The sequence below is a fragment of the Manis pentadactyla genome, chromosome 7 (assembly GCF_030020395.1).
Source record: "Manis pentadactyla isolate mManPen7 chromosome 7, mManPen7.hap1, whole genome shotgun sequence".
Classification (NCBI taxonomy): Eukaryota; Metazoa; Chordata; class Mammalia; order Pholidota; family Manidae; genus Manis; species Manis pentadactyla.
The window spans coordinates 88,436,952-88,581,130 of NC_080025.1; the positions used below are offsets into that span (position 1 = coordinate 88,436,952).

The 144,179-nt window shown below is 35.6% G+C and overlaps 2 long non-coding RNA genes across 2 annotated transcripts; both read right to left on the bottom strand.

Moving 5' to 3' along the window:
* Nucleotides 1-1,323: 1,323 nt before the first annotated feature.
* On the bottom strand, nucleotides 1,324-6,448 carry LOC118917064 (uncharacterized). Its single transcript, XR_005026653.2, has 3 exons — nucleotides 5,131-6,448; nucleotides 3,336-3,403; nucleotides 1,324-2,545 (listed from the first exon to the last, which is right to left on the bottom strand). It is a non-coding gene; the product is annotated as an uncharacterized LOC118917064 (long non-coding RNA).
* Nucleotides 6,449-16,550: 10,102 nt separating this feature from the next.
* LOC130684288 (uncharacterized) lies at nucleotides 16,551-82,407 on the bottom strand. Its single transcript, XR_008998501.1, has 3 exons — nucleotides 82,185-82,407; nucleotides 18,579-18,736; nucleotides 16,551-17,154 (listed from the first exon to the last, which is right to left on the bottom strand). It is a non-coding gene; the product is annotated as an uncharacterized LOC130684288 (long non-coding RNA).
* Between the last annotated feature and the right edge of the window lie 61,772 nt (nucleotides 82,408-144,179).

The window sequence follows — 144,179 nt, forward strand, 5'->3', positions numbered from 1 at the left end:
AACAGGTGTCTGAGGAACATTTGACAAAGGAGTTCCCTCCAGCCATTATTCCTGCCCACGCAGCACACAGCACCATGCTGTGTCTCCAGCTTGAAAGCACTCCTCTGTGCAAGGAATTTTGACTTCCGCAGAGTTCCTTGAGAAGCTTTCATTGGCCATATAATTGGCCAAGTAAGTTTGTCAAAGTAGTTAGGCCACTTGCATGTATCAGCAAAGAAACTGACTGTGAGGGCCATAGGGAGAGTTTCAGACTTTACACAGTATATAAACTCTTAGGCCTGTATCTGGTTCAAAAGTCACAATAACCCAGGCATCCCCACAGATAAAGAGCTTTTCTACTCCAGGGGAAGGTAGTACAGCACGGAGAAGACAAGTAGTGACTTTATAGCATCTTACTACACTGATGGACAGTGACTGCAATGGTTGAGGGACTTGATAATATGGATGAATGTTGAAACCACAATGTTGCTCATGTGAAACCTACATAAGATTGTATGTCAATGATAGCTTAATTTTTAAAAAAAAAGAAATAAATGCTGTATTTTCTCAAAAACTTTTCAGTGTTTCAGCAACTATTCAGATGACAATGTGGTTTTACCTTTTCAGCTGTAATAAAGAGAATTACATTGATTAATTTTAAAATCTTAAACCAAGCAAGTATCCCTGAAATAAAAGCCATTTGGTTTATTGTTGCATTTGATTTGCTAAAGTTCTGTTAGAAATTTTTGTATCTACATTCATAAAGCATAGTCATCTCTATTTCTTTTTGGTAATGGTTTGGCACCCAAATCGTAATGACCTCATTAAGTTGGGAATCATTCCTTCCTTTTCAATTTTCTGGAAGAGTTTTTATAGAATTGATATGATTCTCTCCTTAAATGTTTGGTAGAAATTTCCATGAAACTATCTCATCCTGTTTTCTTCATGAAAAGGTTTTTATTTCGATAGTAGATTTAAGGCTACTGAAATGGCCTTTTGTTTTTTTAAGTGAATTTGTTGGTTCATGTCTTTCAAGGAAGATTTCCATTTCATCCTTGGAATATGTATAAAATTTGTAGTATTATCACCTCTCTTAATTCTAATTTGGTTATTTGTGTCTTCTCTTTTATTTTCTTTATCAGTCTGGTTAGGGGTATAACAACTTTATTGGTGTTCTCAAAGAACATTTCAGTTTTATTTTTTGTGTTTTTTTCTGTTTCCATTTATTTCTGCTTTCCACATTTATTATCTCTTCTGTTTCCTTTAGAAGTAATTTTCTCAAACTTTGCTAGCTTCTTAACAGATGATTAAACTACTGATTTGATCATTTCCTTCTTGTAATTTTGTCTCTAAATACATTTGTAGCTGCATCTCAAAATTCTTGATATGTTGAAATTTCATTTTTATTCACTTCAAAATACTTTCTAATTTTTTTCATGTGTTCTTTGGCCCTTTTCATGGTTTCATGGTTCTTTTCATGTGTACTTAATTATAAAGTAAAAGTTAGAGAAAACAGGTTATTTAAAAAATCTTGTAGTTTCCAGGTATTTGGGGATTTTTCCTAACCTTAATTAGAACAAAACGATGGAGGAAAACTGAATTCACTTTCTGCTTGTCTACTTGACTGGGACATTTATCTCTTGTCTACAGTGCTCCTGATACTCCCATCTTCAGACCTGTACTGGGATCTGCGCCATCAGATCTCCAGCTCTCAATCTCTCTCCTCTCTCTCGTTTTCCCTTTCACACACACACACAATATGTATATGTAACATATATGTATTATATGAAATATAATATGCATATAGAATTCCATTTATATAAAATTCCTGAAAATGCAAACTGATCTATGTTGACAGAAACTGGATTAGTTGTTGCCTGTGGGTAGGAGATGGTGCAGAGGGATGAGAGGGAAGAATTATAAAGGCTAATGGGAAAGCATTGGGGATTGAGGTAAGTTCACTATCTTGATGGTGATGATAGATCCACAAATATATAGATATATACATATGTTGATAAATAAATATTAAACAATAAATATTATGAGTTAACTATATCTCATTAAAGCAGTAAAAAAAATCAACACGAGGTATTTTATATCAAATTCAAGTAGAAGTTAGAGAAAATCTGTGTTATAAGAGTTCCGAAAATTTGATAGTCATTGAGAACTGGGATGGTTACAGGTGTTTTAGAAGGTATGATACTTAAACTGAGTCTTGAAGTTAATTGGTATGTTTACGAATGGAGTTTATGGTTAAAATGGACCCTGATTTTGGATGGCGCTAAACACCAGCAATTTCCTGTAACTTTACACTGAAAGAATGTCTCCATATGCTGCAAGCAGAAAACAATTGTATTCAGTTTCCCCTTTGCCTGTTCAAAACTTTTCCATGGATCTAGTTATTTCCTGTTCTTTGGTGACATCTAAGGTAGCCCCCATATCTTGTCCTGCTTTATTTCAGTAATGAAAATGTCCAGATCCATGCAATTGTTAAAACTCAATTTCATTTAGAATCAATATCTCCTCTCTCAATCCCTCCTTTGTTGCACCTGTTGAGGTATGGAGCCTGCAATGAAAAAAGAGAATATGCCTTCATATTCTCTATTTTGCCAGCCATTGCTGCGTTTTCTCATTACTGCCTTCTGTCCCCAGCTTGCTAACTCACATTTTAATCTCTAAGACGAGAGGCATTGGAGGAAAATAAAGGTAGGGGAAGGAACAGTTTTACTTATGTAGTACTCTCATGATTTTGCTTTAGCAAATGTTTAAATTTAACTCTTTCACAGAGGGTCTGCACTCTGGTTACTCAGGTAATACACCTTTTGCTTGTTCCATGCTCCCCTAAGTCAAGATCACTCCCTCAGCCTTGGATTTCTGAGAGTGTCCCATTTAGCTGGGGTAATACCAAAGCCTCTTTAAATCCATTCCTGGCCAGCTCATTCTCATTTGGCACAATTCTAATTACAGAAGACACATACTGCAGGGGCATATGTGATGGCTCCCTCACTCCTCTGCCTTTGTCTTCCCTCTCTCAGGGATTCCTCACGCACCTGCATTCTCTTCCCTCACCCCAGAGCATATAAATCAAGTTTTCCAAATTGTTGCACTAAACCCCCTCTGAGTGAGTTCAGTTAAGAATAAAGTACCATTCTTGCTTTTCTGACTCTGAGGGGTGGGAAGGGGGAAAAAAAGGCCATCTCAGTTCAATAACTTCATCCAAAAAAATTATTTCTCCTAGTGTCTTCAACCTCAAAACTTTTATGCTGTGATAAACATTTAACTAGGGCTTAAAAAACAGTTTTCATTTTGGTTTCCTTGCTATTTTCTTAGCTAGTCTTATATAGGCAATATATCACCTTAGTGTGGACCATGGAAGCACTTGCTTGCTGTTGTCTTCTTCTTGGATTTGAAGTCTCAGTCAAAGCTGAAACAGAAAGGTTTCCATTTTAACATCCTGTTAGAAGAGTGTATACTGCCAAGGATAGGCCATAACTGAGTTGGACAATTTAATTGTTTGGTTCTCAGAACATGGAATTGCAAGGGGCATCATTTATGAGCATCTTGAGAGAATGTGTAATTTGGGTTAGAATATCTAAATTTTTGTTTATGTGCATTTATTTTAGACTTTTCAATATGGTATTAGGATTTGAATTGGATAATAAAGCAGGGTTATGTATAAATCTAAAAATCAAAATATTGGGAAAGTCATGGTGACATAATTTTCCATAGAAGCTATCAAAATAAAGATTATGTTTTGAAAAAGGTTGTTTCTTATTATGTCACAGATTTATCTAAATTGACATTAAAATTATGACTTGTTTCTTGCTATTAATAATGTATGATTGATTATTTGGGGTATGGGATAATATGACAAAATGCCAAGTAGTTTTATTATGTCTTGAAGTTATCAGTCAGAATTTTAGGTTGAAAAATCTGTAACATTAAAATGATAAAGTTTTTTAAACTTTTCATAAAGTGAGGGAAACTATTTATAAACTTGCTAGGGAGTGTGTTAAGGACAAAAATCCAAAAATGATTTTATCAGGTTATTCTAATAGGGAGAGCACTCCAGATCTGAATATCAGAGTTTCTTAGTAGGGTGGTTTTGCTTGGGGTACATAATAAACAATTTATAGATGGGGTGATATGTAAGAGGAAATGTTTTTGTGATCAGTGGGAGTATCAGTCTGAATAAGACATGTTTTTCTCTAGCAAGTGTTTGTCTAGCAAGTGTTAGGGTACAAAAATTTTCTAATCATTTATGAGACAAAGAATGGAAATTTGGAGGGTCTGTATCTGAGCTTGTTATATTGTCAGTAAGGAATAGGTTCATCTGTGAGTTTTAGGGGAGGCACAAAAAAAAGTGGACAGAAGTTTTGTGTAAGTCATGTGAGGGAGGATGTTTGTTTTCAGTAAGCCATTTCCTGGAACTCAAAGGGGTAGAAGATAAGTAATAGTGGAAATTTCTTCAACCACCACTGTTTTCTGGGAGCAAAGTAGTCAGGTTAAGTTCAACATTGTATAGTTACTCTGGGAAGATATTGAAAGGTTGAATTGAATTAGCAAATCTTCCTTTCATAATTTTTTAGATGTTGATATTGTTATGCTTTTAATTTTTGCTGTTGGTGCCTTACAAATAAAAAAAATTCTTGACTTCCTGATCAACAATATGAAGAACTTAGCAGGCATTAATCCCATTCTCACCATAAGAAGAAAGCTAAACAAACTCAGAATGGATGGCAACCTCTCTGAAAGAATCATCAGAAAGCCAAAGTCACAGGGCAAACTACTACCCTGAAAACTGAAGAGATAGGAGAATATAGAGAATCACAGCTGACCAAGAACAGAAGCAGCTTCAGGTGACAGCAAATGGTAGGAACATTTAAGTGTACAACACTTTACCTGTTGTTAACAATAGTATATTATGTACTTACAAATTTGTTAAGAGGTAAATGTCATATTAAGTGTTCTTTCCACAAAATGAAAAACAAGTTAAAGTGTAATTGACTAATTACTGGAGACCGACCTTGGACTTGAGAGAGAAAAACTCCTGAGAGAAAAACTCCTGAGCTGAGCCTCCATTGGATTGCCATACATTCTGAGTTTTACCTCCAGGAACTCACCAGTTTCTTAAGGTGATTATAATCTTACCATTGTTTGTCTTCCACTTTATCTGGTAGAGTAGTAAAATCCTGTCATGTTTCTGGCAGGAGGAGGGAAATAGGAACCATTTGGAAATATGCTCATAATATTCTGCCCTTCTAAACAAAGGCCTGGCCTCAAAGGACACTTTTACCAGCAACCTCATCACCCAAAAGTGAGAGAAAAATAAAGACTTTCTCAGACAAACAAAAATTGAAGAAATTTGTTTGTTGCCAGTAAATCTGCTTTGCAAGAAGTGTTAAAAGTTCTTCTGAGAGAGGAACAATCATACAGGTCAGAAATTCAAACCTACACAAAGAAAGGAATAACATTAGAGAAGGAAATAAATGAAGGTAAAATAAAATATTTTTTATGTTCTTAATTGATCTAACATATATGTTCTTAAAAATAATAATAACAACATATTTGTTGATTTTAACTCATGAATGTGAAATGAAGGGAAATGAAGTGATATGAAATGAGTAACAACAATGTTAGGGACAGGAGGAATGAACTGGGGACGTTCTGTTATAAGGAGTCTGCACTACCCAGGAAGCAGTACAGTGTTATGTGAAAGTGGACTTAGAATGCTTAGAAATATATATTAAAAATTTCTAAACACTTATTTTTTTTACAAAAATAATTGATATGCTAAGAGAAGTGAGAAAATGGAATCATAAAACATTTAACCACACCAGAGAAGGCAGAAAAAGTGCACGACAAACAAAACAAAACCAGTTACAAAAATAGTAGAATATAAAACTTAAATAGGTTAAAAAACAAAGGGATGTTGAAAGATATATCATGCTAACACTAAGCAAAAGAAAGCTGGAGTAATGATATTCATTTTGGACAAAATACACTTCAGAGCAAGGGAAATTATTAGGGGAGAGGGCATTACAGAAGCATAAAGGGATCAATTCTCCCAGAAGGTATAACAGTCCTTAATATTTATGCACCTAACAATAACATGTCAAAATACTTGAGACCAAAATGAGTGAACTTCATGGAGAAATAGACACAACCACAAGCATAGTTGGAGACTTGATCACCACTCTATCAATAACTGACAGATCCAGCTGACAGGAAAACAGTAAGTACGTACTAACTGAACAGCACCATCAATCAATTGGATCTAATTGACATTTGTAAAATACTTCATTCAACATCAGAATGCACATGCATCCCAAGCTTATAAAACATTCACCAAAATAGACCATATTCTGGGCCATATAACACACCTTAACAAATTTAAAAATCATATAAGGTATACTCAGTCCACAATGGAATTAAACTAAAAATAAATAACAGATTGATAAAACTAAAAAAAAAAATAAACAGAATGATAGTTGGAAATTCCCAAAATATTTGGAGATTAGACAACACAATTCTAAATAACACAAGAATTAAATAACAAATCTAAAGAACAATTAAAATATATTTTGAACCAAATGAAAATACAATATATCAAACTTTGTAGGATTCAGTTAAAGCAGTGCTTAGAAGGAAATTTATAGCATTGAATGCACAAATTAGAAAGGAAGAAAGCTCTAAATGCAAAAACCTATGTTTCCAAATTAGGAAACTAGAAAAAGAAGGGCAAATTAAATCCAGAGTCAAGAAAAAATAAACAATAAAAATTAGAGGAGAAATCAATCAAATTAAAAACTGGAAATCAATAGATAAAATCAATGAAACCAAAAGATGTTTCTTTTAAAAGACCAATAAGATATGTAAACTTCTAGCCAGGCAAACCAAGAAAAAATGAGAAAAAATACAAACTACTGGTATCAGAAACGAAAGACAGGCCATTACTACTGATCCATGCATATTCAAAGTATAATAAAGGAATATTATAAATAACTATATGTCCAGAAATTTGGTAACTTAGGTAAAATGTAGCAATTCCTTGAAAGATGCTGTTCTTCTGGGAACCACAGTTTAAAAAAAAAATATATATATATATATATACATATATATTTTTTTATTTTGGTATCATTAATCTACAATTATATGAAGAACATTATGTTTACTAGGCTCCCCCCTTCACCAAGTACCCCCCACATACCCTTTCACAGTCACTGTCCATCAGCGTAGTAAGATGCTGCAAAATCACTACTTGTCTTCTCTGTGTTGCACAGCCCTCCCCATGCCCCGCCCACACTATACATGCTAATCGTAATGCCCCCTTTCTTTTTCCCCACCCTTGTCCCTCCCTTCCCACCCATCCTCCCCAAAGAATGAAGCACTCCAGTTTGAAAAAGACAGACGCACCCCTATGTTTATTGCTGCACTATTTACAATAGCCAAGATGTGGAAGCAACCTAAATGTCCATCAGTAGATGAATGGATAAAGAAGATGTGGTACATACACACAATGGAATATTACTCAGCCATAAGGAAAAAACAGATCCTACCATTTACAACAACATGGATGGAGCTAGAGGGTATTATGCTCAGTGAAATAAGCCAGGGGGAGAAAGACAAATACCAAATGATTTCACTCATATGTAGAGTATAAGAACAAAGGAAAACTGAAGGAACAAAACAGCAGCAGAATCACAGAACCCAAGAATGGACTAATAGTTACCAATGGGAACCACATTTTGAAACACATTGCTTTAAATGAGCTTAGACTGCCAGGAATTTTTAATGTTTCTATCATTTTTTTATAAAAATATCTTCCCTTTAACATTATATTATCATTTACCACTTCTCTTTACATCTTCAAAGCAAGCACCTATAATTGTATATCCACTTACATATCCTTTTTTTTTTCTATTTTGGATGTCTGTTGGTAAACCTCAACTTTGAGATAGGAATCTCCCCAATTTATAGACGGGGAAATCCATCTATAAACAAAATCTCAGCACAAGGCACATGAACAATTCTGTTGTACTAAAGAGATAATATTTTTTGAAGATTTGGGAAAATATCTGAAAATGGTTTCTTAAAATCTATGGAAAACAGAGGATATATTTGGGAAAATACTTAATGTTATTGCAAAAGATAGAAGTATTACCTGAACCCTTTCCAAAACACTGACTTGATAATGTTACTGGATATGAGTCACAATGAAGACCCAAACTATGTTCTATTGAACTTTGCTATATAAATAGAACAAAATGCAATCCTTCAATAAGGCTTTGTCAAGAATAGTCACTTGGGACAATGGTGGAAGGAATAGTCATTGAATCTACATGTACAGGCAGGGTAGTTCTATCCTTTTACAGTGTAATCTAGCTGATGAGCCAAAAGAAACAATTTCCTTGTCTTTACTATTTACAAGTCTTCCAGCAGAGTTTGCTGCCAGATTATAAAGTCTGGTGAAATATAACTGGTTAAAAAAAATCACTTACATCTACTATAACAAAGTTAGCTTACATTATACATATTCTAGCAAATCAATGGTATTAATCATGTCTAATTTAGTCAATATATCATGATAAATATGATAAAACATTTATTCCATAGTCACTACTAAATAAGCTCCATAATAAAACTCTTAAAAAAGTAATATATAATTTTCTCTGATTACATACATATTATAAAATGTATAAGCAGATTCTGCCAAAGTATTTCCTTGTGACGTCTGAGGAGCATGTGATTTTCATAAATACTTTTATGCATTATATTGAGTTCAAAATCAGTGACATGTGTTTAACATCACCTGGTGGGGAAATTCCAAGTTTACATTTAATAGTGAAAGTAAACAAATACTTAGAAACATAGAAAATTCTTATAAACTGTCACTACTTAACTGTCACCTGTCAATGTCAACATTTGAAAACTAACAGGAATGCATTCACTGGCTGGAGTGATCACATGAAAACCACGCTGAGATAAAGCTTGCAGAAATGAACATAAAAGTTTCATGCAGGGGAATGGAGTTGAAAAATATGGTTTTCCAAAATTTGGAAAGATCTCAACTGGCCCTCTTCTTGCCTGTGTGCTACATTGGTAGGATGGCCAAGAGCCTTCCTGGGCTCTGAGGAGGGTGGGGGTGTGTGGCATGGATGTTCTGCCTTTCATGTTCATAATAGAATAATTTGGGAAGATCTGTATGCCTGAACTGGCCAGTATGTATGACATAGCAAATATGTATGTTGCCAGCATGCCCAGAGTTGTCAGGATGGAAGAGCCATCACTGTATCTAACCTGGGGAGTCCTATCAGTCAGCCTGGGCTGCCAATTTATTTAGAAGTGCTCAAAGAGGTGGTTGGTAAGGATATTGGCTATACTTTTTCTGGCATCTCTTAGTAGGCTTGGAGTGGTCCTGCCTCTGTAGTTGGGATGTTGCCATAGGCATATTACTCCTGGGGAAAGATGTTTTAATAGCTCATCTTGGAATTCTAATTCCTGTTGCTCCAGTCCTATCCTTCTTGCCCTTCCTCCAGGCATTTAGGGAGAGAACATATCTCTGGAATATAGTCCCAGGAAATCTGGACGGTAGGAATCTCTCTGTCCCCCAAATCTATTTCCAACATGAATCATCTTAACCCTGGGGGCATGTGGGTGCTCTATCGCCAAGAGTTACACTCCACCACTTCTAGAGTCCAAGTGTATCAAAGTCTCAGTTTTATCAGTTACTGTCTTTAACTGCTCTGTGTCTTGGTGAAGTCCTATAAAGCAAGGACAGCAATAGAATTTAACATTAAAGATCCTACTCTACTATTTTCTAGGTGAGTGGTTGTTTAATCCTTCTGTGCCTCAGTTTCTTCATCTGCAAAATAGGGGGTCATGGCAGTTCCTACCTCATAGAGTTGATACAAAAATTAAATGAGTTTTTTACTATTGCTATTACTACCATAATCATCATCATAACCTTCACTAATGGAAAGTTGGAGTTTTTCATATGAACATTGGATGTCTCTGCATTCATTAGCCAGCAAATTCATGTAAAAATTAGACCCAGATGAAACTTCAGTAAACATATATAGGTAGAGAAAATAGGTAAGTAATGTAATATATGAACAATAGAATTTAAGTAACATTTTAATGTTTTCTAATTTTTCTGTTTTAAAATGTATCATTTTTAACAAAAATATAAATTTGAAAAAAGCTTACACTTGCCGAAGAGTAATGATAAGCAAGGAGAAAAAGAAACTTTCATTTAACATGTGATGGTTATTTGACTAGCTTCTATCAGTATAAATTTCTAATGGGGAAAATTTTAAATGTTGGGAAGTCAAATAATAAAAAGAGAAAATACAGGGGAAGAAGACCTCTCTGAATTTCATAAGGTTAAAACTTAATCACAACAATATTTTAAGCTTCAAGCAGGATGTCTGGAATGGCAGAGTGAGAACCTTGGTAAATCTCCTCCACAAAAGCAACAAAATGTCAGCAAAACCAACTTTGTCAGAATTGTAGAAATTAACGAAAGGTTTGTAACAGTTTGAAGAGTGATTATTCAAGAAAAACTACTACAGTAAAAACAGCAAGGTCTTTGACATTTAACTTGGCCTTCTCTTATCACACTGTCCACAGAAAGCAGTTTAAAGCCATAAGATACTATTTCATACCTTCTACAATGAGATAACAAATAAGATAGACAGTAATAAATATTGATGGGGATGTGGAGAAACATGCTGGTGGGAACAAAATTGGTGCAGCTACTTTGGACAACAGTTTGGCAGTTTTCAAAAGATTAAACATAAAGTTCTCATTGAATCCAGCAACTCCACTCAATATCTACACAAGAGAACTGAGAACATATGTCTCCCCAAGAACATATTCTGAGTTATATTATTCATCATATCTAGAAACTGAAAAAACTACCCATCAACTGAATAGACAAAATAGATGAATAGACAAATGGTGGCATATCCAGATAATACAATACTATTGAGCAGTGTAAACTACTGACATATGCTTTGTCATGGATGAACTTCAAAACTTTTTGCTAAGTAAAAGAAGCTAGACACAAAAGACCACATATTATATGATTCTATTTATGCGAAATATCCAGAAAAGGCAAATTGTTAGAGTAGATTAATGGTTGCTGAAACTGGCAATGGGAATGGGGATTAACTGTAATGGGCAAAAGTGATCTTATTGGAGGAATGAAAATGTTCTATAACTGATTTATGGTAATGGTTATACACTCAGTTACATTAGCAATTATTAAATTGTACAGTGGAAGTGAGTGAATTTTATAATATGTAAAATATGCCTCAATAAATTTTTTTATAACAATATTTTAAGCTAACTTCCCCCCACCCCCCCAGCAATCAGAGAACACTTTGCTTGGTGCATTTTGGGACAAATGGCCTGGAAGCCTGATTGGACAAAGGGACAGTTTCAATTGCTAGTAATTTGCTGTGCCCCATGCTGAAAATAAGGAAAAAATAGAATTTATAAAGCAGTGTTGCCAGAAGCCTTTGAATGAAAAAACTATTGAAAAATGGCCTTTCACTTAAAAAGGAATTTTGGGTGTGAAGACAAATTATTGGATGAAAGAGAGTCAAATATGTTAAACATGTGTAAGAATATTTGAAGCCAAATTTAGGAAGCAGAGCTCCACACACTTTTTAAATAACAAAGAGCTGATTGCCCTTGGACAGTTCCATATAAAAGGAAACTACATTAACTGCTATACATACTTCCTCTCCTCCTAGATTTTGACTAAGGATGTAAACATTCATGGATCCATAACGAAGGGAAAAACAAATTACAGCTTCATTATTATAGATAAGTATCTTTTATCACTGAAGCTGAACTTTGGGAAAATCCAAATTACAAACCTTCTTTGAGTTTACATTCTAAAGGGGAAAGAGAAACAATATCACATAAATAAATAAAAACATAAAGTATGTCATAGAGTGACCGTATAGGAAGAAAGAAATGTGGAAGGGCACGAGGGCACGTGCAGGCTGGGGAAAGCAGCTGCAGTTTTAGCTGGGGTGGTCAGGGACGCCTCAGGGAGGTGGGCCATTCTAGGAAGGCGTATTACCTTGTGTGAGGCAGTTCTTGGTATCTGAGGCAGTGCCGGGGTTGACATCTAAACACTGTCACCAAGAGCACTCCCAGCCACACTGGCAGCAAGTCCTTCCCTAAAGAGAGATCCAGGTCACCACGTAATTCAAAAATCTCAAATCATGATATTACTAGAATGAGTTATTCATCAGTGGTTTATATACTAATCTCCATGTAAAGGTGTTAGGTCCCACTATAGTCAAAACAGATGAGATGATGATATTTTTGTTTAAAAGTTTAACACAAAAACACTTACCTCTTGAAGGATCTTAACTAAATCATTATGGCTATATTACCTAACATGGGTACAAATAACATATGTGAAATGATTATCAAAATCAAAACTCATGAGCATAATAATTTACTGCTAAACTTTTAGATACAGAATATGTGTGAGAGTTCAGAAAATATAACAATAACATGATGGAAGAAATCATCAAGAAGTGGATAGGTTCTGACCTAGGCATTTTCCTTTTTAAAAATTGTTAGACCTAGTAAATATTAATATTATTGCTATTTTGTCTTTTTTTCTCAATACTTCAGGGTCTAAGCAAAAAGATTGTAAAATCATATGTATATCCTTAAAGTTCTATTTACTTCAAGCCATTAACAAATTCTAGTTCTTAAACATTTAATCACATCCAATGCAAGATCATTTAATCTAAATCACTAGATATTTCACAACTACTTTTGAAGAGTGGATATTTTCAGAAATAATAGTAGCTATCATTTATTGTATAATTTCTGTATGTCAGGCATTACATGGAACACTTTAAATAATTCACCTCTATCATATATATTGACTGAGAAAAACCTACCAAAAATACTCCATATAAAAACCCTACCAAGAAAACTCCAATGTTAATTATCTTCACTAACATATGGAGAATCTGAGGGTTAGAGGGGTCTAAAAAACCTATCTAAGATTACACAGGCACTAAGTAGCCATTCTAGGATCCACTCCCAGCCTTGGGGTTAGCTGCAAAACTTGTAAGAGCTTTATTGCCAATAACCCTGTCTGATGGGTACACTAACAACATTCTGGACATAGTAGCAGTGATAATAATTACACGTCAGTTATATAGGTAGCACTCCTCAGCTTGGTCTCAAGCCCCAACTATAGCTTTTCACCTCAAATCTTCAATGGGACAGTCAGCCACCATGGATCATTCACTTCTGTGATGGGAAGTTAGAGATCCAGGAGCTACAGACCTGAGTAATAACATGAGAGGCGATAATTTGGCAAAAACAAACAAAGACAATTCAGTTGCATAAAATTTCATAGGAAAAGGTTTATGATCTTTAAAATGTGTTATGGAATAGGCTTAATTCTCTGAAGATACATGGGAAAATCAGTCCAGCATTGGAGGAATGGAATGCAATGTTTAACAAAAGTGAATTGCTGAAAAGTTGTCACTGCAAAGAAATTCTGAAGTGTGCGATTACTTATCTGAAGCAGATGGAGTTAATCATGCCGTATTTGAGAATTTTTTTCATTTCCCCTTGAAATAATTAGCCACAAGACTGTACGTACATTTTTCATGTCAAATGGACAGTGGCTTCAAAGAAATTAGAAGATGGAAGTGTGAGAGAGTGAGAAGACTGACTTGATGCACAAAAGACAAAATATCAACATTTCTTGAATTACCACTGAATATGTGTCAGCAAGCATGAGATCATTTTTTAACTAGAAACAACAGAACTAAAATAGGTAGTTTATTAAGTAAGAGAAGCAGTGAAGTAAAATTCATCTTGCCTATCAATTCAAAATCTTGCAAAATATTGGGGTAACACAGGGGTTCAGTTTAACTCTAAATTCAAACAGTATGAGTGAAAGTACAATAAAACTGCTAAACATTTTCTACAACATCTAGAAAAGAAGAGCAAAAACCTAATTCCAGAGGAAACTTGGTATCTTTTGATTGTATTCTACATTTTGCATAATGGTGGTGAAATAGGGTGTGTCAGAATATTTATGTTATCAAAGGCATATCAAACCACTAGTGTGATAATAATAATGTCAGTTACATGGCTCTTACCCACTCCATCTGTAACTGAACTTTTAGTAAGGAGTAGTCAGTGAGTTTTATCAGTCTCAACATAGTTTCTGTCAGGTTCTAGTTAATGAGTAGAACATGGACCCCCTCCTCGTTTGGCCATGCTAGGACTACTTATTGCCCACATCTGTGCAGTGCCTCACCAACCACACATAACAATTAATAATAATAATAATAATTAATAATAATAATAATTGCAATGCTCTGCAGTAATTTACATACACTAGCTCCTGTAATTGTTATTGAAATAGGTCCTGTTGTTATAAATTCATTTTACTAATAAACATGCAGAGATGCAGACAGGTTAAGTGACTTGACTATGTCACATAGCTAGTAAGTAGCAGAGCAGAGATTGAAACCCAGTTATCCTACCTTTGGACTCTCTGTGCTTAACCACCGCAATCTACTATAATGTGTGACTGCTATACTGAAACTGCTTTGCTATAATACAGGCCATGTTCTCCTTGGTTCGAACTAGAAGTTTGTTATCCATTATCGCTGACTCTTCTGTGGATTATCTCTTTTTGTTTCTTCTCCAGGGAAGCCCAAGTCAACGTTGATGAGAATGCCATAATTTGCCATAATTTATATGTAGCCTCAGTGGAATCAAGTTGCTTTTCTTCAATATTACAGAACAAGATCCTGGGAGGCCTAAAAATAAAGTGAATAAAAATTTACCCAGTTCTGAACTATAGCATCCTGTATATAATAAGAAGGCTCAGAGGGGCTATATCTAAACTCTGCTTATATAAACTGGGGCAAATGATTGGAAAATGTTTTTAAAAAACTCAAAAAAATGTTCTAAGCAGTTTTGGAATGAGTAATTGATGCTTGTGGTATCCAGGGATAAATTAGTCATTCAGAAATTTAAGAAAGGAAGAAAAGCCCCATGGGTGTTTCTCCAAATCTTATTTTTCTTTTTTTTTTCTGTTGTCTCAGATTATTATAATAATCTGTCTAATTTTTGGATACAACATCCTTCCTCCATATTACTATGACCACTTAGGGGACACCTGCATGCTCTGACATTCCCTAGGTATAGAGCCAATCCTGAGGTTGGTCAATGATGATAAAAGGAGATCTAAACCAGAAAAGTTAATTCAGTCTTGCTATCACCTAGGGCTTTTCTTTCCTTACATTCTAAGAACACTTCCATAGATATATGCCCCTAAGTATTAATTTTGTTTTTGTAAGCTTAGCCACTATTGCAGCCATCATTTAGGGCAGTAATACATCTTTTCCTCATTTGCTCCTCTTTCTAAAACTAAAACCACTGGAGTTCTACCTTTTGAATTTAATTATTGTAACCTAAAGATTTAAACTCTTACCTGTTCCAAACATTGATCTTCCCAAGAGAAACTTACTTTCTAAACCCACTTTTGAGCTCATTTCCCGTCTTCTGACCAAAATGTCCTATACTGACTGTTATTTCAATCACTATTTGTCTCCTATTATCATTTTTTTTTTTAATCTCTGACCTTTTTCTATGGGACTTCTGATCTTTAATTTGGTTGACATCCCCCACCCCCTGCCCTGTCCCTAGGCCAAGAGTCCACCCTAGGAGAGCTCTTTCTTTTTTCGATGGTTCTTGTATTTGTGTCCTTTATAGAGCTACTAGAAATAACAATTCTATTTTCAGTCAACCAGGACGCATTATTTGATGACTAATTTGAAGACTACTGACATTAAGTACCAAGGGGGCAGGGATACTCGTTTCCTCTTTGGGGGTCTTCTCATGGCTAATCCCTGGTGTACAGCACATTAGGGCACATAGTGGACACCTAAAAATGTGTGTAGAAAATAGAAGAAAAGAGGTAGGCAGGACATAAAGTCGAACACCCTTGCATTCCACCTTCAGCTTAACCTCTTGCTGGTTATGTGAACACGGATAAGTAAATTAAGCTATGCCTCACTTCCCTCACTCTAAAGGGGGGCTAATAATACTTTTCATGTAGATTAGGAAATGTTAGTAATTTTTGCCTCTGCAGACAAGGTAGAATATTTTGCTTAAGTATTAGGACAAAAAGAATGATACTATAAAAGAATATTTAGTGACTTTGAAAATGTTATTAATATTTTAAGTTAATAAAGCTTACAAAGGGTTTGTATAACATCATTTTTGTGTGATAATCCATACAAAAAAAGGATAAAAGTATATTTTTAAGAGTTACTAATAATTATCTCCTTATTGAGCATTTATGTTTAACAATATGTATTATACTTGTAAATGTAAAGTATATATATATCTGAAGTAAATAAACTGAAAAAAAGATTTTATATATGTTTGTAGATACGTATATTAGCATTAGGTTATTTTTAATCATTTAGTAATATTTTAAATGAAGTGATAAAAAAACAGCTTTTATTCTGTATTTTTTAAAATTCTGGATTGAAAACAAATCTAAAATTGGTACTGTCACACATAAATTTCTCCTTTTGTACAAGAAATTATATTGCCTTCCTAAATATAGATGAAAGAGGGCAAAATATTTGAGAAAAGTTTTGGTTACTTTGAATCATTAATTATTGATTACAGTAATAGTACACAAAGAGAAATGTGGATGCAATCTAGTTTACACTGTCATGTTTCAAGGCCTCCCCAAAAATATTGTGTAATTTGGCTTACTAGTTGCACTGGTCTATCTCACTTGTCCTCATGGCAAGAAAGGTAATGAAATAGGAAATTATTTGAGCCAAGTAATTTCACTGGAAGTAATTCAGTTCAATTGTAGTTTTTGAATCTCTCCAGAACAAGTCAAAGTACACCTTAACTTACAAATATCCAAAATTCTGACCTTTTGGTTTTTCATAAATTTTTTTTTACTGACATGAGTTATTCTTTCCACCCTTTTCCAGTTAGTAATTTGGATACTTTCCTGAAGAGGATTTTTCCATGCGCACCACATAAAGCTATCCATCAACTTCTTCCCATGCTTAGGTTTTTATTCATCTTACCAACACCGATTTTTGTTGGAAACAAATCAGAAAGTTTGGGAAACTACAAATGGAAAAGATATGACATGTCAACCAGTATAATTTCCTACAAATAGGATTACTTCTTATAATTTATTTAGTTTATTTTATCATACCTGACATCATCACAATACCACCATTATCCTTTAATTATATAGTGAGACTATTATGCTTGTGTAATGCTTAATATAATATTCAATTTTATGTTTTCTCCTTTCTCAGAGCTGGAGGAAAATATGAAGAGAAATATTTTGGCTTCATAATTCTCCTCCCATCCTTGCCCACGCCAAGTCTTTTGCTTTGAGCTATGAACCATTAACTCTCAGTGCACTGAGAAGCAATCCTAAAATTAAAGGCATTTTTCTGTACCAGGGAGGAAAAAGGAACAAAGGCATTTGCCACTTGTTTGAGAAGGGAGAAAAATAAATGTATCCAAATATATTCTTTCGTTAAAAAAGGTACCAATTTCTTCCTAATTATTGTCTTCCTTCTCCAAACTTCCTTGTCTATAACTCTTAACTCACTCATCCAATGATTCAGCAAATATTCAAGTAACTCATATTATGCGGCAGACATTTTTCTAAGCATAGGGTTTAAAAAATTTCCCCCTCAAAGTGGTAGGGATAGAGGTGGAGAACAGCAATTACATAATATGTAAAAACTGATTCAGTAGGGGAATGCACATGGTGCAATGGAGATATGAAAAGGCATTACCTCTGGGATAAAGAAAGGCTTCAGAAAAGGAGTGATTGAGTTTTGACCTGAGATTTGACTGGAAGAGTGACTAGAAGGAATTCACTGGGCAAGCTGGATGAGCAAAGGCAACAGAGTATTTAAAACCAGAAGCTGTGAGTGTGTGCAGCATGCTTGGCAAACAGTTCTGAGTCTTAGAATGTCTGAAGGAAATTAGTGAATTTGGGACTACATGTCATGAACTCTTGGGTTTTTTTTTTTTACAAATATTTAACCTGAGAGATTGGAGAGTTTAAATAATAAGAGGTACCTATATCAGGTTTACATTTCTAGAAGTTTATTCCTCTTATTGCTATAGATCTTAGGCAAAAACATTTAAAACATTTAAGTCTAGATGACAGATGACTATATATTAAAAAGATAGGCTAGAAAAGCACTTCTGGATTAGCAAGGTAAGAACCTCTGAAAATCCTTGCTTCCCTAAAAGCAATGAGAACAGAAATATCAAAATCAACTTTTTCAGAATTCTGGCAATTAACCAAGGCTACAACAGTGCTAGGAGCATTTATTCAAGAAAAATGGATAATATGGCACTGATGTCAGCAAGATGACTAATTAAGACATTCCTTTTGTATCCCCTGCCCCCATCAACAACAAAAATTTAGCATCCATCCAAGACAAAAGTACCTTTTTGGGAGTTCTGGGATCCAGCACCATATGCCAACCACTTATGCATCAGGTAATAGGCATACAAACCTTGGTTACAGACCCCGAAGTGGCCTATGAACTGGCTCCAGCTACTCTCAGGACCCTTTCTTCATGTTCTCTCCTGGAGAACACAGTCTCAGACAATCACTCATGGACAAGTGATCTTTGGAAGTTAAAGAGTACAGCAGAAAATTTACAGCACATAGCTAGAACAAAAAATAATACAGGTTTGAATGCAGAGGAGAGGGTGAGAAAAACAATTTTATTTTACTCACATTACCTTTCACCCAAGGTGGCACAGCTCAGTGCCAAGAGAAACATTCTTGGCTCAATATTTCTCCTAGTGGGAAAGTGAGAGCATATAAGTGATCTTCCAGCTTAACCAGCTAAATGAGATACTGCCATGAGGACCCATTTCTCTCTCTCCATCTAGAGTACTCAGTTGTGAGCTACACTAGTTGGGGATATGAAGATGCTAGGAGAGTATATTTGAATGGCATTAAAAGGATGTGGATTCTAATAAGCACATTGTGGACTCCATCAGGAAGATTCCCATTAACTCCTTGGGACACCTTGCCTGTAGACTGGTCAAGCTCGCTGATGGGCACCCCCAGGGTACCTCACCTATACACCCTGTGGCCAACCCCCTGTACTTGCTCCCAATGATGATATAAGTGAGTTTTGTCAGAGACTAGTGAGTATGTGCAAAACTAGCCTGAATCTGTGGGCTGAGAAGAAACCATACACTTGCTTTAGCACCAACCTTTGAAAACCTCAGTAAGATAAATGGCTGACTTCCATCAGGAACTATGGAGACTAGAAAGCAATAGGATGACATTTTCAAAGTGCAAAAAGGGATTTAACCAAGAATTCTATATTTTACAATAACATCCTCATAAACAAGGGAGAAAATAATTCACTGTCAGGTACTAAAACTAAAAGACTTTATTATTAGCAGATCTGCCTTACAAGAAATATTAAAGGGAGTCCTTCAGGCTGCTTCAACAAGAAAAAAAGAACTGGTAAATGTAACTACATAAGTTAATAAAACTTACAGTGTACATATCTTTGTCTTCCCTTCTATGTAATATAAAAGGTACATATAAATAAATAATTATAAAATTACATCGATGAGATTATAGTGTATAATGATGTAATCTGTAGGATGAGAGCATAAAGAGGGGGAGAGAATGGAGCTATACTGGAGCAAATCTTTGTGTAATATTAAAATTAAGTAGATATTTAGCTGAACTAGATTGTTTAAATTAAGATATTAATTGTAATCCCTAATGAAATCACTCAGAGAAAAAGTTAAAAAAAATAGTAAAAGAAACAACAAAAAATTTAAAAGAGTGTATCAGAAAATATCTGTTTAATACAGAATAAAGCACTTATGAAGAAATAGAGGAACAACAACAATGAAATAAACAATCACATAAGACAGATAGAAAACAAACAGCAAAATGGCTGATGCAAATCCTACTTTATTGGTAACTACATTAAAAGTAAATAGGCTAAACTCACCCATCAAAAAACACAGATGGGTAGAAAAGATTTTTAAAAGATCCAAGTATATGCTGTCTACAAGATACATTAAATTCAAAGACAATCGGATGAAAGTAAAATGATGGAAAAGTATATACCATTCAAACAGTAACCACAAGAGAGCTTGAATGGTTATACTGCAATTAGACAAAGTATACTTTAAGACAAAAATTGTTACTAAAGACAAAGAAGAACAGTTTATATTAACAAAAGAGTCAATTCATCAAACAGTTATGAACATATATCCACATAAGAAAAAAGCCACCAAATAAATGAAACAAAAACTAACAGAATTGAAGGGAGAGAGAGACAATTCAACAATGATACTTGGAGACTTTGATACTCCACTTTCATTAATGGGTAGAATAACTTAGCAGAATAAAAATAAAAGATGAACAACACTATGAACCAACTAGCCTTAAGAAATACCTATTGATCACAGCCCTACAACAGCAAAATACATATTGCTCTCTAGCTCACATTAAACATTCTCCAAGATAGTATGTTTGGCCCTTAAAAAAGTCTCCATAAATTTAAAAAGATTGAAATCACACAAATATGCCCTCTGACCACAAATAACATATCAATAACAGAAGAATGATGAATTCAAATCTGATATGATCAAAAGATGAAATCCTCTAAGTTTCAAGCAAGAAGAAAAATTATGAACACGTCTTTTAGGGGGAATTAATACAAGTTCATTTACTATTCATAAGAAAAAGACTATATGAAATTATACTCCATCATGATCACAGTGATAACTGGTAATTTATATGATTGTATATTATAATGACCAAATCCAAGAATTATTCTAAATACCTCACATTCATGAACTCATTTAATCTTTCCTAAAGCCTTTGATATATGAACTATTCTTATCATCCTCTCCATTTTACAGATAAGGAAACATAAGAGATATTATACCCCTGCCATACATAACATAGTTTATCAACTCTCCTATCAATAGGCATCAGGGTTGTTTCAATATGACGCCAGTAAGAATACAGCTGTCATTAACATTTATATGTACACAAGTGTTTTGTGGAAGCAAATGTTCATAACTCAGTTCCTCTGAAAATCAAACATTAAAATGGGTTTACATGTGTGAAAGATTTATTGATGGAAGTGAATGTGAAGGAGAAGATGGAATAGCTTTCAGAGCACAATGAGGATGTGATGGTGTGAAGGAAAGGGGTAGGAAGGATGATTGCCAAGGCAGTGTCAAGCTGCAGTTCAACTCTAAGGAAGTTTTGGCCAGACTAATGTAGGGTAATTTTAAGTATCATTAATCAGTTCAGTGAAATTGCTTTATTCTCCTTGTTTGCTGATGTTATCATTGAATTTTATCAGTTTTAGTTTTTGTGTTTACTAAGATAATCACACAGTCTTTTTCTTTACCTCTATTGATACAGTGAATTATATTGATTTTCAAATGTTAAACCAACCTTGCATTCCTAAGATAAACCTATTTGATATTGATCTATTTTTTGAAATTCCTGGAATGGTGCTTGAGAATCTCATTTTAAAATATCATGCAAAGCATTTCTTAAGCACATTAAAAATTGAGAACCAGTATAATCTCCATGTTTGCTTTATATAGCTTGTGTTATAGCCATACTATATATAGATAAAACCATGAGTTCTTGCCAAAATCTCCAGTTCTTAGGTAAGGGAACAGAGTTTATTCTAGATTTCTCCCTTTTTATATCTGTAAATCCTTTCTCATACAATTAGAATTGTGGCTTTCATTATCTTTAATATATTTATTTATTGTATAATTTTCCTTGTACATAAATACTCTTCATCCCTGCTGCCACCACATCAACTTTGTAGATACCTCTCATGACTTGAGTTTTGATTCTCAATGCCTCAGCCACCCTCCAACACATGGATTCTCTCCTCAACTTTCTTGGGCTTCAACACCTCACACTACATAGCCCCTCCATTTGGACCACCTCTTCACCCTGCTCAGGCTCTGACTGCCTATTAGGGCCACCCACCTTCTTGCATATAAACCCTATTTAGCTCATTGGAACTCATGCTGGGATTTTTTTTTTTTGTACATCCTTTTACATGAATGCCCTCTTCACCTTGCTTGGATTCTAATTGCCCATAGTAGACCATCTTAACTTGTTTGGATACCCTCCTTTCCCACCTTGGCCTCTGACGTCTCACACCATGCTCTCTCCCTCCTCAGGAACACACTCCTCACTTCATTCTTTCTCTGATTCCCCACATCAGAACTTGCCCTGTGTGCATTCCTTCTTCATCCCACTCAGGTCTGACACCCTTCTACAGGGATGCCTCTTACTTTGCTCAGGCTTTGACACCTCATGCTAGGCTGCCTATCATGTAGACATCCTTCTTAACCCAGTAAAACTTGGGCAATTTCTCCAAGCCATCTCTGCTATGTGGGCACATTCTTTACCCCAATTGAACTCTGACACCACCCTATGAGCCTCATGTATCCCACTACAATGCTGACATAGGCACTTATCTTGCTCTGGTTCACACGATGCTTTCTGGACTAAATTTTTCACTAAGAGAAGTAAAGGGAAGAGAAGGTAAAAGAAGGAAGAGTAGAAGAGACAAAGAAAGAATATAACATTCAGTATATTCACAGACTTGTGCAACCATAAACACAATCTTAGTTTAGAACATTTTCATCAGTCCAAAAAGAAACTCCATACCCATTATACAGCCATTTCTCTTACCCAACTGCCACACATAGGCAACCACTAATCTACTTTCCTTAAAGATTTATCTTGTCTGGACATTTTATATGAATGGAACCATATAAAATTTTGTATGTGTGTGTGACTAGATTTTTTTATTTAGCTTAATGTCAAGGTTAATGGCACAGCATGTATCAGTTCTTCATTTTTTTAAATTGCCAAACAATATTCTTTTGTGAGAATATAGCATATTTTGTTTATCCTATCAGTTAATAGACATTTGGGTTGTTTTTATGTGTTGCCTATTATGAATAATGCTTTATGGCATTCATGTGCAAATTTGTGTGGACATACCTTTTTCACACTTTGACTTTTATATTAGTCTGTTCAAGTTGCCATAAAAGACCATCACAGATTGGGTGCTTAAACAACAGAAATTTATTTTCTCATAGTTCTGGAGTCAAAAAATATAAGATCAAGGTGCTGGTTGGTTTCTAGTAAAATCTTTTTTCCTGGCTTGCAGACAGCTACCTTCTCAATATGTCCACACATGGCCTTCTTTCTGTGCACATATATCTTACTCTTACTGACTTGTTTGCCTTTCTCTGTGATTGCTTTTCATCAAGGTAGTGCCAGCTGACTCCCAGAGAGCAAAACATAAAAGGGACCTTGTGAAGCTAGATTTTTATTTATTAAAAAAAAAAGAAAAACAACTTTGTGTTTAGTATTATGCCATTTGCCATCCCTTGGTTAGTTTGGTTTTGCAAGGCAAGCTCTCTGAAGCTGGTTCTTTTGCTGTGACACTCTCCCTACTGTTTCCTTCAGAATGTTTCTATGGTTTGACTAAGTGAGTCTCAAACAAGGGCCATCCAATGTCAGAACATTTACACATGAGGAGAAAAGTACATTAAAAAATCAATATAATCAATATAATAGCATAAATTATATAATAGCTCAGTAATTTGTGGTGTTTATGTAGCAAATTAACTAAGGGTTTTGAAACAAAATTATGCCCTTACAATAACCTCTTCACAGGCCCCAATATGGGCCACATCTAGATACCAAGGGAAAAATAAATGAGGTAGAATAAATATTTTTTATTTAGTTAACTGTGAATTTTCTTAATAGCCCAAGTAAAACTGGTGCTTCTGGTTTCCAGCTGTGTAGTTCCTGTCTGTAATTTTGTTTAAAGGTTCTATTTTGGTTCACAGTGGACACATAAACCTGGGATATCCTCTTTAACTTCAGTTAAAGATTATCAATATCAGACTAGAATTGTCATAAAGGATTCTTGACTGACTCATTAGAGCTGGTGTTGTAATGTTTTCTTTAACTCATAAAATGCATTTACTGTGAAGCCAGGGCCTCAGAGATTTTTCTGATACATAGATTTTTCCATGGTAACAAAGATGATCTTGTCATTTTGTAATTTACTAGACCAAAGTACATCCCAGGCAAAGCACATGCTTGAGAAAGTCAGTGGATGCTCACAACAGGCAGAACAAATTTCAGGCCAAAAGTAAAGACATTACAAATGCCTAAAAAATTGAAGTCTTTATCTCTAAGGCAGGTGTTCTAAAACTGGACTGGTACCAAATTTTTTTTTTTTCCTTTTCGGTTATTGTTTTTCTAGAAGAAGTTGAAAAGGATGTTGAAGATAAAGCAGGTGTTAAGATAAGATTCCTCACCAGGAATGACTCATCCACAGCCAATCAGATGTTTTGTATCTGTGAACATGACTGGGTGGTGGCTTGGCATGGTTATGAAAACTCCCTTCAGTTCAGAAAAAAACAATAGAATACTTTTTAAACAAATAATTGAAATAATTCCCATTTTAGGGAGAAACATCTCCATAGCCACTGTACCAATTAGGTAACAAAGGATCTATTACTATATCACTGTATAGTTAGCAGCTCTGATTTCAACTTTGCCTGTTACACCAATGTGTATTATAACCTTATTATTTAAAATTCTATAGGATGATAAATTAATCTTTTAGTCCATCTAAACTAAATAAGTCAAAATGAATTATTTAAACAATAAATTAATGGAAGAGTGAATCAATAGCAACAGAGAACAGACATTGAGTTTAAGATGTTCAATATGAGTGTCTTCCAGACCTACATGCTGTTTTTCCTAGGAAGAAAATGGATTAATACATAATACAAAGACAGAAGTTCATTGGGCCCTTTGTCATTTGCCTCCTCTGGGAATTATGGCAAGGAACAGTAGCCCTTGTTAACCTGTGAACATTTTTCTCTCCCTTAGGTCATTGACTCTGGCTCAGGGGTCCAATTTTCCTTTCATTCATTAACCACATTGGGAAGCAGAGTTCCTAACCCTTTCCAGTCTAAATGTGGAACAATCACATCCCCTCACAATCAACTGCCAGTGTGCCGGGACCTTTACGTCTCACTGTGCTCTTGCAGTGACGCAAGTTTTTAACAATTGAAGGATATTAACTCAAAAACTTGTTTTCTAATTGGAGGAGCTCAAGGGATTTCAAATAAATGAACTTGTATAAACTGGAAGCTGGTACATATGCCTTTTCAATTATTTTTGTTCAGATTAGGGGAGAGGGCACTGCTAATCTCAGAAAGCAGATTTCAGGAATTGTTTGGATAGCTGAGAAGACATAACCTTGTCTGTTATCTTAGTAAAGATACTATGTATTCAGAACAATGTCATTTCATTATTTAAATATGTGCATTTTTGTTAATCCACTAGATCATTTCCTTTTATTCGAGCCATTGGAAAGAAGAAAAAAAAATATCTAATTGAATTTTAGACTTGTGCTAGACCTTTTTCATTTTCCTCTAATTTGCATAATTTAATGCTGAATTAAAAAATGTGAAGTATCCATTTGTGACAATTATGACCAAACTATTGTCTTTGTTAATAAAAATACCACTGACAAACCTATAGTGTTAGCATCATTAGGGAATATCTTTTCACTCTGTGAGATTGAAAGGAATGCATGAAATAGGGCTTTCCAGGAACTTTCAAAATGTACACTGACATGGTGAGTTAAGGAAGCTTGGTTTGGAAGAACGATAGGGAAATCCTCTGAGTCCTTTTTCATTTCCTATTTCTTCACACAAACGAGAGACAGAGAATGGTGGGGAGTGAGTGGCTTTAATGGTTAATTAAGCCTTTAGTCAGATAACATTAGATAACTCTTGAAAACAAGATTTAGGCAATTAAAGTCTGATACTGATCTTCACAAGGGAACATATTCTTTAATAAAATAATTTATCAATGCAGGAATAAGCCTTTTAATGTAAAATGATATACTAATATATAAACATGTAAAAAATTCAATATTAAGAAGTTGCCAATTCACGCACACATACACAAACACTCTATCTCCAATGGCAAAATAGCATCTTAATATTTTTTTCAGTCAGCCCCAGAATTTAGACACTTACTGGGCCAACTGGCAAAGTATGCATATTTGAGTATAGGATTGGAATAATTAACTATTCATTTAACTTTTTAAAAAACCTGTTTAAATTACAGATGTAGTTCATAAAGACATATGTCTTATAAAAGATTCACACTGTACCTAACACAATTGGCCAACCAATTCTATGAGATAGTTTCTGTTAGCAGTAAAATTTTTAGAAAAGGTGGTATTTAGATTTTTCATTCTCTTATCTGTTCTACAAATATTTTTGCTTTTTTGATTTATCTTTTATTTAAGTGAATTTGAGCTTCCTACATTACATTTATTGAATATTTTAAAATTACGTTTGATTTCCTTTATGTATACTTGTATCCTTTAGGTTGTTTTTATTTTTCTATTTGGTTTCATTAGAGCACTACACAGTCTCAACTTGGGGTAGTCAGATTAAATGATTTTTTTTTCAATGTATATTTATTAAGGACATTTATTCTTAAGTTTGTCATTGTCTTATGTTCTAGGAAAATGATAATACACAATACATTCCAGTAAGGGAAGATGGTCTAAGAATAAGTAAACAAATATATAAGATAATTGCTTTGAAGAAGGTAGATTATAAAGGAAAATTATAACAGGAACTCTCTTTCATTACTGGTGGGAATACAGAATGGTACAGCTGCTTTGGAAGACAGTTTGGCAGCTTTTTACAAAACTAAATATACCCTTATCATATGATTCAGCAAACATGCCCTTTGGTATATACAGAAATAAGTTGAAAATGTATGTCCACACAAAAACCCGCGCATGGTTGTTTATAGCAACTCTATTCATTATTGCCAAAACTGGGGAGCAACCCAGATGACCTTCATTGGTGAATGGATATGAAAACTGTGGTCCATTCAGACTATGGAATATTATTCAGTGCTAAAAAGGAATGAGCTACCAAGCCATTAAAAGACTTGGAGGAAACTTAAAAGTACATTTTTAAATAAAAGAAGCCAGTCTGACAAGTCTACATACTATATGATTCCAACTACGTGACATATTGGAAAAGGCAAAACTATGTCAACAGTAAACCCTCAATGGTTGCCAGGGGCTAGGGGGAGGGAGTGCTGCATAGGCAGAACACAGAGTAATTCTAGGGCAATGAAAGTATTCTATATAACACTTTTGAGAGTGGTGGATACATGTCATCAATTTTCAAAACCCACAGAACATACACCACCAAAAGCAAAACATAATGTAAAGTCTGGACTTTGGATGATGATGATGTATCAGTGTGAGTTTATCCATTGCAACAATTGCACCACCACTCAGGTGTGGGTTGTTGACAGCAGGGAAAGCTATGCCTGTGTGGGTACAGGGGGTTTTATGGGAACTCTTTACTTTCAGCTCAAATTTGCTGTGAATCAAAAACTGCAAAAAAAAAAAAAAAGTACATTAAAAAAGTAAATTACCGAAGAAACTCTCTCGCTTCTTCTAAATTACTTAGAGTTTTGCATTTTGTTTATGCACTGAGTAGTATGACATAAGATCTAACTTAAATTTTGCTAAATAGAAAGGTATTTCCACATGTTTGGAAAATCATTTAACTTCCACATTAACATGGGTCAGTATCTGGACTCTCTACTATGTCATTACTTATGTGTCTATGCTTATGACAATACCAAATGGTGTTAATTATTTTGACTTTATATTTCATTATCAGGCTGCATATGGTATTGGTCAAGGATTTGGGCTTTAGAATGAGACCACACAGGTATTGATGGTATGACCTTGGGCAATATACCTAGTCATCTAGTGCCTCAACTGTCAAGAGAGTAGTAGTTCCTAACTATTTTAAGTAATATATGTAAAGCTTTGAGAAAAACACCTGACAGGTAAGTGGTACCTATTACCACATCTACTAATTCTATGTTGTTACTGTCATGTGGTAGGGTAAGTATGCCCTTTCAGTGCTCTTATTTTTCAATAAACTCTTGATCTTTGTTTCATTTTGCAGTTTGTCTTCCTCATGATCTTGAAAATAAACTTGCTGCTTTCCATAAAGAAAATTTGCTGTTTTGATTTCTGCTACAATTGTCTTTATGTATTAACATGTAATGAACGAATGTTTAAATTTATGTTGAATGAATGTTTTTGCTATATTGTATCTTTCCGTCTAGGAATACTGAATGTTTGCTGATTATTCAGACTTTTATGCCCATTGGTGAATTTTTCTCCATACAGCGATGATATCTTTATGCTTATTTTAAGATTTTTATTGTTTTGTTGTTTTTATGCATGCGAGACAGCCTCTCTCCTCTTTTTCTGTCTCTTTATTTTAATTTTTGGCCTACAGGAAAATAAATAATTGGTGCTGGTATTATATATGGTCACCTTTTAAAACTTGCTTATTAGTTCTAGTGTTTTTTAAATTTGATTCTTTGTGTATCTATATTTATGAGTTGAATTATGTTCCCGTAAAAGATATTTTGAGTTCTTAACCCCAATAGCTCATGAAGTGACCTTATTTGAAAATAGGGCCTTTGCAGATGTAATCAAGTGAAGATGAGGGCTCTAATCTGATATGACTGGTGTGCTTAACAAGAAGAACAAAACACCACGTGAAGACAGAAACACAAGGAGAATGCCATGTGACTACAGAGGAAAGTACTGGCATGATGCAGAGGAGGAAACTGAAGATCAAAAGTCACCACCAAACCTAAGACGGGGCAAGAAAGTTCTCTTTCCTACAACCTCTCAAAGGAGCATGTCCCTGCTGACACCTTGACTTTTCACTTCTAGTCTACAGAACTGTGAGAGAATAAATTCTTGTGTTAACACCATCTGGTTTATAGTATACTTATGAAGACATATGACCTACAAATCATGAGAGATTTCTTGTTGCTGTTGATATATTTTTTACTGGAGTTTAGTTAATATACAATATTATACTGGTTTCAAGTATACAACACAGTGATTCAATAGTTACAATAGTTACAAACATTATTAAATCCTCACCTCAACTAGTCCAGTTACTGTCAACATAGGAAGATGTTACAGAACTATTGACTATATTCTCTATGCTGCACTTTCATCCCTGTGACTAATTTATATTATGATTGAGATTTTGTGCTTCCTTATCCCCTTCACCTATTTCACCCACTCACCCCATACCTTCACCCATGGTAACCACCAGTCACTTCTCAGTGTCTTTGAGTCTGTTGCTGTTTTGTTCATTTTGTTTTGTTTTGTTTTTAGATTCCACAGAAGTGAAGTCATATGGTGTTTGTCTTTCTCTGCCTGGCTTATTTCACTTAGCATAATACCTTCTAGGTCCATCCATGTTGTTGCAAATGGCTGGATACTTTCTTTTTATGGCTGAATAATACTCCATTGTGTGTATGTACCACTTCTTTATCCATTCATCTATTGATGGACGCTTTGAAAACCATGAGAGGTTTGTCCTTCTCTATCCAATATTTGTACATCAATCCTTTTTTCTTATGAGATTGTATTGCTTAAGATTTCCCTGCACTGCTAAAAAGTAGTGATGAGAATGGGCATTTATCTTACTCTTGAATTCATGGTTTGTGGCTTTCTGGAGTTTCTATTAGATAACACTTATCAAGTTAATAAAGTTTCCTTCTACTGTAGCAATTAGCTAGCAAATTCCATTAAAACTGAACTTGGAAATTTTTTTTTGTCATCTGTTGAGAAAATTATATTCTTTTTCTTTAGTCTTTTCCTGCTATGACTTACATTATAATATTTCATCACTCTAAAATATTCTTACATTTTTAGAAGAAACTGTAGTTGACAATGTATTATTCTTTTACTACACTGCTTGATTTAATTTACTAACATTCTGTATAGGATTTCTCTTATCAGTTCATGAATAAAGGTAACCAATAACTATTTTTTGTATGTTTTTTTCATGATTATGTTGATTTTGTAAAACAAATTGGAAGTTTTATATTTATTTCCAGCTATTTCTGCCATCTAAAACATTTTGTTAAAGATTGGAATCACATATTCCTTGAATAGAACTCATTGATCAAAATTATGTGATCTGTGCATCTTTTATGGATACTGATCTTCAGTAATAGTTGATCTCTTCAATGATTATTGGTCTGTTGAGATTTTTCTGCTCTGTCTTTTTTAGTTCTTGGGCCAATTAAATGATTTAGATGATAATTTATTCATAGAAAAGTATCTATTTGGTATACATTTTCAAATGTATTTATGTATAGTTTGTATTATTTTGTAGAGTTGCAGTAAAATATATACTACAAACTGGGTGGCTTAAAAAACAGAAATGTATTATCTCAGTTCTGAAGTCTCAGAGTCCAAAATCAAGACGTTGGCAGGTTTGGGTTTTTGAGGGCGGTGAGGAAAGGATCAGGTCCAGGCAGCTCTCCTCGGCTTGTCAATGGCTGTCTTCTCCCTGTGTCTCCTGTGACATCTTTCCTCTATGTCTCTGTCTGTGTTCTGATTTCTCTATTTTATATGGACACTAGTCATTCGAATTAGGTCCTATCCTAGTGGCCTTATTTTAACTTTATTACCTAAGTCCTATCTCCAAATAAGGTCACATTCTGAGGTACTGGGGGCTAGGAATTCAACATATGAATTTTGAGGGGCCACAGTTAACCCATAACACAGGTCTTCATATATTTTTTCTTACCTATTTAAAAACACTCTGTATCTGTATGTATGTTTTATTTCTCATCCCTAATATTATTTAATGGCATTTTTGCTCTTTTAAATGTTTTTTAGTCTTGCCCACACTTTTTTCAAATGATAGCTTTTGGCATCGATCATAGCTACTCTTTCTTAGAAATCATATTCCTATCTATTTTTTCCTTTCTTCTGTTTTATATTGCTTTTTACTCTTCTTTCTTGATATGGAGCTTTAATAATTCATTTTTACATTTCTTATTTTTTAATAAATCCATTTATGGGTAAATATTTTCTTTTAAGCATGACTTTGGTCATCTCCCAGAGATGTTAATATGTAGTATTCCAAACTTTATTTCAAAAGAGATTCTTTTTTTCATCTTGATTTTTTCATTACCTCAAGAGATACAATAATGTATTTAAAAATAAGTAGATATCTTGACTGTGATATTTGAAAAACAATGTAGGCTGCATGGTCTCTGCTTTTTGGAATATATAGAGATTTCCTCTCCTCTGTGACTTAACGCCTGGGTAATTAATGAATCCCCCAACTTTTTGAAAAAAGAAGTTTTTTTGTAGAGTACAGAGTTTATATACATACTTATATATTTATATATATTTCTTTAATCGTGTTTTTTATTTGTCTTCCAATTTCCCTAGATATTTTTATTTTTTAACCCCCCTTTATTTTTCAAAACTGGAAAAGTTAATGCTGGGACATCTTGGTGAGGTATACCTTTTGTCTAAAAGAATTAATTCTCCTAGTTTTATTCACTGGTTTTCACAATGAAATGTATTTCATTGATCTATTTATTCATTTTCTGCTCTGCCTTTCTTTTGCATTTGACTGTTTTGTAACTTCTCATTTCAAAACTTTCTTTGATAGTGGCAGTAGGTATCCCCTGTGTAAGTCTACATTATTGGAATAATGTTAAGGCAAACAGTGAAACTCGGTCTTTACAATAGAGTCTAATCTGTTCATGTTAATTTTAACTGGTGATATATCGGACATCTTCCTAAAGTCTTTTTTTTTTTCTTTTGCTATTTACTATGCTGTTGGCAATTTTTATTCTTTTTGCCTTTGTTCTCTGGATTTTTCTCCTTTTCTCCCCCTCAAGTCATTTTGAGGTTATCCATCTATTTCTTGTGTTCTAACAAAAGTTTTGATTTTTATTGCATAGGTCTACACTTAAATTATTCTGGCGAATTCTAGGATTAAGCAATATCCTGTCCCTCAAACCAATTTTCTCCCTCTCAAAACTGCATGTTTTTATTTCATTTCTAAGTTTCCCTTTATTCCTAAATTCAGTGCATCTAGATTTTAGGTCCATATTTTACTATTATATCACATTAGAAACCAACTATTATACCTAATCAAATTTTATTAGAACTCTTTCTGATTACATGAATTTGCATAACTGATTGTGGAAAACGTATAGAATATGCCTGTATGAGGTGTAATTGTAGTTAATCTTCTGGATATAGGTCCCCATTTCCTTTTAATGAGTTGCTAGCTCCCTGCAATACTGTGCAAATACCTTTGCTTTCTAAAGCAGGAGACAGAGGAGAGTCTAGTTCCTGTGAAGTTTATAATTAGTCACCCAAACAGATGCTCTGGGTATCATACTGCTCCTTACATTCAGCTTCTTTGATCTATCTTCCATGGTAATTTCTACATGGGCTTTGTACCATGTGACACTGCAGCTTCCCTGTCAGTCTGATTCTACCTGCTTTATATTTTACAGAAATAACTCCTACTTTCTAATCCACTGGTGCAGGACTGCTCTGTTGTGCATGATACCTTTTAAATCATGCTCTGCATGGCCTGTTTCTGTGTATGTTGGGTCAGCAGGCATTGTTTGCATTTTCTAATGCTATTCAGATTATTTATAAATTTAAAAATAGTCTTTCTCCTCTTTTTTTAAATTAATTTTATTTTGGTATCATTAATCTACAATTACAATTACATGAAGGACATTATGTTTACTAGGTTCCCCCCTTCACCAAGTCCCCCCCACATACCCGTTCACAGTCACTGTCCATCAACATAGTAAGATGCTGTAAAATCACTACTTGTCTTCTCTGTGTTGCACAGCCCTCCTCATGCCCGCCCCCAACACTATGCATGTTAATCGTAATGCCCCCTTTCTTTTTTCCTGCCCTTATCCCTCCCTTCCCACCCGTCCTCCCCAGTCCCTTTCCCTTTGGTAACTGTTAGTCCATTCTTGGGTTCTGTGCTTCTGCTGCTGTTTTGCTCCTTCAGTTTTCTTTTGTTCTTATACTCCACAGATGAGTGAAATCATTTGGTACTTGTCTTTCTCTGCCTGGCTTATTTCACTGAGCATAATACCCTCTAGCTCCATCCATGTTGTTGCGAATGGTAGGATCTGTTTTTTTCTTATAGCTGAGTAATATTCCGTTGTGTATATGTACCACATCTTCTTTATTCATTCATCTACTGATGGACATTTAGGTTGCTTCCATATCTTGGCTATTGTAAATAGTGCAGTGATAAACATAGTGGTGCATCTGTCTTTTTCAAACTGGAGTGCTGCATTCTTGGGGTAAATTCCTAGAAGTGGAATTCCTGGGTCAAATGGTATTTCTATTTTGAGCATTTTGAGGAACCTCCATACTGCTTTCCACAATGGTTGAACTAATTTACATTCCCACCAGCAGTGTAGGAGGGTTCCCCTTTCTCCACAACCTCGCCAACATTTGTTGTCGTTTGTCTTTTGGATGGTAGCCATCCTTACTGGTGTGAGATGATATCTCATTGTGGTTTTAATTTGCATTTCTCTGATGACAAGCGATGTGGAGCATCTTTTCATGTGTCTGTTGGCCATCTCAATTTCTTCTTTACAGAGCTGTCTATTCAGCTCCTCTGCCTATTTTTTAATTGGATTATTTGCTTTTTGTTTGTTGAGGTGTGTGAGCTCTTTATATATTTTGGATGTCAACTCTTTATCGGATCTGTCATTTATGAATACATTCTCCCATACTGTAGGATACCTTTTTGTTCTATTGATGGTGTCCTTTGCTGTACAGAAGCTTTTCAGCTTGATATAGTCCCATTTGTTCATTTTTGTGTTTGTTTCCCTTGCCTGGGGAGATATGTTCAAGAAGAGGTCACACATGTTTATGTCTAAGAGATTTTTGCCTATGTTTTTTTCTAAGAGTTTTATGGTTTCATGACTTACATTCAAGTTTTTGATCCATTTCGAATTTATGTTTGTGTATGGGGTTAGACCGTGATCCAGTTTCATTCTCTTATATGTAGCTGTCTAGTTTTGCCAGCACCATCTGTTGAAGAGACTGTCATTTCCCCATTGTATGTCCATGGCCCCTTTATCGAATATTAGCTGACCATATATGTTTGGGTTAATGTTTGGAGTCTCTATTCTGTTCCATTGGTCTGTGGCTCTGTTCTTGTGCCAGTACCAAATTGTCTTGATTACTGTGGCTTTGTAGTAGAGCTTGAAGTTGGGGAGTGAGATACCCCCCACTTTATTCTTCCTTCTCAGGATTGCTTTAGCTATTCGGGGTCTTTGGTGTTGCCATATGAATTTTTGAACTATTTGATCCAGTTCATTGAAGAATGCTGTTGGTAGTTTGATAGGGATTGCATCGAATCTGTATATTGCTTTGGGCAGGGTGGCCATTTTGACGATATTAATTCTTCCTAGCCAGGAGCATGGGATGAGTTTCCATTTGTTAGTGACCTCTTTAATTTCTCTTAAGAGTGTCTTAAAATTTTCAGGGTATAGGTCTTTCACTTCCTTGGTTAGGTTTATTCCTAGGTATTTTATTCTTTTTGATGCTATTGTGAATGGAATTGTCTTCCTGATTTCTCTTTCTATTAGTTTATTGTCAGTGTATAGGAAAGCCACAGATTTCTGTGTGTTAATTTTGTATCCTGCAACTTTGCTGAATTCTGATATTAGCTCTAGTAGTTTCGGAGTGGAGTCTTTAGGGTTTTTTATGTACAATATCATGTCATCTGCAAATAGTGACAGTTTAACTTCTTCTTGACCAATCTGGATTCCTTGTATTTCTTTGTTTTGTCTAATTGCCATGGCTAGGACCTCCAGTACTATGTTAAATAACAGTGGGGAGAGTGGTATTTTTCCTATTTAAAATGGTCTGCTCAGGAAGCAAGTCAGAAGCATTTTATTAGTCTGCTGTCTTCTAACAGATCTCTTTATTAACCTTATCAATTGTCTGTTGCTGTCCTCTATGCATAACCTAAAATCCTTTTTTTAAAAGCAGTATAGAAAGATCTTACCCTGTCATGAAAATAAGAAGATTCTTACAAGAAATCAGATAGCATAATTTTCCTTCTTCTCTCTTTTTGTCCTTAGTGTCACATGGCAGTCAACTGTTTCTGAAGAAATTTGGAATACATTGACTCCAAGCAAGTCATTGTGTTCTTTTAGCTTCATCTAAAAATTTGTTATTAGAAGAAAATTTTGAGAGGTAACTGTACTAGAGAAGGAATAAAAGAAAGTATGTTTTCTTAGTCTTTTCAGAACAGCCCCAGCTTATCAAATTTTGATGTCTGAAATAATTGGTTTGACATCAAATATTTTACCTGGCTTATGCACTGGAGATAGTTGGATTTTGGCTAGTGTTTTAGGAAACATAAACATGGCTTTCTAGGTAGTTGGAAAAGAACTTCAGGAAATAAGATGTGTTTCTTCCTATCCTCTACACTTCCTCTGCCATAGAAAAAAAGCCTTTAGAATTTTTTTCATTTTACCTAATCTGACTCCACACAAGGATTACTGAACTTAACTTCCTCCCATACATAATCCATTATTCTGCAGTACATCACCCACTAACCAATCCATCTGGAACTTTATCTAGTCATTTGCCAAAATCCTCCTCCCTCTTAAAGATGTTCTGACCCACCTCTGAATTTTCATTTCCTCCCACTCTACTCAAGTGATGAGCTCCTTCCAGATGTCAAACCCACCTACTCTCCTGAGAGAAAATATATGCAAAAATCTTGCTTCACTGCCAACCATTCACCAAGGTAGGAATGAATTTTCCTAACTCCATCTCAAGTAGAGAAAGAACCCATTTGCAACTGGAAAAAAATTGTATCCCTTTTTTAAACTTACCACAACTCTACCAAATATATCAAGTCAGATGAAAGACATTTATTTTATTTCAGTCTCAACCATTTTTACAATTGTTATAATACATACATATACATGCAAACACACACCATATTCATGATAAATTGTATCCAAATGACTCATTTATATATATTAACTTTTAAAAAACATCATACTATCACATCCCTGAATTATTTGGAGGCAGAATTCCTCAGTATTTCTCATATAATTGCATTTTAACTCACCTGTTTATAATTTCTTATAGTTTCTTATTGATAGCTTATAACACTCACAGAATTATATAATCTTAACAATAGAAGAGATCATAGAAATAATCTAATAGAGCTTCCTACTTCTAGCATAGAAGCTTAAATACATCTAATTTTAGGTGCCTACTATTTTGTGATGAAGTTTGTCAGTATTCATTTATTTAATTAAGCAATACTTACTGAGTGCTTTACTATGTCCCAGGCTTAATCTAATGGCCGGGCATAAGTCAAGGATGGACACTTTCAAGGAAATAACATTTTCATAGGAAGAGACAAAAAATAAGTAATAAACCTAATGATTAATCAATGATATAATATGATGGTGTAATCTTGGATTTTACCCACTTGTAAGTGAGTAAGATAGATACCCTGTTACTGTCTCGTGGTAACTTGCATTAGACATGAGACTCCAGGGTCACAGACAAGGTTACTTTTTATGCCTACTTCAGCAAGCAGCATATTTTGCATGGGGATTATGCAGATGGGACCATATAGATGCTGTGCATACAGTAGAGTTGTATCATAACTGAGTAACATAAGGTATGGGGAAATCACCATTTTATAACAAGCAGAAAATATGCCCTTTTCTTGGCTCAGAAAGAAACATTAACTCCTTTGTCAAGATTGTCTGCCACCATATCAACTGTGAGAAATGTCCCAGTTAAAGAGCTACCAGGGCTTTGCATTCTTGACATACCTAGCAAGGTGTATGGACGCACAAGTGACCCTTGAAGGTGATTTCCCACAGGATGGAAGACGATAACTGCTATGGAATAAGGAACAAAGTAGATCAGGTCATCAGAATGGGGGAAAGGATGATAATTTGCAGAGTTTAAGAGATGGGTAAATGTAGATAGGCTAGGCTAGGTTATGCTGTAGGAACAAATTATTCAGAATTTTAATAGTCTCCATTGTTTTCTCCAGTCTCCTCAATTGGCTGTTTTCTTTTGTGTGTTTTGCACTGTATTAATTTATCCAGCAGTTAACCTAAATGGCAGTATTATTCTGATATAATCTACTTTGTTACAGTTGAAAGCATAAGTCTGTCAAAATTTTTTAATGTTATAATTTAGAAATTGGATTACAGGTTTATGAGTCAAAAGACCAACTTTGCAACTTTCTGATACCTGACTGTAAGCAAGTTAATTATGTACTCACGGCCTGGGTTTCCTCACATGTAAAATGGAGACAAATGGATTTCCTACATTACAGAGTTGTTGTGAGAAGGTATAAGAGTAATATTTACAATGTGCTAAGCATAGATCTGGGTACTGGTGAAGCACAAATCCACATTACAAACATTCATATCAGTCAGGTTCTGCTCCAAAGTACTTGCTCATCCCTCAGCGGAGTAGAGATGTTGTATTTCTTTTTAAATGAACCCTTGCCAATGCATAGTAATAAACCTTTTTTTATTAGTATCAAACATGTATTTAATAATCTGTACAAGAATCTATTCTGCAATTGTTGCCAAGCTTACTTGATTGTATTTTTTAATTATGCCATTTAAAATCTGACTTTTTCTGTCTACTGCCTTTTGGCACCTCAACTGCAAAATTTCCCTAATACCACCTACAGTATTATTATACTATAATAACATTTAACTTATATATTCTCTGTAATAAAATTTTACATCCCTAATAGAAACCATGACTTTTGTTGTTATTATTGATAATATTCTTATCATCATTATGAGCACTAAATACATCACTGCATTCAATAACTATGTGTTGAATTTAATTGAGGAATAAGTTAAAAGAAATAAGTTGGAAAAAGAAATATTCCCTTTCCATTTTAAAAAGTTGAGAAGATATATAGGGATTCAGGATTCTTAAATTTCTGCTTCAAGAAAATATTTTATTTCTTTGATCACCAGAAGATAAAAAATGTTAAGTCCAGTAAAATAGATCACTTGTTTTATATATTCCAAAAGATAGAAAATACTTCCAAAGTATTTATTTATTAATTTCAGAAACCAGTGATGGCTTATAACAGGAAACATTAGCCTGTGGTAATATATGAGAGCTAATATACTATAAAAATTGCATTAACGTATTTTGTTACTTGAAAACAATTGATGTTATAGTTTGGTTTTATGATTAAAATTTCCAGGCTATTTGGTAAGAGAGATAACTCAGGGAAGGTATAAACTCTGAAAACCTCTCTTTAAGGGTCCCTTGCCTGCTCTGGTCAAATAGACCATTCTTAAGACAAGGCCTGGCTTGTTAAACCAGGAGACTTACCTGTAACAGAACTTTGTCTAGCTCTGACTCAGTTCTTTGTCTACCCTTGGTTTTGACAAATTCCTTACAAGCATTGGAGGAAATTCCCTTTCCTTACACTTTTTACATTTGACTTTTATTCAGATCTTTGGTTTCAGTTTCTCTCCACAGAGGGGTCAAGTTCAAGTTTTCTGCTTAGGGCTCCATCTATAATTCTAATAATTGACAATATGAATCTTTTACTGTATGGTATAATATCACTTAGAACTCTCTGGAGAAGCTCTTTCTCTTGAGCTCCTATAGGATACATTGGCCATAGCATTGTCTAAAAACCAAACTCATTCAAAGAGATGAACCCAAGCCCATCCAAGGAAAGGATATAGAGTATTGTAAACAGTGATTTTAATACTATGTACTGTTCGAGAGTGGTCTTGGATTTGAATTGACCGAGTCAGGATACACAATAGACTTCACCAGCAACAGGCTGGCTTAGCTTTAAGAAAACCACAACAGTGTTATCTGTCAAAGGTACGGTTAACATATGATTGACAGATAGTAACTGCACTAGGTGGGGGAGGATGAGGATTAATAGTATGGGTAACTGTTGAACCACTGTGTTGTATACTTGAAATCAATGTAAGATTGTATTTCAACTATACTTCAGGTATGGTTAACATAAAAATATTTCAATACTAATAGCATTTGTAATATGTTTTAAAAAAGCATTCATAAATTGTATTAATCAAGATACTGGAAACATATACAGTACCATTCAGTAGCTAACATACTATTTATGGTACTGCTATTGAAAATTATAAAAATATTTAACATCAGTCTTGAATCTCTCTTCCAGTACAGTCATTCCAAGAAATTACCTCCATATTTGGATCTGGGGATACCATTACAGATCTCTGAATAATCTGCTTATTATTTAATGCCATTCTTCTGGAAATCTTCCCAGTATTAGATTGTAACTGTTCTGTAGGAAGGAACATATAGAAACGCCAATTAGCTGGCCAGGCTCCATAAGCATTTTAAAGCTGGTATTTAAGAGGGGCCCATGGTTACTTTGATTTTACAAATTTCACGAGGTGATAATTTCCTAGCCATCAGAATTAATGAAAATTCAGGAAATGTTAAACTTCAGGGAATATAAAACCTCACATAAGAACATTTTAGAAAAAGGATCCAGTATTCTTTGAAAGTGACAAATTAGGTCTTTGTTTTCACACATTAGAGGGAGAAGAGACGGTAGAAGGCGAGGAAAGGGATGGCAGGCAAAGCTGGATCTAAAGCTCCCAGCAGACACATTTTAATCCTTCACTGCCCCTGGACATGGATGGGTCTCATTTAATTAATTAATCTTCACATGATCTGTAAGAATGGAAGATATGCTACATCTCTTGTACGATGCGGTGACAGGAAAGGTAGAGAGAGTTACAGACAGAGGAAGTAAGAGTGAAGCTTGCCAACTTCGTAAGAAGGCTAAGATAATGCAGATGTCCATTCATGACCCTTCAAAGGACTTTGTTCTAGAAAGTGCTGACCACTCTTTAGGGAATTCAGTTCTCACTGCACTATTCTTTAGGGTAGTGAAATAGTATATAAGAATATTCCCTATAAAAGGGAGAAGGCAAAATACCTCTGGATTATGTAGATTTAATTTTCCCTTTCCCCCAGGAAATGCATGTCTCACTTAACTAAACAGAAACCTTCTCCTTTGTAGCCATCAGCTTGAATGCTATTTTGAACTCTTTTAGGAATGGCAGGTGTATCTTCCAGGGACACCTCTGTGTACCTGGGGTAATCCTTTGCATAGCCCCCACCTCTCTTTGTGCTTTTAGTGAGAAAACAATAAATCTGGATGTAGATGGGGAAAGGGCTTATAAACAATGGTGCTTTGTATAAGTGGCCCTTTGGAAGGCAGTTTAGTCAGTCATGCCATTGCAGGCATCCCTCAGTATATTTAAAATTTTCTGCTTTATGATCGATGAGTCTGGTAACTCCGGGGGAAAAATCCTGGGGCAAAATACCTTTGAAACCCAAATCAGTCAAAGGTAGAAATAAAGTGGGAGCAATCCATTTATTGCTTACAATCAGTTGTCCACTTCTGCTCCCCATGTCTCTCCTGACCCAGCTGCACCCCCATCCTCTCTAGTCTAGATATGCCCTCACTCCCCCAAGTAATTACCTACTGATATGGAGACAGACTACTTCTTTCCATCCTTTGGAAACACCTACTGATATGGAGATGCACTAAAGCCAGGTTAGAGATTCTGTAAATACTGCAATGTTACTCACAGGTCACAACAGTAAATTGGCCTGATAACACTTTTCTTCCGTTTTCACACTGCAGTTAGGAACACAGCCTGAAATAGAAAGAATCAAGGCCGTGGGAGTCTTCTTTTACTGTGGCTACTTTTACCAGCTAAACTTAAAATGGGTCTTTTCCATGTCCATTTCCTGCATATTCTTGATCCAAAGTTTTTTTCTCTGCCTTTCATGTTAGTAAAAAAAAAACTCCTCATTGTGCCCGAGTACATATAATAAAATGTAAAATAAAAGAAGACTAAATGTTTAAAATGAAAAGTCAGCAACCAACTAAAGAGCCTAGCACCAAAAAACAAAAAAAAAGAAAGAAAGCAGGTGAAAAGGTTACAAAAGAAAAGAATCTGGGTTTCTGAGAGGGGCTTAAATATAAACAGCCCTGTGACCATGGGTTCAATTAAAGAAGAATAGAAAGGTTGGACATGTGTATTAAGGCAAACAATTTTTAAAAATTTAATCCTCAGCTAAACTAAGAAATATCCAAGAAAGGCACTATTTGAATGTCTACCCATAAGTCCAAGAGGAGGAATCTCTAGGGGTTTTTTGGAGAGAGCAAGTCTATTACAACATTTTCCTGGCCCAACAGCCTCCTTAAGAGGAAGTGAACAGAACTCAGTCCCCAGGCCAAATTTCAGGCTCAAGTGGATGGACTGCCAGGACATCCTACACACCGGACAAAGGCAGTGAAGCCAAGACAACCCACATTCCCATGCTTTTAAAAACTGGGGAACCTCAAGGGGGTACTTGATTTATGTGGAGTAACTGGTCTGCCCAAATACATTTCAGAAAGGAAGCCTTTTGGAACACTCTCACCTGGGATTGAGGACTCTGGAAAATGGTGGTAGAAGAAGGAAAGAAATTACATTGCTCCTTGGCTAACCCTTTGGGGCTCTTGGAAAAGAGCCTAAGGTTGGGAAAATAATAGCCAGCAATTATTGAGCACTTTTTGTGTGCCATGTCTTTTATGTGTAGAAACATCTAGTCTCACAAAACTCCTACAGGGCATATGCAATTACTACATCAATTTTTACAGAGGAGGAAGTAAAATAGGACAAAAATGATTGTATTTGAGCCTAGATTGGTTAACTAATCAGTGAACATGCTGTGAATATGAAATGAAAGGCTAGCAAATGGGAGAGTCTGGAATCAAACCCAGGACTGCCTGATCAGGGTCTGCATTCTTGACAACGTACAGGGCTGGATGAATGAGCCACCACAAAAATCATGAATGGGGAAGCAGACTTAATACACATATTCTCTGTTTGATTTCCCAGTAGAATCCATGAATCTCATGAGTAAGAGTTGTCAAAGAAGACTGTTAAGAATTTGTCTGTACGACAGTAAGATCATAGAGGTCCCAGTGCTGCAGGGTACAATTTGCATGTTTATTTAGGCTCTAAAATTTGGAACTTCTATTAATTGGTCTTACTCTTTTATCAACTGTTGTCAATCTAATTTATTGATTTTAAAATAATGAAAAGTAAAATTTTAAATTAAGTGACTATAGTATTTTATTTCCCGTGCTATTCCTATATCCATTCACAGACATTCTCTCTCTTAATCTAAGGTCCAATGTAGTGGTTAGGATAAAATATGCATTCAATAAGTATTTGTAAAATAATGAGTTAGGTAGTATTTCCCTCATTTTACAGATGTGACAACTGACCCTCAGAGAAAACTTCCCGAAGACCACAAGACTTCATGTAGGATTCAAATTTAGTTTTTCTAACTTCAAAACCCATACATTTGGTGCAATATCAGAAGCCACAAATTACAAAATTATGTTGTTATAGAAATGAATAAAGTGAGTGGAAAGGAGATTACACTTGTGCAGTCTCTTAAATAATGAACAAACCTTTCATGGGACAAAAATGATTGTATTTGGGGATGTGGAAGAGTGTAGAGGGAAATATTCTTGGCCACTGCTTCTAAATTTGTTCATATCATAGCACATACAATATTTCTGTAGTACACTGTGGGAAATGAGGAAATCTCAGCTGATGATAACTTTCCTGAGTACTCTGGCCACCCATGACTCTGACCAACTATCCCAGGAGTTGAGGGGATCATATCTCATCACACTTTTAAACCATTGGCCACATACAAATATTCCAGATTTACCTGTTCAGAGGCTTAGTTCTGTGCAGATAAAGTAGCATGCAAAATGTAGATAAGAGGAGATGCATGAAATATTTTTGAAGTCTTGAGAAATGCAGCTTGGTTTAGGAGACGTTGTAAGAGATGATATTGGAGAATAAGCAGAGTCAGATTATGAAGTTTCTTATATGCTATGTATTGAGATTGCAAAATTACAGTAAGTATACAATAAAAACCCTAAAATAATATAAAAGCAGAGAGAAAAGGATTTTCCTCTATCAATTTTTCTTTAGTACCATCTTATGTATTTGAAACTATATTTGTAACTCAGGGTACCTTGCTGTGATACGGTAGTTGATATTAAAATTTCCCACTGAGATCAACTGTTAAAGCTCAATAAAATGAAACAAAATAATAATAATAAAAAAGAACTGTCTAAAATAATTCTTCAATAACTAAGACAAAAAGAGATTGAGAAACCAAATTCCTGAAGAGAAAGGAAGGGCACTGAAATGAACCCCACCTTTGTCTTCACTTCATCATATTTGCTGCCAATTCCCAGCCCTGAACATGGAAACCGATCACAAAGCAGGAGCCTAGAAAACTGCAGGAAGACAAAAACTTGGGCCTTTGCCAGAAGAGCCATAATTTGAGGAGACCAAAATCAGGGGACTTCAGGAAAGTGAGTCTGACAGTTCACATAAAATTTCTACTCTAAGGATTCACTGACTTTAAAACAAAGAGGAACTCTGAGACTTTGCTCAGAAGTTAAGACAGTGTAGCAGAGATTTTGAAAACCTCATAGTGCTAGAGAAGCAAAAAGCAGTTTTCAAATCCCCCAATAAGAATGATCCCATTTAAACATTTCATATTTTTCTTACATTGAGATTCCTGCAAACATTCCTGCAAACAAGGAGTAAGAATAAACTAAAAATAGGCTAGTTTTGCCTGGACAAAAATGATCTGCCTGTACTTAAATGCAGGTTGGAAAAACAAACACACTAAATCCTCTTTGGAGGAAGATATCTAGAGCCTCTACAATTTCTTCTACATATGCTTTCCAGCATTCAATAAAAGCTTTGAAACATGTCAAAACAACAAAAACAACAATCAAACAACCAAAAAGAAAGAGAAAAGAGATAGGTACAGATATATAGGTTATCCAAATTTGGGAGATATACATAGATTTTTAAATAGCTGAGATTAATGTATTTAATAAAATAGATGACAATTTGAAAAACTTCACCCAATAACAGCATTATTTTAAAAAGGAATCAGATATAAAGCTTAAATAATTGAAATTAAGAATTAAAAGATGAATTTAATGGCATCTTAGCAACTGCAGAAGAGAGAATTAGTGATTGGACTTTAGTAGAAAATAATTCAGAAAGAAGCATAAATAAAAGGATGGAAAATTTACAAATCTAAGAAATAAAAACTATTATAATTAAAATTTGGCATTGTTGCTGATTATAAGTTTTATATGGATTAATTACATTTATATACTAACTATAAACATTAAAAAATAAAAAAGTTGAAAGGGAAATCAATTTATAATAGTTTGAAAGTCATCAAATACCTAGGAATAAACCTAATGAAATTGTAATACCTCTGCACAAAAATCCATAAAATGTTACAAGAGAAATCAAAGAAAATCTAAAGAAGTGGAGGATCAGAGATTGGAAGATTTAATATTCTTAAGGTTCCACTTTTCTCTAAACCTATCTACAATTTCAAAACAATTCCAGTTAAATTTCTAAGATTAAAAAAAAATATTAACAGGCTAAATCTAAATTTATGTGAGAATACAAAGGGCCAAAATAACAATGGAAATCTTGAGAAGAACAAATATGGAATATTTAAATCACCAGATATCAGGTTTTTTAAAAACTACTATAAGGAAAAAATACTTGATATTGGTACATGAATAGACAGTTTTGACCAATGGAACAGCATATGGAGTCCAGAAGCAGATCTATTTATATAAACTCACCTGATTTACAACCACATTTCTGCTAAAATTCAATAAGGAAAGAATGGTCTTTTCAGTAAATAGCAGTGGGTCAACTGAATTTTCTTCAGAAAAAGCAGATATTTATTTCTACCTCAGCCCTCATATATAAAATTTAATCCTATATATTATAGATCTAAATATAAAAGGTAAAAAGGTTTGATTTCTACAAAATCAAAGTATATCAACATAACCATTTGGTAGGAAATATTTTTTAGAATGTTGAAAAACTACTTTTAATCATAAAACACTGTCCAGAAAGAAAAGGATGAATAAATTGGATTTTATTACAATTTTTAAAAATTCTGTTGATTAAAAACATACCAGTGAAAGAGTGAAAAGACAAGTCATAGAGTTTGAGGAGATGTTGGCAACATATATTTAGCAAAAGATGTATATCCAGGCTATACGGAAATGCCTAAAAAGCAATAAGAAAAAGACAGCCCACTTGATTTTAATGGCCAAAGACTTTCTGAAAAAGTCTTTTGAATTTTGAAAAAGAGGATTTCCAGATGTCCAATAAATATATCTAAAGGTGCTCAAACTTATTAGTAATCAGAGAAATGCAAGTTAAAATCACAATGAGACAATACCAAGTATTGGTAAACATGTAGGACATTAAACTCTTATATATTACTAGTAGGAATGTAAACTTTTATAAGTATTTGGAAAACTGATATATATATACACATGTATATATGTGTGTATATATATATATATATATATATATATATATATATACACACACACATATATATATAATATATTACTGACCTACATAAAGCTTTGTGATTGCATACTTATGACCCAACAGTTCCAGTCCCAGCTATGTAATCAAGAGAAACACACACTATAGGACACCAAAAGATGGTGAGAATAGTCCCAGCAGTTTTAGTCACAATAGAAAACTGGACACAAATCTCCATCAATGATATTTGTTCATTTGTATGATAGGATAATACACAGGAATAAAAAAGATCTACTGCTATATGCACAACCAGATGAGCCTCACTGACAGATGGGCCAAAGCAGCCAGACATAAAAGAATACACATAATATATAACGTCATTTATTCAAAGTTCAAAGCTGGCAAATATCCACTTAAGGCATTTCCTTTTGGTCAATTCACTGCCACCACTCCAGCCTAAGTTGGATAGAAGTCATTCTGTCTTCAGTTTCAGCTACCGACACACATCCCTCACTCCTTCCATGATCCTCACAGGCCATAAAAACCTGAAAAAATAAGTTTACTTTCTGGGTTCCTGTTTTTACATATGTAAAATGTAAAGATTGAGTTACATCACTTCAAACTTTCTCCCATTTTATTGAACCTTCCTTCATACCACTGCTACTGTAGTCTTCTTTACATATAGCTTTCATTACATGCCTGGACAAATTCTGACAGCATCTTCATCAATAAATCTAAACTTTCCTGCATGATTTTGAAGGCAGAAACTATTCTACCTGTCCAGTCTTGTCTTGCAGCACCCAAGAACCTCTCTCTCTCTTATCTTATTGGTGCAGAGTCTATTAAATTCTGTGATTTCTTCTTTTTCTTCCTCTCTTTGATGTCTGCTCATTGTTCAAGTCTCCACTCAAGCCTTCTTTCTCCAACAAATATCTCCTCATTAGCATGCCTATTTTCACATACTTTGCAGATAGAATGGTGTAATCTTATGCTGTCATAAATTTGCCATTTCTGGGACCATTATATCTTCCCAAGAAGGCATCAGCTTTAAGGAGAGGAAACATGGGTTTGCAGTCCAGACTGCTAATTTGGTATGTGCAGACTCCTAATGTAAAGCAATTTGTCCCAGTTTTATTAAGATATAGTTGACATACAACACTGTATAAGCTTAAGGTGTACATCATAATGAATTGACTTACATATATCATGAAATGATTACCACAAGTTTAGTTAACATTCATCATCTCATAGAGATACCAAAAAAAAAAAGAAAAAAATCAAGAAACAAAACTATATATGTTTTCCTTGTGTATGAATTCTTAGGATCCACTCTTTTAACTAGTTTCATGTCTATCATGCAGCAAGGGTAGTTCTAGCCATCATGTTGGACATTACATCCCTAGTACTCATAAATCTTATAACTGGAGGCTTGTGCTTTTTAACCACCTTTCTCCAGTTCCTCCTTCTCCATCTTTTTTATCTGTTTGTGATTCATCTGCTCTAATTCGCTGTCGGATTCTGGAGGCTTGGCTTCTGATTATATTCTTCTTTATTTCCTCATAAATGGAGCCTAATGTCCTGCACAAAGAAAACATTCCAAATGTGCTTCTTAATTGACTTTTCCTGATTCTTTTAAAGAAATAGGCCATTATAGTATCAGAAACTAATACCACAGAAGCTTACTTTATTCAAACCCTTCAAAGGTGTCACACCGCATGAAACCCTTATAACTTTCCATGTGTCACAGCCCTTTGAGATCTAGCCCTTGCCTAACTCTCTGGCATTCTGTCCTTACCCTACCCTTGTTTCTTCTCAGCGTTCAGCCTTATTCTTCCCTCTGCCTGGAATGCTCTTCCCCCAGGTCTTCACCAGGTCTAATTTCTCACATATTTTAGATCTTTCCTCAAATGACCTCTTTAGGAAGATCATCATCTATTTTATCATGCCCTATCCAATATTTCTTTTTCTTTTTTCTTGTAACTTCACCCATTTCTATACCCAATATAAACTACTCAAAGGCAGGGACTTTCAGTTTCTTATTTTTGGTGTATCCCCAAGCATCACTTTTATAATATGTTCAATAAATATGAGTTGAATAAGTGCATAAAGAAATGAACACATGGAGTAAACACCTACTATAATGACTGAGAAAACTGTAATTCACAACAGATTCAGAGTGATTAAAGCTGAGGATCCCAAGGGACAGAGTAATATATTAGCTATATAGGTAGAAGACACACCCTCAGAATCTCTGGATATAAATAATAAAAATAGGTTGAATGTGAGTTGCAGGCAAATTGTTCTTACAAAATGATAGGATAAGTGCTAGTGTTTTAAAACTACTGAATTCAGCCTAAATTGAATGTTTTGCTATACAGAAAGTAATGAATAAAGTTGATTATCTATGCCTAATGTTACCACAGAAAGCATCTGGGGCTAGATGATTTTACAGTCACATTTATAAACAATAACTCTTTAATTCTTCAATATAGGTAGAGATAGGGGTCATTATCCCATTTAGCAAACTTTAAAAGTTGAGGCAATAAAAACAAATGGGTTGTTTAATGTTTCCACATTAATTTTAGACTGTCACACTGAATTTCAGTTCATAGCCACATGTTTGTTCCTGAATTTACTACATAATTTATGTTATGAACATAAATTGCAACCTAGTGAGAGAAGCGTCACACTCTGCACTCTGCAATAGATTTCTCTTACGCAATCATCCAGTTATGGGTAACCAGAAAGGCAATGAATACAACACAAGGTATGAAATGTGGACCAATCCCCTATTAATTTATTCAGAAAGTGTTGTTAGGAGTTGGTTCAGGTTCAAGAGTGGGCTAACTTATGCCCAAATTACAATTTTAAAGGAAGCTGGGAAAGTGGGTGTGTGGTGGTAAAGTTGTAGCACATACCAATTTGATGACTCCTGAAAAAAATCACACAGAAGCTGTTTTAAAAAAATTAAATCAAGGGAGGCGGAGCCAACATGGCGGCGTGAGTAGGACAGTGGGAATCTCCTCCCAAAAACATATATACTTTTGAAAATACAACAAACACAACTAGCCCTAAAAGAGAGACCAGAAGACGCAGGACAGTGGCCAGACTGCAGCTACACCAGCGAGAACCCAGCGACTGGTGAAAGGGGTAAGATACAAGCCCCGGCCCGGCGGGACCCGAGCGCCCCTCCCCCCAGCTCCCGGCGGGAGAACAATAGGCAGAGCGGGAGGGAGACGGAGCCCAGGACTGCCGAACACCCAGCCCCAGCCATCCGGGCCAGAGCGCAGACACAGTATATGCCCAGGGGGCCCTGGATACTGGGAGAACAGGGGGTAAGACCTCAGAGCGGGTGCTGAAGCTGATGCCCCTGTGACAAAGAAAAGCGGGGGCTTTTTGAAAGTCTTAAAGGGACAGGGACTTAACAGCTTGACGGAAACAACACAGGTCACAGTACAGCAGCTGGAAATTACAGGGAAAACTGGGTGCACTAACCCCCTGGGCAACAGCTCTGAGACCCCTCACGGAGGCAAACAGTCAAGCAGCCCCCCCATCCATCACCCCACCGGGCGCTGCGAAAGCAGAGAAGCAGCCTGAGACAAATTCCGCCCACAGAAAGGGAAATTTCTCCCTCCCGGCCAGGCAAGACACAAAGACCCACTCTACACGCAATTACCCAACACAAGCCACTAGGGGTCGCAGTTGCCCCAGTAAAGAAAGGCCAGTAGTAAGTGAAAATTTTGGCCCTCCCAGCTGACAGTCAATAGCACCTGTCAACATGAAAAGGCAAAAAAATATGATTCAGACAAGACTAACCCAGACAGCTTCGGCATCTGCTACATCTTCCCCTGAGAAGGAATCTGGGGAGATAGATTTAGCCAGTCTACCTGAAAAAGAATTCAAAACAAAAGTCATAACCATGCTGATGGACTTGCAGAGAAATATGCAAGAACTAAGGAAGGAGAATTCAGAAATAAAACAAGCTCTGGAAGGACTTCAAAACAGAATGGACGAGATGCAAGAGATCATTAATGGACTAGAAAACAGAGAACAGGAACGCAGAGAAGCTGATGCAGAGAGAGATAAAAGGATCTCCAGGAATGAAAGAATTTTAAGAGAGCTGAGTGATCAATATAAAAGAAATAATATAAGAATCATAGGCATTCCAGAAGAAGTAGAGAGAGAAAAGGGGATAGAAAATGTCTTTGAAGAAATAATTGCTGAAAATTTCCCCAAACTAGGGGAAGAAATGGCCTCTCAGACCACAGAGGTACACAGAACTCCCATGACAAGGGATCCAAGGAGGGCAACACCAAGACACATAATAATTAAAATGGCAAAGATCAAAGACAAGGACAAAGTATTACAAGCAGCCAGAGAGAAAAAAAAGGTTACCTACAAAGGAAAACCCATCAGGCTATCATCAGACTTCTCAACAGAAACCCTACAGGCCAGAAGAGAATGGCATGATATACTTAATGCAATGAAACAGAAGGGCCTCGAACCAAGACTACTGTATCCAGCACGAATATCATTTAAATATGAAGGAGGGATTAAACAATTCCCAGACAAGCAAAAGTTGAGGGAATTTGCCTCCCACAAACCACCTCTACAGGGCATCCTACAGGGACTGCTCTAGATGGGAGCACTCCTAAAAAGAGCACACAACAAAACACCCAACATATGAAGAAGGGAGGAGGAGGAATAAGAAGGGAGGGAAATAAAGAATCATCAGATTGTGTTTATAATAGCTCAACAAGCGAGTTAAGTTAGACAGTAAGACAGTAAAGAAGCTAACCCTAAACCTTTGGTAACCACAAACTTAAAGCCTGCAATGGCAATAAATTCATACCTTTCAATAATCACCCTAAATGTAAATGGACTGAATGCACCAATCAAAAGACACAGAGTAATAGAATGGATAAAAAAGCAAGATCCATCCATATGCTGCTTACAAGAGACTCACCTCAAACCCAAAGACGCGCACAGACTTAAAGTCAAGGGATGGAAAAAGATATTTCAAGCAAACAACAGAGAGAAGAAAGCAGGTGTTGCAATTCTGGTATCAGACAAAACAGACTTCAAAATAAAGAAAGTAACAAAAGACAAAGAAGGACATTACATAATGATAAAGGGCTCAGTCCATCAAGAGGATATAACCATTATAAATATATATGCACCCAATACAGGAGCACCAACATACCTGAAACAAATATTAACAGAACTAAAGGAGGAAATAGAATGCAATGCATTCATTCTAGGAGACTTCAACACACCACTCACTCCAAAGGACAGATCCACCAGACAGAAAATAAGTAAGGACACAGAGGCACTGAACAACACACTAGAACAGATGGACCTAATAGACATCTACAGAACTCTACATCCAAAAGCAACAGGATACACGTTCTTCTCAAGTGCACATGGAACATTCTCCAGAATAGACCACATACTAGGACACAAAAAGAGCCTCAGTAAATTCCAAAAGATTGAAATCCTACCAACCAACTTTTCAGACCACAAAGGCATTAAACTAGAAATAAACTGTTCAAAGAAAGCAAAAAGGCTCACAAACACATGGAGGCTAAACAACACGCTCCTAAATAATCAATGGATCAATGACCAAATCAAAATGGAGATCCAGCAATATATGGAAACAAATGACAACAACAACACTAAGCCCCAACTTCTGTGGGACGCAGCAAAAGCAGTCTTAAGAGGAAAGTATATAGCACTCCAAGCATATTTAAAAAAGGAAGAGCAATCCCAAATGAACGGTCTAATGTCACAACTATCAAAATTGGAAAAAGAAGAACAAATGAGGCCTAAGGTCAGCAGAAGGAGGGACATAATAAAGATCAGAGAATAAATAAATAAAATTGAGAAGAATAAAACAATAGCAAAAATCAATGAAACCAAGAGCTGGTTCTTCGAGAAAATAAACAAAATAGATAAGCCTCTAGCCAGACTTATTAAGAGGAAAAGAGAGTCAACACAAATCAACAGTATCAGAAATGAGAAAGGAAAAATCACAACAGATCCCGCAGAAATACAAAGAATTATTAGAGACTACTATGAAAACCTATATGCTAACAAGCTGGGAAACCTAGGAGAAATGGACAACTTCCTAGAAAAATACAACCTTCCAAGACTGACCCAAAAAGAAACAGAAAATCTAAACAGACCAATTACCAGCAACGAAATTGAAGCGGTAATCAAAAAACTACCCAAGAACAAAACCCCCGGGCCAGATGGATTTACCTCGGAATTTTATCAGACATACAGGGAAGACATAATACCCATTCTCCTTAAAGTTTTCCAAGAAATAGAAGAGGAGGGGATACTCCCAAACTCATTCTATGAAGCTAACATCACCCTAATACCAAAACCAGGCAAAGACACCACCAAAAAAGAAAACTATAGACCAATATCCCTGATGAACGTAGACGCAAAAATACTCAACAAAATTTTAGCAAACCGAATTCAAAAATACATCAAAACCATCGTACACCATGACCAAGTGGGATTCATCCCAGGGATGCAAGGATGGCACAACATTCGAAAGTCCATCAATATCATCCACCACATCAACAAAAAGAAAGACAAAAACCACATGATCATCTCCATAGATGCTGAAAAAGCATTTGACAAAGTTCAACATCCATTCATGATAAAAACTCTCAGCAAAATGGGAATAGAGGGCAAGTACCTCAACATAATAAAGGCCATCTATGAAAAACCCACAGCCAACATTATATTGAATAGCGAGAAGCTGAAAGCATTTCCGCTGAGATCGGGAACTAGACAGGGATGCCCACTCTCCCCACTGTTATTTAACATTGTACTAGAGGTCCTAGCCACGGCAATCAGACAAAACAAAAAAATACAAGGAATCCAGATTGGCAAAGAAGAAGTCAAACTGTCACTATTTGCAGATGACATGATACTGTACATAAAAAACCCTAAAGACTCCACCCCAGAACTACTAGAACTGATATCAGAATACAGCAAAGTTGCAGGATACAAAATCAACACACAGAAATCTGTGGCTTTCCTATATACCAACAATGAACCAACAGAAAGAGAAATCAGGAAAACAACACCATTCACAATTGCATCAAAAAAAATAAAATACCTAGGAATAAACCTAACCAAAGAAGTGAAAGACTTATATTCTGAAAACTACAAGTCACTCTTAAAAGAAATTAAAGGGGACACTAACAGATGGAAACGCATCCCATGCTCATGGCTAGGAAGAATTAATATCGTCAAAATGGCCATCCTGCCCAAAGCAATATACAGATTTGATGCAATCCCTATGAAACTACCAGCAACATTCTTCAATGAACTGGATCAAATAATTCAAAAATTCATATGGAACCACCAAAGACCCCGAATAGCCAAAGCAATCCTGAGAAAGAAGAATAAAGTAGGGGGGATCTCACTCCCCAACTTCAAGCTCTATTATAAAGCCATAGTAATCAAGACAATTTGGTACTGGCACAAGAACAGAGCCACAGACCAATGGAACAGACTAGAGAATCCAGACATTAACTCAGACATATATGGTCAATTAATATTTGATAAAGGAGCCATGGACATACAATGGCGAAATGACAGTCTCTTCAACAGATGGTGCTGGCAAAACTGGACAGCTACATGTAGGAGAATGAAACTGGACCATCGTCTAACCCCATATACAAAAGTAAACTCAAAATGGATCAAAGACCTGAATGTAAGTCATGAAACCATTAAACTCTTGGAAGAAAACATAGGCACAAACCTCTTAGACATAAACATGAGTGACCTCTTCTTGAACATATCTCCCCGGGCAAGGAAAACAACAGCAAAAATGAACAAGTGGGACTATATTAAGCTGAAAAGCTTCTGTACAGCAAAAGACACCATCAATAGAACAAAAAGAAACCCTACAGTATGGGAGAATATCTTTGAAAATGACACATCCGATAAAGGCTTGACGTCCAGAATATATAAAGAGCTCACACGCCTCAACAAACAAAAAACAAATAACCCAATTAAAAAATGGGCAAAGGAACTGAACAGACGGTTCTCCAAAAAAGAAATACAGATGGCCAACAGACACATGAAAAGATGCTCCACATCGCTAATTATCAGAGAAATGCAAATTAAAACTACAATGAGGTATCACCTCACACCAGTAAGGATGGCTGCCATCCAAAAGACCAACAACAACAAATGTTGGCGAGGCTGTGGAGAAAGGGGAACCCTCCTACACTGCTGGTGGGAATGTAAACTTGTTCAACCATTGTGGAAAGCAGTATGGAGGTACATCAAAATGCTCAAAACAGACTTACCATTTGACCCAGGAATTGCACTCCTAGGAATTTACCCTAAGAATGCAGCAATCAAGTATGAGAAAGATCAGTGCACCCCTATGTTTATCGCAGCACTATTTACAATAGCCAAGAATTGGAAGCAACCTAAATGTCCATCGATAGATGAATGGATAAAGAAGATGTGGTACATATACACAATGGAATACTACTCAGCCATAAGAAAAGGGCAAATCCAACCATTTGCAGCAACATGGATGGAGCTGGAGGGTATTTTGCTCAGTGAAACAAGCCAAGCAGAGAAAGAGAAATACCAAATGATTTCACTCATCTGTGGAATATAAGAACAAAGGAAAAACTGAAGGAACAAAACAGCAGCAGAATCACAGAACTCAAGAATGGACTAACAGGTACCAAAGGGAAAGGGACTGGGGAGGATGGGTGGGTAGGGAGGGATAAGGGGGGGAGAAGTAGGGGTTTATTAAGATTAGCATCCATAGCGGGGTGGGAGAAAGGGGAGGGCTGTACAACACAGAGAAGACAAGTAGTGATTCTACAACAGGTTGCTACGCTGATGGACAGTGACTGTAAAGGAGTATATAGGGGGGACCTGGTATAGGGGAGAGCCTAGTAAACAAAGTATTCGTAAGTATTCGTCATGTAAGTGTAGATTAATGATTAAAAAAAAAAAAAATGCAGTTCCTATGTGGTGACCTCTAATGAGTTCTACACAATGATATAAAGGACATATAAAAGTGTAGGCAAAGGGTCTGTTTGTGTTTATACAGAGGATCAAAGCCTAATTTGGCTACCCCGAAAATGAACTAAGAAACGATATGAAAGAGAACTTCCAACATCAGCACTCTCGGGAAGACTCATGCCAGAAGATGATCATCAAAAAACCCCAACAAAGATCCACGCACTGCTACAGCTGTAGATGCACTCATCCCACCAGCTCCTGGACTTGCCATGGGAATGAAGGAGATATCTAAGCTGGCCTGTGCATACAGTAAAACAACAAATTTGACTGGATCTATACTGTTGGAACTCAACCAAGAATTAGGAGAAGTGCAAATTGTAGCGCTCCAAAATCTTACAACTACAGACTATTTACTGTTAAAAGAACATATGGGATGTGAACAGTGCCCAGGAATGGGTTGTTTTAATTTGTCTGATTTTTCTCAAACTATTCAAATTCAGTTAGATAATAACCATCATATCATTGATAAGTTTTCACAAATGCCTAGGGTGCCTAACTGGTTTTCTTGGTTTCACTGGAGATGGCTGGTAATTACAGGTATGCTTTGGTTATGTAACTATACTCCTATTATGTTAATGTGTGTGCGCAATTTAAGTAGTAGCTTAAAATATATACATGCTGAAGTTACTCTACAAGAAGATATGTCAAAGAAATAATCAATCTTCCCATGTTTTCTCCCGCCTGCTACTTCTATAGCTTTTCTTCTTCCTTCCTAATTACAACGAATTCTTAAATAGAATTCGTGCCTCATATCAAATTTACCGAGTATCATAACTCCTCCAAGTGGTAAAGATACCTCAAGACAAATGCTGGGCATAGAAGCCACAGGGCATAAATATGCAAAGAAATAAAAAGCTAACCATTTCAAACAATAAGGCTTCTCTCTCACTTACCAACTTAACATTTCCCTGTATGGCCCCGGAAGATGACTGGTTAGCCAGAGACGGGTAAGATTCCTCAAGGGAAGAACAACCTAAGACAGGCACAGTCGCAGGGGGGTCATCAGGTGAGAAATTGGGGATCAACAGAGGTGAGGCTTAGAACCTCACCCTCCCTGTTCTGAGAGAAATCTTCTGCATATGTGGATGTTTTATTGCCCTTGTCTAGCTTGGATTAACACATAGTCTACGGGCACACACCTGATCATCTACATTTGCTCTCTTACAACACTAAACTATGTTTTCTACCTTTATGTTGTATCTACCTACCACTTCAGCATTTTATTAAAAATAATAAAGAGAGAAATGTGGTATCCACATATAAATCAAGTATAAAAATCAAATGTGTATTCATATTTGAACTGACTGTTTATAGTTCATAATGCATGAGCAAAACTAAAAGTTTCTGTGATGACTGCCCTTGTACTGTTCACCATGTAACTTAATCACTATGTAAGAATTTGTTCTCCATGTAAGAACTTGTTCGTTATGCTTCAGAAGATTGGAGACTGATGAAAATTAGGCTTGGGGTGGATTAATGATTCTGCATTGAGCATTGACTCCCCTATACAGAATTTTATTGTTGTTAACAACCATTTGATCAATAAATATGAGAGATGCCCTAACAACAACAACCAAGAAAAAGTACACACTTCCAATTGTAAAATAAAGAAGCAACCGGGATGTAATGTATAGCATAAGGAATATAGTCAAAATATTGTAACAACTTGGTATGGTGATAGCTGGTACTTAGAATTATCATGTATATAAATGTTGAATCACTGTGTTGTACACCTGAAACTAATGTAATGTAATACTGTGTGTCAACTACCCTTCAATAAAAAATAATTATCTAAAAAAAAAAAAAAAAAAAAAATTAAATCAAGATTTTAGTGACACATATCATCTTTCCTGTTGTGTGCCATTTCCCATAGATTTATTTTTTTTATTCATGGACATTCAAAATCCTCCTCTCCCCACCTAAGAAAAGTTCCAGCTTCAGAGTTGTTAAAATAAAAACAATTGTTGTTAAAATGGAAAATAGAAGCACTTTGTATCATTGGCCCACCACAGTTTGGCTCAGTTCTTTCAGTCTCTGCTCTAGAGAGAATGAAGCCAGACCACACACTGAGGCTGAATTACAACACTTCAAAAAGAAGAAAAACACTAATGGAAAAAGTCAAATGGGTTTCCAAATAGGAGGTGGTAGACAGTGCAGAAATCTCTTAGCATAGCTCTTCAAGGGCTAAACACTGAATCCTAGGCCCTGACATGCACTCATGAGCTTGCATTCCCATTCTTTTGTGGCTGTAGGACAGGAAATGGCCATTCAACTGCATATTGTACTAGAGCCCATCAGCTTGAATGGAAACCCATTTTCAGAGCTTTTTATTCCAATCCCTACTTTTTGCAAACTGATCCTGTAATTTGTAAAAATAAAAATGAGAGCTACATGGGGTAATTTCTTACATAAAATCATTTTAGCAAGTGAATGAATAAACTAGGGAGTGAATAATTGGAAGAAAGACCTAAGTGGAATTGACAAAGGAATCAGGGAAGGCTTTTCTGAAAAAATATGAGGCAGTTGACCTATACTGTGTACAGATCAATCTCAGAATCATGAGGAAGTTCATATCCTGAACTCAGCTAGGCTGAGAAGGGCTTCCCAAACTATAACTTGGAGGATAGGGTCATTTGTCCAGACATACACGTTTCCATGGCTCTTTTACAAATATTATGCAAACTTCTGAAAATTTGGACCTAACTTGGCATTTAAGGAGTCCTTTGGGAAAGACCACAAATAGGAACTTGGGAGATGCTTTAAATCTAACCAGAAGAAATAAAAGGGAAAAAGAGAGAAGAGAAGCAATAGGGAAGAAAATGGACATTTTTAAGTGTTGAATAGAAACAAGACTATATATAAGTTATCGCATTTACTCTCCTCTAAATACTATGGACATTGAGTATAATTATCCCCATTCTATAGATGTGGAAACTGAGGCTTCCAAGAGTTGAGTACTTTACCAATTATGACAAATCCAGGTCACAGAAATGCTAGGATTTGAACAGAGGACTCTGGTTTCAGACCCATGTTCTTATTTTATTTTTTCCATACACAGTGCTTTTTCTCTAGAGAAATCTCACTAGGCCTTAATAGTGGATAAGATATGTTATTCTAAACTCTCCCTCTAATACAATTTCATTAAAGGTGAATGCTCCTGAGAATGCAACCCAATTGCCCTTATCCCGAGAAAGAAATTCCAAAGATTAGCTTTGACCTTGCCTCTTTGATAACTATTGTTTCTGTCAACCTAGTCATACCCTGACCTTTTTCCTGTGAAAATAGATTGTGCCTTCCCCTAACTATAAAGTAGTCTCTTAACCCAGGCTGGAATAATAAGACTTCTTTATTCTTCAGGCATAGTAATCATCAGTGTGACAGACATTGTATGTTGGCTTACACAGCACTCAAATATAATCCCTTTCTCCTCCTCCTGGCTCTATCACAGAGGTTGAAAAAGATAAAATAATACATTTCCATGACACCCGTGTGACTAAGTATGGCCATGTGGCCATTTCTGGTCAGTGAGATAATATGTTTGATGAATAGAATTTCTGGGATAGATTTTGCTTCCATGATAAGGAAGAACGTACTCAGAGGTTTTTCCTTTTGCCCATTTGTTCTCTTTCCAGCCTGAAATTCGGATGTAATACCTGGAGATGCAGCACCCATTCTGTAATCATAACGCAATAACCATGAGGACATAAGCCAATGACAAGAACAGAAAAATGAAAAGAACCTGGAAAATGGAAGGAAGTGTTTGAGCCACTTCATTGGCTATTGACTGTGTACCCTTGGTTTTGTTATAGAGAGAATAATAAACTTCTGATCGTTTTTTCTTTTTTTTTTACTGATACACAATCTTATATTAGTTTCAAGTATACAATACAATGGTTCAACCATTACCCATATTATTAAATCCTCACCCCTACTAGTTCAGCTACTATCTGTCAACATAAGATGTTACAGAATCATTGGCTATATTCTCCCTGCTGTACTACCATCCCCATGACTAGCCCACACTATGATGGAGAATTTTGTGCCCTTTTATCCCCCAGCTTTATCTGACCAGTCACTTCTCAGTGTCTATGAGTCTACTGCTATTTTGTTCATTTGTTTTGTTTTAATTTTAGTCTCCACAAATAAGTGAAATCATATGGTATTTGTCTTTCTCCACCTGGCTTATTTCACTTAGCATAATACCCTTTAGATCCATCCATGTTGTTGCAAATAGCAGGATTCCTTTTTTATGACTGAATAATATTCAATCATGTATATGTTCCACCTCTTCTTTATCCATTCATCTATTGATGGATATTTAGGTTCCTTACATAGCTTGGCTATTGTAAACAATGCAACAATAAACACAGGGGTGCATAAATCTTTTCAAATCAGGGATTTTGCTTTCCTTGGGTAAATTCCTAGAAGTGGAATTACTGGATTGTATGCGATTTCTATTTTTAGTGTTTTGAGGAACCTCCATACCACTTTCCACAGTGGCTGCACCATTGACATTCCCACCAACACTGTTATCTCCCTTTTCTCCACATCCTAGCCAACACTTGCTATTTCTTGTCTTTTGGATAGTGGCCATTCTGATTGGTGTGAGTTGATATCTCATTGTGGTTTTGATTTGCATTTCCCTGATGATTAGTGATAGAACATATTTTCATGTGCCTGTTAGCCATCTGTATTTCTTCTCTCGAGAAATGTCTGTTCATGTCCTCTGCCCACTTTTTAATTGTGTTATAATCTTCTGATTGTTAAAGCCACTATTGTAAAGTTATCTTCTGGTTTACAGCCAAAATCACTTCTGACAGATAAAGTCAGAGTTGCAAATATTAAACAAGCCAGGCCATTTGAAATCCTCCCTCAAGATTTTTTTTTGCTTGAGCTAGAAGGGTGATGCTCTTCTCAATTTTTTGTCTGAAGGAAGTTATCACATTCCTTTCAGTTGTGGCCACAGAAACAGGATGGACCCCCAACAAAATTTAGTTTGGATGTTTATATTGATGATGCCCTATACACACCATGAGGGTATGAAAAGATCAGGGATAAATCATACAAAAGATGTGTTAGATGTGTAGAAAATTGGAAAAGACTGCTGGAAGAAATGAAAGGACTAAATAAATGGAAAGACATTCACTAAAGAGGGGTAGGAGAACCCAATATTTTAATATGTAAATTTTCTCCACATTAATTTATAGATTCAAAGAAATTACAACCAAAATCTCAGCAAGCTATTTTTATAGAAAATAGAAAACTGATTGAAAATTAATGACTAGAATTTTTTTAAAAGAGAACAACTTTTGAGAAAAATTAAATAGTTGAAGAACAAACACTTGGTGTCAAGGCTTATTATAAAAGTATAAGGATTAATACAGGGTGGTACAGGCACCAAAATAAGCAAATAGATAAATTAAATACAAGAATGGGTCCAGAAATGGAACCACACATATATGGACAATTGATTTTTGGCAAATGTGCAAAAGCAATTCAATGGAAAAAGGAAACACAAATGGAGCTGAAAAAATTGGCTATCATGCAAAATGTAAATGTCATTCCATACCTTGAATCACATTAGTAAATTAAATCAATATGGATCCTAGGCCTAAATGTAAACCTAAAAATGTTAAACTCTGAGAACAAACAGGAGAAAAGCCTTATGACATTGGTTTGGCAAAGATTTCTTGATATTCCACTATTGCAGTGGTTAGCTGGTAGTATTTGTGATTTTTATTTCCATTGCCCATAGGACTTATGTTGAATATTTTTTCTTGTGCTTATTTGTCATTATTGTATCTTTTCACTGAAATGTCTGTTCAAATGTTCAGCCCACTTTTACTGTTTTATCTTGAGTTGTATATTGTATATATATCTAGATACAAGACATTTATGAGATCATTGTTTTGCAAATATATTCCCCAGTGTGGCTTGCCTTTTCATTGTTTAAAAATAATTTTCTTCTAAAAGTAAAAGTTTTAATTCGATATTCATTGGTGATTATTTGTTTTTTATGGTTTAGCTTTATATAGCCTAACATAGTTTTACTTAACCCAAGGTTATATTGATTTTCTACTGTGTTTTCTTCTAGAATCTGTGCAATTTTAGCTCTTATATTAGGTCTCTAATCTTCTTGAAGTGTGACACAAGGGTTTAGCTTCATTTTTTTCTGTATGGATATTTTTTCTGTATGGATATTTATAATCTGTTGCTGGAAAATATGATCTTGACATTTTAACAAACATCAATTGTTCATTTCTAGACTCTCTATTCCTTTTCGCTGATTTACTCATCTATCCTTAATACCAATATCACAACATTTTGATCACTGTAGCTTTATTAAATTCTTAAATTTTGATAGTGCATTGATTTTTGTTTTTACACCTACTTGGAAAATGCTTACCATATTCTATGTCCCTTGAATTTCTATGTAAGTTTTAGAGTCAGTTTGCACATTTCTAAAGAAAAGGCTCTCTACTTGCACAGCATCGTTTTCCTTCTATTTCAGACTCACAGATTCCAGCCACCTAGGCTTTCCCAAACTCGGATGTCCGTCTTTTTAAACTTATCAATTCATGAGGCAACCATGCTCCATTTGGGCTCATCCTTCCTACCCTGAGGCCTGGAAATTGCTTCCAGGAAGTATACTGGAGCATTTATGGGGCTGACCTTGTTTGTTTCCCTTCTCTCAGGAATCCCAGGCCTCTGCTGTCTGTTGTTCAATGTCTGGAAACAGTTGTTGCAAATATTTTGTCCAGTTTTCTGTTTACATTGAGAAGGCAATGCCTGTAGCAGTTAATCCTTCATGGGCAGACACAGAATGCCTGACAATCATTTTAATTTTAGTCCTTCCAGTGGATGTGAGTGTATTTTTTTGTGATTTTAATTACTCACTTCACTATCTTGAACAACAGGTCATGTGCTTGTGTTGCATATATCATCTTTTATGAAAAGTTTATCAAATATTTTCCTCATTTAAGTGGGATTGTTTGTTTTCTTACTAAATTATAGGAATTCTTGTATATTCTAAAAACCAGTCCTTTGTCAGAAAAATGTACTGCGAATAGGATATTTTCTTCAGGTCTTTGTCTTTCTTAATCATGTCTTTTGAAGGGTAGAGATTTTTAATTTCAATAAAGTCCAGTTAATGATTTTCTTTTTTCTGTGATTCATACTTTTGTGTCTCAAGAGACCTTTGCTACCCCAAGGTCACAGAGATATTCTCTTAACCTATTTTTTCTGGAGGTTTTATAGTTTTAACTTCTATAGTACATCTATGATCCATTTGAAATTAATTTTGCATGAATAACGTAATAGTGAGTATGTATTTTTCAATATGAGTATCTAATTGTACTAGCAACATTTTTTTGAAAATAAAGTCTTTTCCCATTTACTTTTTACTTTGCCATGCTTGTTAATATTGATTAACCATGTACATATGTGTTTATTTTGGGACACTCTATTTTTACTTCCTTGATTTATATACTTATTTATATTCGAAGTCAAGTAGTATAAGCCCTCCAACTTTATCCATTTAAAAAAATATTTTGGCTTGATAAAAGTATCAAAACTTCACTGGAAAAATCTGGTCATGTCCAAAAGCCAAGAAGGAAAATAGTGAGAAAAAATTAAATAATTACAGTACTGAATTTTAACACACAAAATAAAATAGATATCCATAATAGTATAAACAAACAATTTTTTAAAAATGAATACAAGGGGGAGCCAATTTATCTGATGAGGGGTTAACATCCAAAATACATGAAGAACTCATATACCTCAACACCAAAAAATAAATAAATAGCCCAATTAAAAAATGGGTGGAGGACCTGAACAGACATTTTTCCGAAGAAACACAGATAGCCAAAGGCACATGAAAAGATGCTCCATATCACTAGTCATCAGGGAAATGCAAATCAAAACCACAGTGAGATATCAATTCACACCAATCAGAATGGCCACTATCCAAAAGACAAGAAATAGCAAGTGTTGGCTAGGATGTGGAGAAAAGGGAGATAACAGTGTTGGTGGGAATGTCAGTCGTGCAGCCACTGTGGAAAGTGGTATGGAGGTTCCTCAAAACACTAAAAATAGAAATCGCATACAATCCAGTAATTCCACTTCTAGGAATTTACCCAAGGAAAGCAAAATCCCTGATTCGAAAAGATTTATGCACCCCTGTGTTTATTGTTGCATTGTTTACAATAGCCAAGCTATGTAAGGAACCTAAATATCCATCAATAGATGAATGGATAAAGAAGAGGTGGAACATATACATGATTGAATATTATTCAGTCATAAAAAAGGAATCCTGCTATTTGCAACAGCATGGATGGATCTAAAGGGTATTATCCTAGTGAAATAAGCCAGGTGGAGAAAGACAAATACCATATGATTTCACTTATTTGTGGAGTATAAAATCAAAACAAAACAAATGAACAAAATAGCAGTAGACTCATAAACACTGAGAAGTGACTGGTGGTTACTATGGAGGAAAGGTTGCAGTGTGTAGGTAAGGAGGGTGAGGATAAAGGGGCACAAAACTCTCCATCATAGTGTGAGTTGGTCATGGGGATGGTAGTACAGCATGGAGAATATAGCCAATGATTCTGTAACATGTTGACTGATAGTAGCTGAACTAGAAGGGGTGAGGATTTAATAATATGGGTAATGGTTGAACTACTGTGTTGTATAATTGAAACCAATATAAGATTGTGTATCAATAATATATATACACACACACACACACACACATATTTATGTGTATGTGTATATGAGAAAGAATACTTCTATTAAGATATCCAAAAACAAATGTTGAAGGAATAAGGGAAATTTTATAAGTTTTTGCCATGAGTGTTGAAATGTGTCATCTATTGAGGTGATCACATGTATTCTTTTCTAGTTTGTGCATATGCTGAATTATTGTTGAATATTAATAGTATAAATCAATAAGAAATAGTATTCTATTACTAGTTATAGGTAACATTTTCCTATTTCTTCATATATCTACTCATTTTTTTGGATGTTGGGCATTTGTGAGTTTTATTATATTGGAGATAACAGTTCTTTAAAAACTCTTGTATAGGTTGTTGGACCTTGTTCTGGCATATTGTTACTTGTTTTGGGGCTTGCTTTTAAGTTTTATTTGTTCAAGTTTAGGGTAGTTTTATGCTAGGGACATTTTTTTTTTAATGTAGTTTTACTACTGTATTCTTCTGCTGTCTCTATATCCTGAATGTTCAGTGTAACCTCTCTATTCTGGCTGGCCAGAACTCAAAAGTCTCTCAGTTTGCGCAAAAAGCTTTTTTTTTTTTTAGTTTATGTATTTCAATTACCAGTTGTCTCAATTATACATCTAAGTTACCATTCCTGGACTAGTGATTTTTTTCTTATGCACCAGGAACTCAAAATGCCACAACAGATTCAAGAGTATTCCATGTAGATTACTGGGACTCTTTCCCTGTATAACTTCCCCCTTTCCTTGGAGGAGTGGAGCTCTGCTCCACTTCTCAGTTTTCAGCTGCCTCCAACTCCCTGAAATTTTATTCCTGCCTCTTCAGATAGATCACCATTCTACAGTAGGGATCCCCCTCCCAGTACAATAGGTTAGAAATTACCTCTAGAGAGAAGTCACTAACATAATATAACTCACAATATTTATTTACCTTTTCTTAGTTTCAATACAAGAGTCCTGTAATGATGGTTGCCCAATGTCTGCAAACAGTTGGTTCATGTATTTTGTCCAGCTTCCTATTTGTTTACAGCAGGAAGATTAGTCTCCTCCTGATATCCCCAGGAAACATAATTGATTTTTTAGTTTTTAGTAATCATTTATATGTTAAAGATTACCAATATGACTTACCAAAAAAGGCTGTTTTTTACCTTTTGTGTGCTCTTTTATATATATACTAGATCCTCACTTAATTAAAAGGATTATATGTGAGAAACAATAGGCTGGATTAAAACAGTACCCCTTAGACATTTTTGCTTCAATAGCCTCTAAATAATTTTGTAAAATATATATATATCTTTTCACATTTTCAAGTTAAAATCTATGTGACCAAATGTTTAAATACTTTTTGCAAGAGATATTCTAGCATATTTTACAACTGACATTAAAATAATCTCCCCATTTAAAAATGTTTAATGTTTTAATAAATGTCATAGCAATTTGATGTCCTCTATAATCTATTTTTAAAAATATGGATACAAGCTCCTTTTTAACTTAATTCCCACCAAGGACTATTTTGTAATAATGTAATATATTTTTAGCCTTGAATTATTTTACTGACTTCTGTATTATACTTCTCTACCACAATAATAGACACTGAAAATGCAAGGGATTTTTTTTCTGTTTTCTGGGATCAATGTTCTAAATTTTGAACTGTGATTTATTCTACATATTTTTATAATTATTTATAATTATAACTATTGTAATTATCCTAAAAATTGATTCAAGCAACATATATAACTTGGTAAGTAATTATTAAACTTTTAAAGTGAAGGTTTATGTAAAATGCATTTCTTAATGATAGGGCTGCCTTGGTAGGGTTTTCTTATTGCTAGAATAAGATGGACTTCAACATCTATTAGCTACCCATTTTTCACTTTTATAGATCCAAGCCCTGAGGAACTGTGTACTCATAAATAAGAAAAATGGAATGGAAAGAGTTTTATTTTAGCCATTTCATTCAATTCTTTGCACACCCTCTGAGTTATATGCCAAAAATGACAAGGTAATTTATCATTAAAATTTATTTTTGATGATCCATAAGTGGATAACAAGATTATAATCAACTTCAATATTATTCCTTGCAAATAATTTCAAGCCATCTGATGTGCAAAAGAAAAATTTGTTTATCAGTAGTGTTATTCATTTTCATTAGTGCCATAATGACAATATTTAGAATATTTTGAATTATTCCTTTTCTTATCTCCCTAGAGGTTTGGACAGTATGTGTCATAAAGGCAAGAAAGATTCAACCTTCCTGTTGTAAAACAGAAAAATAGCTATTAGTTCCTTGGCTATTGGCACTTCCTTAAGTACATGATTCCTAGGAAAGAACATAGATGGAAGTTGAGGATCTGGAAATTTGCCCTAATTTTTAAAGCTATTCTCATCCATGTATTTCTTGGAAAAATCTTTATGTACCCCCTAGGGTCATAGATCCTAGGTGAAAGACCACCCAACTAGAAGACTTTGGTTGTGTGATGTTCTGTGAACAGTTCTAGACACTGTTTAATGTAGAGTATAAGATGCAAAATTCTGCTTTATATATATACATAATACAATTTATTTGGAAACACAAGATTACACATTTAAACTCTAGATAAATATACTACTCTATTTTTACAGTTGAGGCAAATGAAGCTCAGAAAGGTGAGGTAGTATGCTCAGTTTCACTGGTAGTAAGGTGGTGAAAGTGGAACTCAAATCTGGACTCTGATTATTCCAGAGCCCATGCTCCTTGTATAAATACTGTCTCCCAAATGGCCAGAAAAACAATAAAATTCAACAAACTTTGTAAATGGATGCTAGTAAATAAATACAGATTCTTTGTAAGTCCACATAAAGAGAGAGAGGGAAAACAATTGACCTTGGAGAATAAGGAGGATTTCTACAGGTAAAAACAAAGAACCAGATAAACTGGGAAAATAGTACAAAGAAGTTAGGAATGTATCAGGCACATTGCAGAGGAAAGGGGAAACAAAACAACTAGAGGGGAGTTTATTTGTTAAGTAGAGAAAGTTAGCAAGTTGGAATCAGGCATGGACAAATCTTACAATGATGAGTGTATCCTTGAGAATTAGGAGTCATTGATGAGTTCTGAACAGGGGACATGGTACAAGTCATGTTTTAGGAAGAATTATCTGGTAGCAGCTTGCAGGTTAGTTTGAAAATGGCTCTGACAAGACTACCTAAGTAGGCTGTTGCAATAATCCAGATGTAAGGTTATAGTGGAATAGACTGGAGTGTTCGCTGTGGGAATATAAATGAGAAGACAAATACCAGAGACAGTATGAAGAAGGAAATCAGAGACTGGGGTAGATAATTCACATGGGGGATAGTGAAATATTAGGCAATAGCAACTGTCTTGGGTTGTACAAAGCCTTTAATGCAAGCTCAGGGCTCTGAATCTTATAGGTAGTGAAGAGCCAAAAGCAGTTTTGAGCATGAGAGTTAAGACTGTTTAAAGAATATTAAGAGCAAAATAAATATTTATCTCATTCTAGAGAAAGAATATTAGAATGTAATTATAAATACCTAGGAATCTAAAGTCTCAATTCCATAAATTATGAATTCCGCTCCTCAAAGGGCAATGTGAAGTTACTTATTTGTCATATTAGGTCACAGCCAGACTAACTTGTTTATACAATTTTATGTTTGAAAGAAAGTGTAATCAGATATTTAATGAGATTTTTTGATTGCTCTGGAATTGGCTTTTATCAGGAGACAAAGAGGATGTAAGCAATTGGAGCAGAGACACTCTTTCCAGATAGTAAAGTTTGTTTAAGGAAGAACTGCTACTGCCAACTATCATGAGACACCATGCCCGAGCAAGCTGGAGACAGTCCTTACCATCAGGAGCATGTGCTGACAGGAGTGATGGAAGAACAGAATCGGAAGTGTATCTCCCAGGTCAGGGAAGTACAAAGGGAGACTTTCAGCAAGATTTGGAAAGAATTTACCTGTAAGTCCCATGAGAGAATCACAGTTTGATGGAAGGGTGGTCCTGGCAAGATTCTGCAAGACTGGCGATCTTCTTCATTGTCCATTTGACTTATACATGCTAACTAAGAATGTGGGCTGTCCTCTCTTTCCTTCTGTCCCTCTCTCTCTTCCACTTTCACTCTCCAGACTCCTCTTTTCTCCCAACTAAAAAGGCACAGACAGCAAATTGGTTAATCCTCTCCAGAAGCAGATATCTAACTGGTCAATGAGATACCAGTCTTCTCACAAGATTGAAGGCTGAGAGTATTTCATTCACCTCCTACACCCTAGAGACAGGAAGATACTGGTTGGCCTACTGAATTTCCCACTGACCCAGTGAATCGTTACTTCATTGATTCTTTCCTTTCCTTTCTGCTTATAAAGGCTTGTGGGGAGGCAGTGATCAAAGGATTTGGGGAGTAGCAAAGCTAATTTGATATATTCTTAAGAAGATTGTGAGGAGAACTGACCCATAACATTTTAAAGCTTTTTACATTTTTGGGGGTAACATTTTATTTGATATACTTCTAAACTTTCTGAAAATTTTAAAGAATATCAGAAGGAAACTCCCATCTGTCCATATTCAACAATTGTTTACACTTTATCATCTTTCCCATCTATTATTTATCTAGTTAGCTAGCTAGCTAGCTTCTGAAAGTTGGAGACAGTGAATCCCTTTACTCTTAAATATTGCATTGTGTATTTTCTAAGACATCTGGTTCTTTTTAGAATGTGCCAGGACTAGAAATTTATCCCCAACTTTCCATTCTAGTGACAAAATCCAGAGCAACTAAAAAAGTCCCACTCAACATCCTATTATAAAAACAGTCTATGAAACATATTTTTTTCCTAGAAAATCAATTGATAAATCAAAATATGACCCAGATTCATCATCATTATATAATAACAACTACTTATTAGGATTTTAAAATATACTCAGGAATACTTTTGTGATTTTATATATAATTTATTGTTCTCACCATATTTTTCTAATCATGCTATTCATTACAAAAAACTTATAATGGATGCTCTAGTTGAACAAAATAGCCACAGAATATTAGATCATTTAGTAAGGCAAGAAACCATAGAAAGCATTGTTAGTTAATATATGATTAACTATTAATTTGTGCCCCTTTATATCAGAAAGGATGAATGTTATATCCTATTAACATAAAACATCACTAAACCACTGAGAACACACAAATTCTAGAAGACTGTGAAATAGACTTTCAAGCTCTTATAAAAATGTTCACCTTGGGTAGGAAGTTTGGGTTGCTTTGATTTTAAATTGCCTTTACTTACCCTTCTTTTTGGATTGCACAGTAGTTCTTTATTCTCGAACCGTACAGTTGACTACTTGTTCACGTCTCTCCTGATGCGCCAATGTTCCTTTCCATTCCATTCTTCGGTCCTTTTTCTTCTCCTGGTCAGGAAAGGCCTGTAGAGACCTTTGGATCTAGCTGACATAATAGCAGAATGAACAACAGAGGGTCAACTATCTACAAAATGATTATATCTTTTAAATTGCTTAGGGTAAATTATTCTTAGATTATCTTCCATGTTAAGATCTTCCAGTTCTTTTCTCTTCATAGGGTGTCATTAACAATAAAAGTATGGTTAATTTAGAATATTCTATGTGTCATGTATGGTTTTGTCTTTACATACATAATGCAATTTAATCTTCAAAATCATATTCTGAGGGTGCAATGCAACCACTAACTGAGAAAAAATTGTTATTGAAATGTCTGTGACTAGAATATAAGATATTATTTATTAGAATCTAAGATACTAGAATATAAACATAATAGGATGTAAATAATATAAAATGATAAATAAATAAGAATATCTTACTATTTAGGAAATATTATAAATATCTTACAAACCAATCTTTATAATTTTATCATTTGTTTCTAAGACTATTGTGCATCACTTTAAAGAAAAAAATTTTTAGAAGTTAAGATATTTTCCTTTCTCCACCCTCACTCTGTATCTTCTCTTTTGCTACTGAGAATAGGTAGGATGCCTAAAGGTCTGGAAACCATCTTGAATCATTAAGTGAACTTGACAGTAGAAATCTTGTGCTAAACATAGCAGATCAAGAAAAAAGGATCCCTGCTCCTTGATGACATTGTGAAACTTCCGTATCAGCTTAAATCTGCCATTTAAAACCTGAGATAGAAATACAATCCTCTCTTTTATAAGCCACTATATTATCATTTTTGTTTTTTTTCTATTATACAGAAATTAACCCAAGATCCTGACTATAAGTACTCAAGTATGCTATATATCTATGTCCTTGTACCTTGTTTTACTGTAAGTTCTACACAGACATTATTAAGCAGAGTAGAATAGGATTAGAGTTTTTGTTTCAGATTTTGCTGACTACAATATAGGGGGTAATTAAATACACACACACACACACACACACACACAATATTGGAGGCAGGAAATCATATAGGAGAAAAAGATGATGAAAGCCCCATCTAGGAAAATTGTGGTGGGGATAGGAGGAAAAAAGAGAGATTAAATAAATACTTCAGATATAAAACTGTCAGGAGTTAAAGATTTATTGGAAATGTGATGACATAGAGGGACTGGTCAAGTTCTAGAGACTCTCAGGTTTCTAAAACTGGTGGTGTAACCAATAGACTTAGTGAACATTGAGAGGAGAAATGTCAGTGGGAAAGTTCAACTTTGCACATGTTGAATTTGCATTATTCATGTGAAAGCCAAATGGATGTATGCAGGATGCAGCTCGATAAGAAAACTTGCTGTTGCCTAACAGAGGAATTCTGGCTGGCAGGACGTCTTGTGTGTGTGTGTGTGTGTGTGTGTGTGTGTGTGTGTGTGTGTGTGTGTGATGAGAATGAAAATCATCTACCAGAGGGAGGACAGAGTGGGGAAATTAGTGAGCAGATAAGCATATAAACCGGTGTCCATAAAAGAAGACAGATAAGGAAAAGTGAGTGAGGAAAAAAGATACACAAGAGTCATTTCAAGAAATGTTTTTTCAAGAGGGAGTGACTGATGTAATGTTCGCAGTTTAAGAAATTACCACTAGATTGGGCGACAAGGAAGTCATTACTGTTAATTTGAACAAGTTCAGCTGAGTTGCTGTTAGGTTGGGAAAAGAGTACAGTAGTTAAGAGTAATGGTAAGTGAGGAGAATTGACTATTCTATACAGAAGCTTAGATGAGAAGTAAAAGGAAACATTCAGTAATAATAAGAGCAAAATCTTGATTAGAAGATGATTAAATGACAGGTGATTAAAAATAAGAGGACTCAAGCATTATTATTAAATTTTAACTAAGAATGTGTAGAGTAACACCTTTGTCAAAATGATGTCCATATCCTAGTTCCAGAGAAATTTGGTCTTGGCTTTAATTATTCTAACAGCAAAGCAATGATTCAATACAAATTTCAAGTTTTGTGTGGTAATGGATGAGGTTATTTAGAGAGGAAATTATAAGTAACTATGGTTGGGTTTTAATATCAATGGGAGAGAAATGAATTAAATCAAGAGACATTGAGAAATGATTGGTCAAATAACATATTTCCAGACTTTTGCTGGCAGTTAGGAAAGTGATGCGCCAATCACATCTGTACTTTCTCAGTCAGCATACAGATCCAGGAATAGACTCTAAATTAGTTACCATGAAGCTGGTCAGCTCATGCAAATGTTGTAACTCACGTTTTTGAATTTCACCATTTCCCAAAGCAAGTTGACCCAATGATCTATATTTGGTGGTGATTTTTATTCCCAGATGTTGAAAACAGCTTCTTTGCTGGCAGTAGGTCCTTGAGGATGCATTTTCCCTAAGCTTTAAATAGCATACTTTAGGGAATTGGTATTACCCAAGATATAAAAAGATTAATAAGGATTTAAAATTGAATAACTCCTGTAATTACTTTAATGGATACACATCAAAACTTTCTTTGGTTAATATTATAACAGGCTTATTTATCGCCACATTCCTAAGCCATAACTGCCTTTAAGTTTGTAACCATAGGGTTTCAGTCATAATGTAGCACTGAGGCCACACGCCTTATTTCTTGGCAACCAAAGCGACCTTGCATAAGTCCATGTGTGAGACTTTGGAGAGCCCATTCCCTTCGATCCCCTGTGTAAAGTTTCTTTTTAAAGACATCTGAATTTTATCTGTGTCTTTCTGGCTTTCATTGAGAATGTTTATTCAATTCAATGTGAGAGAATTGAACTCTCGACAAGGAGCATGATGAATTTTCTAATTCAAACTGGGTACCAAGAGGTGACCTGTCATCATTTTCCTTTTGTTGCACTGAAAAAAAAAAAAAGTAAATGAGTCTCCTTGAGAGCAGTTTCCACTTCTGTTTCAAGTTTCCCCACCAAGTCATTAAACACTCTCTGGGTTTTGTCAACAGCCTGGTAAACATCCAGAGAAAGAATCAAAATAGGATCGTTTATTTAACATTCTTCTCATCCAACTGCTGATTAGAATAAATAGTTTGGATAAATCTCCTATCTGCTCCAACAATCACAAAAAGAGAGTATTTAGTTATTGGTGAAGTTTAGATTGACTTAGAAATACTTTAAACAGTAAGGAATTTTTTGTACACTTTCATATTTTCTTTATCTCCAACTCGTCTTGTTAAGGTAATGTCAGAGCTAAACATCAATGCTGAATTACCCCTGAGAAAGCCCCTTAGAATCACAGTGACAATGTAGGCACCGGCTTCCAGAATAAACTATAAGCTGGAAAGGCTCAAACTCGGAGCTCTGTTTTAAGTAACTGAAAAAAGTTGAGTCTAGATAGCTATTTCCAAGGTCTGCCTTTTCAGACTTTGGATGAAATGTGTGCTGATTCTACTTATCTCTAGAGAATCTAATAACGTAGCCCAAAAGAAAAAAATATATATTTCTAATTATCAAAAAGACATTCAGGCTTACAGGCTGATGAATATTATAATTTCTCAATTTAGATCTCTGAAAGCTTTCTCAAGAAAATATATTGTAATCCTAAATAAAGATATAATGATATACTGCTGAATATGTAAAAAATTAATTACCATCTTTTATGACCTGGAATCCAGATTTTAATAGAGTAGTTGTGATTCAACAAGTAAGTTAATTAACAGATCAGAATTTTAACATAGCATTCAAGGTTCTCCAACAGCTCACAAAATCTCCTCCACCTTTAGTTCCCACCATCTTTGCTCTTATTATCTATCCGATGCTTCAGATAAAATAGTATAATTACAGAGACTACAGGAAGCCGCACACTTCAGTGCATTTGTGTCTTTTCTCAGCCTTGTACTTTAGAAGGCTATTTCATTCCAAATAGTGATTATAATTTTATTATTCCTTTGAGAATGACCTCAACTATCACTATGGAACATTATCTTTATTTGATTAATGATTGACTGACAAACTACGATCCTTCAGACTTGAGTATTGGGCAGGTATGTCCTTGAAAATGAATAAAATGAACCTGGCACTTTGAGAAAAACAAACGACAGTAATTGTCATAAAATTAGAGCTGTCAAAAGAAAATGAGAATTTTGGAAAATTTGTATCCACCATGAGTTTTGGCATTTCCTGATACTTTAAACACATTCCTGATGAAATTGGTGAGGATGTTAATGATTGTGCCTTTTTGATAATGTAAAATGGAATGTGCCAACCTTTGGAAGAGCTACATAAATCAGTGATTTGTTTACCAAATGACAAATGTATGAAATCACAAAATCCTATATGAGTAAAATAGTCATTTAAAGTGTAAGAAAGCTAGTGCATTTTCATATAACTGGGTAAGGAAACTTTATCAATATGATTAAAGATCCTACAATCCAACTAACTTATAAGAAACTACTCTTTGTCAGTTTTTGCATAGTTTCAAAGAATATTTGCAATTATCTGAAAATTCTTTTCTCTTTTCCAATTACATATCTGTGGGAAAAAAATGTTGTTCACATACTTCAACAACAAAATACTGCTATAGATTGGTTGAAAAAAAATGTAAGGATTCAACAATCTTTGATTAAGACACAAAAGAAACTTTTATAGAAATCTGAAAAATGTCACTTTTGTCTGCAAATTCTTCAATCTATGATTACTTTTCAGAGTAACTACCAAGTAAGCATGTTCCAAAGTGGCAAGTACAGATTTCTGCGTGAAAAGTGTGTGAAAGAAATGCAACTTCAAAAACTTTAGCTCAATTTATATTTTCTGACTCCAAGTAAATCATTTGCCTGATGAAATATATGTATATATTCCTGATAATCTCACTTAAATTCAAGAATTTCTTAATGATTATAGGTTTGATACAAATTATTTTAATCCCTTTTACCTAAATTTAGTGAAAGGAGAGAAAGTAGAGAAGAGGCTCTGAAAGTTCTACTACTCGCAATAGAGCAAGGGAGCATTAACTTCTCAATCTTCATCTCAGATCCAGGCCACTTCCTGTAAAACACATGCAATGATTTGTCATCTCATGTTCTGGATAACTCAAACTTGAGGTTCCCTTAAAAGTACAATGGTATCAATTGCAGTAACTATGTTATATATTAGATCCTCAGACCTTATTCATTTTATAACTGAAATTTTGTACCCTTTAACTAACTTCTCCTCAGCTTCTCCAATCCCCAGCCTTGGCCACCCACCACTTTTCTGCTCTGTTTTTATAAGTTAGACTTTTTATTTCCCCCAGATTCCACAAAGAAGTGATACCATGTAGTATTTGTCATTCTCTGCCTGGCTTATTTCACTTTGCACAATGCCCTCCAAGTTCATCCATGTTGTCTCAATAGAATTTCCTTCCTTTTTAAGGCTGGATAATATTCCATGTGTGTGTATATAGATCAATACCTCATTTTCTGGATCTATTCATCCAATCACAGACACTTAGGTTGTTTCCATAAACTGGCTACAGTGAACAATGTTACACTGCACATGGGGCTGCAGATATCTTTGCAAGATAATGGTTTCATTTCCTTTGATTTATACACAGAAGTGGGATTGCCGGATCATATGACAGCTCTATTTTTAATTTGAGGAAGCTCCATACTGTTGTTTTCCATAGTGGCTATGCCACTTTATATTCTCACCAGCACTGTACAAGGGCTACCTTTTCTCCATGTCCTTGCCACCATTTATTCTCTCTTGTCTTTTTTGACAATAACCATCCTAACAGGTGTGAGGAAATATCTTGTGTTTTCGATTTGCATTTTCCTGATGATTAGTGATGTTAACCACCTTTTTATGTACCTGTTGGCCATTCGTATGTCTTCTTTGGAAAAAATATCAATTCATGTCCCTTACCCAATATTTTCTTCCATTCTATAGATTGCCTTGCCTTTTCATTTTGTTGATGGTTTCTTTTGCTGTACAGAAGCTTTTCGGTTTAATGTAATCCAACTTGGTGTTTTGTTTTGTTTTTTTCTTTTTGGCTCTTGTCTTTGCTTTGGGTGTCAAATCAAAGAAAAAAATCACTGCCAAGGCCAATGTCAAGGAACCTATCCCCTATGCTTTCCTCTAGGAATTTTACACTTTCATGTTTTAATTTTAAGTCTTTAATCTATTTTGAGTTGATTTTTGTATATGGTGTAAGGAAGGAGTCCAGTTTCATTCTTTTGCATGTGGCTGTCCAGTTTTCCCAACACTATTTAATGAAGACATTATCCCTTCCTCACTGTATATTCCTGATTTTCTTGTCAAGAATTAGTTGACCAAATTGGTATAGGTCTATTTCTAGGGTCTCTATTCTGTTCTATTGCTCTGCATCTGTTTTTATGCCAATAGTATGTTTTGATTCTTATAGTTTTTAATATTGTTTGAAATGAGGAAGTCGTGATGCCCCCAGCTTTGTTTCTCAAGATAGCTTTGGCTATTTATGGTCTTTCTTAGTTCTGTGAAATGGATAACTTAGATCCTGCAACTTATGGAAGTTGCAGTTACTTTTTATTTATTAAAATAAATTTAAAGCACAGCAAAATGATTTACTTCGCATTTGTTTCTTAATTAGAGTAACAACACTTGAATTCTTTCTCTGTTGCATTACCAATCCAATTGTTATATTCCAAAAGCAAAGAACACCTTGGTGACCATTTCTGTGTTATTTTAGCATGCCAATTTTAAAACATACTCAAAATTAAAAGAGCTCAATGAAACCCCATATACACATCATCCAGATTCAAGTAAGACTACTATAGTTGTGTCATCCATCCTTTTATACTTGAAAATATTTAAGCCAGTGTTTCTATAATTAACAATGTCAATAATGATGAAAGAAGCCTAAGTAATGTTTGTAAAAGTAATAATTGTAGCTCAGTGTTACTTTAATCTTTCCCACTTATTTTTTCAAGTTTTTGTTGATAAATGCATATTATTAAATCATTATATCTATATTATGTATACAATAATCTATATTATTGTATAACCTCTGGAAACAATTTGTTAGACTTAATTCTATGTTTCCTGGTTTTGTGGTACAAAATAAGTTCTTTCATACCATTATTTTCCATACTCTTGAAATTCTGCATTGTTTTCCAATCTACTACAGCATGTATTTGAGTCATCTTTATCAGAAAAGTATGTGGGTAGCATCCTTCCTAAGCCCTTGCATATCTGATAATGCCTACCTGTTCTCCTTACACATAAATGAACTTGGCTTGTCATAGAATTTCAAAACAGGACCCCATTGTTATCTGGTAGTTAAACTATTTTTGTGTCTCAGTGATCATAGTGCAATTAATCCTTGAGCAACACAGATTTGAACTGTACAGGTCCATTTATACATAGATTTTTTATCTATAAATATATTGGAAAATTTGGGGGAGATATGTGGCAATTTTGGAAAAACTTGCAGATGAACCACATAGCCTAGAAATATTTTTAAATATTAAGAAAAAGTTAGGCATATCCAATACTGTATTATGACTGACTGTAATACTCTATGCCATAGCAATTTCATAATGATTCAGTTACTAGTGTATATGCTGGGGTCCCGTGAAGCAATGCTTTTAATTACATGAGGCTATCATAAAGCAATCATATTGCTGTTTCTTTGTTATCAATGCATGCATCATTATAACTGTAAATAAATATTACTTTTCATTTTCACTGTTTCTTGATGTCTAGTGTTAGTAATATATATAACATCTACAGTGTTTTAGATCATATAAGACAATATTGACATAGATACCAACAGACAAGTTATCTTGCAAACAGATGATGTAAACTTAAAGTATCAGTATATACAGCACAGTACTGAAAATGCATTTTCTCTTCCTTATGATTTTCTTAATTACATTCTCTTTTATCTAGCTTACCTTATTATAAAAATACAGTATATAACACAAACAATACATAAAATATACATTAATTTAATATTTACATAATTGGTAAGACTTCCAATCAACAGTAGGTTATTAATAGTTAAGCTTTGGGGGAGTCAAAAATTGTACATGGATTTTCAACTGCATAGGGGTCAGTGTTCCACTCCCTCATGATTTTCAAGTGTCAACTGTATTTTTAAAGTTTTTTGATGCTAAAATTTTACCCTGAAATTCAAAACTTTCATGAGGTTATGTGCAGATAATAACTTGTCTTATTTACCCTGAAACTTTAGAATAATCTCTTACACTCTGAGTATATTTTTCAACAATATAGAAAGTTCTTTTAAATTGTCTCTTTAAATTTTGCTTCTTGTTTTCAATTTTGTTATCTTTTCTCAATTTCTATTACATATATTGAAATTATTTGGTCTGTCATACATACATCTTAATTTTCAACACTTTAGTTCTTATTTTGTGTTGTGAAAGGCTTTCTGGAACTGGACTTCTTCATTCAATTTTCTGTGATACAATATATGTTTTCTATAATCTCTTTTACAGTGTTAAATTCAGCAACCATATTTTCCATGTCCACACATCTTTCTCTGACATTAGATTTTTATCTTCATGACTGCCTGCTCTAGTTGCATAGTTATATCTTTCTCAAATTGTCCTTGGAGGATCTCACTCTTATAAAAGAGAGAATATTAATAGCATGCAGCTGGGTTTCATAGAGTTTTCCTTCACATGCAGAATGTTTTTGTAGGGTCAGGAAGGGAAATGAAGTTGTTACTTCTTTAATGTTTTAAATCAACTAGTCTTACCTTCAATATTTTAAGCAGGAATCATTCAGTTTCTGTCAAGAGGACCTGACCATTCTCCAGTTTCCAGCATGAAAATGTTTCTCTATTTATAATGTGTCCTTTCAAAGCTCCATCTATGATCTAGCTGTTGCACTCCTATAACCTGGAGCTTTTTGATGACATTTGTGTGACTGTTTTTGATATTTCCTCCAAAGTCCTTTCTATTTCTTCAGGATATTTCTATCTATTCCCACACAATACTTTAGCTTTCTATCACCTTTGAACAGGAATATTTTAGTGATCTCCATTGTCTCTTTCCCTCAATCATTACGTACAGAAGCTGTCATGCTCATACTCCACTGAGACTGGTAGTATTTGCCTAATCCTATCCCCATTTTTCCCCTCTTTTACCAAGTGTAGATGGGAGGAAAGGGGTCAAAATAATTTAGTATTAAGGCCAAAATTATTTAGAAATCACTATAAAATATTGATTTTACCACATAATTCCTGGCTCAAAAACTGTCAATGGACTGAAAATGCTTATGGGATGAAATGGAAACACTGCAACTTCTCATCCAAAGTTAGATCTTAAATAGTTTTTAAAAATAAATAGTTTGAATGAATGAATAAATACATAAATAGTATGCTCTTTAATTTTTAAAGCCCCAGCTCACATATCTCCTCTACTCTTTTCTGCTTCATAATGAGGTTGTTTCCTCATTTTTTTCAAATAAGCCATATCCGAGTCTACCTGTACACTTTCCCTCACAGTGTATCACTGGCCTTGAATGCCTTGTATATTATAGGTAAATTATCTCCATTATTTTATTCCTAGTTGAAAAGTTAACTCTTTTATAGCATTCAAACCATTGCAACTTATATAGCATATTCTTTCCTGTGTTATTCATGTTAGTAGCAAATTAAATGACGTTGACTATTTTGTCATCCACCAAATGAGGAGCTGTGTCATCTCTTCCACTTAGATAATGCCTTGAGAGGTGCACTTAGCATTAATACTTCCTGATGTTCATTTTACCTCCAACATTATTTACACAGTAGTACTCAGTGAATGCTTGCTGTATAAATATACAAATAGAGAAAACAAAGCAAAAAGACCTAGGTGATTGGTTTTCATTTTAAGGTACTTTGTAAATACTTGGGAAAAAAGTCTAAAATTCTCTTTGAAAATTTCAACTGAGTTAAAGAGAGTTTAATCAATAGTTTTCATAATAAAGTTAAAATTATTGTAAAAGAAAATTAGACTACATTTACATGGTATCCAGAATGATATCATTTTTAGGGATAGATGATAACTGTCTCTTTATGGAGACAGAGTTGTGAAATGGGCTTTGAAGTGAGGTAACCCTGAGTTTAACTCTCCAACCTGCCACTGTCTAAGGGAGCCCTCTTGGGAAGGTTTCCAAACCTACCATTTCTTTACTGATAAAATGGGGATAATAATGGCCAATGAATAATATATCAGGAGATTAAATGGATACTAAATATTAAAATATCTCTAGAAGTATAGTATCTACTACATAGGAGATAAAAACACTATTATGCTTCTATCCCTTTAAAATATACTAAATCATCTACTGTGAGTCAATGAAGTGAGTAATATTACCTCAATTATAGATGAGGAAACAGAGACAGACAAGTATTTTTTAAGATAATATAGTTTTAAAAAAGTGGTATCACCAGTTCATGTTGTGTATGTCCAGAGCCCACACTGTTTACCACCAGGCTACACTGTCACCCAGATGCACAGGGATTCTTGGTCTTTATTCCTACCCATCTTGGCTTACACTGGCAGTTAGATCTTATGTGAGTTATTTTCTCTCTTTTGCAGGGCTAGTGAAAGCTTGTTGGGATATTAGTGGAAAATGATAAGCCTCTATTTCTCCTGAGATATGAACTTGAGACAGGAAGGATTTAAGAAAATATATCACATTACTACAGAAAAATCATAAAATCTCTTTCTGGAGATTTTCAACAATATTATTTGGAATGGTTAAGTTATTTCTGGATGAAATTTACAGAGTCCCCTTTGAGTTCTATATTCATGTAGTTTGATTTTCTAAATCCATTGATAACTTTCTCTTCATGTAGAAATAAAATAGTATCCTAAGTAGAAAAGAATTCATATTTCTAAATTAAGCTTCTATTTATATTTATATTTTTGAAAAATTCTTTTACATTTACTATATGTAAATTTAAACAAGACTATACTTTTTTATAGTTAATGAGGGGAGACTACACTCCAAAAAAGTTTAAAACACCTAATTTTCAAAGCCTTTTTCATGGCTTTACACATTCTGCACATTTGAGTTAAGGTAATTAAAAGATCATATTAGAACATTCATGACATAGACACATTGAAAGATACAGAATCTGTAACAGGGAAGGAAAGAAAAGGGCGGTAACAGGATAGCAATGGAAAAGCAGCTCCCTGGGCTTGAGACGCTGCTGAATATGTAACAACTTCACCCCAGTGTCCCCACCAGAACATGCCAGTTCTAAAGACAGCTCCCAGGAGCTGCTTCCAGACCCGTGGATGTGGGTGACATGAACATGAGGGAGTGTATGAAAGTTTTTTCCTGGTTGGACAGACATTTTTCTTCTTTTGCCAAAGACATGTTGTGTGTATAAAAGATGAACTCCTTATTTCCAATCCTGTTACAGGCATCAGGAAGCAGTTGGAACACCCTGGGAGCCAACTCTTTTGGAAAACCAAGCCAACTCTTGGAAGGAAGTCTCAAGATACTTAGTTAATGCTGGTGTAGGAAATCATTCTTCTGGGGTTTGCCTATCAGTTATTTAAATATCCTGAAACTGAGGTAGAGAGATAAAACATAATAAAAATAGACTGAGATGGCCTTAAGCGCTCATTTGGATCAAGTCTTATGCTATTGTCTTAGAGCCAACTGTAAGAAAATCATGCAGGATGGTGGCCAGTCAACTTCCTTGTTGGGAATCTACTTAGTGTGCCAAGAACGAGTAGTCAGACTGAAGAGTTTCTGCCTTCCTATGTACCAAAAGTTTGTGTAACAAAGGTCGCATCATGCTTTTTAAGATCAGCAATTATCCCTAAATCTTCTAAGAAGAGTCTACACTCCTGCTTCTCTCCAGTGTGTCTCCAGTAACAAAGAAGGGTCAGAAGGACTGAAGAGAAACACACGCAGAGGAATTAAAATAAGAACTAAAGAGAAGCAGGTTAATCACACATACAGGTTAAGGATATTCTGCTGAAGATGCAATGTGTCTCTGGGTGTCTGACTATGAACTCAATCTTAGAAACTCAATATTCTGCTGCATGAGTTTCTCAGTCACCAGTCGCCAATCACCAAATTCCCTCATTCCTCGCTATTTGGCTGTAGTGCCTTCTGTTGCAATTTTCTTACATAGGATGAAAAATTCTACGTAGTGCCAAAGAAAGAAAGCATATGTGAAAAGATAGCACATTCGTTAGGAAACGAAACTAGGTGTCAGATGAAAAGAATTAACAATTAAAATGAATATCTATGAATCATCTTTAGAAAGCTCGCCACTTGGTTGACTTCCCATAGGTTTCTAATTTGGAGGGCAAGTGTCCGCTGTCCCCTTCTTCACATAGTGCTCATTTCATTTTATAGTGTAAAATTGGATTACAAAAATAGTGGACCCCTAACTTCAAAAGATCTTCCTGTAGGTGAAATTATATATTGATGTTTCCCCATTTTGAATGTGAATGTGAAGACTTCCCAGGGAAGTCTTGTTAAAAGACACATTATATAGTTCAGTGGTTCTTGGGTGGTGTCTGAGATTTTGCATTGCTACCAAGTTTCTAGACCTTTGACCCACACTTTGAGTAGGTTATGAAGGGTTAATTTAAGATACACTGCACTATTCCCACACATGAAGTTTGAACTTAAAGGACCAGCAATCCTGTCACAAGGTAAATAAGCTCTTGTGTTTTGAAACTCTAAGGAGACATATATGCCTTCATTTTGTTTGATTGTTTGTGTTTTAGTGGGAATGATTGCTTAGTTCAGTAATTCTCAACCCTGGCAATACCAAGGGAACTTTCACAAATTCCCCTTTGTAATCTACAGAGATTTTGATTTAGTTGGTCCAGTACAAGACTGGGAATCAGTAATTTTAAAGCTGGCCAGATGACTCTATCATGCATGGAGAAGTGAGATCAGTTTAATGAATGCCTTTCCACTTTAGTTTATTCTCCAGTTAGCTTCCTCACATCACCCCAATGGTACCAAACAAATGGACCCAAAACAAAGTCAGTGGGCATTAGCCTATAAGATTCTGAAATCAAATGTTCGAGAAATGCTGCACATTTCTTTTCTCTTTCTTAGAGATTCACTTTGCATATATTATAGATATGTAGATTATCAGCCATTCTGTTGGATAGGAGTGGAATGCTAGAACTATGGGGCACTGTCAGCAAGCTGATGGAAAATGGACTTTGTGTGGTCATTTGTACAGGCTTGACATATCTTTATGGTGTGTTTAAAGCCTGCACTATCAAAAACCAACTGGTATCTAGAAATGACACTGAGATTAATGTGGGTGACAATCTCCTGGGTCTGAGGACATGGATGTCAAGTTGGCATCAGTGTACAACACATTAATGATACAGCCCTTAAATAGCACTATCACAGCTCTTGTCCCTCCTGCCTGCCTGTCAGAAAGGAAGAGAAAATTTAAAAGGCTGCAAACAGTAGGGACAGACCTTACCTTTCCTTGGGTCTGTGCGAGGAAGGAAAATGGTGTCTGCCCTCTGCATAGGACTCTGAATACAATCAGGCCTGATTGCTGACAGATTTCTCCTTCACTCCACCCTTGGACCTGGGCCAGAAGCTAGCCTTCAAAGTACATCTAAGTGAAAGTTCATTTCAGCTTTATCAACAAGCGAGTGCAGCCAAGTAATTCTGAATTACCCTTATATAAACAAGGCTTATCTGTTATTTCCCTTTGAAAATAACTATTGTGTTTTTTGAATAAGCCAATAAAATATTGTTTTTCTTTGTGATTCCTGACATGTTTTTTATACAAATTCCACCATTGAAGCCTACTTTTGAAGATTTGAAAAGCACTTAGTGTTTTGCGCATGAATGAGAGCACAAACACATGAAGGGATATTCTGTATCACTGAATATTTGTCATGATATTAAATATTAGCATACATCATTCTCCCCCTTCAAACTTCAGTTTGCCTATCACTAAAACAGGGTAAACTACACCTACCTTAGAGGATAAACTGAGAAAATATTCACTGTTTTTAATAACTTTTAAAGCCTTCTTCTGTTAATAGCTAGCTACATGGTGCACAACAAATTCCAATTAAGTCTGTTCTATCCTGCATTCAGTCTCTGCATGACCCAGTGGTGGAAATGGTGAACAGTGAAAAAGAAATGTGTTATGTGCAATGGGTTAACCCAGGAAACTTCTTGAGTCTACATCAAACTCAAAGGCAGAGGTACCCTTTCAGCTTCATAGACTCTCAAAGTCTTTGAGATTCGTTTGACTTTTAATCAGCACAAAAAGGCATGAAGAGTTGCATTTGCATTTTCTTTTCTGCCTTTACAAACTGTAAAGTGCTTTCCAAGCTGGTTCTTGGGGAGCTCGAACACTCCCTCAGAGGTACTGGGGTGGGGACGGCAGTAGAGGAACGAGCATAGGCACAAACAGGTGCTCCTCTTCCCAGCTGACTCCTACTCACTTCTCTGGAATAAGACTTTAGGAAGGTATGAGTTTGACAGTTAAAATAAGTGTGATAACCATCGTTTTAAAGAGTTACAGATGGAGGACTGCCTAAAACTTGAACCTTCTCAATCCTCAATCAACAAAATAATAAATGAATAAATGATCTCCCACTTTCCTACCAACCCTATTTCTTTGAAGTAGTATTTTAAGTGGCGATTTGCATGCTAAATTTCATTTCCACACTGACTTCCTATGTGCTTTCAGATCTTTTGTTTCCACTAAAAAGTGTTTGGTTTTATCTCCTATCTTACTGAAATGCCTATTCAATAAAAACACCTTTGCCAATTTAGTTAAAGCAAATTTCATTTTAGTGGATCATGGTACTCAAGCTATCATTCTGGATGTTCAATAGTTAAAAGAGCACAAAAATCAAATCAAGAACAGAAATGGCCACATGGATATGTTTTCAAGGCTGTGCAACGGGTCTCTAATATGTGCTCTGAAGGTACCTTTAAGCTGCTGTGAAGTTTTAAAAGATATTTGCTGATTTCTGCATAGCTGCTTTTGTATATTTGTTGGCAGGATAATTCCAAATATAAAGAGAGAGGCACCAGATAAACAAATCAAATTACAGTAACACTTCATTAAATGCAAGGATATGAAAGTTCATTCAACAAATATGAATACAACAGACCAATCTATTAAACATGCCTTATTAAAAGATATATGACTCTCAAACACAACTACTTTAATATTAAATTCAAAAATTGCTAATGCCATAAAAATTTTTCAAAAGAATCCAATTATTCACAGTATTTGATATAGACTAGTATACATATTTGGACTGGTTTTATGTTTGGATTGATAAGCACTGGTTAAAAGACTATGTTTTTAGTCAAGTTGATCAGAGTAGAGTTGAGAGAGAATGTAGGATATATTTTTCAAAGCAATAAAGAGAATATTTTTCTATTCTTTCTTTTCCCTCTTTCCTTTCATTTAAATCAGTGCACTCTACAGAGCACTACAGGGGAGAAAGACTGATATATAATTATTTCATGAAGTAAACTACACATCTAAGGTTATTATACATACATTTTTTTCAATGTTCCTAAGGTTATCAAATAAATGACAGAAACCAAACTTTGCTAAAGTTTGTTTTAAAATATAAACTGGCGGTATATGTTTTGAGATTTATATGTGCAGGTTTGCCAAGGGATATGTAAGAGGATATCCACTGCAAGATCTTTTTTAGTGGTGGGGATTTGGAGGCAAGATGGGACTCCATCCTGGGAGAACAGAGAGGTAAAATGTGAAAGATATGCACCATGAAGAATAATGAAACAGTTAGAGCCTGTGGGTTAGATTATGCATCGTAATCTAAAGTGCACTTTATGCAAAGTGGCCTTAAAGATATAATGATCAATGTAAAGAAGAGAATGTAACATATAGCATAGTACCTTGTATGTAAACTGTATATATATATGTAGCCTAAAGAACAGTACGTAATTTTACAACAGTACATACAAACCAAAAATAAATAAGTAAATAAGGTGCATTGACTGAGAACTAAGATTATTTCAATCCTGTGTAACCACAGGCCACTAAAAAAAAAGTGTATGATGTTAGTTTAGTTTTCCATTATATGATGTTTAAGAAATACAAAGAAAAGAAATGGACAACTTAGCACTTTATCCCTTTTCTTACACATGATTTTTTGAAAAGAATGAATAGTGAACATTTATAGGACTCACAATGAAAAGGTTAGGATCAGTAGTGACCTTGAAGTTAATTTAATCATCACACTGATATTAAAATTATCTTCCTAACATTCCCCCCATGTGCCTGTCAAGCCAACACAGGAACTGGCGCTGGAGAGGGCCCCCGTCTTCTGAAGGAGCACACTTTCTGGAGGGTTTAAAGGTATCATCTGAAAGTAAAACCAATAGGGACAGGAAAACCCCTGCGTGCAAAATTTAATTCTTCATAGGTTATGAAGAATGTTTTTTCAAAGTTAAGGAATGACCACTGATAGTATCAAAAGGCAGAGAGAAAGTTGTTTAAAATGCAGATGCCGGGACCCCACCTCCGACCTTCTGAATTAGTCTCTGCACCTCAGACTTTCAACTAAATGATACTTATACCAAGGAAAGTTTAAAAACTACTTGCTAAGGAAACACCATTACAGTATAATTCACTCTACTTGTGTCCCTATTCACAAAAACATTTGACATTCTGGTGATGTTATTTTATATTTTTCCTGTATATGAAGAAGTTCACACTTTATCTTTCTTTTCATTCATCGCCCTAAGACATTCAGTTTAATGAAATTTAAAGTAGAAATCAATTAGCATACCTTAAATGTATCTTTGTTGTTGTTGAAGAAGAAGAATCCACAACCATTAGGAATAAAACTAAAACTTAATTACAATTACATCCTCCTATCACAGTAACAAAGAATTATTCCTTTAGTAAATATCCTGTGTTAACCAATTCAAAAAATCCTTTTCTTTGCAATACTGTTGAAAAAAAAAACAAATATTCAGTGGCAGAGTTGAAAGAAGGCATTAGGGATAAAATGTTAAGGTCCAGCTCTGAAGTTATATTTATTAAACATGTATATATATTTTACTAAAAGAGGACACTACATGAGGATTTTGAACAAGAGCTACACTGTTTTGAAATGGAAGTTCCAAAGCCAAAATTCATTGCCCTGAGCTAATGAGAAGACCACTTACCCCTTCATCATTTTCTTATCTTTAAAATCTGAAAATTTATTTTTATGCTTAGGAAAAAAAAAGCATAGGACAAAATATACTTTTTCATACCACGTCCAGTTGAAATGGATAGTATATTATCAGGCATATAGTGATCAACTAAGTGTGGTTTTATAAGGCTGTTATCTTCTTCATTCATTCAGCTTTGCAAATTTTGGAATTCTGGCAATGGTATGGGACTTGGGACTTACAACATTTTTCCTTATTTTCTCTCTCCAAAAGTTTAAGGAGAATTATTCACACTGCTGACACACATACACTGACTACACATTCACATGTGCAAGTGCATGCCTGTGCAAGCATGTGCTTGGTTGCATGCACACACACAAGCACAAACTCTAGGCCTATCCCTCTGAGAATAGAAATCTGGCCCTTTAGTACATTAGAGAGAATACTAAGGGCCAAACATTTTAGGACTGGAAAATAGCTAATGCTCTTGCTAGTGAGTTAAAGCTGGAGTATCCCCTTTGTCAAAGCCAAATTTCTGACATGGATCAAAAACTATAAAAAGCTATGTTGCATCCTGCCATTAAGGAGAATTAATATTTTCAGTGGTATGTTAACCAACGTTTTTCCAGTGTCTCTCGCTAAAAGCAGATTGTTGACTTTTCATCGTGGTGTGCCAAACATTTTCACTGAAACTCTAACAAGACTTTCATCTTAGAACCATTATTTCTTAATGGACTTGGATAGGGGCAACGTAAAGGCATGGCTTGGCTTTGTAGCGTTGCGGCATGAGGCAGTGGCCTGTCATTAGTACACTGGTCCTTCTTGAATCATTACACATGTAGACATTTAAGGCATTTCCAGTGTGACTTGAGTTTTCCTTGAAGCACACTTCATGTTTTATCCGTTATGCTAAAGTAGAGGTTCATTTTCCACTTTCATATAGCTTTATGTTGAATCTTTCTATTCAGCTATCCATTAAAAAACTGTGATAAATTAGACCATTCACACACACATACAGCTTTTCTTCCTTCTCAGTTTTTATAGAGAATATCTGTCTATGGAATTTTCTTCTGTCTTAGTAAATCAATGAATATTGTAAAAACTCTTAAGCCCCAATAATTTAGCAATAAACTGTATGACATCATTTGGTCAGACTCCCCAAATACACATATTTTTGTATATCATTGTCTTCATGTGAACTGGAACCAATTGTATATAGCAAAGGCAATATGGGGGCTAGAAGATGAAAGGTGCCATGATAATAGAATGCCTTTTTCTGGATCCTTCCATTTGGCTGAGGTTTGAAATGCATAATGGGAAAATGATTATGATGCTGACAGACTCTAATTTGCCCAACGGTCCTTTTTTCTCAGATACATATTTATAGTCAATGACAATTCCACAGAGACATGAAAATAATGTTGCCCTCTGACTTGGGTTCTCTCTTGAATGTCTTGGTCTATATTGCTCTTGAACATTTTATGATATGGTTGATAAAACTGTAAGGTCTGATGATAGACCACACCACTGACTCTGAAATCATAAGCTGAGAGTCACCTAAAGCTAGGAATGAGTCAAAAAAATTCTTAAATTCAAGAATGCATGGAAGAGAGCTGTTTATCCAAGAAATAATAAATACTTAATTTTAACATCTAGATTTTATAGTTTAATATGCCTCCCAAGAAGATTTATGACTTGGAAACCTGCATGAACTGAATATATATTGCAAATCCTTTATTTGGAATATTAAGTATAGCCACTCAATTTTTATTCCTAGGTAACAAAAATCATCCCACTTCCTCTAAATATATTATTTTAGTTCAGATGCTTTTAACCGCAAGTAACAGATTTCCAAAACAGAAGTGGGTTAAACAAAAAAAGTTATAAATATAACTCATGTAAGAAATCCAGAGGTTTCTTGTCCCAGGTGTGTAATTGAATAGCTCTAGTTTGGAGGGTCCTGATCAGCACCTCTGCCATTAGCGTTCCCTCGTGAGTATAAAGCTGCTATACCCTGAGCACTGCATTCCACACAACAATATCCCAGGCAAGGGAGAAGGTAGTTGAAGCTGTCTACTCACATATCACTTTGTTTTTTTAAAAGGAAAAACATTTCTCAAAAACCCCTCAATAGACATTCCCCTATTTTTTTGTTTTTTATTAACTAGAAATAGAACATATATAAAATAAATTTAAAAATTTAAAACATTGGAGGAATGCCGAATGACTAAAGTTTCTGTTATACCTAAACAGGTATGCTATTAAAAATACTTCATGAGTGGTGCAGCTCAGAGGACTAACAGGAGCATAGGCAGTGACCAGACGGAATCGATGCCAGGTGTAATGGGCAAGAGCCTGTACACTTGAGAACTGACTGACTTGATGTGTCTTCATTTAACCTTTCTAAGTGTTTAGATAAAAGGGTGTTAGACAGGTGATGGAAAGCCTGACTTCATACCTCCACCAGACTGCTCTTCAGGCCAAAGAGTGTGTTTTACTCATGATTGAATCCTTAATATTCAGCATGGTGCTTGAGACTCAGGAGTCACTCAGCATTTGGTGAATTAATCAACAGATCAATGCAGTTAATCACAGAATATATGGATTTGCTTAATGTGAAATTAACAAGTTTTTTCTTGGTTGTAACTCTTCCACCTATTACATTCTTTAACTGCATTTTCAATAGTTTCCCATCTTTAAAGTTTTGTTTGTCCTTTTATGGAGTATAACTACAGTTGATTAGAATATTTTATTATTGATATGATGAAATATCTCTTTTGCCATTGGTATTACACAGTTTGGGTGGTCTGTAACTTTTGAAGGGGAGCAGAATTAGCCACCCTAAAATATGTCTCTTTGGCATCAGCATTATTTTAGTCTGTTTATTTTTTAAGAAACAGCAGACAAAGGAAAAGCTCTGAAAACTTAGTAAAAGTTACCCTTTTGTTAGAGATACTTATATTTATAAGGGAAATCTAATTGTAAAAGTACCAGGAAGAGAAGGATGAATATAACTCTAGATTATCTAGATAAATCTCCAGAAACTCTTATCAATGAAGAAGGCAAAGACGTAACTCTGTATAACAACCATATCCTTGTTTACTGTGCTTTTCCTGATAGCTTCCCTTAACTGGCTGCACCCCTTTCCCCCCAACCATCACTGTCATCTTTTGTTTTTAGTTAGAGATGGTATTTAAGGTGGTAACATGAGCCATCTCCAGGAGTTACTAGGTTTTTCTGGTCGTCTCCCATGTATGCAGTAGGTATACATGTTATTAAACTAATGGTTGTCTCTTGTTAATCTGCCTTTTATTGCAGTGGGTATCTTGGCCAAGAACCTAGAAGGGTAGAGGGGAAATTATTTTTCTTCCCCTACATTTTATTTTTGAATCAAATAAGTGTAATATAAATGGTTGGTCCCAAATAAGTATATTCTTCCTTTGGCCTATATTGCCTCTGCTGTGATGGCAATATGAGGTTAGAAATAACTCTCCCTTTTCTATTTTAGCAACAAGTGTTGGTTTATCCTTCTTTTTTGGGCAGAGACACATATTAGCTGAATCTCCTGAACTGATAAAGTCCAAAGAAAATTTATCTTTAAGAAATGCCTTACTTTAGTATAAAACAAATATGGTATGACTTAAAATATGTATAAATAGGACTATGATAATTAAATTGCTTACATATTATAAATGAGAGACTATGATTATGAAATGGACTTCTTGTCAAATAGGTCCAAAAAAAGGCAGGTACTTTTAAAATTTATACTTCAAAAAAAAGCAACTGCACCAAAGGAAAAACTTTGGGAAAAACAAAACTTATAAAATGTGATTTTAAAAAGTAAGGAACCAGAGAACACTATTAATACAATATTTGATGTGCTAAAATACTTTTAATTGTTCAGGAATTCAAACCTGCTTTCGCTTACTTGAAATTGTTGCATAACTCAAAAGTCCCATTATAATTCAACCCAAATGGTAGGGCACTTCAATGAGCTGGTGGAATTGATTCAGGACATTAAAGGGATGCCGGCAAAGTTACAAATCGCTATTCTAATCGGGAGCGAAGAGGTTAAGTCAGGATTCCACTGAAAAACAGACTGGCAGAAATGTTTCCAGGGACGTGTGTATTTTTTGTTTCTCCTCTCCCTCTCTCTTTTTTTACTCAGTAGGGGTTTGGAGAAGAGGTTTGGAAGGGAAGGAGAGGGCTGGTTCCAGGCCCCCTGCATTCCCCAGAGCACCGTTACTGGAGGGGGGAGCTTCCTGCCCAGGCAGCCAGCTGTAACATTCTGCGAACAGCAGGAACCAGGGCTGTTCCAGGCAGTAAGCCTGGGGTGAGGATTCTGTCTGCATTCAAAGAAAAAACTGGAGAAGTTTCCCCTCTTCTTGCACTCACTCTGCCCCTCTGTCTTGTCTTGTCTTTTAGCTGTTATGGGTAAGCAATGGAGTTGGTGTTCACAGGAGTTGCTTGTGTAAATAAAATAGCATCTCAACCATGTCAGAACAATACTGTTGAGGAGGCTGGCTTGACCAGTACCAAAATACCCAGCCTGCCTCCTGGAATGTGCTGGCAGCAAGCTGGGAATGTCATCATCCCAGCTAATGTTGTCACACTGTGGAACACTTTCTGGGATCAGTGGACGTATGTCTGATGTTCCCTAAAGCTACTGCTTTCTAGGCTTGAGTCAATTAGAGCTGGGTTTTTGGAAAGTGGTGTCATTTAAAACCTATTTTATGAAAGTTATTTTTGTGCCTATAATTTGGGGATCACACATCTGTTATTTCCTCCAGTCTTTGGCGTGCACAATATGCTGCCTATGGAAAGTAGTAAAGAGTGACAATGGAAAAAAATAACAAGAGCTTTTTTACTTTCAACATCTGGAGAAAACACATTTAAAGAAATGTTAACAAATAAGTACAGGGATGGATACATTTGAATATCTATCTATCTATCTATTATCTATCTATATGATTCCGTATCAAGGCAAAAACAACATAGATTGAACTTTTAAAATCCATTTTACACAAAGAATGCAATAAAATTTAACAATGGACATGGTCTTTTCTAAGAAGATTCAATTCATATCCTTTCCTAGAGTCAACCAAATGACTAATGTCAAATCCCCAAAGCACGTAGGTACAAAAACACTTTCTCAGAAAAGAAGAAAGGCATAAGATTCCAATTTTCAAATTTTCCTATTTTCCACTTTTCAGTAAAGCTTTACTATTATAATCAACTTCCTGGCAGCAGACTAGAGAAGCAAGCAAATTCTACTTTAGATTATGAAACCTAAAAAGCAGAAAGAAAACTTCAAGAAGCATTCCAATGCAGAGGTAAATATTAGGATGAACAATACAGCTGTAGTTTTATTTTTTTAAAAAGTACAAATGTGGAAGTACTCTATTCTTGTACACCAAAATTACTTAAAGACAAAATATGCTTCAAGGGAAAATAAATCATAATGAATATCTACTACTGTATTACCAAAAGAACAATAGATACATTTCAGCACAGTTTTTCTACTTCAATTTCTTTCACATTTTTATTTCTTAAAGTAAGCATTAGTAAATATTACCATCTGGTCTAAGGTTTTATTTTTGACCCTGAATCACAGTTTTATAATATCAGTACAGGCTAATTTATAAAGGCATTGCATCAAAATTTGAAAACAAAGAATCAAATATAACAGTTTATTTTTCCCTAGAAGTATCTAGTATTCAGATGAGAAAAAAAATTTCATATCAGTATTTGGAAAAAATATAATATCTTGACAAACTACTTTAACAAAACTTATTGAAAACTGCAATATCAGGTTTTTAGGAACTTTAAAAGCTTTAGAAAGTAAGTGGATTGCTCCCAGGTTCATGACACTAGGGCTATGGTGTCAGAGTACCCTTGATGGGGGCTGGGGGAGGAATTTTCTGAGGTTGCATCAATTCCCTTCTTATGTCGTCACCTCAATATCAAAGTTCAGGATCAAGTTTGGAGTTTTAATGTTTCAAAACTTAATTTATTTTTAATATTGCAAAGTAAATGACCAATATCATCAAAGATGATATATGAGCATGCCATATATTACTGGAAAAACAAATTATTAATTTACAATTTTATGATGACAAATAATTGTTATAAAAAGAGGGCTGCTTTGATCCATACAACCAGTGTTCCTTACCTGTAAGGCCTAGGAATGTAAGCTGTTCATGAATTTGCAATGAGAACTTACCCTCCAGAAGAAAAATGGTCTAACTCCTGTGACCAGCATATTTTTCCCATGAAGGCAGATTTTTCTTCTTTAAATAAATTAATATATTGAGTAATGGTACAGTCCAGATAGGAGGTCCTGGGTTCCATTTTGCCTCTTGAAGGAAAATGTAAATATGTTAGTTGATGTACAATACTAAAGTACAAGACTCAGCAAATGATTTTATTTCCTTCATGTCTACATTTTCCAAACACTTTGTTTTATATAACTTCTGAGTACTGACAGCAGAGTTTACTTCCTTTTATTGACTGTTTTCAATGACTATTCAAGAAAAATGGTTACTATGAAAATCTCTAAATTAGTAGAAGCATCTGTTTTTCCAGGTTACAGCAAGACCTTCATGAACTCTTAGCTATATATGTGCCAGTAAAAGACTATGAAAGGTGTTACAGGGATATATACACCCAACCACTTTACATTGTCCTAGTGGTTAATCCACAAACCCCTGAGTAAGAATAGTTACCCCTACTTTTCAGATGAGGAAACAGGTGAAGCAACATTTTCTAGTCATTCCTCTGGGAAAGAAGAGAAAGTATTTGAACTAGGTCTCTCTGACTTCTACATGGCACTTCTCTGTGTTGACCAATACATGGCTAAAAAAAGACAAAGCCCTGTAAACAAACTAGAGTTAGGTTATTAGAGGACAACAACAGGGGGGGGTTATTTATATACAAATGAGACCCTAAATTTTATTTGCTGAATGAATGAATGGTATGAACTCAAAAAAGAGTTTGTTACTTTGCAAAGCTAAAGACTGAATATAAAGTAAAATAAATTGACCTGCATTTCATTAAACTGTTTCCTACAAATCTACACTAGTTCTTTAAAAATATATTTACAGTGTTAAAATTATACTCACAGTTTTGGAGTTTCTTTTGATTTAGCTCTTTTTCTTAGAATTGTCAAGTAGAAGGAGTAAGAGTTTTATATCTCTACAATGTAAAAACGTAATTAGTACTCAACTTCCCTAATAAATGCAAATAAAAACTATAATGAGATACCACCTCACATGTATTATTAGGATGGCCACTATTATAAAGAAAAAATAATAATAAGGGTTTGTGAGGATGCAGAGAAATTAAAAACCATGTATACTGTTGGTAGGAATGTAGGATGGTAGCACTGCTATGGAAAACAGTATGATGGTTCCTCAAAAAATTAAAAATAAAACTACCATAGATACAACAACTCCACTTGTGAGTTTATACTCAGAAAAATTGAAAGAAACATCTTGAAGAGATATTTATTCATCCATATTCATAGCAGTATTATTTATAATAGATAAAAACATCATAGCAGTCCAAATATCCATCAACAGAAGAATGGATAAGCAAAATGTGGCATGTATGCACAATGGAACATTACATAATCTTAAAGAGGAAGGAAATCCTGACACATGCCACAACATGGATGAACCTTAAGGACATTATGCTAAGTAAAATACGCCAGTCACTGAAAGACAAATGCTGCATGATTCCACTTATATGAAACACTAGTAGTCAAAATCATAGAGACAGGAAGTAGAATGGTAGCTTCCAGGGGCTAGGTTGAGGGGTAAACGTGGAGATATTGTTTAATGGGCATAGAGTTTCAGCTTTACAAGATGAAAAGTTTTGAAGATGGTTGGTGGTGATGAACTCACAGCAATATGACTGTATGTAGTACTGCTGAGCTGTACACTTAAAAATGTTTAAGATAGTGCATTTTATGTTATACATATTTTACCGAAGTAAAAATATTAGAAAAAATATAATCAGAGAAAGAGACCTTGGTCTACGCATATAACCTGCTTGGACACTACTTGGCATTATGCCTCCCCTGTTCTTTGGTTTATCATTTTAATATAACTTTTAATTATTTAGTTGTACTTTTTTATTATGAAGGAGGAGGTGAAGATCTGTGGATCTTGGTTAATTATTTAAGTGAATCTGACATGTTTCAAGTTAAAATAACCTCTTTGTTTCCAGAGAGTCCTAAAAAGCCAATGTTCAGATATTCACGGGAAAATATGGCCTAGGAGTCTTAAGAAAACCAAGAGTTCTAAGACAATTCAGGTCTTTAGAAAACCAGAATCACCATAGTCATTAAAAGCTTTCAAGAGGTGGAGATACCCAATTTGCATTTTCTAATTGCCAGTTCTGGAAAGAGCTTTGCAGAAAAACAAATTATATATTGTTAGGGAACAGAATGATAGATGAGAGATATTTGGAATATGGTGATTTCCATTCTTGATGACCCAGATCCATCTTTTTGTTCCAGAGTGGTTTTTATCCTGGCCAGGTAGCACCATCAAAAAATAGTAGTATAGAGGTGGGTGGGAGCAAATGACAACTTACTCCCCTTATTCACACATTATAAAATGTCTTCTAAGTCAGAAGTAGAGATGTTGAAATTGGAAGACTGTTATCTGATGTGGTAGTGATAAATTTTGCCAAAAATGGCACTCATACTTAATCTTTGTTTTGACTTATACTTAACATTAGCGATGTTTAGGCTATTGCAAAACAAGTTAAGTTGTACATACATTTCACAATTAATGTAGCTAATTTCATGTATACATTGTGCTTCATGTATTATAGTATTTTAACAGTTTCTCTCCAATTCAGGGTCATTCAGTTTAATGTCATTACCTGGAGGTACCGGTAGGGCAAGTATACTGGTTGATGGTCGGGTGGTGTGGTGGTAGGTTTATAATTGGGATTATAACATGGCAAACGATCGTTGTGAGTCCCTGTGGCAACGTACTTTTCACATTTGCCTAGTAACAGCCAAGGGGATTATAAAATTTTTGGGAATTAAAAACAGTAATATAGAACAGAGTAACTTTTTTGGTGTGGACATACAGTGACCTCTCAGTGCTCTTCCATGCTGCTTCTTGATACGCTCACACTGTTATCTCATTTGCTCTTCACCACCATTCTATATTAGTCCTATTTTACAGGTAAAGAAACTAAGGTGGTTTGTCCTGTAGCACTAGAAGGAATAAAGCTGGCGCAGGAGCTCTAAGACCTGGAGTCTGTGCCTGCTCACCAAGCAGGCTCTCGATAAACCCATTTGTCCACACAGACTGAGGGATACTTCCTGAGGATGCCCTTGTTTTCCTGAAAGACCTTGCAGCAAGAACTGTGCTAAAAAATAATTGGGGCATAGTGATTGAATGCTCTTGTGTCTCTGTCTACTCATTGTCTTCCTTTTAAGCAAGAACATATTGCACCATCCAATTCTCAGCAGCACTGCCAAATATCACTATCTAATTTTGGCTTCACTCAGGAAATAAATAGCAGGTTCTAATACAGGCTGGGAGGTGCAAATACATGTATATACATACCAGTATGAATGCACACAAGGCCCTTTGCTCTGCTCTGTCACAATTACTACGAAGCCTTCAGTAACTTCATTTTGGCAAACAGAATGATAGGTCTGTGAACCAAATGTTAGCCTTAAGTGTGTTTTTCTGTTAGATCGTTAGACTTCTTTATTCTGTACTTAACAGATGTGTGGAAAATAAATGGGTCTGGAGTCACTAATATTTTATGAATATGAAAAGCACTGTCCTTCCTGTGAATAAAACCAATGATTATCCAGTTAATTGAGTTAAATAAGATATTTTCTTGCATTAAAAAAATATTTTCAGATGCTCTTAATTCCACTGTTTACCTTAGCCCCTGGAAACCTAAACAAAAGAAACCCATCAGGCTATGAATGGGAGAAAACCCTGGTGCATTCTTTTCCAGTCATCTATTAAACTTGACTCATGTCCTCTTTGAGGAGGACTGAGTGACTGAGTAGCAAGTCCGCTGCCCCCAACATTGTAAATAAAACCAGAATGTGTGCTATGTCATAACACACTAATCACTGTTTGGAATAACAGGAAGGGACTTTGGAGATTACCTGGTTTAATTCCCTTACTTTATAGAGAAGGAAACCAGGGCCTGGAGAGGGAAGTCCCCTGCACAAGGTCACACATATAATTAGAGGCAGACCATGTTTATTTAGATTAATACAACTCAACCTTCACAGTTCTACAAACAGCTGGTAGTTCTGTGACAGGAAAATGGTATAACATGGTTATTACATGAACAAACTTAATTTCTTCATTCAGTGTACTCAGTCAACATTTAATGAACACTTATTGAGCCTTCCGGTGTGCTGAATGTTGGGAATCCAGAGCTGAGCATATTAGATGAGGTCCCAGCAGGCAAGAGGCAACAATCAGAATGACAGGGTCCTTAACGAGCAAAAGCCACTGAGGACTCTCTGTAGCGCATGGGCAAGACACCAAGATAATGGCTTCTGCCACATGGAGTAAGAAAATTCAAGGGGTTGTATGTTAATATTTTCAAAATCAGTCACAGCTGCCACTTTCTGTTCATCATACAAACATGAAAGACAACACATGAGTAGCAAAAATAGAACCTATACTAGAACACATTCACATACCTCACTGACTCTCAAATTGCAGTTTTCCTCAGACTCCCTACTTTCTAAAAACACTACTTAAAAAATATATATTCTTTTAAACTCTGGAATAGAGGTCAAGAGATTGGAGGGTTCCTCTCTTAGGTAGATAATCTCAAGGATTTTAAAAAAAGAAAAAAAGAACAAAAAATGAATTTACACTCCCTTAAGAAAGCCAGGCTAGATAAAAGCCAATGTCTCTTGTGGCTAAAAATCCTGTTTCAGGAAATAGTTCATATTTTTGTAGGAAATATGTATTTATATATATATATATATATATATTTTACCACTGAAACATTTTTAAAGAAATAGAAACAAGTATAATATGAATAATTATTTTTCTTTGACAGGGTTGCACAACATGGAAGAATCAGATGTAAATTCCTGAAGGCAGAGGCAGTGCCTAGGATGTCTTTGCACATGGAGTTCATAAGGAAGCACCCAAAAATGGTGAGCACACTCAGAGAATTTTGACAGACTTCAAGTAGGAAGAAGTCAAAATCCTACAGATAAAAATTAATAGGAAATAAGCTTAATTTCAAATAGAAAACCACCTTATAACCAGTTCACTAAACAAAATGGAGAGGTTCTAATTTCTAATTCTAAATAGTACAGTGTGTTGGTTGACCTAAGGAAGACTGGTTTGAAATACTGGTTTTGTCATGACAGTTTCAATATGATTCAAAAACATTGGCAACCAAAAAGACAAAACAGAGAGAGTTTATATTTTATATTCCTAAATTTAAATATAGTTGACACTGCAAAGTTTTCATTTAATATTTTAAGCAACATTTCAGAAATGGTACAGATCACTTCCCCTATCTCCTTTAGTCCAGTAAGATGTATTATTCACCAAATACAGCAAGTCCTTTTCTGGTTTCCCCTCACTGAGCTCTTCTACAGCCACTTGTGATTTCTGCCTCATAAGGACATGGAAAGTTAGCAACAAGATTCAAAACTGAACTTACAGAAGTAACTGAGGACCAAAAAAGGACTTACTTAATTGCTTATTTTATGTAGAAAGAGGCCTTGGGTTCTAAAGAGGAAAACGAGTCTGTCTCTTAACAGAAGATTATTGGGAGGACAGTTTCAGTGACCGTTCTATAGGCAGAAGGGTCAGCACACCGGCAGCCAGGCCCACCCATTCCTTCCGGTATTTCCGCAAGATGATGTAGGGGCAGAGTATCAGTCTCCGCCACCTTCTCCTCTCTGGGCTTTCCACCTTTCTCCAGCAATCAAGGACAGTTCCTTTCCTTGTTTCTATGCCAATCACCCCACCATCCTTCAGAAATCAGTGGAATCTGCCTTGGGTTAGGAAAGTTCCAAAATACTTCCTAGGCAGAATCGTGGAAATCATAGATGCAGAGGACCTCAGTGGATCATCTAGTTCATTGATTTCCCATTAAGGAGTTTTCCAGATGGAAGATTTTCATAGGCTAGATGACTCCTCTCATTTTAGGCAGGGCCTAAAATCAGATTTTGAGCATCCGCGCCTAATGTGGAGAGGTGAATAAGGCCTGCATTCAATAATTTCATAGACAGAAAAGTGCCTTATCCCAAAGGTGTTATCATATTACAACAGTTTTGGATGGAAATAGGTGACACTTCATCAGAACAGTTATGCGAGAGTGCTGGACGGTCCTGCAAGCACCGTGGGCTGACATTTTCTGCAGACAGCAGTGTTTGGTTGCCGTGTCCTGAGCACAATGGAACCCATTGGGAGCTCTGCTTTTAATTTTTTTTTCTTTTTTCCTCTCTCTCTCTCTATTGCTTTCTTTCTTGTTTCTCTAGTTTTCTACATAGAGGAACTGCTGTTTGGGGTTTTTTTCCAGAACTCCCCTGAAAGAGAGGAGTGATGTCTAACAGTACACAGATGCATCGACAGGAGGACATCAGTCAGTAACAGAGACCTTGCTTCTAGCGACGTATTTATGAGTCTCCCCTTCATATATTTCCATCAGCATCATACAATGCTGCCAAATGCTGGTATAAATTTCTCTCTTAATATTATATGAAGAACTACCTTAAGTAAGTGCCATTGTGGTCTGATGGTCCCAGGCATGATATTGTCTAGACCAACCTTCTGATTTTTTCATAATACAGAAACACAACTTTAAAATTAAGTGAGGTGGACTCCTGGCTTGCTTTCCTCCATAGCTATATAAACTTTCATTAGTTATTTATCCCGAGTCTCCGTCTACTCATTTGTGTGATGATTTTTTTATAAGGCAAAGTAAATGTTAAAATACCTCTCCTAAACTCAATGCAAAGTAAGTAGGAGTTTCTTCTCTTTCTTTTTAATAAAAACAGTAAAAAATTAATCTAGGAGCCTTGGAAGAATGCCCCAAATGAGGACAAAATGTGATAAGGTTTTTTTGCCCCTGTCTCATTTTAAGCAAAAGCCCAAAGTCATTCTACATTTTTCTGGTAATAATGGTTTGCTTCTGAGGACATAGCTCCTTGATACTTTTTTTTATTCAAGAAAAAAGAAAATCTTGCATCCAGTGTAGAGTTGACAAAAACAACTCAAAGAACTTTAGGTATTAAACTTACTGAAAGCTACGGGGCTCCAGGATGCCCTGTCCTGACATTCAATAAATATCTTAAAACATTTACTAACACTGGAATCTTCAGCGATGCGATACTCATGGGTCAGAATGGGTTGGTCTCTCGGCTGCCAGTTGCAGGAAGCACCGGGAATTGACAAGCACAGAGGACAGCTCAGATGTATGATGGGAGGAGCATCTTTTCTTGAAATACCCTTCCCTCTGACACTTCACATTTTTCCTTTCTTTCCTCAACCTGTTAATGCGAAGGCCACTCTCTCACTGTGGCTTAAGTGCCACTCTCTCAGTGAGCCCTTCCTTGATCTCCCTTAATACAACTACAATCCCCTACACATTCTCAATGCCCCTTCCTTTATTTACTTTATTACTCTATCTTTATTTATACTACTTATTTTCTGTCTAGCCTCACTAAATGTAAGGTCCACAAGGTCAAGGACTTTAGACCATTTTATTCATTGCTTTTGCCTTAGCTGCTAACATAGTACCTGGCAAACAGTGAGAACTTGGTAATATTTATTGAATAAATAAATGAATCTGAATCTCAGGGAATGTGAGGAAGAATAAAAAATCTGGCTTCAGAAAGAGCCAGGGTGATGTGCTTTAGAAGCAGGAGTATTTAGATTTTTCCCCCTGAGGCTCTGCCATTAACATGAAGTCCCTTTTTATGGATAGAATATGTCTTCTCAAGACTCATTCAGTGTTTATTCTCTGTTAGCAAACCCAAAGAATTTATTTGAAGGAGGGTGTAACTGACTTGCCAACCAGTAGCATCAAATGGTACCTTGAACATTTCTGCTTAGATTCTGGAGCCGGGACCAGCACTTAACTGCTTACTAAGTAACATAAAGGTTTGAAGCGATTAGGTGCAATCCACTGGGGTGTAGTGTACACTAGTATGTCACTAGCGGACAGTGTCTTGAACAGGAGAACAAATTCCCTTTTTAAAAAGTAAAACTCCTATTCAGTCTGGCTGCATGTTCTATTGAGCCAAAGCACACTTTTTCTGGAGCTTCTGATTTTCAAAGGAAACTGCAAATATGCATATTTCTATAACATGATTCGATTTCACAATTTTGACAACTACTTAAAATAGTATATTAAAATACAGTGAGTAAGTCATGCAAAGCAAATCTAGAGGACAGATGTGGCCAACAGGTTGTGTGTTTGTAACTTCTGGTGAAGAGCATCTTCCAGTTCTCCTTATCTGTATCATTTAATCTAAGTCATCTTCATTTTATGTGTAACATTTATAAAATTATTAACAAAATTTGGGGCTTTCTGAACTAGATTTCTAATGCGCATTCTTTTTCTACTTTCTCCTTCTAAAGAATCCTCTTTATTCTCTTGATTATTTTAGTGATGCCCTTTAGGACCTTTTTAAGCTCTTTATGTCTGTATCTCCCTGTAGTGCTAAGTAGAATAGGTAAGGGAACACTGAATTGACATACGGAAAATCTAGGTTCTCTCCCATGATTTGTCTCTCTCTTACTAGTTATTCAAGGCTAAAGAGTTATGTAAACTTGGATCTACTTCCTTCTACCCTGAAAGTGAGAAAGACAGCTTCTATTTTTGTATTTGATGTGAAGCCATGTACATGAAAGAATTTGCAAATTATAAAGTAATTAAAAAGTAAGACTTATTCAAATATAGTAACACCGCTGCTTTATATGACAGTTGAGTCCACTGAATGCTTTATTTCTAATAAAATGTTTTATTGCCAATAAAATTTTTTATTTCCAATAAAATGTAAAATGCATAATTGATTGGTTGTGCTGTTATTTCTGCCGCCATTGCAACAACATTCTGAAATATTCTCCAGACTCCCTGATATTTTTCTTAGGTTATAACTTATAATTCACAGTGTAGTAGCTTAAAAATTCGTATTGCCCTCAACCTATCTCATTCTTTTTCTCCCTCCAAGTCAATTTTCTGCATGTTTTCTCTTTGTTGTCAATTATCTCCTTTTCGTCACTCCCAACTGTATTTCTGAAGTCATATTGGATTCTTCTTTCTCACTTGTTCTTCATTTTTAATCACCTCCCTTGTTAATCTCCAGTATTAAAAACCACATATAAACATCTTTAGCTATTCAAATGTTTTTCATGAAGGTCCCAATTCTTCCAGTGAAAAATTATCTCTTACTCTTCTAAACACCCAAATAACTTTAATTTAATTAAAGCTTAATGCATTTCACTTTGATTAATATTTGTATTCAAGTGTCAAAGTAAGTATAATGACTCAGTCTTGGTTACTTTTATAGTGCCTGCAACTCTTAAAATAGGACTTTGTATATAATAGTTACTCAAAATAAATTGAATGAATGGATTTTTATTTAACTGTTACCTTTATTTTCCTACATCAAAGTCAAATGTTATTCTTTCATTTTCATGACTTTCATTATATTCTTGCATGTTATGCCTGTCAACTTGGTATTTCACTATACAGAAGACCTTGGCAGTTAGGAAAAGGAAGCTTAGAGGATTCTAGCTGTCTTTTTTTTCTAAGCAATATATTTAACATGTTGGTTAAGATTGTGTTCCAACATCAATCCCTAGGGAACCTTGACACTAACACTTTTCTAAGTAGAGGAATGATCATTTATTCCTACACATTGCTTCCTGTCATTAAGCCATTTCCGTACTTAAGACAAAACATTTTCCATAATAACAAGGAAACTAAGATATTTTAAAAAATTGTTTGATCACCTATAGGATACACACTTCCAAAGTATTTTTGAAAGTAGAAATAAAATTACTTTCTCTTTTTTCAATGTCAAAAATCTGAGTCATCTGAATTTCATTTATTCAAGAAACGTTTGTTGAGAGCCTACTAATTCCAGGCCCTGTAAGAGACTATGAGGACCCACAGAAGGAAAGCTCACTTAGCCCCCAAGAAACTTTACCTTTTGCAGTCAGTTAAGTGCTCAAATGAGAGTACAGAGGGACAAACCTCTAACTCTACCTTGGAGGAAGGTCCATGAAGGTTTAACTCAGGTGGACACATCAGCAGAGTCTCCAAAGAAAATGTACTTGGTGGCCAAGGGACAGGAGGTGCATTCTGAGAAAAAGGAATAAAACATGCTAAAGTACGGAGCCATATACACCAGCACTCCAGTGAGGTGAACTGCAGGCACTTCGGGAGAGGAGCCTTGGAGTAAGATGAAACCAAAAGAGGCCCTTTCCACAGAGGCCTACCGAACTACGGTGGGGACTTCCTACGACATCCTGTAGCCTGAGCAATCAAACGTTTGCAAGCAGGGAAAGAGACCAACTAGATATGTCCTAGGGACATGACTCTGGTGATGGAATAAAAGTTGTGCTATGAAAGAGGAGGTTGTTTGCAGATTATCTAAAAAAAAACCAGGTCAATGCTCTAAGTTATTAAAGCAGAAACAATAAGTAGAGGAGGGGATAAGCTGTGTTATCTTGGAGGTTTAATCAATAGGAATATATAATTATGACTAAGTTAATTTGTGGGGACTTATTTTCCCCTTGTAGAAGCTATGTTACACATCTCCCCAAATGTTATATTTTTCTAGGACTCCATGATACTATCATTCTTCACAGGTGCTCCATCCTGACAAGCACAGGGCTACGGATCACCATTCTGAAGTTTCCAGTTTTGCTTCCAGTTTCCTCCCAGTGGACACTGTGTACTGGAAACCATTAGTCTTTGCTACCACAAGTCAGTTTAGCATGACAGTTTGCACATTCTAGCCAAAAATTTCACCAGGGTCCCCGGTGACTTATTTATATCTAGTCCTTCAATTAAATACAGCACATACTCTTTATTTACTCAGTAGGGCTTTGTTTTTAGATATTAGCTTGCTATAATTTGGGCATCCCTTGCTTTCCTTTAAAAATGATCTTATTATTCTCTCAACATTCTCTTCTTACCCTTCATTTCTCATTCTAGCTCGCCAACATGAGCTATTGCTAAGTTAGTTTCTTATGTGACGCACATTTGTCCTTAGGTTTCTAATTAGGTTGTTGTACACGACTTCAGGCTTCCTGTATTCTAACTCCTCTCTAAATGATTCATATTTCCTTTCCTGGTTTATGACAAAAAGTGAAGACAAAGACATATGGGACAGAATGGAATTCTGATACTTTATGTATTATATACCATGAAATTAAAACTATTGCATCTACCCTTAATTCTTTAATTTTATTATTTCTTAAGATCCCAGAAATACAATTGAAGTCCATACCAATTGTACCATTAATTCCATATATTCATCCTAGTATTGTTTGTAAGCACAGAAAAGAACTGGAAACAACCAAAATGCACTAAGATGGCATATTTAGTGACTCATTTATGGTATACCCATAAAATGTACCAAGCAGCCATTAGAAATTATTTTACTCTGCATATTTTGACATGAAAAAGTATTAATTATATATAATACAGGAAAAACCCATTATACAGATGTGGAGTACAATCTTACTTTGTGATAGAGTTCTTATATGATTCAGAGTGATAGAATTTCAGGTGACTTTAATTTTTACTATCATATTTTCTGTCAAAGGGGGCACACTGAAAATTCAGAACACTTGCTCTGTTTATTCAGGAATACTTGTCCCAGGTTTGAGCTTTGCTAAAAATTTTCAGAGTAGAATATTAGTGATACAAATGATTGACACCGTATTTTAAGAATGTTTTCATTAGATGTTGCAAAACAGAATAAATCCAGAGCCTTCTGTCATCTGTGAAGTAGCAGACCTTGTCTGACTAGAGAGAATTACTGGGCCTCACCTGTATTTAAGTCTAGTCAGTCTACAATTTTCCAAATAGTAATGCTGCCATCACTAAATCAAATCAATGACTCCAGATTAACTGTTTCTGGGTTTACATTTAAACTTTGTGTCTATTTTTTTTTAAATAGAAAACTGCCTTTGTTTTTCCCTCTTTAAAAAATTATTGAAAGAATCCCAGCTTTCCCCTCTCCAGTCCAGTGTAGAAAGGCATCACTTAACATTATTATTCCAAAATAACAAAAAGAAAGGACAGTGCCTGGGGACGCTGACATATAGATCTGTCCTTATTTTCATGGTGGCACACATCGTGACACTTCCCACTTGATAACTAGTGGTGATATATTGTGTGAATTTTTCTTTCCTTTTATTTCATTCCCTTTTATTTTGGCAAGTCTCGCGGGAAGGCAGGATGACTCCTTCCAATATCCAGTGTGTTTTATTTTCTTTTGCAATCTGGAAAATTTCATTATGAAATCTGAAACTCAATATCATGCCACCAACACTTTTTGTATGTTAATTCACCAAGAAGATAAATCACATTTTCTCATGTTTCCAGAATCCCTAGGATTACAGGGCATCCCACACTTGCTCCCTGGATGCTCTGCACTGGAGCCCCATCTGTTTTTCTTTCCTTAGCACATTCCCCTGAGATCTCCTTTAATTTGAATTGTATTAAATTCATCAAACTTCTTAATGAGCCTTGGGCATTGTTCGACTTGTGTGGTGGTCTCTCCTGGATAGTAGCAGAGGGGAATCTTAACTGCCTTCAGTACACGCACTTCTGGGCGTTCCCGTCAGGTCTCAGCACTGTTTCACATTATGTGAATGTCATAAATAACTTGGTTGAAAGGGTCAATGTTTTCTTATCTCGAAGAGAGTCAAAGGGCAGTTTGCATTTATCTAGGAAATGCACCTCACAGATGCTAGTCTTAAAAGCTCCTCAGGGGATGGGTGGGGAAATACTATTATCCTTACATAATTCTAAAAACCTGGGGGGTAGTGAACCAACTGCACAAACTCTTCCCTTTCCTTTTAACCAAGGCCACAGCAAAAGGAAAAAAAAGCAAAACACTAGTAATTTCATTTTTCTTACAATTCAGTTTCTTCTCAGTAGTATATACTTTCCTTGTCACATCTTAGCTCATTTCCTTTAGGATGTCTTTTACTTGTATACAAAGTGGGTTGTAAGAGGTTTACTTTGATAATATCCTGGAAACAGTCTCAGGTATACTTCCCCAAATCAGAAGAGCAGAAGCAGCCAAGGGATTTTTGTTTTGTTTTGCTGTGATGAACTGGATCCGACTTAAGAAAATTTAACTCAAATCAGATTTTAAAAAATAGAGTCTTGTAACTTTACTTTACAGGCCCCCTACACAGTCTACAGCTGTCTGGATCTGTTCCTGGATGGAAATTATAGATGAAGTCTGTGATATCTCCCTATTGAATTTTCAGTCCACCACCCAGTTTTACTTCATGTTATCTATTTCTCGCCAAATTCCACTTCCTTTAGACTATAACTAATGTCATTTATTTATGTTTGAAGTCTGGGAAAATCAGCTTCTAAGTACTAAAGAAGTTAAATTTTACCAGTTCACCTTAAAGAATTGGTAGATGCTAGTATAATTCTTAAGATAAATATATTGAGATCAAGTCTACCTTATTGTTGACTTTTGTAACTGTGTGAAGAAGTTCTTTTTCTTTTAAATTAACTTTGTTAAAATATATTTTGCATATAATAGAATGCACTTATTTTAAATTTGATGAATTTTCTTACATACATATATCCATGTAATAGCCAATCCAATCAAGAGATAGAACAGTTGCAGCTCCCTAAAAATTTCCCTTTTACCTCTTCCAGAGTGCAGCTAGTTCAGACTTCCTAAGGTGGGACTGAGATTGGTAGGTGTAGGGGACTGAAGGAAAGCCAGTGTAGTTGGCTTAGTGAAGAAGCAGGAAAGAATTATGTGAGAAGAGACGAAAGCAGCAGGTGGTTCCTGATCTTGCATGAAATAAAGTTTGTCTTATTTTAAGTCCAATGTAAAGAAGCCAAGGGAATCTTACAGAGAGAGTAAAATTATGATCTGATTTGCATCTCACTTTGCTGCCATTGCCGTCTGTCCAATCCTAGAATTCCCACCTGGCCTAGACCACCTGCTTCATGCTTTCCTGATCTTATCCACGAAAATCTGTGGAATCTTTTTGCCCCCTGAACTTTCCTACTACACTGTGTCATCCATTACTTACACCATTGCTTCCATTCTACCTTCTAGCATGTAAAGGGATGGAAGGGAAGATGTAAGGGCTTTTAAAAAATTGCCACACTGGCCATGACACAAAATCATAAAATTATTCTATAATATGCAACTGCCTAACTGGCACTTTACTGCTGCATTAGCAGTTATATGAAAAGTGGGATAGAGTATAAAAATATATATATATTGTTAAATGCATACAATCTGGCATTTCTCCAAGCACTATAGCAAGTACTATAGAGTATAGCATTGAATTTAATAACTACTAAGCCTGGTAGCTGCTGCTTGCATTAGCAAATGATGAAATAGTTTTAGGGAATTCAACTGTCTTCCCCAAAGTCACCTAAGTTGTACCAGCACCCAGGTCCTTATGCCACCAGAACCTACTCTATTCTCCTAATACGTAATGTCTCCTTAAAATTAGGATTATCTTTCTAGGAGAAATAATACAAGCACATTCACCACATGAGCAGAAAGAGAGAAGGGAATTGATATTTATTAAGTTTCTAATATGAGCTGCTCACTAAGGTGGGTATTTAAAATATTAGCTCCTTAATTTTACAACAATTCCAAAGGAAACAATTTTCTGTATTTCATTGAAGATGAGGTTCAGAGAAGTCAGGAATCCTGCTCAAAGTCACATAGCTCATTGAGGCAGAGCTGGGATTTGATTCAGCTATCTGATTCTCTTTACCCATGTCCTTTGCACCAAACAATTCTACTTGTAGAAAGGAAACGTTAGCACAGTGTCTGTAGAACTGTCGTACTTATTCTGTAGAAACATTCATCCAGAGTTGAAATAGGAAATCTCGCACCAGCAGGGAGGGGGCAATAATTTCCCTCCACTTCCTCAGTGTCTTTGAAAGAGCACACGGTGGTCAGGTACCCTAAAATTAATGACATCTTCTGATGGAAGCATAAGGAGGTCTATGCTTCAGGATCCACAGCCAAGAACAGGAAATGGAGCTGTTTCCAAGAGAAATGAAGTTGCCTTCTCTGGGAGTAGGCAAAAAGGAGCCTTTGAACAGGCAATAGATCATGGGAAGACTACAAGGTGAGAAGAAGACTGGAACTCACAAAAGCCCCTGGCATACTAGCTTTTAAAAAAAGATTTGTCTCTAGCTACACTTTATGCAATGAATTCCTTGACCTATGTTTTCCAGTTTTATCTTTAACAATGCAGGTGTTTCCATCCAGAACTAATTCCTCTCTTTACCAAGGGTAAAAGGATCCCTTTGGACTATTTATCTGATTGACCAATCAGGATGTGAATTTGTTTTGTTACTGATTTTAACCAAGTGTTCATGGCTCTCCGCTGTCCCAGGCAGGATGTGCTACAATTTGGATGTGTGGCTTTCATTCATTGTACCCAGGATTCATTTTGAAACCATGAAAAAGCAGGCAGTCACAACAAATTTCCTTTTTAATTAGATTATTTCTTGGCAAAAATTCCAATAACTGTAGTAAAGTAGCAAATGCTCCAAATTGTTTTAATGTATGGAAACATATCTTAAAACATTAAAGGAAATTAATATTTAACATGTTGACCCTTATTATACATGGACATATAATTTGTAATAATTAGATTAGAATCTACAAACAATAACTAGACCCTAAAAAGGCAGTATAGCCATCACAAATGTATTACATAGTCCAAAGGGTCTCCTCACTGTGAATAAAATCATTAGATGGCACAGAACAATACCAGCTAGTAAAGTGAAATTCAGCCCAAAATAGAATATCTGAGTTGTTACCTAGGATTTTCAGATTGAAAAAACAGTGGTACCTCTAGCACACCTTTATCTAGACATATTGAATAAGAATAAGGATCTCTTTGCCTGTCAAAACAGCTTTGTAGCATGGTGAGACACTCATGGTGAAGGTTTCTCTTTTTCCTCTGTAATATATTCAGAACTAGTATTCACCTGGCATTCCCTAGGTAGTTTAAGATTTCAGTACTACTGTGAAACAGCCACTTCTCAAAATTGGTGTGAATGAAAGACTCTAAACCATATGCTCCAGGTCTGTTTTTCTTCTGGAATCTATTGGAAGACTATTTGTTTAAAAGATCCCAGAGAAATTCAGTAATGCATCGGGCCCCTTTGTCCACTGTGACTGACCATAAGTATATGTACACTGACATCCTAGAGGTTTGGGGACAGGGGAAGGGGAGAGGCATGGGGGGGCAGCAGAATCCTCTGACTTTACGGATTAAAATCAAATGGCTATGACTTGTGTACGTTGCTTCTAGTCACAATCCTTTGGAAATACTGCTAAGAATACAGGGAAAGAATAATGAGACTCTCATGAAATTTTCTCTCTTTATTTAGAGCATCAGATTCATCTGAAGGCTACCCCAAATACACCAAAGGTCTTTTTAAGTATAAAAAAATGCATTAGGATGCTGAGGGATGCTATCCTACAAACCTAGATAAGCACATCAGAGCTACAGTGTGTACTTGGCTGGAATTAAACCATTACTCAAGGGTCCTTCTTGTACATGCTTCTAAAGGAGCCAACTAAATAATAATAATTTGATGTAGCTAAGAAATATAAAAACAAACCAATGCAGTCTAATGTTAAATGTTTCTTTGTCCAGCTATTTATTTATTATTTATTTACTACTGTAGTCAAAGAAAGGTTTTATTTTTGCTACAGTCCAAGAGACATATTTCAGCCCTTTTTTATTATCACACTTTTGTTACTGCTGTAGTTGTGTTTTTGGCTTTGGAGAGTCTTTCATTTACACACATTACACCTACTTGTGACATTTTTCAAACTATAGAGTATAGGTCTGAGAGTGGAGATATGTAAGGAGATATGTTAACATAACATATGAAGATATGTTAAAATTTAAAAAAAAGACTTCATGAAAATGGAAAGAAATGACACATTAGAAACAACCTCAGGATTTTTCATCCTATTGTTCAATACAGTCCTGTTTTAGCACTGCTTAGTGAATTGCATATAAAAAAGTAAATGGAAGCTTTTATTTTTCTTTGGGTTAATATGTCAACTTTGAAGGTGTAAACACAAAATTCGTATCTATAGCAAAAGCAATATTGTAGTTCTCAAAATTCACAAATCCTCAAGGATGTAATCCCTCAAGTATAAAGGTTGCTACTTGCATTAGTTCCCTTGATTCCTCTTGATATGTTAAAAAAGAACAATAGTCTTTATAAAAAACATTGTCATGGTGGCCTCACTGTTCTCCAGAGCATCAGCTGGAATTGATGTAAGGCCAAGATAATACAAGAAGGTGTTTACTTTTAAAGTTCCTTCTACAAAGGAATCTTTCAGTTTCCCACTTTTATGTTTCTCCTTTTTGGAAATAATTAATCTTCTGAGAAAACACAAATTAAAGAGTGCTCAATTGAAGTGGAGGCTTTAGAAGAATTTTTTCATCAAGCATAGAGCAAATCTAAGTTCATATTTTGAATATGGAAATTTCCTTAGTGATGAAAGCTATACTGAGCGAATATGGAATGTGTGCTTCATATTTTAAGTGTTCTTGAAAATAATAACTATGCCAGTGAACTTCAAGATGATGAAGTTTAATGGACCTTGGAGTCTGAACAGATCTCACTGCTTGGACCCAAATATGAACTTGCACCAGAAGTGTATGTAGAATCAGCACAAACCAGCAGAGACTCATGGCTGTGGTGGGAAAAACATGTGCGCCAGTCAGAGGAGCCCTTGGCTGGTGTAAGTGATTAAGGAATTGAGAACTTTGGCTCCACTACATGTAACTGGGTGCTAGACAGAATTCCACTAGGAAACTTTCACTGAGATTAGGGTAGTTTGTAAAGGATGCCAAGAAAAGCAGAGTTTGTGCTGCAAGGGCAGACTGAGGCACGAAGAGTGAAATCATTAGACATTATTCAGGATTCTAAAAGATGAGGAATTATCTAATAAAAAATATTGTCTTTAGTTTTTGGCCCTGCTTTTCTGTTTTCCTTTTCCTTTTCCTCCTCCCTGTTGTGGTCACTGGTTGACCTACAGTTAAGTTCAGGTTTTTGGATTCTCTGGCACTAATACCATCTGGCCTGGGAATTCTAATTATTTTTTATATATTATGTATTACACTAATATAACTACTACCTTAGAGCAATTCATTTATAATGGCAGAAGGTCAAGGCTAGTGTCAGAGTTTTGAATGCCTAAACAACATGGAAACTTTTCCCATTCTCGTGCCTTCACAACGAAGGCAAGTAGGTAGCACCAAAGGGAATTGTGAGGCTTCTGGCATTATTGGCTTTTGCTTTGGTAACAAGAAGAGAAAGGAATTATTTGGAAAAATGTAGGAAATTTCTCTCTTACCTGGATGGATTATTTCAAGTTTTGGTTTTACCATTTCCCTGTATTTCATTTATTTTTTGGACACTGCTCTAATTTCATAAAGTGGTTGTGAAAACATTGCTGACAGCTGAGTTCACATTCGTGGGTCATTACGGTCACTAGGAGACTGGGTCCATAGTGAGTGAGCTGCGAGAATCTGGGAAGAGGGAATGGACACAGAGATACGATGTCAAAAAGAAAAGATCTTACATTAAAAATTCATTTTAAATGGCACCAGACACTACCCATCCTAATATTTTTCCAATCACTATAGTTATGTTAGTTCAACCCTCAAACACAGTTTGAAGATAGGAAAGAAATAAGCCATGTGAATTGACTTGTTCATTGCATTAAGTCTTCAAGAAGTCTTTAAAATGACAAGATATATTAGTATATTGGAATTTAGAATTAAAGGCTGCATTATTGCCAAATAAGTGGGTTATCTTATTTTCAATAGAGTCAGGGAAAGAAATCAAACCAATCAACTGAAAATAATTATTTACTGAATATTACTTTGTTGATAGAAATTTAGAAATTAAACAACAACTATGATCTATGATCTATGATAAACAAAGAAAGTTTACCTCTCTACTCCTTTCCCAGAGTTTGCTGGAAAGCTGTAGACTTTCAGCTCTCAGCATTCCATTACAGCTATGTGTCTACCTGCAAAGGAAGGAGACAAACACCAGTGTTTACAGGTTGCTGCTTTAAGTGAGGTGTTTTACACACACTTTCTCACACAATCTGGATTAAATGCCACTGAGGGAAGCATTATAATCATTTTTTAAGTGAAGAAAAACATGATCTCACAGGGGAAAAATAACTCCACCAAGGGTATATTGTTAATAAGTGGTGAATTTTGGATTTTGAACCACACCATTCCTATCCACAATTCCATACTTGATTTACTTCACTGACAAGCTAGAGGTGGAAAACAGTCAAACATATTTTTTAAAAACCTGTACTTTTACACTTAGCACCATGCGAGTGAAAAAAAGTACACTTCATTCGCACTTAATTCATTCAGTGAATAGTTTGGAGCAGTGAACTGCCCAAGTCCCAAGCAAAAAAATAAGAAATGTGCCTGTCATCTTCTCCACCTATCCTGACTCTCTGGAAAAGTTCTATATTTTATTATTATTTTTTAAGTGATGATCACTCAGGTGTGGCCTCAAGAGGACAAAAGAGAGAGGCTCAGGAAAACAAAGCTGTTGTACTCACAGGTCCGAGACAGGAGGCATGGGCTCCAGGCAGGCCCACGTGGGAAAGACACCAGGTGGCTGGGAGGCGGAAGACAGGAGTGAGGGGAAAGCACTAGCGTAGAGCCTTTACTGGGATTTTGTGGGAAAGGTAAGGCAAGACAGGGTGAACAGTTTAGGAGAGGCTAGTTTGAAAAATTTGGTGGGCCTTTTATAGCTATAGAGGTGAACCCTAGTTACCTGGTATCTGGCTCTGGGATAATTAAGGCACAGGAATAGTTTCCCCTGAAGTATATGGACTGATAGAAGAGGTATGGCTCTCGCTTGGTTAATTTGCATTTCAAAAGTATGCTTCAGGCTGGACCATTTGTTATCTTTAAGAATTAGCTCATCCCAGGAAGGGCAACCTCTCCCCAGCTAGAAAGGTTTTTTAAGATGTCAAAACATCGTAACATAGAGAAAATTAAAAACAAACGCATAATACACTTGATTGCCTGTCTCAGATGCCATGGTATTGCTCTTTCTCGGCTTTCAAGTCACTGTCCCTTCAGGTCTTTGGTTTGAGAATATAGGGAATGTTCTTGACCACCTGATTAGCAAGCATTCTTCCTCCCAGAGAAGTCCAAGTCTCAATTCAGCTTTCCTTCTTCCTTCAGGTAATCCACATGACTCAGGAGGAGGCTACCACACCACCCTGTGCTCAGGGCTGAGCCTGAGCTGTCTAGGATAACTGCCCTCCTTATTGGCAATTGAGTCAATATGGGCATGTGATTCTTTTTTAACCATAGGATGCAAAGGTTTCTGGAGGTTTCTAGAGAAGCTCTTCATGGATCTTCTGAGAAGAATACGGGAAGACTCTGTCTTGTTAGTTGTAAACTAAAACACATATGAATGACTTTAATGCCTCAGGAAGCCACTCCACGAGCACAAGGGTGAGCAGACTCAGGATGAAGCTGGGACTGCACAGGACCAAGCAGGCAGACAGAACTTGGAAACTAAAGGTATTGTGGAGCTGGGGGCTCAACAATCATACCTCTGGATGTTCTCTCATTGTTTAAGCCTGTTTGAGTCAGATTTTCAATTGCAAATATAGCTCCAGAAGCTTGCTACCTGATACAGGAGCTTTAGATAAACAGGAAAAAGCTTGAGAGGACCCCCACCCCAACATTGGCTCTGGTATGTATACAGGACCACTATTTAGAATTCCTACTAGTCCACTTTTGCCTTCCAGAAGGTGTTGCATTGCAGGGAACAAGCAAAAAGGAAGGTATTTTCAGTGAAATTATGTTTCAGAATTGGGATCCCACAATAGGAAGTTAGTTGACTATCTACACTGTATCAGTCACTCTTCTAAGCTATAGAGATATAACAGAAAAGCAACAAAATCTCCAGTAACAAGTTGCTAACTGTTTCAAAGGAGGAAAAAGGCAATAAACAAATAAATAGATAAGATTATGTCATATGACATGAATATTTTCATGCCAAGGCAAAAGAATATTTTAAGTAAATATTAAAAATTGCTATGAAGAAGAGTATGAGAAAGAGAGACAGGGATAAAGATGGCAGCAGTTGGTACTGATATTTTATATAACCAAGCAGTTGGTTAGAGAAGGTCTTTCAAAGAAAGGACATGTAAGAGGAAACCCAAAAGAACTAAGAGGAGTAGCCATGAAATTACTTAAGAGGAAAAACCTTCTGAGCAGCAAGAACAGTAAGTACAAAGGCCCTGAGGTGGGACCATGCCTGGTATGTTAGAATAAAACAAAACAACAACAACAACAAAAAAAAACCCGTTTGGCTGCAGTAGAGTGAGAGAGAATGGTAGAAGTTGAGGACAAAGCAAGGGGACACATGCCTTCTAGGCCGACATGGAGATACAATCTATGTAGCACTTCACAGACCCCAGGGAAGACTTTGGACTTTCTTCCTTTCAAGAGTTTTGTATAGAGATCGGACATTCCTACTGAAGTGGGAAAATAGACTATAGGGAGGCAAGAGTAGGGGAAGGGAGCCATGTTAGGAGGCAAATGCAATAGTCCACATAAAAGAAAACTATGGCTTAAATAGGGAAGGCAGCAAGAAGGCAGCAAGATTTTGAATATATTCTGAATGTTACTGAAAGATTGGCTAAGGAGTGTGAGAAAAAAGAAGGCATCAAGAATTAGTCCATGATTTTGGCCTGAATAAATAGATTTCATCTTTTTCTAAGATTGTGGTACCTGTAAGATGGGCTATTTTGGAGGTGGTAGAGTTATAAGTTCAATTTTAGAATTAACAATCTTCAAATTTTGAATTGGTAAAAAAAAAATCAGATTCTTATACACATCCATGGAGAAGTGCTAAATAAGTGTATAGGCATATAATTCTAGAATTCAGGAAAGAGGGTTAAGGTTAAAGACCCGCACTTGAAAGTTATCAGCATATGAATATATTGAAAGTTGTAGGACATGATAAAATCACTTGAGGAGTGAGTTTAGGTGGAGCAGAGTTTTAGGATTGATTCCTGAACACACTAACATTTACCAGTTAGGGAATATGAACATAACCCTGGGAAAGAGATCAGAAAGGGAGGCCAGTGACTTAACAACAATAACAACAAAAAAACCCCACCAAGACAGGAATAGTCCAGAGGCCAAGTGACAAGTGTGTTTTTAATGACTGAGAAATGAGCAACTGCATCAAACATCACTAATTGCTAGAGTAAGGTGAGAACTGGAAAAAGACATGATTTTATGAGGAAAAGGCCAGATTCAAGTTGCTTGGCTTTTCTGCAGGGACCACCTTATCATATTCCTTTAGCATTTGAAATTCACACTAATTAGGCTATTTATTTTTGAGATTTGATTTCTTATCCTAGTTTAAATGAGAGCCAGTAAGTGGTGTAATCTTACATATGATTAACAAGCTGAAAATCCCTGCCCCTGTGCCTCTAGCTAGATTCCAATTGGATGAGTGGGGGTAGGAGTATCTGGGGTAGGAGCTACATGAGACTCTTGAAGATATGCAAATAAACCCCTCAAAAGCATTAAATCTTTCATTTGACATTAATGCAGCCATTTCCAAAGCAACCAGGAAATAGGCTTAACACCAATCTGATTGGTTTTAACAATAGTCAAAGGACAAGGACAGCATAGATTAATGTTTTTTGTGGATAATTTGATATGTGATATGGCAACATTTGGCAAGCCATTTGGAGATTTTTATTTAACTTTCATTATGTATAAATGTTAAATTATCAGAGGACCACAGGCCAATAAGATAGGGCAAGTCTTCCAAACTAAACCATCTGTGAAACACCTGAATGCATGTTAAGTTTGTGATTTTAAGTAGTTATAAATTTAATTAAGTTCTAAATGATAGATGAATGAAGAATTCAGGCTTCTAAAATGGATATTTTATTCAAATGTGGGCATCTCTTCTGTGTAATCCTTAAAATTGACAATCAAATGCTCAAAGTAAAGGTTTTGTACTTTATTTTTGTCATATAAACAATGTTTTGGGGATGACAGGAGCTAATGGAATGCAGTAGAGTAGCAGGGAAGTCCATATTGTTTAAATTATAGTTTACAATTAACTTTATGTTCCTTCTTGATTATTTCTATGTGACAATAGAGGTATAAGCAAATAAATGGCCACCTTTTTAATCACACTTTAGTTCTAACTACAATTTTTTACAGATTATTTGTCTTCTAATGCATGATTCACAGAAATCTGAGTTTGCATTACATTGGCATTAGTGATTTTCTGCAGCCAAGGATTTGAGAAAAAACTCCATAACACTGAATGAGTTAAATAGGGATATATTGTGGACAATGTATTTATTACTGATTAGGATTAAATGTTCATCAACTATTAAAGGAAAAAATAATAAAGCATGTTCATAAGTAATTAAACTACCAAACAATTATTTAATAGTTTCCAGACACTGTATCAAGCTGTTATGTAATTCATTCTTCAGAACTCTAAGGGATAGGACTAAATTACAAATGAGTGGTACCTGAAACAATAGAGACTGAGGCTTGGAGATTTTAGGTAGTTTGATGAAAGTCACAATATACTGGCTTGCTGGCTTCTTAATAGTTTATACTGTGCTACCATGTATAAGGCCAAGTCTACACGTCAGGGCTAATGGTATGAGGGACTCTAAATCTTTTACAACTATGAGTGTCTGTTCCCAACAGGCCTATTGTTTAGTCTTACAGTTCTATCATTAGAATTATTTGTGAAGATTTTCTGGGCTTTTTTAATGGACTAAGACATGACATAATCTAAGGTTGACACAACCTCTAGATAACACCATAGTGCAGATTGATTACTCATTACCAGTCATCAGTACTACCATGAGAACCTCGACACTAAGAATAGCATAAAGCTTACCATTTCTTGCTAGGGTGCCCCCACACGAATTTTTCTAAAAACAGTGTAATGCCTTAGACGAGTTTAAGTATATGTTCTATAGGATATACTCTTCAAGTGTATCCACTGTAATGCAAATACAATAGCCATTTGACGTTCATCCGTGTGAAAATATTCATGAACAAGCTCTTTTTAATACTTAGGAATTTCACTTTGGTTCACTTTTCTCCCTGAAATATTTTTCTTTTTCTTTTCCCCAACTCAAATTCATCCTAACATAAAATATTTTTTGTCTTTAGAAGTCTTTATATTAATCACCCTTTCTTTTTGTCTTCAACTATAATGATACACATATTTATGCATATATAAATTGAAACATATTTTTAAAATTTCCTGTGATATTTTCTTAAAGATTAAAATATTTCTCCTAGATTTAACCTTTGTGATTATGATTATTAATATGCAGATGATAAAATTTACATATTTTAAAGTTTCTAAACAATTATTCACATTAAGAACATTAAAATTAATTTTAAAATATAGCTCTTAATGAAATCAGTATTAATGTTCCTTCAATGCCCTAAAGCTTTAGATACTAAGAGAATATATTACAGTGAGATTTGGTATGAGAAAGAGCTATATCTCTCATATGAAAAGTGTGAGTACAATGAGATAATGGAGATAGAAAAGAAGACCACAAACATATCCTCAACCAGATCAGTTCTAGGAAAGAATACATATAGAATTCAAGGGTATTATAGCAAATTGCTGTAGAATTGTCTGTACCATTGACACCACCTGTTCTGAGAACCCCTTGAAAACTCTCTGGTGCCAGACGTACTCCTCCAGGGAAGAGTAAGGCGTGCTTTGCAGGTAGAGGCCAGAGGTCAAAAAGCCTGATGCTACCATGTGCCAGAGACAGAGAGAAAGAGAGAAACAAGAGGACACTGAAGAGAGAAATAAGAGAAGTGGAAGAAAATAAATAATCTACTATATAGTATTCCACTATTTTAGGTTGCACAGAGTTAATGAGGTGATTGTTTTTATAACTATTTGGTTTTTGATTAGAATTTTGATCATAAAAAGTAACATTATAATTTTAGCTTGCTATATTTAATTTTATAACACATATGTACATTATAAAAACCTAGGCTTAAATTCTATTAAATGGTTATTCAAATTATTAATTTCATCAAGCAATGGCTAAATCAACATTACTGATTGATTCCTTATTTTCTTCTTAGGTATTAGTTGAAATGTTGACTCTGGTGTAATCATGTAAAGAAAATTATAATCCCTTTTTCAGAATGTGTTCATTCAATCATTTCTTTATTCAAGAAGAATTTATTGAGCACCTTGGATGTACTAGGAATTATTCTAATTCCTGGAGATAATAGTACTGAATAAGACTAAGTCATTGCCCTTATGAAGCTTCCATTCTAGATGAGTTAAGTAATAAATAAATATATGTAATTTTTCCACATAGATATCCCAAAGTTTCTCGAGCTTTTGAATGGCAAATAGATCTGATATAAATTTTACACCTTGTTCATTTTTAATACAAGATTCATATTTTACTTAACTCATTAATAAATGAGAAAACCAGTAAGATATTAGAACATGTTCAAAATAGAATTTAGAGAACACAAGACAAAGGCAGTCAGAAATGCTGAAGGTGCACTAGAAAGTTCATTTTTTATGGACAAGGATCATTTTCTTTGCTACCAGTTTCTATAAATTACGGAGGTATAAAACACCTCGAAGACAATGAAATACATAGATAATCCAAAAGAGTGTGATAGACAGGACACTAAATTTGTTCACTTGTTCAATGTCTTTAATATTTTTTTCTGACAGTCTATCCCTCCTGTGATCATAACCTCAAAGATTATTCTTGATCATAAAAATGGGCTATTAGGTTTGACCTGATTATTTACTTAAGTGCAGCAAGATTGTTAATTTATCATACAGTCTCCATGAGTTTGCTTTGCAAATCCTGAGTCATACATGCCATACTGAACAGCTACAAAGACCATACATTAACCTCTGCCTGAATATTTTCATAAGGAATCTTAGATTTTACTTTTCAAAAGCCTGTATTTTTCTATCCCAAGGCCAGGAAACAAAGCCCAAGAATCTCTCTCCACCAGATATTATTGGCAGTACCTATATATCCAAGTGAATTCCTATCTTTGGAAAGTTCCCCGAATTTATAGATGCCTAGTCTCCCTAAGGAATTTCCTTTACACCCTTAAGAGTAAGGCTGGGTCGCTGTCAGCCAGGGATTGGTTAGTTTTCTTAGAAGTTGGGAGGCATTGGCTCCTCCAAGCCTTTCTCTTTTTGTCTTAAAGGCAGCATCTTGGGGTAAAATCTTGGAGTACAAATTCTTACTGTGGTTATGCCAATGTTCCCATGAAAACGCTGTTTCTGATTTCTGGAGAGTATAGTGGGTTGAACTGAGTTCCCCAAAAAGATTATATCCAAATCCTATCACCTGTGCATGCATCCTTATTTGGGAATAGGTTTTTGGCAGATATAATTGAAAATTTCAAGAAGAGATTATTCTGGGTTTAGGGCAGGCTCTGAATCCAATGACTGGTACTCCTATGAGAGAAAGGAGAAGACTGGAAACACGGAGGGGAAGGCCAGGAGAAAATGGAGGCAGAGACTGAAGTGATACATATGTAAACAAGGAATGCCAAGATTGCCAGCCGCCGTCAGAAAGTAGGAGAGAGACATGGGCTACATTCTCCCGTCAGAGCCTTCAGAAGCAATCAATTGTACTGAGCCTGACGTTAAGACTTCTGACCCTCAGAAAAGTGAGAGAATAAATTTCTGTCACTTTAAGCCACTAAGTTTTTGGTAAGTTGTTATGGCAACCTAAGGAAACTAATACAGATGGTAAGAACTAAATATGATTTTTAAGTACTTTACTTCAGCTTAAAAAGGCAGATTTTACTAAATTGTATGCATTATAGATAGCTTAAGAAGAAAGAGAAAGCGCTTCTTCATTTATCTAGAAAACAGAAACTTAAAACTATACTAACAGTATCCCAAACAAACAATCACAATAAATTTTCCTCACCAATTTTCATATTCAGCTCCAGGACATGAATTCTGATGCTCGTGGATCTTGGATTAGCCGTCCAATCGCATGAGGCAGTCCACCGGTGCGGTTTGAGAGCCGTCTGTGTGATGTCAGCACTGAAGCCTCTTCCCGAGTGTACTCTTTACAGTGCCGGTCACGTGAAGCCTCACACACCACCTTTCTCCATCACACAGCTCTGCATCGTATGGCTGAGACTCTAGGCAAACATCAGAATAAAAGAGAACTATGTAGAGACTTAGTAGCTTTGGTTAATTTATCACCATAATTAATAATATTATCATTATAATGAATATTATGATGATATTAATGATTTGATGACATTGATTTGATGACATCATATCATTTATGATGATAAATAAAATTCTCTATTGGGTATAGCATATAATGACTTTATAGGAATTTTGATTAGTTTTCCCCTGGGACTAAAAACATTATGAATAGAGAGAGCAATGACAAATTTCCAACGACTGCCCATATTGCTAAAATATTTAAGTTAACATTTTACATTATCTAGGAAGGCTGAGTGTCACTTCTGAACTGACAGCTTTTCCCGTGCAACTCTTGCAATAGTAAGAGATCAAATAAACATAATGTTGTCTCACATCTGTTTATAAGGTGATAGAACAAACCTTTGTAATTTCTCAGGAGACCTTTGGGAAATCTCAAACACAGTTTAAGGTATAAAATATATTTTGAAAATGTTTTCATTGTTTACTAAGTTCAGGGACAGATTTCAGGAAGGCAAAGCAAAAAGAGTTGTCAGGAAATTTGGGCACTTTAATAAAACAGAATAATAGGTGTCTGAGAAATAATTCTTAGTCACCTATTTAATTGAGGTGACAATAAAGGTTTTAAAAACAAAATCTAGGCAATAATATCATTGTAAGAACTTTAGCTCTTTCATAACTGAGAAAGATCTGTTCTTTTTTTGTTTTTAATTAAATAATCAAGGATATAAAAAGATCAACATAAAGCACTGAAAATTTTTCTGATGAGACACAGTCTCAGTTACCTAAACAAGTTACAGAGAAAGTAAAGAAAATCCTTCCGTTTTGTAGATGAAGGTACAAATAAGTAAGCAAGGAAGTAAACCCATTAGAAGTGAGTAAATATTAAAATTTCAACATACTTCATAGCTTCTTCTCAGATTTACATATTATAAACCAAGGCTAATAAATCCCAACTTTCTAAGTTTTGTCCTATATTATGCTCATCCATATTTTGCCACATACTGACTATTATAGGACAGCATATGGTCTAAAAACCTCTGGGGAACCCTTAGGAGGTCTGTGAGGTCAAAACTATTTTCATAATAATAATATGTTATTTGTCCTTTTCATTTCATTCTCTCACAAGTATACATTGGAGTTTTCCAGAAGCTACATAATGTGTGACATTGCAAGACTGGAAGCAGAAGCAGGTTGTGAATCCAGCTGCCTTCTATTAATCATTTATTAAAGATAATCACAAAAAATATGAAGCAATGTCACTCTCCTAACCAAAAACTTAAAAAAAAGTGGTTACTTTCATAAAAACTTAGTATTTCTATTAACATGTGATTTGTTTATCACTCCTATTTTTAAATAAACCAAAAAAACGGTATTTTTTAAAGTTCATAGGTTTATTTTAATATGATACATATTGATAGTTATAAGCCTAAAATAATGTTCCATGGAGTGAACAATAATTTCTAATAGTTTAAAGGCATGTAGAGACCAAAAATTTTGGGAGAAGCTACTTTAGGAAAAATCTCCTCCTTTTCTTTAAAAAACAAAAATACATAGAAAATCAAGTTTCTCTGTGACTATTGCTCCCCATAGGGTCTCAACCACCATATTAATTATAATTTTTAACCAAATTAATGAACTCTATTTCTAAAGTCATGGGAAGAAATATACTTCTTAAAATATACTTTGAATATATATATATATATAAGCCATCTTTTTATAGAATATACAGAAAACCTGAACTACACTGACAGACAAGATGGTACCATCTCGATAACAAGAGAAAATAGTTCAGAAGATGTGAGGGCCTAGGCATGAAGGCACACATGTTTTAGAGATTAACAAAAACGCATTAAAATCACAAGTTATCACATAGAGGAATTCAATATTCACCAAGAGACAGGCTCCCTATTTTATGAATGTGGCCAGAAAAATCTAACAAGAACACAGGAAGGAGGCCTGTCAGAATCACAGCCAAAGCAAATAAGCTTTAGTTAGAAAGACTCGTGCTGACCCCACAGAACAACTGTACACGCCTGCCCATCTTACACCTCCCTAAAGGAATGGGAAAGCCTGCACTCGTCAAGGAACTCACTGAAGATCTAATGACAGAGAACAGTTACCAGTGACTTTCTTTGTAAAGATTATTGTAGCCATGGGGAGTTTTGTTTGGTCATTACTTTTCTGTGCAAAAAAGAGCCCCAAAAACAACAAAAAAAACCCCACTTATAATTGATCCTATTATTGGGTCTTACTAGAAAATGATGACACAATAGCAGAGTACATTCAGAGTCTGGTGAATGGGAAGAGAGCACCTACAAATGTCAAAATTTGTTGGAAATGCCCTGTGCACTCAAGAAGGTGCTATGTAACTTCTAAGGAAAGGTGTCTGCATGCTTGTTGGCTGAGAGAGATGCTACCATCTAGGCTTGTGAGAGATTTTATTTATAGTTATTAATTTTTATTGTTATTTATTTAAGTTGCATGAATGTAAAACAACACTGAGTTACCCAGTTGTTAATATCATCCTGAGAAGAATTAGAATGACTACACTCACTATTGCCTATGCACTGGAGTAGAGACACTCATGTACACTCTGTAAACACTTCTCTGGAGGACGATTAGCTGCATAGTCAAAGCCTTAAAACTTAAAATTGCTCAATGCAGCAATTCCACTTCCAAAAGCTCACCTGAAGGGAACACTCAGACATTGTCAAAGAGAATTAATACAGAGTGTTTACAATAATAAAGAGATGGAAACTAAATATGTATCAATCCAGAATTGGTTGAAAAAAGTAACATTTCATGCATGTAATGAAACACTATTAGTAGTTACAAACAATGACATGACTTCATTTATTTATTCACTCAACAAATATTTAACTGTTCATAATATTCTAGGCACTGTTCTATAAACTGGGCATGCAGAAATGAATAAAACAGAAAAATCCCTGTCCTCCTGGAGCTTACCTTCTTGCTGGAGAAACAGATAAAAGCACAAAAGTAAGTAAATATGCATAGTACATTATATTAGTACTAGGAGAAAAATAAAACAGGAAAATTCTGGGTAATGTGATTTATGATAGGGCTGAGGAAGAACCCATAAGAGGATGAAATTTACTTCAAGATGTAGAGTAGGTAGAGAACAAGCCAGACAGATACCTGGAGGAAGAGTATCCTACGTAGAGTGGACAGCTAATACCAAGGCCACTGAAGACAGCAAGGGGTTAGCCTGGGCAGGGGGAGTGAGCAAAAGCAGAGTACTGGGAGAAAGGTCAGAGAGGAAAAGAGGTGCCAGTGGAACATTCTGGCCATTTGAAAGGACAGAATGGAGACATAATGTCATCTGTCATAAGAATCTTCTGACTGCCACATTAAGACTAGAGTAGAATAAGCTAAAGATAGAAGGAGACCAGTTGTAAGGTGTCTGCAATAACCTAAGCAAGGGATAACGGAGCTTGGACCTAGGCATAGTAGTGGAAGTGGTAAATGGTAAGACTCAGGGCCTATTTGGAAAGTAAACAGCATTTTTACCAGATCAGATGTGGGATATCAGTAAAAATTGAAAGATGACTTCAAGAATTATTTATTGAATAACTCAAGGATGCAGTTATTTACTGAGATAAGAAAGAAGAGTAGATTTGGTGGGTGATATCACTCACATTTGAACCTGGACTTTGAAGTTCTGAATTGTAAGTTTTAAGATCCCTATGAAATCTCTAAATAGAGATGTCAAATAGCTGTATGAATCAGTGAGGAATTCAGAGGAATAGCCAGGCTGAAGATATATATTTGGGTGACATCATCCTGTAAATGGCATTTAAAGGCATGGGGCCAAAGGTAGGGGTGTAGACAGACTGGAGAAGAGGTATCAGGATGGAGCCCCATCACACTCCTGTGTTGGAGACTCTGTGGGAATGAGGAAAACCTGTTAAGGTGACAAAGAAGGAGCAGCCAGAATAGAAACAGGAAGCTCTGGAAACCAAATGAAGACAGTGGCTCAAGAAAAAAAGGATCCCCAGAATCAAGGTAAGGTCAAGCAAAATGAGGAATAAGGATTACACATGGAATTAGAAATTGTGGTGACCTTATCATAGAACAGTTTCAGTGGAATGAGTATAAAAGTCTAATTGAATCTGTATTATAAATATATATTTTGAAGCCAGTTTAAGAGAAAAATTAGGATATAAAACAACACTTATTTGGAAAATATAGTATGAACTCACTAAACATACATATGTTTCTAGCTGTGTGTCCTTATTTGCATATGTGTGAATGCTTAATATTAATATGCATATAAAGGAAAAGTATGAAATGAAGTTCATCAAAATATCAACAGGGGTTATTTTTCATCAAGTCATATATTAAATTCTTTACATTTTGTGTTTTCTCTATAGTCTTTTTCTAATAAATATCTACTACTTTTGCAATCAGGAAAAAAAAAGAAGCCTAAGCAATTTCCTAAAAAATAAGGAACAAATATACACCATGAAGGTAATATACATTATGGTAAAAATATCTGTCAGATAAAGTATAAGCTAAAAAGATTTTTGGTTCCTTTTAAATTAGGAAATGTTTTGGAAAAATTTGATTGTAAAATACATTAGTATTTAAACACTTGAAGAAGTTCCTAGAACTCTTTCTTCTTACACTGTGACTTATTATTTAGTGAAAAGTGTTCTTTTACTTAAAAATCTGATTCCAATTGCTCTTAATGGTCTAAAAACAAGATGCTGTGTTTTAAAAACTCATAAGAATATGCATTAGAAAATTGGAATTTAATTTTTCCTTAAAAATTCACTCTACTTTTCCTACAGTTCAGTAAGTGTTTGGTGTGGTAAGACTTACATTTTACACATTTTAATAGTGAAATTTAAAGAAGGCCTCAGTTTACCAAAAAGATCCTCAAACACAAACATGACCCAGGAAGCAGCTGTATCCCATTTCCAAAGGAAAAAAAAAATACCCCATGCTGAATTGTTTAAAAGAAGTAATATAGTGGTGAATTTTTTTCTTATGATTTAGTTTGAAATACTGTGCCTAAAATGCTGAGCTTGAAGTCCCATAAAGCTTGGTATGCTTTTCAAAAAGCACTGCCAGCTTAATTTAGGCCAGGCCTCCTTTTGCTTTGAAGGAACAAAAAAGAAACATTAACTTTTCCTGGTCTTCTCTTTAGGAATTGAATCAAGATTTCTTCAGTGGCTATGGTGATGTTTATAGCAAAATGAGTTAATTCTTGAATGAGTGAATGAATGAATGGATGAACCATGAAATAAAAAAAAACAGTAAGCCATACTTTGTTTTAACAGAATGTAAACGTAAAGTCTTGCCGTCAAATATATTTTTCTTTCATGTGAGACAGTTTCCTTTCAAAGCTGTAGTAGCTTCAGGCAAGCACTACCTTTTGATCAAGTCTTACTATGCTGTATCACCTCTATAAAATCTAATGTAAGATAAATTAAAAGAAAATATTTATATATTTACTTTTCAGTCCAAATGAAGCTTCAGTCTTACCTACATTTGTTATTCTTGTACTTTTATTTTTCTTATATGAACTACCTTCCTCTTTTTTCTTGCAGTCACTTTGAAAATACCCCATCTTTGAGTATCTCCATAATCTGAGCTTAGAACAAACAATGTTACTGTGAAATAGCCAAATATCTCTTCTACTGATCTTATTTAGAGGAGAAGTTCAAATTCACAAAATAATCATATGGAATCATATTTTAGTCTATAAAATAACTACAAATATAAAGCAATGAGGTATAGATTTAAAAGTCATTCAAGGGAATAATACAAAATATTTGAAATATTTCACTGTTCCAAAGAATGCAAGGAAGCAAGAACAAAGGAACAAAAAATATATAGGACAAATAGAAATAAAATAGGAAAATGGTAGACTTAAACTCACTAGTGACAATGATTACATTAAAGGTAAATGGAATAAAGAGTCCTATTTGAAGGCAGAGATTTTCAGAAATACCCAACTATATGTTGTTTACACTGATAAATTTGAACAAAGTTGGGGGACTGAATTATCTGACTTTTAGACTTACTATAAAGATATAGCATATAAGAGAGCAAGTTAAGCAGTACTGGCATAAGAACAGATAAATAGATAAATGAATCAGAATAGAGACCAGAAATAGACCCAAATATATACAGTCAGCTTATTTTTAAAAGATGCTGAAGCTATTTAATGGGAGAAAAGAAAGTCTTTTCAACACATGGCATAGGAAAACTGCATAAACATATGAAACTAAAAAGAAATGAAAACCTTGACTCAAATCTCACACCATACATACATGAGGTAAATTGTCAGTCTAACATAAAAGCTAAAACTAAAAAACACTTAGGAGGAAAAATTAGGAGAATTCTGTCTACTTAGATAGACAAGGATTTTTTAGAAATAAAAAGGTACTGATTTTAAAGCAAGAAAAGTGATACACTAGACTTCATTAAACTTTTAAAAATTTACCTCAGAAAAAGAGAACACAACATGAAAAATTGAGCCATAGAATGGAAGAAAATATTCATGATTAACATCTCATAAAGAACTTGCATTAATAAATAAAGAACTCCTACAAAATAATAATATAAAGGGAAAAAACAATTAGAAATGAGCAAGAGACTTCAAGAAGATGTGTGAAGGACAATACATATTTTTCATTGCAAACTAGTGTCACAGTGAGATACTGCTTAAGGAACACCTCTGAAACTGCCAAAATTATCACATACAGATGTGTACATACATATATACACACACTGTACACAAATAACTTCAAATTTTGGGTAGGAGACAGAACTGAAATTCTCATGCATTTATTGTTGGTATTTAAAATGTTACAACTACTTTATAAAGTGTTTGTCATTTTCTTTCTTTTTTTTTTTAGATAATTATTTTTTATTGAAGGGTAGTTGACGCACAGTATTACATTACATTAGTTTCAAGTGTACAACACAGTGATAAAACATTTATATACATAATTCTAGGTTCCAGCTATCACCCTACCAAGCTGTTACAATATCTTGACTATATTCCTTATGCTATACATTACATCCCGGTTACTTATTTATTTTACCATTGGAAGTCTGTCCTTTTTTTTTTTTTTTTTTTGTGAGGGCATCGCTCATATTTATTGATCAAATGGTTGTTAACGACAATAAAATTCTGTATAGGGGAGTCAATGCTCAATGCACAATCATTAATCCACCCCAAGCCTAATTTTCGTCAGTCTCCAATCTTCTGAGGCATAACAAACAAGTTCTTACATGGAGAACAAATTCTTACATAATGAATAAGTTACATAGTGAACAGTACAAGGGCAGTCATCACAGAAACTTTTGGTTTTGCTCATGCATTATGAACTATAAACAGTCAGTTCAAATATGAATACTCATTTGGTTTTTATACTTGATTTATATGTGGATACCACATTTATCTATTATTATTATTTTTAATAAAATGCTGAAGTGGTAGGTAGATACAAGATAAAGGTAGAAAACATAGTTTAGAGTTGTAAGAGAGCAAATGTAGATGATCAGGTGTGCGCCTGCAGACTATGTGTTAATCCAAGCTAGACAAGGGCAATAAAACATCCACGTATGCAGAAGATTTCTCTCAGAACAGGGGGGTGAGGTTCTAAGCCTCACCTCTGTTGATCCCCAATTTCTAACCTGATGACCCCCCTGCGACTGTGCCTCTCTTAGGTTGTTCCTCCCTTGAGGAATCTTACCCATCTCTGGCTAACCAGTCATCTTCCGGGGCCATACAGGGAAATGTAAAGTTGGTAAGTGAGAGAGAAGCCTTATTGTTTGAAGTGGTTAGCTTTTTATTTCTTTGCATATTTATGCCCTGTAGCCTCTATGCCCAGCATTTGTCTTGAGGTATCTTTACCACTTGGAAGAATTATGATACTCGGTAAATTTGATATGAGGCATGAGTTCTATTTAAGGGTTGTAATTAGGAAGGAAGAAGAAAAGCTATAGAAGTAGCAGGCGGAAGAAAACATGGGAAGATTGATTATTTCTTTGACATATCTTCTTGTAGAGTAACTTCAGCATGTATAGGTTTTAAGCTACTACTTAAATTGCACACACACACATTAACATAATAGGAGTATAGTTAGATAACCAAAGCATATCTGTAATTACCAGCCATCTCCAGTGAAACCAAGAAAACCAGTTAGGCACCTTAGGCATTTGTGAAAACTTATCTATGATATGGTGGATATTTTCCAACTGAACTTGAACAGTCTGAGAAAAATCCGACAAATTAAAACAACCCATTCCTGGGGAATGTTCACATCCCTTATGTTCTTTTAACAGTAAATAGTCTGTAGTTGTAAGATTTTGGAGCACTACAATTTGCACTTCTCCTAATTCTTGGTTGAGTTCCAACAGTATAGATCCAGTCAAATTTGTTGTTTTACTGTATGCACAGGCCAGCTTAGATATCTCCTTCATTCCCATGGCAAGTCCAAGAGCTGGTGGGATGAGCGCATCTACAGCTGTAGCAGTGCGTGGATCTTTGTTGGGGTTTTTTGATGATCATCTTCTGGCATGAGTCTTCCAGAGAGTGCTGATGTTGGAAGTTCTCTTTCATATTGTATCTTAGTTCATTTTCGGGGTAGCCCAATTAGGCTTTGATCTTCTGTATAAACGCAAACAGACCCTTTGCCTACACATTTATATGCCCTTTATAACCTTGTGTAGAACTCATTGGAGGTTACCACACAGGAACTGCCCTTTTTTTTTTTTTTTTTTTTTTTGGTATCACTAATCTACACTTACATGACGAATATTATATTTACTAGGCTCTCCCCTATACCAGGTCTCCCCTATAAACCCCTTTACAGTCACTGTCCATCAGCATCGCAAAATGTTGTAGAATCACTACTTGCCTTCTCTGTCTTGTACAGCCCTCCCTTTTCTCCTACCCCCCCATGCATGTTAATCTTAATACCCCCCTACTTCTCTCCCCCCTTATCCCTCCCTACCCACCCATCCTCCCCAGTCCCTTTCCCTTTGGTACCTGTTAGTCCATTCTTGAGTTCTGTGATTCTGGTGCTGTTTTGTTCCTTCAGTTTTTCCTTTGTTCTTATATTCCACAGATAAGTGAAATCATTTGGTGTTTCTCTTTCTCCGCTTGGCTTGTTTCACTGAGCATAGTACCCTCCAGCTCCATCCATGTTGCTGCAAATGATTGGATTTGCCCTTTTCTTATGGCTGAGTAGTATTCCATTGTGTATATGGACCACATCTTCTTTATCCATTCATCTATCGATGGACATTTAGGTTGCTTCCAATTCTTGGCTATTATAAATGGTGCTGCGATAAACATAGGGGTGCACTGATCTTTCTCATACTTGATTGCTGCATTCTTAGGGTAAATTCCTAGGAGTGCAATTCCTGGGTCAAATGGTAAGTCTGTTTTGAGCATTTTGATGTACCTCCATACTGCTTTCCACAATGGTTGAACTAACTTACATTCCCACCAGCAGTGTAGGAGGGTTCCCCTTTCTCCACAGCCTCGCCAACATTTGTTGTTGTATGTCTTTTGGATGGCAGCCATCCTTACTGGTGTGAGGTGATACCTCATTGTAGTTTTAATTTGCATTTCTCTGATAATTAGCGATGTGGAGCATCTTTTCATGTGTCTGTTGGCCATCTGTATTTCTTTTTTGGAGAACTGTCTGTTCAGTTCTTCTGCCCATTTTTTAATTGAGTTATTTGTTTTTTCTTTGTTGAGGCTTGTGAGCTCTTTATATATTCTGGACGTCAAGCCTTTATTGGATGTGTCATTTTCAAATATATTCTCCCATACTGTAGGGATCCTTTTTGTTCTATAGATGGTGTCTTTTGCTGTACAGAAGCTTTTCAGCTTAATATAGTCCCACTTACTCATTTTTGCTGTTGTTTTCCTTGCCCGGGGAGATATGTTCAAGAAGAGGTCACTCATGTTTATGTCTAAGACGTTTTTGCCTATGTTTTCTTATAAGAGTTTAATGTTTTCATGGCTTACATTCAGGTCTTTGATCCATTTTGAGTTTACTTTTGTATATGGGGTTAGACAATGGTCCAGTTTCATTCTCCTACATGTAGCTGTCCAGTTTTGCCAGCACCATCTGTTGAAGAGACTGTCATTTCGCCATTGTATGTCCATGGCTCCTTTATCAAATATTAATTGACCATATATGTCTGGGTTAATGTATGGATTGTCTAGTCTGTTCCATTGGTCTGTGGCTCTGCTCTTGTGCCAGTACCAAATTGTCTTGATTACTATGGCTTTATAGTAGAGCTTGAAGTTGGGGAGTGAGATCCCCCCTACTTTATTCTTCTTTCTCAGGATTGCTTTGGCTATTCGGGGTCTTTGGTGTTTCCATATGAATTTTTGAATTATTTGTTCCAGTTCATTGAAGAATGTTGCTGGTAGTTTCATAGGGATTGCATCAAATCTGTATATTGCTTTGGACAGGATGGCCATTTTGACAATATTAATTCTTCCTAGCCATGAGCATGGGATGAGTTTCCATCTGTTAGTGTCCCCTTTAATTTCTCTTAAGAGTGACTTGTAGTTTTCAGAGTATAAGTCTTTCACTTCTTTGGTTAGGTTTATTCCTAGGTATTCTATTTTTTTTGATGCAATTGTGAATGGAGTTGTTTTCCTGATTTCTCTTTCTGTTGGTTCATTGGTAGTATATAGGAAAGCCACAGATTTCTGTGTGTTGATTTTGTATCCTGCAACTTTGCTGTATTCCGATATCAGTTCTAGTAGTTTTGGGGTGGAGTCTTTAGGGTTTTTTATGTACAGTATCATGTCATCTGCAAATAGTGACAGTTTAACTTCTTCTTTACCAATCTGGATTCCTTGTATTTCTTTGTTTTGTCTGATTGCCGTGGCTAGGACCTCCAGTACTATGTTAAATAACAGTGGAGAGAGTGGGCATCCTTGTCTAGTTCCCGATCTCAGAGGAAATGCTTTCAGCTTCTCGCTGTTCAATATAATGTTGGCTGTGGGTTTATCATAGATGGCCTTTATTATGTTGAGGTACTTGCCCTCTATTCCCATTTTGCTGAGAGTTTTTATCATGAATGGATGTTGAACTTTGTCAAATGCTTTTTCAGCATCTATGGAGATGATCATGTGGTTTTTGTCTTTCTTTTTGTTGATGTGGTGGATGATGTTGATGGACTTTCGAATGTTGTACCATCCTTGCATCCCTGGGATGAATCCCACTTTGTCATGGTGCATGATCCTTTTGATGTATTTTTGAATCCGGTTTGCTAATATTTTGTTGAGTATTTTTGCATCTACGTTCATCAGGGATATTGGTCTGTAGTTTTCTTTTTTGGTGGGGTCTTTGCTTGGTTTTGGTATTAGGGTGATGTTAGCTTCATAGAATGAGTTTGGGAGTATCCCCTCCACCTCTATTTTTTGGAAAACTTTAAGGAGAATGGGTATTATGTCTTCACTGTATGTCTGACAAAATTCCGAGGTAAATCCATCTGGCCCGGGGGTTTTGTTCTTTGGTAGTTTTTTGATTACCGCTTCAATTTCATTGCTGGTAATTGGTCTGTTAAGATTTTCTGTTTCTTCCTGGGTCAATCTTGGAAGGTTGTATTTTTCTAGGAAGTTGTCCATTTCTCCTATGTTTCCCAGCTTGTTAGCATATAGGTTTTCATAGTATTCTCTAATAATTCTTTGTATTTCTGCGGGATCTGTTGTAATTTTTCCTTTCTCGTTTCTGATACTGTTGATTTGTGTTGACTCTCTTTTCTTCTTAATAAGTCTGGCTAGAGGCTTATCTATTTTGTTTATTTTCTCGAAGAACCAGCTCTTGGTTTCATTGATTTTTGCTATTGTTTTATTCTTCTCAATTTTTTTTATTTCTTCTCTGATCTTTATTATGTCCCTCCTTCTGCTGACCTTAGGCCTCATCTGTTCTTCTTTTTCCAATTTCGATAATTGTGACATTAGACCATTCATTTGGGATTGCTCTTCCTTTTTTAAATATGCTTGGATTGCTATATACTTTCCTCTTAAGACTGCTTTTGCTGTGTCCCACAGAAGTTGGGGCTTAGTGTTGTTGTTGTCATTTGTTTCCATATATTGCTGGATCTCCATTTTAATTTGGTCATTGATCCATTGATTATTTAGGAGCGTGTTGTTAAGCCTCCATGTGTTTGTGAGCCTCTTTGCTTTCTTTGTACAGTTTATTTCTAGTTTTATGCCTTTGTGGTCTGAAATGTTGGTTGGTAGGATTTCAATCTTTTTGAATTTTCTGAGGCTCTTTTTGTGGCCTAGTATGTGGTCTATTCTGGAGAATGTTCCATGTGCACTTGAGAAGAATGTATTTCCCGCTGCTTTTGGATGTAGAGTTCTATAGATGTCAATTAGGTCCATCTGCTCTACTGTGTTGTTCAGTGCTTCCGTGTCCTTACTTATTTTCTGCCCAGTGGATCTATCCTTTGCGGTGAGTGGCGTGTTGAAGTCTCCTAGAATGAATGCATTGCAGTCTATATCCCCCCTTTAGTTCTGTTAGTATTTGTTTCACATATGCTGGTGCTCCTGTGTTGGGTGCATATATATTTAGAATGGTTATATCCTCTTGTTTGACTGAGCCCTTTATCATTATGTAGTGTCCTTCTCTATCTCTTGTTACTTTCTTTGTTTTGAAGTCTCTTTTGTCTGATATTAGTACTGCAACCCCTGCTTTCTTATCGCTGTTGTTTGCTTGAAATATGTTTTTCCATCCCTTGACTTTTAGTCTGTACATGTCTTTGGGTTTGAGGTGAGTTTCTTGTAAGCAGCATATAGATGGGTCTTGCTTTTTAATCCATTCTGTTACTCTGTGTCTTTTGATTGGTGCATTCAACCCATTAACATTTAGGGTGACTATTGAAAGATATGTACTTATTATCATTGCAGGCTTTAAATTCGTGGTTACCAAAGGTTCATGGTTAGCCTCTTTAGTATCTTACTGCCTAACTTAGCTCGCTTATTGAGCTGTTATATACACTGTCTGGAGATTCTTTTCTTCTCTCCCTTCTTGTTCCTCCTCCTCGATTCTTCATATGTTGGGTGTTTTGTGCTGTGCTCTTTCTAGGAGTGCTCCCATCTAGAGCAGTCCCTGTAAGATGTTCTGTAGAGGTGGTTTGTGGAAAGCAAATTCCCTCAGCTTTTGTTTGTCTGGGAATTGTTTAATCCCACCGTCATATTTGAATGATAGTCGTGCTGGATACAGTATCCTTGGTTCAAGGCCCTTCTGTTTCATTGTATTAAATATATCATGCCATTCTCTTCTGGCCTGTAGGGTTTCTGTTGAGAAATCTGATGTTAGCCTGATGGGTTTCCCTTTATAGGTGACCTTTTTCTCTCTAGCTGCCTTTAACACTCTTTCCTTGTCCTTGATCTTTGCCATTTTAGTTATTGTGTGTCTTGGTGTTGTCCTTCTTGGATCCTTTCTGTTGGGGGTTCTGTGTATTTCCGTGGTCTGTTCGATTATTTCCTCCCCCAGTTTGGGGAAGTTTTCAGCAATTATTTCTTCTAAGATACTTTCCATCTCTTTTCCTCTCTCTTCTTCTTCTGGGACCCCTATAATACGGATATTGTTCCTTTTGGATTGGTCACACAGTTCTCTTAATATTGTTTCATTCCTGGAGATCCTTTTGTCTCTCTCTATGTCAGCTTCTATGCGTTCCTGTTCTCTGATTTCAATTCCATCAATGGCCTCTTGCATTCTATCCATTCTGCTTATAAACCCTTCCAGAGTTTGTTTCATTTGTGCGATCTCCTTTCTGGCATCTGTGATCTCCCTCCGGACTTCATCCCATTTCTCTTGCGTATTTCTCTGCATCTCTGTCAGCATGTTTATGATTCTTATTTTGAATTCTTTTTCAGGAAGACTGGTTAGGTCTGTCTCCTTCTCTGATGTCTCTGTGATCTTTGTCTGCCTGTAGCTTTGCCTTTTCACGGTGATAGGAATAGTTTGCAGAGCTGGGACGAGTGACGGCTGGAAGGACTTCCTTTCTTGTTGGTTTGTGGCCCTCCTCTCCTGGGAGAACAGCGACCTCTAGTGGCTTGTGCTGTGCAGCTGCGCGCAGACAGGGTTTGTGCTTCCTGCCCGGCTGCTATGGAGTTAATCTCCGCTGTTGCTGTGGGCGTGGCCTGGCTCGGGCAGCTACTCCAAAGTGGTGGAGTCGCGTTGGAGCAGGAGCGGCTGGGAGGCTATTTATCTCAGTAGGGGGCCTCCCTGCTCCCTGTAGCCCAGGGATTAGGGTGCCCAGAGATCCCCGGATTCCCTACCTCTAGATTAAGTGTCCCGCCCTGCCCCTTTAAGACTTCCAAAATGCACCCGCCAAAACAAAACAACGACCACCAAAAAAAAAAAAAGAGAAAAAATTTTTGAATTAAAAAAAAAAATTTTTTTTAATTAAAAAAAAAACGTGGTCGCTTGTTTTTCTTTATTCTCCGGTGCCAGCCTCGGGCCTCTGCTCACCGGTCTTGCTGCCCTGTTTCCCTAGTATTGGGGTCCCTGTCCCTTTAAGACTTCCAAAAAGCTCTCGCCAAAACAAAACAGCAAAAAAGCAAAAAAAAAAATGGTCGCGCGCTTTTCTTATGTCCTCCGACACCCGGCCTCCAGTGCCCGCTCACTGTTCTTGCTGCCCTGTTTTCCTAGTATCGAGGGCCCTGCACTCTGGCCGGGATGGCTGGGGCTGGGTGTTCGGCAGCCCTGTGCTCCGTCTCCCTCCCGCTCTGCCTATTCTTCTCCAGCTGGGAGTTGGGGGGATGGGCGCTCGGCTCCCGCCAGGCTGGGGCTTGTATCTTACCCCCTTCGCGAGTTGCTGGGTTCTCTCAGGTGCGGATGTGGTCTGGATATTGTCCTGTGTCCTCTGGTCTTTATTCTAGGAAGGGTTGTCTTTGTTATATTTTCATAGATATATGTTGTTTTGGGAGGAGATTTCCGCTGCTCTACTCACGCTGCCATCTTCCGCCCCTCCTCCTGTCATTTTCTTATAAAGTTAAAGAGAAACCAAACTAATGGTCCCATTTGTACAAGAACATCCATAGACATTTTATTCATAATTGTATGAAACCAGAAATAATCAATGTCTATCAATGGGTAATGGGTAAACCAATGATATAGTTATTCTACTCAGCAGGGAAAAAAAGAAAACTAATATAAGATGAATCTCAAAGACATCATATTGAGCAAGATAAGTATGACACAAAAATAAGCATACTGTATTTTCCATTTATATAAAATTCTAGAACAGCAAAACTAAACTATGGTGATAGATATTAGAACAGTGGTTACCTGGTGGCCCAGGGATGGAGACTGACTAATAAGGGGCAGGAAGAAACTTTCTAGGCTGGTGGAAATGCTTTATGTCTTGATTAATCAAGTGATTACATGGTATACACATTTGCCAAGAAGTCAAATTGTACACCTAAAATCTATGCATCTCATGGCACTTAAGTTATGCTTCTATTTAAAATTTGATCATATTATGGAGCTCTGGCTGGTGGGATTCACCTATTGAATTCAGGAATATCAACAACACTCTACCTTTGGTTTGGCCAGGAATTGCAAAGATAATTCTACCCATAAGGTGTAGGGATAATAACCCTTTATAGTAATCCAGAACATAGACTTTTACAACAAACACAGCTCCCTTTTTGCCTTAAAATAAGCCTTAAGGTAAGTAGGCAGAAACCACTATTCCATGTCATAAATGAGGAGACTGAGAGGCTTGTTAGCAGGACATATGGTAAGAAGAACCTCAGTTTTCTGTTCACTAACCAGTCCAGCTCTTATTTCACTATTATCCATACAGAATAGCTGCCATCTAAAGGCATTGATTGATTGTCCATCTCCTGGCTGGACTGTTGGGTTATAAAGATAAATAAAACAAGGCCTCTGTCCTCAAGGAGACTGTAGTCTGCGTTCACTCTGCACTCTGCACATGGTAGGAGCTCATCTGTTGTGAATGCCCTGGACAGGCACAAAGATGTGAGTGCATTTCCCACATTATCTGCTATGCTGGAATTAAATTAGACATCTTGATCAATAACCTATAAGGAAGTATTCATTAGAAAAAAACTTTTGGACTTTCAATTCATCACTCGTCCAACTCTTCAAACCTTCAATAGCAGCTTTTATTGCAAGGGATCAACCCACTAAATGCATGCCTTCTTTTCTCAACTGCAAGTGGAGGCCTCAAAACCCCAAAAAGGAAACATTTGTTTTGGCCTTTTTTTAGCTGCCCTCCTTGAGAATATAAAGACAGCTAAAAGAAGGAAGGATCCTGTTAAGTTTCCATAAAACCACCAACCCTAACACTACAGAACAGTTTGTTCCTTTTGTTGGTATTCACATTCCCTGCAACTTGGAGGTGATGACAGGAAGAAGTGTTCACCAATAAAGGAATGGGGAAGTTACCATAGAATAATTAGATATTTGGCGCTCCTGCATAATAGTTTTTATCTAATAAAATAAAGTCTCAAATTCACTGTGAAAATTAAAGCAATTTTAATTATTTTGAAATGGTGACTTTGCCAAGGATGTCATGCAGCCTTAATAATTATTCTCCATTGTGTCTTAAAATTTAGAATTATGATGCCTTATTTTGCATGTTTAAATCAAGAGACTAGAATAAAAATACTTATTGCAAGTTTTTAACTTATCTGGGAATATAATAATTCATATTATATTTGTATGAAGCTTGTAATCAGTAGGAAAATAAAATAGGTTGATATTTTATATGGGCTTTCTGAAAGATTACAAATATCCCAAATTATTCTACAAATAGTGAGCTGTGCAGCAGCTGAAAGCCTCACTTGTAACTTTAATGAATGTCAAGAATAATTCTTACTTAACATTTTAGAGGAGGTTAGTGCCATATTTGTTATCCATTTTTTACATAAAATGTGATTTGCAATTAATCTGCAGAATAAAAACACTTAAGACTGTAACTTTTATCAGAAAAATCATAAAAATGAGAATTATTATGAAGATTTAAATAGGATTCAGTAAGGAAAGCTGCAGGTGTCTGAATAATCAGACTTAATCAGAAATGCCCATGAATATATTAAATAGCTTAAATCTTGCAGTCAGACTGAATGAGAAACTCTGATCAAAAGGAGAACCAGTTTCCATTCCTAGTTTTGCCACTAATTAGATTTGTGACCCTGGGTAAAAACAGAGACTTTTACAATGAGATGAGGATCCAAAGGGCTCAGTGAAGCCACTGTCTCCAATGGTGAAGACAGAAACAGCTGATCTTACGGTCTCTGTCTGACCGCTCACATTAATGAGGACTCACAGCTTCATGAAGCAGATGTTCTGTTTTCTATAAATTATCTGATATCAATTCCATTTATATAAAGTGATATAAACATGCATGAGAGTTTTGATCTGTGCCCGAGGAACACTTAGTTAATTGGAAGAATCCTAATCAAGACTGCACACCCCAGGGATGGTTAACTACTAGTTGGCAAATCTTTAGCAGAGTCCTACACTGCAGAATGACGGACATAATCAATTCAATTGTCCTGATTCCTGATTCCTGCTCAGTGTTAGACAGCATGGTAATCAGCTTAAGAGAAGTTAGCAGTGATTTTTCTATGATGAAAAGAGTATTGTATAAGGTAACATGGATTGATCTCTTTTGCTTTTAGTTGAATGAAATATAAGAATCTTGGGTTAGCACAGCTGCTCAAAATGGTATTACATGCCTAGGGTTATATCCCTCATTCTAACTAGCAGACTAACATAATTCTGCTACTTGAATATTGTCAATTTACCTCATGGGAATCTTTTGTTTAAATTTATTGCAAGAATTCCCAAAAGAATAAAGAAATTCCATAGAGTTTGCCGATTGAATTCCTGGCTTGTAAGTGCCTGTTAATAAATATATGTTGGCAGAGTTTGGCCTGGACTTGCTTTTATCATAACACACCAAATGGCAGTAAGGTTCTGGAGGCTATAGATATCCACATAAATGGATCCAATAATAATTTTTTTCCAGCTTTATTGAGATGTTATTTACATATAACATTGTGTAAGTTTAAGGTGTACGATATCATGTTTTCATATATGCATATATTGTGAAATGATTTCCACAATAAGAGGAAACCAATAATTCTGAAGGATGAAATCAGTTTAGGTAAATTCATAACAGCAGCCTATTCTGTTTTTATTTTTACATTAATGTCTCAGAATGCCATTTATTAATTTGCAAAGAGAATATCAAATTTTAAGTGAACCAGAACATGTATATGAACTGACGAACACATTACCTCTTCTGGTTTTATAGCTTCCTTAGGAAATATTCTTTATGTTGAACTCACACCGACTTGTGTAAAACTTCCATGCATTTGTCATGGTTTTGCCTTCCGGGCCACACACATAAGCCTAATCCCTCTAAAAGGAGAGCTAAATGTTTAGACATAAACTCAAAGTAGAAGACCCAGAACATGACATATATTTTTCTCTTGTGATTGAGACCTCACTACCAGAATAGTATAAAATTCAGCCTCAGTGCACTTGAGTGTTTATCTTTCCAAGTCAGTGAAAACCCCAGAGTCTCACAAAAGTTAGCCCTTTCAGGGAGTCCTTCCTAGTCTTCAGTTCATATTTGTCCTTTCTGATTTACTCATTATTTAAAATGGATTTATCCCTTGAAAAAGGCTGCTTCTGTACAAAGTGGGGGCTCTGGGATCCCCACCATGGTCCACAGCCCTGGTGCCTACTGAGAAAGGTAGGGCTCTCTAGTTGCTTTCTATTTCTACTCAGACATTCTGCCACTTCCCTGGAAAACAGAATCTTGTGAATCTTTGCTTTTGTTAATGTTCCAATCCTGGCCATCTTCCTACCGTGGGATCCCCTAGCTCCAGGAATGTCTGCTTCCATCTCCAAAAAATCTGCCCGTAGACACAAGGACACACACACACAGTACCTTCATCCTACCATGTTCCATCATTCCCTTCCCCACTAATCCCCATCACCATCCCTCCAAAGGCTATTTTATTGTTCTTATATCTTTTAACCATAGGTTGGTTTTGGTTTTGCCTGCTCTAAAATTTGTATAAATAGAATCATACAATATGTGCTTGTTGGGTAAGGCTTCTTTCACTCAGCAACAGGTTTTTATGATTCTTTCATGTTGTTGGTTTCAGAAATTCTTCCTTTTCTATACTGCTGTATAGTGGTATTCCATTATATGAATATACCACAGTTTTAGTAATTCTCTTAATGGACATTTGGTTTATCTCTAGTTTGTAACTATTTGTGAATATGTTTTAAAATTGTTTTTCTTAGTTAAATATATTAGAGTGGAATTAATGGGTCATAAGGTAGATATATGTTCAGTTTTGTAAGAAACCACCAGATCTTTATTGAAAGTGACTGTACCATTTTACATTCTCAATAAAAATGAGTTGTTCCACATCTTCAACATTTGGTGTTTTCAGTCTTTTTAACCATTCCATTGAATATGTAGTAGTATCTCTTTATTGTTTAAAGTCTATCTTGTCTCATATACTCTATGTCTTTTAGGATTATTAACTTCAGTAATAAGCCATAGGATAATCATCTATTGTAGGTCCAAATTTCAAATCTTCTAATCTTAAGAAACATCCAGTTGGAAAAAGATGAATATATAGGCCTATATGCAACAACATAGGCATATGAAACTGAAAACACCAAATGTTGATGAAAATATGGAGCAACTCATTTTTACTAAGAATGTAAAATGGTACACTTTCAATAAAGATCTGGTAGTTTCTTACAAAACTGAACCTCATGATCCAGTAATTCCACTCTAACATATTTAACCAAGAAAAGCAATTTAAAAATATAGTCACAAATATACTTCTCATACTAGTTAAAAACTTCTAATATTTGAAAGTTTGAAACAGGAATATAAGTGGAGACCAACATACTATAATCTAATATTTAAAAGTTCTATATCAAGGTAACAAACAATTACTTAAACACCTTTTTCCCTCCGAACTTGATCTAGCTGCCTTTGGAACAACTAGGGTCAGCACATCCACAGTTCACACCTGAAAGTGGAAGTGCAGGGAAGACGGCATCCTGCATGCAGTGTTCTGGCCTCCACTGTATTCCAGCCTCAGCTCTCTCCCACCCGCCGTGAGCTTGCCCTTTATGTCCATGCGGCCAGTCCAGGCCAGCCATCTGAACTTCATTCTTATCCCCATACACAGCTTCCCCATAGCTACTTCTTGGGTCCAGGGAAGTACACACCAGTGTGGCAACCTGGAGGTGGACTGAGCCTCTATGGGCACAGAATTACGAGACTGCCGGTACCTGAAGGGTAAGCAAGAAGGGGGTGATCTGACCCTTCCTGGGCACGTCCACTGACCCCCCCACACACACACAGCCAAATCCTTGCTGGGAGAAGTGCAGCCAGAGGCCCCTCTTGCACAAATCTGAGCATGGTAATGTGAGAACACCCATTATACCTGCTACAAGAGTTTCATTTTACCTTGCCTGAGTGACACCAGTTTCTTGCTGGGCTGCCACTGTTGGTGGAGGGGCAGACACTGAGGGACCATCTCACTTCCTCAGCTGCCTCCGCCTTTCCCAGTATTTGGCTGAGAGAGCAGAGGGATATTTTCACAAAGAAAACATGAAGGAACATCAAAACAGACAAACAGACACAGAAAAGGCAAAAGCACAAAAATGATGTTGACCTACCTCAGAGAACTTTTTATGGCTGATTATCTGGACACGTATTAGTGAGACAGCCAAAACATAAATAACCAGAGAAGAATACACAACCCCCACCCCCCACACATGCACACACACACCCCTGCCAAAAATTATATACTGTTGGATCACACAGAAATGCTTTAGAAAACACTTATTAATCATAGTTAGTTTGACTGAACACTACCAGCATATGGCAGTCACTGGTCTGGGAGCTTTTCATTGCTTTACTTATTTAATCCTTACATATTGTTATCATCTCTATTTTACAGATGTGGAAACTGAGACATAGTAAATAAGGTTAAGTTAAAAGTATTGCTCAAGTTCACTTGTTAGGAAATGACAGAGGCAATTCCAGTCAGGCTGGCTGCCGAACCCACAGACCTGGCCAGGATGCTATGCTGAGTAGGTCTATGTGTTAGGCATTTATGAGGTGTTTTATATAGATTAGCTAATTTAAACTGTGACACAGATGTAATTATCTCTGCTTGACAGATGAGAAAGCAGAGGCTAATTTGCCAACATTTTAAAACTAGTAAATGCCTGAGCTGGATTTTACTAACTTGCCAAAGTTATTTAACTAATAAGTGGCTGAGCTCCGTTTCAAACTTGATTAAATTATATTCAGGAACACAGCGTATGAAGGCAACTTGTAATATTTTTAAGGATGTTTATATTTGTGTTTTTCATTTTCCCTTTACACATAAAGGAAACAAAAATTAAAGTATCTGGGCATTTCTTTACATGGAGCACCTCATCCTTTAACAATGTCGGATAAATGAGACATTACTGTACCTCACTGTGCAGAAAAGATAGGATTTGATTTCCAGTCCTGCAGCCTAAACCAAACCTGGGGTCTTGAAAGGTGCATTATAACTGGCATAAACTATTTTTGATTTTTCTCAGAGGCAAAAAATGTTTTTCTTCTTGGACATAGAAAGCAATATATCCATTAAGTGTCAAACATGTTATTTCATTTCTATATAACTATGGATACGATAACCTAGTGATTTCATATTCCTCTGTGAATGCAATAAAATCTGAAGAAGAAGAAAAAACTACCTACCTCAAATTATTCAATATGCATTCCTCTGTACATTCCACAGCTTGTAACACATACAGGAAAGAATGGAACAAATGACTGCCTAACCTCTCCTAGTTAGAAAGATATAATTTTCCTTCTGAGCCCATAGTGTGTGAGTATAGGTGTGGCATTTTATTGTACCTCTGTCACATGTTTTCAAGTTGCCACTGAATTCAGCATGTGCTTCTTGGATGTAAGAGGGAATAAAAAACTGGAAAAAAGTTTTTAAAGGAAGCAAGCCATTTTCTACCCTGAATAGAGAAATATTTGCACATTTAAGCATAAACTGAGACATGCTTAAACCCAACTGCTTACAACCTTACTCCTCAATGCACTACTTTTATTGGGTCTTGAAGAAATAGTCATTGACTAGTTATCCTGGTTAAATTATACTTCTCAAGCTTCACAGTAAAATTCATTTTTCACAAACCTTGATAATACTATAAGTTCTAAGGAGAGAGTCCCTCTACAAATGGGGAAACACATTATAGGAAGCTCTATGGCTCCTTTAAAATATCGATCTCTGTGGAACATCACATCGAATGAGAATGCCACATCAGGATGGGTGTAGATTTGCTAAGTCTAGGGGTGTTATTATGTTGTGTGTGTGAATATTAATGGATGCGTTTTGCTTCTCCTAAACTCTCCTCACAACAGTGCTATAAATGTCAATGCATATTGTTGCAAAACTTATCTGTGCTGTTTGTTTAGTTTTGGAACTTGACTTTCCAAGAATGCTTCAGCAACGAATGAGAGGCCCGTGGTGAGAACAGACCCCACACAGCTGCTGGCACTGAGGGAGCCTGGGCACAGCCATAGTCATGGGGAAGTTGCTTCCACATATTTGGCAATTCTACTGGGGCATGGAGCCACTGGCAACCTGGCTGCCCTTAATCCTTTCCTAAATAATAAGGTCTCCTTAGAAGGATGGGGGCCAACATTGCCTGTGGCAAGGCTTAGAAATGAGCACTTGGAGTATAGGGAGATGAGAAAGAAAACAAATAGGTTGTGGCTTCCCCACCAGCACAAACAGTGGATAGGAAAATCCTTTAACTTGCTGGTTTGAAAAAATGGTCTTCAAGGTAAAGAATATTTTTCTTTTGTTTAGTGTTTGAACTCTGCCCTGTTATGATTTATACTTCACTGTGGTTTTTGTTGTTGTTGTTTGTGGCTTTTGTTTTTAAGAAACAAAACCAAATCCAATAGAAAATGAAAACAAATGAGTACCCTCCAGACTATAAAAAAAGATTGTGCAGAAAATATTTTTAATTAACTTTAAAAAATTATGGGGAGGAAATAGCTATCTTGAGGATCTGCCATGTGCTAGAGAACATGCAAAGTATTTTACAAATATTATCCTGCTTGGTGCTCATAATTAAACTCAAAAAATATTTATTTTTAGCTGTTTGCTGATGCTATAGAATTTAAGGTGCAAAGAGGTAAAGTGACAAGCCCAGAGTCATACAGACACAAATATGATTTATGGCTCTACCTTTGTCCAACAGAGATATTCATTCATTCACGCTGTAAAGCAAATCATGTGTATTTCTCATTATTATTTTTTTTAAACTGTCACATAACAATATATTATACTGAACATGAATTTAGATGTTTTCCAGAAAATTCCATTATCAATTCAATAATCTGACTATAATGGGATTTCTATAGAGATAGAAATTTCCAACCTATCTGGTTACATGGGTAGAATTAAACATTACACAGAATCAAAAAAGAATTGCATTGAGAGACACCCTAGAGATTACTGATCATTACTCGTGATTACTAGTCACTGTCCACACTATTAAGTAACCACATGTAACCATTTCAATTTAAATTAATGAAAAATTAAATGACATGAGAATATTTTATTTCTTAGTAAAACTAGGCACATTTCAAATTCTTAATAGTCACATGTGGCTGGTGGTACCATATTGGACAATACAGATTATAGAGTATTTCCATTATCACAGAATGGTCTATTAAGCAGTAATGTTTTATTGCTTACCACTTTACATTTGAGATGAAGAAGCAGGATTTCAGAGAGCTATTGTTTGTCTAAAGCTCTGATGTGCTTTCTCATCTAGTCCTCTTGTCCCCACACTACACTGTCATAAAATAAATTTAATATGAAAAAAAAGTAAACAGTTATAGGAAGAACTACAGGAAATGTACGTCTTGCTTATGACATGCCAAAGTGAGGGAATATGATAGTTTGTTTCAGGATCTTGTTGTAAACTATAGATTGATGGCAAAGGTAGAATTTATCTGCTCAAAAACATGTTTCTTATTAAACTGTTTCATAATCCAAGAGGACAAAATAAAATGCCGTGAAATTTGGATCAATAATTTCTTTTTCCTAAAGGCAAATACCTGCAAGAATTTACTTCTTAGTTTTAAGTGTTCACCACTTAACAAGGAGCGCTTTTCAAATGCTCATTTTGTGACCACACAAAGTGATCCATTCAACTATACTTAAAAAATGAAATTTAAAATGGAAACTACCAATATATTCTGTGAAAAAGAAAACAATTTATAGATATTTTAAACCTTAATTCTTGCAGTATTTGGAGGTTGTCATGTCTTCATCAATACTTTCATATAACTAATCATATAGATTATATATCTGATTCTACATTTTCTCATTTGGATCTAAAACTTCATGAAAACAACCACAAGCACATAGATCAGGACATTGTTATTGAAACCAAAAAGGGGTTTTCTCTACACTTATTTGGTATTAACTTGTAGAATCATTTGACTACCTATTTTCCCTAGTCATTAAAGCTGACTTGAAATAATGCCCCACTGGGTCTGCAATAATACTGACACTACCACACCGTTAAGTTGTATTAATCTATTAGGAAGGATTCAAAATGCTTTAGTTATTAGCTTTTCTCACAGTGTTCTCCTAATATAGGGAAACAGCTAGCTAAATTCTGATTCACAGGGAGGACAA